Source organism: Typopeltis vanoorti, chromosome 8, assembly GCF_054136105.1.
Source record: "Typopeltis vanoorti isolate ZY-2024b chromosome 8, IOZ_Tvanoo_1.0, whole genome shotgun sequence".
NCBI classification, from domain to species: Eukaryota; Metazoa; Arthropoda; class Arachnida; order Uropygi; family Thelyphonidae; genus Typopeltis; species Typopeltis vanoorti.
In genome coordinates this window covers 11107013-11251191 of record NC_143556.1, presented here as the reverse complement: position 1 = coordinate 11251191, position 144179 = coordinate 11107013, and the positions used below count along the sequence as shown (strand labels likewise).

At 36.9% G+C, this 144179-nt stretch overlaps 1 protein-coding gene across 1 annotated transcript; it reads right to left on the bottom strand.

Annotated features, from left to right (window-relative positions):
• Positions 1 to 26999: 26999 nt before the first annotated feature.
• On the bottom strand, positions 27000 to 135346 carry LOC150103730 (uncharacterized). Its single transcript, XM_090397065.1, has 15 exons — positions 135300 to 135346; positions 109489 to 109589; positions 87202 to 87471; positions 84919 to 85185; positions 82874 to 82986; positions 77358 to 77586; positions 62637 to 62780; positions 60633 to 60808; positions 51607 to 51740; positions 50158 to 50297; positions 47824 to 47905; positions 46545 to 46689; positions 44698 to 44869; positions 44255 to 44410; positions 27000 to 27262 (listed from the first exon to the last, which is right to left on the bottom strand). The coding sequence occupies exons 2-15, from the start codon at positions 109553 to 109555 to the stop codon at positions 27000 to 27002; spliced, it is 2358 nt and encodes a 785-aa protein (XP_090253191.1). The 5' UTR covers positions 109556 to 109589; positions 135300 to 135346.
• Between the last annotated feature and the right edge of the window lie 8833 nt (positions 135347 to 144179).

The window sequence follows — 144179 nt, the reverse complement described above, 5'->3', positions numbered from 1 at the left end:
TACCTTTACCAGTTAACCAGAAAAAATCATACACACACACACACACACACACACACACATGTGTGTGTGTGTGTGTGTGTGTGTGTATGTATATATATATATATATATACAGTACATCCTTATAAACAGTTAAATCTACACTCGGCTCGCGAAAGGTATTGAAACGAAACCACCGCCATCTATCACCTTCCTCAGATAAGCTCTGCAGAAGCTTCGAGAAAGAAAGCAAAAATATCACCCAAACAAGTATATCAAGAAGGATGCATTCGATAACATACATACTGAATTTTTGTAAAGTAGTAAAGTATTTGTATTAAATACAGAATGGATAAAAAAATATTGAAAGAAAAACACAAAAGACAGAATGAGAAAAATTATGTATATTAATATAAAATCATTCTGTTATTATGAGTATTACCATTGAACAGTGAGTTATATTACTGCATTGTATAGTGAATCGTATGCATATTCGTGATATCCAAATGCAAATGCGATGGATAAATAGTTAAATGTATATTTATAAAGAGCGAATGACTCCGCATTTTGTACATAGGGAAAATAGGTTTCATTGTATATAAGAGGGTAGTCTGAAAATTTCTCGGCCTCGGCCATAGATGGCAATGAAATTCTTTAGAAATGACTAAGAGAACATGTAGGATATATTGCATTCTTAATGCAAAATATTGCGTTTCTGATCTGCTGTGAGCAAGCTTTTGCTCACAGTAGATCAAAAACGTACTCACATGAAAATCTCTGAACAGTGCTTGGAGCGTTTTAACAAGAATCAAACTGATTTTGTGCGTCGATTTATTACCGTGGATGAGACTTGGATTCGCCATTACACATCAGAATCCAAACAGCAGTCTAAACAGTGGACAGAGGCCGGTTGTTCAGCGCCAAAGAGGACAAAGTCGGTTCTTTGTCCTCTTTGTCCAATTGCAGGATAGAGAAAAGAGCACATTTGAGGCCATTTGGTGTGAGATTGTGGCTAGCAGAACTAAATATACAATTGGGTGCTGCTATAGACCAGGTGATGGAAAAGATGGTGGTGACAGTATGCACAAGCAAATAGAAGAAATGGGTGGAACGAGGGTGATTATTATGGGAGATTTCAACTATGGTCGCATTGATTGGAGTGAGGAGAGGACACACGGGAGGAAGGAACTGGATTTTATGCGGATATTAAGGGATAACTATCTGCGACAGCATGTAATGGAAAATACTAGGGGTCAGAGAGTGCTTGACCTAGTAATTACATCTGAGGATTTGGCTGTAACAAATATGACCACATTGCCACCAATCGGTGAGAGTGATCATAGGGTCTTAACTTGGGAGGTGGCTAAAGGTGTAGAATTTTCAATTAAGACAGGGTACATGTGGAATTATCGGGCGGAAAAGTATGACAAGCTTAGGAGTTTGATTGGTTCAGTGCCATGGCATGTACAACTGCAAGGACTAGAAGTTGATAGTGCATGGGAGGTAGTTAAGAAGTGCTTGCATGAAGCAATGGCTGACTGTATACCTAGAGTCCGAATAATAAATCAAGTAGGGGTTAAATGGATGAATAACACCATTAAGCTTGAGTTGCAAAAAAAGAAACAACTATGGATGGAATTTAAGGAGAAGGGTGACAGGCAGGCACATGAACGGTATAAAGCGCAGGCCAGAAGGGTGACGAGTGTGGTAAGAAAAGCAAAAAAGGATTACGAAAGAACATTGGCCATGCAGGCTAAAGAGAATCCTAAACAGTTTTTTAGATATGTAGCAAGTAAAAGGAAAAATGTACATGGCAGATTGATTTTAAAGAATGCCGATGGTAGGGAGGTAACTGAATCAGTTGAGATAGTTGAGTTACTGAGTGAGCACTTTGCAAAAGTATATCATCCAGGTGGTGACATTGCAGAAACAAATAAACCAGTAGATTATACGGGAATTGTGGTTAATGAAGTGGAGGTGAGTAGTCTATTGCATAACCTCAATGTCAATACATCTGTGGGATTGGATGGTATACCAGCTCGTGTTGTACGAGAAGCAGCTAAAGAATTGTCAGTACCCTTGACCATTTTGTTTAATTTGAGTCTCGGGTCTGGGTTAGTCCCGAGCGGGTGGAAAGAGGGGAAAATAGTTCCACTGCATAAAGGTGGTTCCAAGACTGCTGTTGTAAATTACCGACCGATTAGCATATCAGGAATCATTGTCAAGGTCTTAGAGAAAATAGTCAAAAGGAAAATACAAGATTGGATTGAAGAAAATGGGATACTGTATCGGGGACAGCATGGTTTTGTGAAGGGTAGGTCATGCCTCAGTAACTTTCTCACGTATTATAACACAGTGACGGCTGAACTGGATAAGGGTAATGGGTTTACGGTGATTCTACTGGACCTTGCCAAGGCCTTTGACAGGATTCCACATGGAATTCTAATCAGTAAATTGCAGCATATGGGAATGGACATAGGGTTGGTGAGATGGATAGGAGGGTGGATGACGGAGAGATATCAGAGAGTGGTTTACTCGGGAGTGGAGTCCACAAGACGGCCTGTGGCTAGTGGTGTGCCACAAGGATCTGTTCTTGGACCACTGCTGTTTAATTTGTTCATAAATGATATAGGAAATGATCTGAGAGGAACAGTTCATTTGTTTGCGGATGATGCGAAGTTGGGTAGGGCAATAGTGAATGCAGATGACGTCAAAATTTTGCAGGATGATTTGGATAGATTGGAGGTCTGGGCTAAGGAGAATGGATGTCAGTTTAATGTGGCAAAATGTAAGGTTATGCATTTTGGGGTGAAAAGATTGGCGGCAGTTTACTGCATTGGTGGAACCCTGCTCCAGGAAATTGATGAGGCACGAGATTTAGGAGTGTTGGTGGATAAGGAATTGAAATTTAGGGGACACATTTCAAAAGTGACCAAAACAGCTCATCAAATCACTTGGTTGCTGAAGAATACGTTGACAAGCAAGGACAAGCAGGTTATTGTTCCTCTCTATCGAGCCTTGATAAGACCCCATCTAGACTACTGTGCTCAGATTTGGTCACCTAGGTTTCTTCTTGATGGGGAGGATGTGGAGAGGATCCAGAGGCGAGTGACCAAGATGATAGCAGGTCTGTGGAATGAACCGTATGAGAACAGGTTGAGGATTTGTGGGTTGCAAAAATTGGTTGATAGGCGGAGGAGGGGAGATATGATTGAGACATTCAAATTACTGAAGGGTTTCTATAAAATTAATTCAGAAGATATTTTTGAGAACAGGGCTGGTTGTGGGAGGACTAGGGGACATCCATGGAAACTGGGCAAAAGTGTGGTTAGTAAAGGTGTTAGAGCTGGGTTCTTTACTTTTAGAGTAGTGAATGAGTGGAATGCGCTCCCTGAGTCTGTAGTGGATGCTGTGACAGTGAATGAGTTTAAGGCGAGGTATGATAGATACTGTATGAATGTCAGATAGTTGTGATGAATATGATTTGGGGCCTCCCTCGATGAGTCTAATGACTCCCTGGAGTTGCCCGTAATAATAGTAATAATAGTAATAGTAATAGTACGCCCTCTAGTAGAAAAACAGAGAGTTTTTCTTCTCTTTGCAAAATAGCAAGTTCAGGAGATCATATAAATTGATAAAAAGTGCCCCAAAATTGCAATCCACCCATAAATGCATTTGTGGATTCTCCTTGAAATTTCACAGCAGATATTTGTGCCAGATTAATACACACACTGTATTCAAGAGCTTCATAATATTTAAATAATAGACAGGATTCATACACACACTAACACGAGGTCAATAACGTGCTTAGATGAGGTCTGACAGAGGTGGCTTGATAATTTTCCATATTTGGTTTCTTAGATCAGGACTTCAAGAATTTTATTTTATTATTATTATTTTTTTAATTCTTAAGAAACTATTGTAACAGTGCACAATCGTTCACTGTGGGGTTCGCTTAAAAATGAAACAAATAGTTATCATATTACATTTTATCGTTGAGCAATAACTTGGAAAGTTGATAGAAGGATGCGCTTATCATTGGAAACATGTTGAAATATTACATTTATGAGAAGTGCTTATCATATATGATGCACGTAATAAATAATTTAAATTTTAAATGCAGTTATTGTACTTCTGAATTAATAAGTACCGCTATTTTCAATTGAGGGTATTAAGACACGAGAAATGAATGATTTTATAACAGTGCAAAAGTTTCTATACTAACACGGAGGTTAATATTAAAACAAAAGTTTTATATTAACCTTTGGTACACAGTATAAGAAATCACCTAAATTGGTTTGGTTATATTTCATCGCTTTGGACTTTCAATTGTAAAATTAAGAATGTAAATAAAGAACAGTTGCAGTTAGTCAATTTAATGAACCATACGAAGTATGTCCCGTATTCTACGATTTTTTTATGCAAATCCCGCCCATAAAACGCAGCAAAGCTATGGTACGTCAGTACCTGGATACAATAGTTTACATGATTCAGAATCCTGCTCAGAGAGAGAGAGAGAGAGAGAGTAAATATGGAAATTGTTTCCAATGCAAACCTCCAAATGGAGGCTTGACGTGTCTTGTATAGCGGGGCAGTGGTCTTCTACCAGGGAAGGATTATTCTAAATATTCTCCTAAAGACATTCACAAACACACGCGGTGATGTTGGAAGCCTGTTTGTTGACGAGCAATTGTAATCCAAAATCTGTCTCTCATTGATTAGTTCGTATTCCAAATCTACAGAGGTTAGGAAGATTTCGGATTTGTACTTAGCTAGGAAGTGGACAGGCGGAAAGTAACATCTTGTTCCCAATAGTCGGCGTTACTTGTTTTGGACACCGAGAAGACTAGGCATGTGATGTGATTGCATAAAGAAAGGACAGAAATGCATGTTTCAATGTCACATTTGAACAAGCGAAAAGAAGAAAATTTTTTCCTAATATGAATAATCGGACATTTCAATGCTAAATAAAGAGGTGTGTTTCGGTGCAACTGACATCTGAAGAAGGTATTAAATAAGAACAGGTTTCGTGAGCGAGATACGAGCCGCGTGCTATACTGGTTACAGTACGGTGGATGTTAACGCGACACATATATACAAGAAAAAAACGTTTATAACTAATAAGGATGAGACTAAGTTTTTAGTACAAAAGAACAGTTTTTAGTACAAAAGTTACTCAAAACTGTCTACCAACAGCTTTGAGCAACTTATTCTTATAAAATGTAATCTATATTTACAGTTGTTGTTATTCTGGCTTTTTGGATTTGTCCGTTGCACTAAAGTTAATTTTGTAAATTCAGATTGAAATATGTTAATTTTATTAATAATAAATTATCTTCTGTGTTCCTATATCTACGATATAATTCATAGCGTTATGGATTCAAATTATTTACAGTGGTTCGACTGCACATTAACCACCTGACATAGAGCACATCAAGGAGTGTGCTTTTTGCCAAGCTAACATATAGGGACTTCAACTATTAACACATCAAATTGGACTTAACGCTGTTGTACCCACTTAATGAATGACAGACAATCTGTTGTTTTGAGAGAATTCAATTCAGAATTGGAGAACTTGGAAGGTCGAGTGCAAGGGTTTCAACACTTGTTTAAAAACAAGAAACTAGTTTAAATTTAACAAGTGCGAAAACATTTTTCTTAAATTTAGAAATGAACTTGGTGAAAATTGAAGTGAGAAAAGTAGCGAACACAATTTAGTACCGTTCATAATTCAAGTCGTATAGTCAAATGACATGTTCAATAAATTGAATACACCCGAATACCCTGGCAAACTATTTCACTCATTCACCGCCCTCCTCTCCAAGCAAAAAACCTAGTTCTAACACCCTTGCTAACTACACTCTTGCTCAGTTTCCAACGTTGATTCCTAGTTCTCCCACCACCGGAACTGATCTGAAAAATTTCCTCTGTATTAATCTTGCAGAAACTCAATCATATCACTCCTTTTCTGCCTATCAACCAGTTTCTGTAACCCACAAATCTTCAACCTGTTCTCGTAAGGTTTATTCCATAGACCTGCTACCATCTCACTCACTCGCATCTGGATCCTCTCCACCTTTTCGTCATCACCAAGTTTCATTGGCATCCAGATCTGCACGGAACTCAAGATGGGGTCTTATCAAGGCTCGATAAAGTGGAACAATAACCTGCCTGTCTCTGCTCCTAAAAGTATTCTTCAGCAACCAAGTGATCTAATGAGCTAATTTAGCCACTTTTGCTGTGTGTCCCCTGAACTTTAACATCCTATCCACCAACACTCCCAAATCTCTGGCTTCATCAATTTCCTGGAGTACAGTTCCACCAATGTGGTATACAGCTAGTAATCTTTTCACCGCAAAATGCATAACCTTAAACTTTGCCACATTAAACTGATATCCATTCTTCTTTGCCCAGACTGCCAATCTATCCAAATCATCCAGCAAAACTTTAATATCCATATTAACCATTGCTATACTCAATTTTGCATCATCGGCGAACAACTGAACAGTTCCTCTCACATTCTTTCCTATGTCATTAGTGGTTCAGTTAAAAGTAGCGCCCAAGAACAGACTTGTAGCATGGCATTAGTCTCAGGCCTTCTTCTTGACTCTACTCCTGAATAAAGTACTCTCTGATATCTGAGATCTGATATCTTATTCACCTCACCAACCCAATGTATATCCCCACATGCTGCAGTTTATTGATTAGAATTCCATGTGGTATCCTGTTAGAAGCCTTTGCAAAGTCCAGCAGTATTTCTGTGAATCCATTTCCTTTATCCAACTCAGTTGTCACTGTATTATAAAAGGTGAGAAAATTACTGAGGCATGATCTATCCTTTACAAAACCATGTTCCCCATAGAGTATACCATTGCCGTCTATCCATGCCTGTATTTTGTTCTTGACCAAACCTTTCCAGTACTTAACAACCACTCCTGATATGGTGATTGAAATCGGTAATTTGCTACATCAGTCACAGAACCTCCTTTACGCAATGGAACTCTTTTCCCCTCTTTCCACGGCCTCTGGACTAACCCAGAGCAGCTGAGACTTAGATTAAACAATGTGATGAAAGGTACCCCCAATTCCCTAGCACTTTCATGTAAAACTCGAGCTAATATACCATCCAATCCCATAGCTGTACTCACATTACCGTTCTGTAATATGCTATTCCTACAGGGCGCGTTCTCAGTTGGAGAATCGGGGAACAGCCTTCATATATGGAGGCTTGCTGCGATATAAGTAAAACAATCTGGCGAATTAAATCAGAGACTTGCAGATGCAATTATGATTATGTTGTGTACGTCAGTAATACAGCGGAGCAGAAAGCAAATGGAGAAACTACTGCTCTATCTCCAGAACAACCACAATGGTGAGCAAACTTTTACTACTGGATCCGAGTTCCAGGCGTCCCTTAAATAAGACAAGGGTGCGAAGAATCTCCGTGCTCAAAATGGTGTCCACTTTTAAACTCGCAACTTGGAATATCAGAACTCATTATGAAGCTGGCAAATTAAGAAATGCTACAAGAAATGAAGAGACTGGGGGTCCGGATTTTGGGAATTTTCGAGACAAGATTGCCAGGATCTGGACAATATCAACAAGGTAACATGACAATGTATTACTCAGGGAATGATGAGAACAAACATCGACAGTGTAGCTGTAATAGTAGATGAAGAAATCGATAAATCAGTAATAAATTGGATTCCATTTTCTGAAAGGATAATGCTCTTACAACTTAAGGGAAACCCTGTTAATATAAATAATATCCAAGCTTATGCACCCACAGCTGACAAAAAAGTGAAGAAGTTGAAGAGTTTCATGAACACTTAAAAGAGAAACATGAAACAAACATAGTGATGGATGACGTCAATGAAAAAGTGGGTAGGAGGTTTCCTCCTACTATACAGCAATGACCGAGACACGTGATATTATACGCATGCTGTGCGACTCGTCCTTGTATTCATAGTTTAAATGCTGTTACCAATTCTTGTGTGTTCTCCATAAATGAAGATCATGACAAAGTGAGCAAAATATACAGGAATAACAAATTATATTTAACTTCATCTTCATGTGTAAAACCGTTATCTAAACCGTTAACAAGTGTCGCTGTTTCATGGTTCCTTACCTTAACACAATATTTTTAAGTGTGAAATAGCGTGTGGGTTCTACGGTCGATTTTCTTGAGTTTACAGGACGAAAAAGTATGACTGGTGAAATCTTATCACTACTAAAACCAATGGACCCAAGATAAACCACTAGTGAGGATGGGATAACTAGTGACATTATCTTAAAGTCGTTTATGAATATTTCAAATTCTTACAACTTTGCACCACGAATGCCTCGAGATAGAGAAGTTTTCTTTATATGGAAACACTCCATATTATATCGATAATGACATCCGTAAAAAAAGCATCTGAGGGAATTGGTACCTACAGGCCAATTAGACTTATATATGTCTCGGAAATTATAGAAAGGCTTCTAAATAGATCGAATAATCCATTTTATCTTTTGAGGAGACCTATTATGTTGCAATCAGTATTTAGCCAAGTACTGTATACGCTATTATGGAAGTTAAAAAATTCACATAAGGCAGAGACAGCCTTTTAGCTTCTAGGGGGAAAAAAAAAAATCCGACGTACTGCAAGTCCTTCTCTCGCTCTCTGGTAATGTTCAAAGCGCCTTGAATGCACGGTGCCGAGCCAAAAATAATCAGTTAAGGAATTTTAAATGCGTAAAAACTTATTCAATTTTATAAAAATTATTTTAAAGATAGAACAGCAACCATGACATTGAAAACTTAGATATAACAAAACAAGTCGAAGTAGGTTGTCAGGAAGGTTCTTATTGGGGACCAGAATTCCGAAACTCCCCCCCCCCCAAAAAAAGTTATTACTTTTGCAGATTATATAATGGTCATCATTCGAGGATGGGATGGCTTACAAATAGAAGCAAAGACCAATGAAAAACCACTTTAACTTGCAGAATTGTCGCACAGGAGAAAATCACATTCAACAACACGAAGTCGAAAGTGTTGACATTTCACTTAAACGATCAAAACCTCCAATGATGGTCCTCCTAACTAAAGAAATTCAAGAGGTAGCTAGAGAGATGAAACTATTTATGAGAAATAAATATTTTCTCTTTTTAACAAATTCTCTTTCTAACTGTTTTAGATGATATTTCTCTCTCTCTCTCTCTCTCTCTCTCTCTCTCTCTCTCTCTCTCTCTCTCTCTCTCTCTCTCTCTCTCTCTCTCTCTCTCTTCTACAAACTGTTTACCATGGATGTACTGCTGTAACCTGTGTCCTGGAGTACTATGACTTTTTTGATGTCTTTGCGTCATAAAAATCAAACTAAAATCTCTCTTTGACAAGCTTTTCGTTTTTCATCCGTTTCTTCTCCCTTTTTTTTTTCTTGCTTTCTTTTATTTTCTTTCATAATTCGAGACATATTACATGGCCTAATTTTTAATAGATTATCAATAGAATGACGGAATCTTTTGATGTGAATTTTGGAACACTACCTCCAGCACGAACAGCTAGAAGGCGTAGTAGTTGAAGAACATGGTACGAAGAAGACTTTTCCAAAGAAAAGAGATAGATGGAATGAAAGAGAACGACAATGAGAAGTTGCTTCGATAAGTTTGAGATTGAACTGTGTATGGATATCCACCAGCATCTGTTGCAATTATGACATGTTTACAGAAAAGCTAGAAATCGTAATTGCCATTTTAAAATTGCTTATGAAAATACTTACTGAAAAGTCATAAAAGAAACCGCGTCTGTGAGAAAGAGACTGGTGTGGAATCTGTGAGAAAGGAGATTAGTTCGTAAACGGATCGCCCTCTTCTGGATAACACTAATTCGTGTTATGGTTTACTCGTAAGTAGCTTAAGTATGGAATTTAAAAAAAAAATAGCTTTCGGTAGAAAACGCCAAATATCGACTAAATGAGAAGACGGCTGCACTTTGTCAAGAGTATGTATTTAGAACTCCATCAAGCACTGTAGACATTAAAAAGCTCACACAAGACAGGATGACTTTTGTTGTGCATGATGGCCTGTCATAATTACTCAATTAAGAGTTTTCAAATGTCCAAAAAAAAAAAAAAAAACACCTACAAAAAATATATTTCCCAGACCATGATCATGATATTGAAAACCACAACTGTAACGAAATCAAAAGCTGCTGCCTGCGAGATTCTTGCTGGAACATCCAGTACGATTCGTTATTAAAATTTCCTTTCACAACTGAGACCAAAGTCATATCGTCTGTCTATGATGTGATAATCATTCAGGGAAGCGACGGTTTACACTTAAAAGTAACTGCCAAAGAATTTTTTTTTTTTAAATTGCGGATTGGATTCGTGAGGAGAAAGTTACTTTTAACAGCACCAAGTCTAAAGTGCTCTACATCTCACGCAAAAAATCGAAACAATCAACAGTCTTCCTATACGGAAAAGTTCTCTAATTTTCCAGTGAGTTAAAATATCTGGGAACAGCAAGAGACAACAAATTTAACTTCAACAAGCACGTCTGATATATTGGTGGGAAAAACTTACATATTGTAAACTTTCTAGCTAAGTCGGCAAGGATAAACTGGACTAGGCTAACGAGCGCTAAAAACAATGTATACCGGAGACATACTCTTATTGACATCGTACGCTGTACCCACGTGGAAATGCACTAAAACCTAAAAACAACAACAAAAGTTAAACAGAGTTCAACGCCTTACAGCCATACGAATAATTAAAGGATACAGGACAATATCTTTCGAGGCAGCTTGCATTATTGCTGGTCTAACACCGATCTGCCTGATTTTTTAACGATACTTGTGACATAACGATTAGAAATATATACACGTTTGCACAAGAATAATGTTTAATTTGACAAATATTTCGGTCTGAATATTACGGACCATCTTCAGTGGCTACATAGCAAATATTTGGCAAATTAAACAATATTCTTTTGCAAACGTGTATATATTTCTAACCGATCTGCCTGAAAACACAAGAAATACGCATACTTTCTGCCATATTAACAAAAAACGTAGCACTTAGTATCAAGAACTAGCTAATGCTAATCCAACAACTCATTATGCTGCCACCAGACTTATAATCGACTATTATACTGGATTAAAAAAAAAATCGCAGAACTTCCCTAACTGGTTTGTGTTTAAAGAGTGATATATTAATAAAATCATTTGATAATATCATTAATGAATTTGCACGTGTAGAATCTAGAAAGAAAAATGTTTTCATATATCATTTTTGTTATAATTAACGGTAATTCAATAAACTACCTTTGCCTAGTACGAATTCTCAATGTCGGTAAAGATCGGAAAAAAAACAAACTTGGCAGTTATGCGCATGACAAGCTAGGTGCCTAGTTTAGAAATAATCCATATTAATTTCGGGACATTTCCGGACTAGTTTTTTTAAAAAAAATAACATGTAAATTATAAATGAAATTATTTATATAACATTCAGCAAAGCCGTGCCTGTTGGAAGACGGTCTTCATCGTTACTAGGTGGCGTGACTTACCAGTATTACGGTGCACTGAAAGAGTTAATATTACTGTAATTATTTAGTAAATTTATTTATCGATACGAGTGAACAGCTTAAGTGAGATTTCTTTTTAAAACAACAGAAGTTTTTTTGAATGTTTTCGTTACAATATTTTGTATGTAATATGTAACTGCTCATTGTCATAATTTCTTGTCCGATAATTTTTTTGCAAAAAGTTGCATAGGGGTTCCGCCGCAAAGAAATAGTTTTATAGTAAGATTTTTCACTTGGTTAAGAAGTTGAAGGTGACAAAAATTATATTATTGTTTAATCCTTTATTCAAATGTAAGCGAACAACGTGTGCGTGTGAAATATTTTTTCGACTAGACTACTTGCATATAGAGGCTATTGACTTCACATCAATTGCCTTGCTATCCCATAATGCAAAGCACCCTTCTCATCAGAATTTTTTTATATTGCTTCCACGCACGAAAGATTATTTTCAAATCTATTTTATAGTGTGGATTTTTTTTGTTTCTATTTTTATCAATTTTATTATTTTTTTGTATTTTTTAATTTATTATTATTATTTACATAGTCGGGAAACCCTGCTGTAGAGAACAAACACGGAACTTTTTCAAGCCACTTCAAGCCTCCAATAAGCTGGGAGATGGTCTCACACCGGGCGGTGAAACTCATCTCCCACTTAAAGACAATCACAGAGTCCATGCCAACCAAGGGATTCTAACCACTCGGCAAACTAGGCCGGCAAAGAATAAGGAAAAGGTGCACAACCTAGACCGATTTCGACATTTACTGAGGATTCATCAGTATGAGCAAGACCCAGGAAGAATACTTTTAAACTGATGTATAATAATACAAGTTCCCATATACGAGTACAAGTAGTGAATAGGTATATCAACTTATTGTTAAAATACTCTGGGTCAGAGACAGTCATAGACTGATTTTTCACTTGATTACGAAGATAAAGTTTACAAGAAATTATATTCTTCTATATTCCTTTATTCAAGTATAAACAAAGTTTGGGCGTTAATTATCTTCATGACTAAACAAAAACTATTACAGCCATCTCTGATCTGGAGTATTTTAATGATAAGGTGATACACCTTTTCACTACTTGTATATGGGAAATATATCAGTTCTATATTACTTCAACTATGGTATCCCCTCTGGGTCTGGCTACCACTGATGACGTTCGTCTTTGGGTTGGCTTGCTTCCTGGAGAATAGAGAGGTTCTTCTCGGTGGTGGAATTTTGCCTGCCACCGAGTGACACCACAGCTGAGTTTCCTGTCCAGGAGTGATTCAGATCAGAAGTGATGAGTTTAATAACGATCCTTTGGGATCGCTCAGTGAGATTTGGTGTGATCACGCAGAGTTTTGAGAAATATCCCAGCACTTTAACATACCTTAATAAAGCTCGAAACCGGTCTGGATAATAGTCTTTCCCATTATGTGCATAGCATTATACACTTCTGAAAGGAAACGTGCTTTGCATTATGGGATACCAAGACAACTGATGTGACGTCAACAACTTCTATATACAAGCAGTCTAGCTGTGAAGATACTTTACATGCAAACGCAAACTTTCACTTGGATAAAGGATGAAGCATGAATAGAATTTGTTGTCAACTTTAAAATAGTTTTATGTAGAGCTCCGTAGTTTCAAAAAGGTTAAGATATACTGTGATATATTGTCGGTGCTTCCCGTGTTTGTGTGTTGCATTTAATACAGAACAAAGTTATTATATTTCTATTTCTTTTCTGGTAAGTGAGGTAATACTGTATACAATGAAAGTGTCAAAATACTGATGGTAGGTCTAAGGATGGCGATGTGTTATTATTACTCCTATTCGGAATACAGTCTTTATATCACCTATTATTATATTATAACCTATTCTGTTGCATTCGATTCTGTGAGTGAGACATATTTGCGAGAAATGTTAAGACGTTTAGACTGGGTGCGATAATATCTGATATGAGACAGTTGACTTTTTTTTGACATTATTTATTTTTCAATTTGAATGCTTTCTGCATGTTCTGGTTTATGAATCATCTCGTTTAGTATTAATTTTTGTTTTCTAAATATAATTATTCGATCTCACGTTTTGCTTGTCGTAGTGTTTTTGTTGTTTTACATTGTCAGTGATGAACCAAATCGGATCCCATTGAACATCACGAACTTTCCCCATGTAGAGGAATGTTTTACGATCACCACATGAAATCATATGGGATATTTCCCGTCACTATCTGATGAGAAATATCCGGATGCCTGCTCATCAAAGCTCTCACTGTAATATGAAAAACGTTAATGTGGAGTTGGTTGGTCCACCCTTGGCACCCATAACAGCCTTCAATCTTCTGAGGATTTCCACAAGATTTTGGTAAGTTGCAGCAGTAATTCCGTTCAATTCTCTCTTCTTCCGGAAGAGCATTTGTGAGGTCGGTCACTGATGTCGAGGTATTTGTCTTGACTCGCAATCTGATCTCAATACCATCTCACAGGTTTCGATGGGATTGAGATCAGAGCTCTGTGCAGGCCAATCAAATTTTTTCAACATGAAAAAACTTGTGATGAAACTCATGAAACCATTTCATGAGAAATGGTTGACTGGGGGGGGGGGTATTGTCGCGTTGATGCAAGAAAGAGCGTTCACCGAACGGAGCGTTTCCTGTTAATGATGCCTCCTCCGTGAGACTTCACCGTTGGCACAACGCATTCGAGCAGATAGCATTCTCCTGGCATCTGCAAAACCCAGAATCATCTGTCAGACTGCCAGATAGTGAAGCGTGACTCATCACGGTAGATCCACTGCTCCAAAGTCAAAAGGTGGTGAGTCACCACTCCATCCGACGCTTGACGTTTCCCTTGCTGTTGTTAAGTTTGAGTGCGGCTAACGAAGATCATGGAAACCCATAGTCTTCATCTTACAACGTACAATTTTGGTGCTGGCGTTATCTGCAGGGTCATTTCGGAAATCGGCACAACTGTTTCGACCCAGAACTGGTGATTTTTTTGGGTCACGCGCTTAAGCACTCAGTGGTCCGCTCTGCGATGTGGCCTACCAGGTCGCAATTTTGTTGTTGCTCCATTTTCGCTTCACATTAACACCACTTACAGTAAATCGGGTCATCTACAGTGTGGCAGAAATTTTTTGAACTAATTTATTACAATGTTTCCAAAGTGGCATCCCATGATAGTGCAATATCAAAAGCCACTAAACTCTTTAGTAAGACCTATTTTACTATTAATATTTGTGTACGAAGATTGCCAGACAGCGTGCTTTCTCTTATGACTATATGAGCCATGGTTGTGATGTGTATATATCCATATCCACTGTTACAAAGATGTGTCCCGATATTTTTGATCAGATAGCAACTGGAAAATAGAACACACCACACGTCAAAATCAACTTGCAGCAAAAATTTACCGATAATTTGTGGCATCTGCGGAGATCTTTCTTTCTTAACACTTTGAGATAAATCTTCATTATTTATCTAATGACAGAAGATTGTAATTGCCTCTCATCTGAACAGATGAATAGGCCAAAATGGCCGTTCTCTGGACTACTAAAATTACAGACAACCTGCGTTGAAGAGAATCCATTATTGAAACAAAAATGAATCAATTCGGAAAGAACTACCCATTGGAGTTTCAGTGGCAAACTGTAAAGGAAATATGACCGAGTCTGCTAGGGTAGCATGTGGTGAAGTCGTCTGCAATGATAGCAAATTAAGAACAAACACCATAGTGGACACAAGATATTAAGGAAGTAGCCATGCTTATGTACTCTGGGGTAGTTCGCCAGCGCTCTCGATGGCCACGTTTCTGTTTTAATGGTTCTTATGTGGCGTCCAAAAAGGCTTCCCTTGTACTGTTGTTATTGGTCTGAATTTCTCGCACACAAACATTTCAATTCCTAGGGTCCTAAATCTTGAAGGAATTGAAACCATTATCAATTTGAAAAAAGAGTAAAATTAAGAACATTTTTATGAGATATGTATCAAAGGTCTACGTAGTGATGAATCTATTACTAGAGAACTGACATATACTATGTCAGTAATGCTGTTTTCAACATCTGGTTTATTCTCATTCGATGCATGGCAATTATTTATTTAGAAATCTCCCTCTCTGTTAATACGTTTTCTTTTCTTTTTTTTTTTTTTAATTTGAATTTATTATGAAGATGTACATGACATGAGCGGCCTGGTTGGCCGAGTGGTTGGTCATCCGCTTCCCAACCAAGAGGCCGCAGGTTCGAATCTGCGCCTAGAGCATGGATGTTCGTGATTGTCTTTCACCTTCATACATTCATCCAGACAAGTATGAATTCATCTCCCAAGATGGAATGGGTCACCATGGAAGAAGTACACCCCACCCTCCCGCAATGGGAGAGGCCTTTACCAAGCAGTGGGGAAGATACAGGCTGTTAAAAAACATGACACGAACGTAGATTAAAAAAAAATATATATATATATATTTCTTTCTACTAAGACATATATATGTGATGGCCAAACGAAATAACTATGTAGGAGTGTTGAAAAAAGCCATCATTTCTATTTAATTTGAATATTCCAATTAATGAAAAATAAAGCAAAGCGAAGATAAATAGAAGTATCTGAATGAAGTTTTCAAGAAACTACACCGTGAAGGTTTCCCAAATATTTTCTGATTAGCAACGAAAGCAAAATTTGTTTACCATAGCAATAAAGTGGAATTCATTCTCATCGCGATACAAATCAGCTGATTTATTCGATGTCAACAGAAGAAAGTTTTTTAATAGTTAATTCGTGGTTGGAAGAATTTTTTTAACAGCATCTTTTTTAGGTTCTGTTATACGTAATAAAATCATGACAAAAATGGTAACACTGTGTTGTAATGAATCAGCTAATAGTTTGTTTAATTCCGAATTCGATGTAGTTCCATCCCTTATCAGTTTGGGATACTAGAAGGCAGGACCAATAAAGTTCTTTGGTATCTTGGTTATTCAAATGATTCCTGGGGTAACGTTGCATGAGGTATCATGCGCTGTTTTGGTATAGGTGGAGATGACTTTGATCATTTATTCAATCATTGAAGGTGAAAACCAGATTTGTATTTTCATTGTCCCATTAGTCTTATGATTGAGTCATGCTAACCATGCAACAGTTCCAATTCATTCCATAAAACTTAACATCTCTGTGTTGAGGCATCGGATCTGTGAATCATTTGCGATTCACACGATGCCTCGTGAGTATATTTGATGATAGCTGAGGCCTCGCTTATTTGGTAATGAAACGTTTCTATCTTTTGAAGACTTATCTCTATATCGTAAGTCTTCAAAAGATAGAAACTTTTCATTTATTAGATTCTTTAGTCAGCTTTAGATCTAGAAACAGAAGTAAACCATCAGAATCATTTTAGGAAAATTTATTGTCAGGATGTTGGCTATTGAGGAAATCATAAACTTAAGATGTCCATGGCTTCATATTAAGAGATCATCAACATACTCTTCTAATGTTATTATTATTGGTTTGGAATGGTATACTTGTAGTCCTTTTTTTCTTTTTTTAATTTCGGGCTCATACTCAGAACACATGTTTCGTCACCAGTAACGATCGTTTCAAGGAAGTTTGAGTCCTTACGAGCGGTTTTAACGAGCTCCTTGCAGTGTTCATTTCGATACAATTTTGGTCGTCGGTCAACTTGTGGGGAACAAATCGCGAATTCAATTTACGAAGGCCCAAACCATATCGGTCAAAATGTCGTGCACAGCTGATTTTGGAATCCCCTGTTCATCTTCAATCAATCTCACGGAAGATTTCGAGTTTCCTTTGAAGAAATCACGCACTTTCTGGATGTTAACTTCGCTCAGTCCAGTTTTTGGACGGCCCAGCTTTTCGTCGTCCTCAAGCGTCTCACGACCACTTTGAAATCGCTTAAACCACTCGTAAACTTGAGTACGGGATAAGCATTCATCAGCGTATGCTTCTTGAAGCATGTGATGCGCTTCGGTAAAACTTTTACCAAGTTGAACAAAAGTCAATCGCAGCTCTCTGTTTGAAACTCATTTTCCGATCGTTCGTCAAAAGACACTGTCACTCTTGACACTATAACTCGGCTTCTAATGAAACAAATGTCATAAGCAGTTGAAACAATACTAATGAAAGTTGTCCCTTTCGACAACGAAGAGATGCAACAGGTGGCGCCACTAGTTTTTTTCTATTTTGGAAAAGTTCGGTTTCATTTTGGACAGAGGGTGTATAATATGTAGGTATACACCCTCTGTCCAAAAAGAAACCGAATTTGTATATCTTTGCAATCTACAATTGTTTCTTCAGCTATATATGTTGATATTTGTCTACGTTTTAGAAACTCTACTCGATACATTCATAATATAAAACAATTTACATGTATGCAACAAAAAAGACAATTCAGTACTGTTAGTTGTTGTTTTTTTTAATTAAAAATTCCTAACTTGACGACTTTTACTGCTGCAGTAAAAGTCGTGAATGGTAATGCTATAATAGTAACAATACTAGAAAGTAATACTTTCAACGGAAGGTAAAGCAAAAAGCTAACTCTCAATGCTATTCAGAATAAAAGACTACTTATTCAGAAGTCACACTAAATAGCCTCAAGCAGTAACCCATAATAAATCCGCATCGTGCTATTTTGTTTTCAGTTATATCCAAAATAGCAATACCGATATTTCTTTTACAGGCTGATACAATATTTGTGTGAAAACAATTTCTGTAATTACAAAAATCAAAATTTCACTTTTATAACGAAAACTTGTAAATTGTTTGATGGAATTATTTAACAGACATAGAAATATTTAATTAAAAAAATAGTTGTGTATGTGATAAATAGGTGTTCTGATTTTGTAGGATTGCAGAGGCCCCTGTTGATATTTCAAATAATTTATTTCCAACAGGGTTCGCAAAACAATTGTTGCTGCTTCAAAAATGCCATTGATCTAAACTAGCAGGAAATGTCTTTTCCAAATACGCCATGATTTATTCCTTGTAATAAAAGAAAATACAGGATAATGACGATAATAAGATTAATAATAAGAAATTATGTATTCTTTCTTTTTCATTGAGTGGTGATTTAAGAAAGAAGCGCGACTTTTTATTATGCACTTTCGTTAAGTGTTTTTTGGGAAAAAAAAGTCCAATATTTTTATCTACTTGACATCGGAAATGAGAATGAGATAATTGTGTAAAGTAAAGTTGACCCTCATATATAGCATGGACATTGCAATATATATATATATAGAGTGCACGCAATATATATATATATATATATATATATGTTAAAGATACCAAGCAATTTTAAACCTGGTTTTACTCCATTTCCCAAGTATATATATATATATATATATATATTCTGAAACTCAGGGCTACCCTGAGTGTCGAGTCTTCAAAATTCCAGTCATCAGAATTCAAGGAGAACCGGCCTACGAGTCCGGAACTTGGGGGGGGGGGCGCCGTAGGCGTCAGGGCGGCGGAGCCCACTAGTGTATATATTAATATATTCCCATGCTATTAATAAAGAGTTGTTTTAAAATATTATGAGAAAAATGCTAGAAAGCGAAATTTACTAAAATAGATAAGGTTTGACATTGCTTTTTTATTTCACACTTCAATGTATGGAAATATATATCACGTTTTTCAGCTTACAGAGTGAGATATGCTGCTACTGTTTTATAATAACTCTTTCTCCTTTTATGAAAAGGATTTGATAAATTGGATTTACATTCTTAATTCAGTGCTAATTTTTATACAGAAAAAAAAGTATATTCATTAGTATTTCGAACGAACAGAGAGTTGAAAAACGAAAGAAATAATAATAAAATTTATAATTATGATTATTGTTGTTATTATTATTATTATTATTATTATTAATGTTAGTATTATTATTATTCTTGTTGTTGTTGTTGTTTGGCGCTTTAAAACTGTAAAAACGGGAGAAGCGATCTCAGCTTGCGTGCACTCTGTAAGTATAGGATATTTACACAGCGCCCTCTGCATTGTACTCATTTCAATAATAATAATGTTATTATTATAATTAAGGCTATTATAGCCTGTTTTTGTTTAGGAGTGTCCCTTATTTTAAATACATTGGCTATTATTACTCAAAAAGGGTTATATATATTTTATGGGTGAGTATAGAAGGCAATTATAGCTAAATAAAAGAGGTGGAAAAATTTTGTACATACTTTGTTTTGATTCTAGGATGTCTTCCAATTTCATGATTCTGCTGAACGTTGTTTATAAAGAGGGGAAGGGGGGAAGAAGGAGGAAGGAAGCGTGGGGGTGTGTTTTGACGCGGGAAAATAAATTTGGAAACCCGGGTTATGTATTAATAATAATAATAATATATATATATATATATTATTGTGTTTAGGGGCGCATTTTGTGGGGTGGAGGAGAGAAGGGGAAGGGTTTACTTATGTGGAAACTGGGGCAGGGAAGAATACTGTTTTTTACCATAGTAAAATAATGTTTATTGGATTTCCGGAAACACCATACATAAATATATATATATATATATATATATATATATATATGATGAAATTATCTGAGAACGACCGCTCTTAGAAACTATATTATAAATATGTACTTTCTTCTAATATCGGATTTCATACTTTCCCAGTATTTACTTCACATCTGATATGATTAAAGCTTTACATATTATTATCTGTAAAGGAAAATCATCACCACACTCTTTCAGGCAATCTCTGAATTATTCTGGGAAATATAATTTTGTACATACAAAATTTACAATCTGGTACGTCGGCAGCCCAATTTCTTTCTAAGATATTTTAAATGATTTTCTTGAATTAAATTATTCGAGAACAAACCAAATGTGTTCTCCACTATACGATTAGATAAATTAGAAGAAAACATTAAAAATGACTTTGATTTTCTTGGGAAATGCAATATTAAAGTGAAGAATATATGCAAGAGTGTCATATTTTGTCCGGACTTTCAATGTTTACAACAAAAGGAGAAAACAAAAATAAAAATAATTTCTATATTTGGAGTCTATCTAATATAATTAATAGTCCAAGGAAATAACAAGGCACTGAGATTCCATATCAGAATCAATAAAGTACTTCATTCTGATATAATGTGAATAAGTAGGTAAGAATAATAAAGTGTGATTTTTTTTTTAAATATCAGCTTAATAGCTCTTCTCCAAGTACTCTATGATAAGAATAACGAAGAATAACAAAACATAGCGAGCATTTTTTTTTTTAATTATAATAATTTAGCAGTAGAAGAATACATGCAAACAGTATAAGATATCAAAATTACTGTAAATTCAAAATCTAACTGAGATTCAAGAAAAATATGATCTTTCACATCAGCAACAAAGTAAAGATGATATTGACATAAACAGTCTCCCTGAAACTGCACCTACAGAAAATATCAGAGGCGTAGTTTTAAAGTTAGGAGATGCTATTGACATCCATCTAGACACTAACGGCATTCAGACCGTAAATCCGTTTCCCAGGAATAGCTAAAAAATGTTTTTGCCACAATCCATTCCAGTGATAGTTCGTCTTACAAGCAGATTTACAAGAGATAATAACTCCTAAAAGTCAGCAGATTGAAGACAAAACGAAGTCGTGCATCGAAAAATAATACGCCAATTTTCCTATCTGAATGTGAGTAAATAACACACATTCTACCAGAATCTGAGGTAACACGCACAAAAAAATCAAAAATATAAAGAAAATTACCATTTCCTGTGGATAGAGATGCTAAGATAGTCTATACAAATCAAAATCTCGAGAGACATCGATAAGCTGACAGTGAAAAAAAAAAGACATTAATAGGTCAAAATAGAAGACCCGAACACAACACTAAGTGAATGTGAACCATCAGACAGATGAACTAATACCCGAATATCCCGGCAATTGTACTATAGACTAATTCGATGCATGGAATCAACACACATGTCGAAGGAGATGGCCATACTTCTAGAATATTTACATCAGAATCATTCAGAAACATTGGTTACAGTAAAAGAGTTGTCTGAATAATTATACTGGTGATATTGATATATTCGTCTTAACGGAAGTATCCGTTACTGAAGATGAAGCATATGTCTTCCAAATTCTAGCCTTTAAACAACATAGATCCTGTCGACACCAGAACGAGGAGATGGATTCTTAATATTTAAAACATAAATTGATAGCAAAACTGTTTATGAGCTTAAGCATTCTGAAATCTTTTGTATGGAAATCATTAATACCGCCAATCGACAGGATCCCTTAATAATAAATGTTATTTACAGGCCAGCAAAAGTAAAACGACATAAAATTCTTGCAAGAAATCAATTGATGGCTTTCACGCCAACAAAATGCTCAGCAGAATACCTAACGATAAATCAGGGTTATCAACATAAATAGTGTAAACAAAAACATTAACAACACTTTACAATATCTAGATATGCTGTGTATGTGCAATCTAACAATAACCATAACATCGTGTACTAAAGAAGAGATTGTCGGAAATACGATCACTGCGTCTTACTTAGATCCAATAAACATTCGGGCACCACCAAATAGATTCACTTCAGCAGTCATAAGTGCAAAGTAGCAGATCATTCCTTCACGGCTCTTAAGCTACACACTAAATCAATATCCATGCAATGATCTCATCTGAGAAAGTAACACAAAACAATAACAGACGAAGAAATAATCAACGACAAAATAAGAAAAATCGACTGTAAACATGGCGTCACCGTATCAAATAGATACCTTATACTACAACATTAAACTCACGCTGGAGGAAATCGAGAAAGTTACAAAGAAAGTCAAACTTCGTTCAAAAACAACCAAAATCCTGAAGGGATAACACGAATCATAATCTAAGATATACACAGAAAAGCTATTCTATGGAAACAATTAAAGCGATATCCAAATAACGCAGCTTTAGAAACTGAATGTATGATAACAAGTAACCACCTTACAACGCTGACACCAGAAGCAAAGAAATAAACAAATACAGAAACAAATTGATCGCTGCATGAATAATATGATATAATCTTTTCACCTGATCAAGGAGATAATAGATTGTGCTCCCAATACCACTGCCTCTGAATCCATAAATCACAGCTACGGAAAAAACACTACACTAAATCGATCCAAAAACATTAAAACGACTTTATTTTATAGACTTCATCAGGGAACTATAGAGAAAAATACTTCCACTAACGAAATACAATTCTCTACTCGAAACACACGCAAAAATAGACATTAGTGTTCTCAACCATAAAAGTAGCAGAACGTCTCGCTGTATTACAACAAATCAAATCAAAGAAAGGCCCAGGATTCGATGGCATCGTACCTCAATAGATAAAGCAAGAAGGAACTAGCCAAGGGTCGATCTTACTAATATTAGCAAATAAAATATTCCAAAGAGAAAAAATACCAAGTGTGGGAATGACTGCCATAATAACCCCTATATACAAACAAGAAAAAAGAAATGTAATCAATATAATAATTAAAAATAATAATTAATCAATTCATATAATCAAAGAACCAGCAGTACTCGAAGAATATAACTAAACTGAATGGAAATTTCTACCAAAATCTATTAGAAGAGATAAACTGGATCCAAAAAAGCTAAATAAACATAATTTCCACATGTAATGCACACCAGAAATAGTAATCCCCATCCATGTATGAATGGATAACTTCGTATTGTCTAACACATTCTAACACGTAAAAGGCAATCAAATTCATGGAGAAAAACTATGATGCTCGAGCAACTACTTTATGTAACCCAGTTAAAATACTACTCAACGATAAACCCCCACAGCACGTCACGATAAAAAAAAGTACTGAATAAGTACAACGATGCATGTTCAGGAGTAAATGGCTTTCGAAGTTCAGTATTGTTTTCTTTGCGCGACTATATACCAAGGATCTCCAAGAACACGCTCATACATATACACCGAACTCCAGTAACAACTCAAGACACTTCAGAAAGTTATAGTTGAACTAATGATATAGTCTTATTTTTGAAGGAAAGAAGATGAAGAACCAAATTTTAAAACTAACGCTACATAATGAAATAATAAAAATGAATAATTAATAATTATTCATCTAAACACAGATATGGTATTCAATTACTACAAGTTATGGGCAAAAGAGTGGCGTTAATTTTTTCCCTTCTGTTTATTCTTCATTGTTCAGCACGACGCATGGACAAAGTATATCGTGTAATATGTCGACTCAATTCTTTGTAGCGGGTACAAATTGCAGGGAAATGATGTTCCCAATTTAGTGGAAATTTGTCCGGATGAAATGGCTCACAATAAGGAATTGACGGTGTTTGAAACGGACGTCGTAATAGGATACCATGTCTCAGGACTATCCTTTCTGCAAATGGTTGCCAAACTTGTTCGTCCCACATCAACAATCAGTGGTACCATATTGAGACAGAAGAGAAGAGATTCATCTGCAAGTGGTACATGGAGTAGATGACTCCCCACACTCACCAAACGCAACCATAGAGTCACGTTTGAGGGATATTATGGAGAACCCGGCATTCGTCAGATGACACGATGAATGCGGAGATTCAGGCATCAACTGGGACAGGAATTTGCACAAAAACATTCAGCACCGCACCTCACAACACAGATTCCAATGTAAGGTAGCAATATGCAAGGCTGTCATTAGCCAATGTAAAGCACGCTAAGTCATCTGGAGTGGGGAAAAGAGAGTATACAATAAGAATTTGACGCTTGGAAAGCTGTTGTGGATACAGGAATCATGATGCACCCTCTAGGCAAATGGTCTGCAAAATCTCTTACTCTTCTTCCTCCTAACATGGAATTTAGGCTTCATGCCATCTTTTTCTTGGTCGTCCGATTCTTCTCTTTCCACTTATTTTGTATCTGTATAATATTTTTGGTAGTCTGCTGTTGTCCATTCGATTTAAATGTTCTAGCCATTTTTGTTTATACTGTCTTATGTAGTAATTAATTGTTTTTATTTTCAGGGATTGTAAGATTTCTTCATTTGTTTTGTGGTCCCACTTGGTATACCAGCTGTTTTTCTGAGGAACTTCATTTCTGCTGTTTGAATTCGTTTTTCATCTTTCCTTTTCATGGTCCATGTTTCGCTTCCGTACAGTAGAGATGGTTTTCACAAGACATATAATCGGATTCAAGTGTATTTTTGTACTAGGGAATGGCTTCAATATATTTTTTATTATGCCATTTGCTTTGACAAAGTTTGATATTTTAGTGTCCATATCTTTTTCTTCGTATGATAAATCACATCCCAAGTATCTGAAAGTACTTACTTGTTCTAATATTCTATCGCTATTTTGCTTCTTATTGGGTTTTCTCCTTTGAATGCCATTATTTTTGTTTTTTCTTTAGATATTGTCATATTATATTGCTTTGAGATATCATTTAATGATTTTAATGATCTTTGTAAGTCATCTTCTGATGTAGCTATTTGATCATCTGCAAACAGTAGTATATCTATCTTCATTTGCGGGGTCATTTGTATACCAAATGGGTGGTTTATACTGTTTCTAGATTGTTAAAATTTTATTTATATATACTGTATATTGAAAAGTAGAGGTGAGAGGACACGTCCTTGTCGTACTCCTCTTGATATATCTTTGCATTCTGAGATGTGTTCTAATTTAACTGCTATTTTATTTCCTGTATATATTTCTTGAATAGATTGTAAAAGTTTGTTTGGTATGTTTAAATCGGTTAATATTTTAAACAATTTTTGTCTACTAATTTGGTCAAAGGCTTTTTTATAATCAATAAAGGCCACATATGTTTATTTTTGAAATTCTCTTCTCTTTTCTATTAATAATTTTAAAGTAAAAATTGGATCTATGCAGGATCGGCCTTTTCGAAAACCATTTTGTTCTTCTAGTAATTTGTCTTCTACAATGCTGCTTAGTTTCTCTTTTAATTAGCAGGAAAACCAATTCCTGCTACAGAGACCAAATACGGATTTTTTTATGCCACTTCAAGACTCCAATAAGCGTGGTAGTAGCATTTCATAATGGACAATAAAAAATTAGGGGAGTGAACAGACTGCATCAATTGCAGAATCTTAAAGGAACTTATGCGATAGCATTCAAAAATAAGTGTGCAGGTTGAGGTAGAATGACATACTTAAAAATGTCTTGTGAGACAAGATATAAAATCTGATAATATTAAAGTCCTAACAAAACCAATGTGGAGCAAACCTGTGGAGATGATTGTAATAATGTAAGTTTAATAATGCACTATTATCGCAGTATCTACTCCACCCATGATCAGTATATATCAGTAATGTCAAGCAAAAAAGGTGAGTTTAATAACTAATATCAAATTTAATGGAACTTTGTTTCATAATGTAATTTATATAGCTGATGAATAAGAGGCCGTATAGATTGTTTAAGATTACACACTATCGTGTCTTACATGTAGAATCCAACCATCCTTCTGTAACTACTTCGATTTTAACTGCTGACTTGCAATTTAAGTATAGGCTAAATACGTGGCTGTGGCTAATGTTACCTCATAACAGCTTTCTCTTAAAACATTATTACATGTCTTTATCAGATCTATAAAATTTAAATGCAGCACAAATACCTTGTTGTATTCCCATACTCTCTCAGCTGTTTCTGTTCAGTAAAAATATGGTCTTGACAATTCTCCCGTTCAGTTTTATTTCCCTTTACTAGAGATGGATACTATAAAGCACCTGCCAACAATAATTCAGAATTAAGACCTTCCAATCGGCATTCTAGATTATTTCCGCTGCATTAGAATCAAAGATCAAAAAGCAAGAAATTAAATAAAATGTACTAATAAGTACATTCCTTTTTGTTTATTTTTTTGGGGGGGGGGGGGGCTGGAGAGGAGGTATTTCTCCTAGTGTTTTGTCATAAGCATTAATCCTAATCCCAAACTGTCTGTATTACGATGCAAGCTGTTTACAAGAAGCACATACTGTATGTTCCTACGCTGTTTGCTCACAATTCACATCATTTCTCGTATCAGAAAAGAGAAAAATATCTTGTGCTATGTACATATTACCTTAGCTATTAATTAATTTCCACTATACAGTCGTGTAGCTAGAGCTTTTTCCGCCCGGGGCGATCCCTGAGTTTGCCTCCCCTCTCAATACACACCAAAAATACTACAAAAAGTCAAAACGACGTATAGGGAAATAAATTAAAACACTGTTTATTTTTGAAGTAAAAATTTAATTTCAACATTCTAAAATGTTATTTTTCTTTCTTCTCTGTTAGCAAAATCGTCGATGACATTGGCGAAGTCTATTTCATAGTAATGTAGGTAATTCTTAATCAATTTTATTTAGAAAAACTCCTATCAATCCGAGCAATCGTGAAGAAAATCCGTGCCGTCCGGAGCGGACCGCCCCCTTCCGTCCCCCCTCTAGCTACGCCACTGCCACTATACATACTCCTTAATTGAAAATAAAGTGAATGTATAATGAAGAATGTTTCTTACGTTATTTGAATCTTCTGGTTTTCCTGTTCATCAAGAGTATTAAATTGCTGTTCATTTCCAGAGCTGTCATCATTTTTCTCTTGAGACTCCAAGACGATTTCTATACCATTGTTTGGACTTTCTGACATCTCATCAATAACTCCATCATTCCCAGTGTTCCTTTGACTAACTTCAATGATTGCCGCATCTGTTTCTGAAGGGCGTTTTGGCACATCATTATCCTTGTCATTTTTATTATCAAGTGAACTGACTGATATCTCTGAATTGGATCATTACTCTTCTGAGCTAGACATACATCACAAGTGCTTAACGGTGAAGTTTCTACTTTAGAGGATAACTCATCGGATTAGTTGGTCACTGAAAAATACCTTGATAAGCAGAGATAAGCAGATTATTATGCCTCTTTATCAAGCCTTGGTAAGATTTCCATCTTGACTACTGCACGCAGATCTGGTCATCAGGGTTTCTTGGTGATGAGGAGGACAGGGTCCAGAGGCGCGTGATCAAGATGGTAGCAGGTTTCTGGAATGAACCTTATCAAACACAGGTTGATGATTTGTGTGTTTCCGCAATTATTAACAGACGGAAAAGGGGTGGTATGATTTTGGGACACAAATTACTGAAGTGTTTAAAAGATTAATACAGAGGAAATTTTTCATAACAGGTCTAACAGTGGGAGAACTAGGCACCATCCTTGGAAACTGAGCAAGAGTGTAGTTAGCAGGGGTGTTAGAACTTTTTATTTGGCTTGGAGAGTGGTGAATGAGCTGAGTAGGTTGCCAGCATTTGTTGTGGGTGCCATTACTGTGAACGAGTTTTAAAGAAATTATGATAGATAATGCGCGAATGCTTGATGGCATGATATTTAGGGACACCTTGACAAGTCTAAGGTGTTCATAGAGTAGCCCATAATAATGATAACAACACAAAGGCAATTAATGTGAAGTCACCAGCCTCCAGATACAAGCAACTCAGCCATGAAGACACTTTGTATGCAAACGTATTTGCTCACACCTGAATAAAGGATTTAAACAAGAAGACAGATTCTTTGCACATGTAAATTTAGTTCATATAACTGGAAATGACAGACACCGAAACAATCGATTTTTAGAATTTTGTGGTGTAGGCTACCCCATCTTCCATCTTCTGATAAAATTTCCACACAGCTGATTGGAGCAGGTTGATGTTAGGTCAAATATTATGTAATTCACTGTATTTTCTGTGTGTGTGTGTGTGTGTGTGTGTGTGTGTGTGTGTGTGTGTGTGTGTGTGTGTGTGTGTGTGTGTGTGATTTAAGAACTTTTTCCAAAGATGAGTCAAGTGAGGTCTCATATAGAGTTAGCAGGATTTTACTTGCCAGAAACTTGAGATCTTCATCCTATAAAAACAATCAACTTGGCCGAAGTTGACCTTATATGGTTTTGATTCAAAACAACTTAATTTATCATTTCAAGATCAGAAAACTGATGTTGTGGAGTGATGAATATGGTTATTAGTTAAATATTGTCAAAATACAGGATAAACACGGTGTGCCAGATACGAGTGGATGGAATGAGAGTGTATTTTACTAGTTAGAGTGCATCTACACACCAAGTCATCTCTAACCACTATAATACATTTCAATCCATTCAGAAGAAACTCTGAAAGTCATTACAAGGACTACAAGGATAATTAGAACATCAAATATCAGATGAGATGATAGTGCATTGTATAAGAAATTAAGCAGGTTACATCCTGATCACTATGCATGGGAACGAGCTCTTAAATATTTGAGAACTAAGCAAACATTGAAGGTCCGCAGGAGAGTGCCTAAGAAAGGAACGCTTAATATGATTATACTAAAACCTCTTTTTTTTTTTACAATTACAGTTTGTCAAGTAATACAAATCTCTATACGACCGGTCCACACTTTCTGTATATATATAAAAAAAAATACTTCACAGCTTCCAGGGATTGCTGTTCATTCGTCCTTCTTATCCTCCACTGTGTGCATAGTTTTTGTGCGGTCTGAAAGTTATTTGAAAAATACATCAAAATGCAATTATTCAGGTACAATTATTTTAAATATAGCTTAGGTATCATACAGGCATGTTTTTGAATTAAAAACATCATTTAGAGCTGGGAAAGATCAAACAAATTCCCAGAGGCGTCTATTTAACTTAAATTGTGTAAGTATTTCAATGATGACATAAAGTTGCTTCTAATATCTTTTGTCAATGTCTTTGGCTTGTGGTGTCCTACATGAATTTTGGTGAAATTGTTACAGTATTTCATGAATAAAATCTATACTGTCGAAACTAGTATTTTTTTCATCGAACCAAATACTGTATATTTTAAATTTAATCTTTACATCGGATAGTAAACACATGAGGTAAATGAGTAGTCATTGTGCATTTTCTAACCTATTTTCAACACCCGTCATACCATCAGGCCATGGGATACAAACTGTATGATAGGTTAAGATTTCCAGTTCATTTTTATCGCCTATAAATGCCGACTGCTGTAGAAATCTTGAAAGGAATAATGCATAAAAGTAGACTTTAAAAAACAAACTAATTTGCAGGCTACATTAATTATAGAGTTGATCAAGGAACTTTAAAGGCTTATCTGCCGAAGGTGAGTCTCATCCAGATGTCGAAAATTGTTTTCTTCCTGCAGAATCTTAGAGAACACAAGCAATAAGCAGAAATAACCTGATTCCACAGTCTTTCTTAGTTACTTCGGCGTTAATTTTAAACAAACCAGCCTTGATCAGGAAAAATAAAACTAATTAGTATATCAATACGATATATATATATATATAATTAAAATAAAATAAAAAAATAATATTTAAAAAAAAAAACCTAAATACGTTGATGCCTCTACCATTTTGCGCTATGGCTTCTAGAGTAGGTATAATTTTTTTTTTTTTTTTTAAATCCCAGACCTGTTATTTAACCTCTCAACGCATATGCCGATAAAACCATGTTTAGTTTGTTTTGTAATTTTCTCCACAGACCCTAGTTCTTTGTGTTAAGTTCCCTGCCCCTTTGTCGATGGTTTGATAACGATACAGAACGGGCAGTGTATTTGCGTAGGCCGGAATCAGGATAGGGTACTCACTCCAAAGCAGTTTGTCACGTTGAATGGAAGCTAAAATGGACATAGTTATCTCGATGAGTACTTTTCCTTCTCTCAAAATAAACTCCTTTATCAGACACATACGAAGATGAGATAGAAGAGGTTAACAGCTGTTCTACGTCACTCCTCGGTCACAAGGTACTTGCAAGTAAAGAATAAAAATACTTTAATCATGACCAAAAAAAAAAATAAAATAAATAAATAAATAGTCGTTTCCTGTGTAGAATAACTCTGCATTAAGTGGTTTTGAAATCTTAAGAGTTTGTAACAAAATTTAAACGAAACATTGCATTCAAATATACGATGTATTTGCAAATATTTGAAGAATATTTATTTTCGAACAGAAGAATCAATATTCAGTAGACATTGGGTATGATACGGTGATCTAATTCACACTTTCTCCCCCACCCAGCAAGTTCGATAAACTCATTTGTTTGCGACATTAGTTTGTTTCTTCGTGGACACACTAGTCAAATTCTTACCAGTGCCTATTTTGCTGTAAATTAATTTTGGTTAAATACTCTAGTATGAAGTGATGTGTTGTACCAAAATGTCCGTAATTTTAATCTTGCAATTCCTGAAAGTCGGCTATTGCCAACGCGATTTTTACTAATAGTATTAAGATGTTGGAGCTGCACTTGTAAATGTTTATAATAGAAAAGGACATGAAGAAAAATAGTGTCGCGGAGAAATATGAGTTTATTTTAATCTTAGTTTTATCTAGGTAAGAATCTTTTGATAAATATCGTTTAACATTACAAAACTAATTAATAATTCGACAATTAAAAAAAATCCATTGCTTGGTGCATACAATTTTGATCATCCTCTGAAGCGGGGATGGCCAACCTATGGCGCATTGGACCCCAATAATAATAATAAAAAAAAAGTAAGCCTATTTATGCGAAAAGTATTAACCAAAAATCGATTGGTAGAAAAAAGCTAAAGCTTAGTAATTACTTTTAGCACTTTTATTTTTTCGTGCACCTTCACTTGTTTGATGTTGAGCAGTAGGGCACTCAAGATTTAATCTTGGGGGGGGGGGGGGACCGAGTTGAATAGACGATTTGCGAATACACACTACGCATCGCATACGACCTATGACTGATCATCTGCAATGAGCGCTAATTCATAAGTAGGATAGAAATAGAAGACACGACACAACAGAAATTAAAAAACATGAATTTTATTAATTAGGAAAAGATTTTTGAAAATTCTATTACTACAATTCTTTGGACCATGTTTCTATCATCGAATGTTGGCAACACTGAATGGAAGTTACTTGTCACGCAGCCATTTTAACCACCTTATCGGCCATTAAAGATGAAACACGCATCCTCAAAAGCTTCGTATCCATCATAAATTTCAATGGAATATCAATGCTGTTACAATTTTAATATGCACTTCGCATCCATGGAAATGTGGACGTATATATACGTCCTGGCCGGTAGCGTGGTTTTAAGCCACGTGATACAATGTCAATAAGTTACAGGTTATCGTTGTAATACGATAGCGTGTTAATAATAAAATTACCTGAATAACTTTTTTTTTTTTTTGCTCATAACAATGTCTGAATTTAAAGTTAAAAAACAGGAAAAATAGATCAAGAAGGCAGAACTTTTCAAGACAAATTGGAGAAGGCAAATTTCTTTGTGGAAGTAAAAAATATTCCAACATGTTTGATATGCAGACAAACAAAGTATCGCCGCGGTGAAAGAATAAAACCTAAAACGCCATTACGAAACAAATAACAAGAACTGTGATAAACATACAGAAAAGATGCGAGATGACAAATTAAAGCTTTAAAAAATGAACTGAAGTTTCAACAGAAGATATTTTCGAATATTATCACAACCAGTGATGTTGCTATTAAATATAGTTACGTCATAAGTGAAAAAATTGCTCGGGCTTCGAAACCTTTTACTGATGGAGAATTTATTAAAAATTGTATTTTAAGTGCAGTCGAAGTCATATGTCCGGGAAAAAAAAAAGCAAGCATTTCAAAGTATAAGCCAATCAGGAAATACAGTTGCGGAGCGTGCTGAAGATATAGCAGAGAAGTTCCAAGATAATTCCAAGCTGTTCATCGAGTGTGTATGCACTTTTTTTGATTTATTCGTGTTTCTCTTTGAATACTTTTTGCAGGTGTAATCGATCCGCAAATTCCACTAAAAACTGAAAACAATCGACTTTACTGACTAATCGCGCTTTTTTAGTCTCGCATATTTTTTTTATACTCTGCACCAGACTGTCGTTTAATTTATTACCTATAAGCGTACTTTAAAAAAAAATAACATCATAATAACATGTAATAATATTTTAAGTCATAAACTAAATTTCGTTTCTGCTTACGTTTACCGGTCAGAAAAAATCTGCTTCTACTTCAATCCTGTTACGATGCGACCCTCGAAACGCCTTTTTACAAAATGCGAAATGTAAGAAACACTTGGTTGTTACCAGGGGCGAATGCTGGCCTTGAAATTCACGCTTGCTCTTCTGTTATCATTCAGGGATTGAGAGGTGTGATTGAAGTCTGATTAGCGGAATAATGAATTACTGACCGTTTAAAACTAAATATTTAGAAATTTATGTACATTTAATCATACAAATACAACATTTATTTTACAAATGATATTCTATCTTTTACAGTTTAGCTACTTGAATACAAATTCTACCCTCCGGTTCTTCTTTATGAACTGGTCAATAACATCGTCATAAAAAGTCGGTTGTAACTTAATTTTCCCAAACATACACACTTGAAAAGGCTGACTGAAGCTCACTGGCTAGAGCTACGTTGACTGCGTGTGGCCTGTGTTTAAGACGAGGAAGCGAAATGGCTATGTGCTCGCATGGAATCACAGTGCTGCAGCGAGCACCTGGAAGCTCCTACAATCGAGCAAGCCAAGGCAGCTTTCAATAGACGAGCAAGCATCGGCCTTCGATACACAACGCAAAGCTCAATTATTGCCGCGCAAGCTTAAGACATCTACAAAAATAAAAGCCTAAATGGAATGCTTATAAATGCCTGCATTTATTAACAAATAAATATGATTTCTGTCTCAATCGATGAGCTTGCGCAGCAAGCATGGAGAATTCGCCCCTGGTAGTTACACGAAGCAGTTACACTGCCCCTTTTATTTTTGCGTTAAGGTTTAAACAACGGTGATTCGCTTTACCCCGTTGGCTAAGCTTGTTAATTGCTGTGTTAATTAACACTCGGGAGGTCGAATCTGATCTGACAGATACATGCTGATTGTTAACATGAATATTCTTTAACCTATCTATTGTATAGGTCGAAGGTCATGAGTAGCTGTGCATTCATATGTTACGGGTGATATTCCGCACTGTTTTTTTTTTTTTTTTTTTTGCTGTCAGTTTGGTTTAACACATGTTATGTAAAGGTTTATGATGTTTGACAGTAAATGTTATCTGAGAGATACCGCGATCTCCGATGTCAGTATAGTTTAGGTGTGTTTTTTTTTCTTCTTTGTTCACTAATTTCTAGATTGTAACTGAAAATAAATAAACCATCATGCATTACTGAAATAGAGAGCCAAAGGCTTATTTTTATCATACATATCTTCTAGGACATGTGCTACACATTTATGGAAAATACTGAGGGCAGTACTCTTGAGCTTACCCCACCTTTGCAACGAGTTGCCAAGTATGGCACTACTTATGCTTGCGTCCGCCGAACTTTTAGTTTCTATATTTTCGGCACGAAACTCTTGAAATAATGTTGGATTCAATATTTATCATGCATATTTCTATCATACATATCCTCTAGGAGATGTGCTTTACATTTATGGAAAATACTAAGGAAAGTGGTCTGTATCTTGCTCCACCTTTGCTACGAGTTGCCCAACGTTGACTACTCATGTTTGTTCCGCCGACACTTTTAGTTTCTCTCTCTCTCTCTCTCTCTCTCTCTCTATATATATATATATATATATATATATATATATGTAGAAAGTATTTTACCTTGGGTATAATAAACCAGGTTTAAAAATTACTTGGTAGTCTTAACATATATATATATATATATATATATATATATATATATATATATATATATATATATATATATATATTCGGCAGGAAACTCTTGTAGTTTCTATATTCGGCTATGAAATAATGTTGGATTCAATATTCACTTAATTTGTAGTGTCTGTTCTTTCTTTCTTTATTTTATTTTATTATTATTATTATTTTTTTTTTTTGCATTTTAGCACATACTAGTAATGAATGTATCTCTAAGATATACCTCGTCCTACGCTGCAAAATTACGACCTCCGACCTCCGACCTCCCGAGTGTTTTAATGACTTATGGTACTGTGTTTATACTGTGTTTATAGCTTCACGCAGTCACTTAGGACAGTGCTTCCCAAACTTCTGGATGTCAGGGCCCCATTTGGAAAAATTAAAATATTTCATGCCCCTCCTCGAAAAAATCGTAATATAGACATTTATTATTCTAATATTTATTGTATTTATGTTCAATACAAAACAAACACAGCGAATATTGCAAAAATCAAATGCATATATTACATTTTTAGCATCTTACACACACACATTTGACATGGCACATTACCTCATATTTTTATATAGATAGATATATTGTTATTGTCCATTTGCAGTACAAGCACATGAAACGTAAAACGATTAGTAATAAAGAAAGAATTAAAAACATAAAAGAAGTTTAATAACAACAATTTAATGCGATGGATGTGTTTCAATACTGCTACATCAATATCAGGTGAAATATTTGAAAAACTGCAATTCTTAGATTTCTGCTTTGAAATGAAACTTATATGAATAAGCATATACTGTTTTACTAATGTTCATTAAGCGCCGAAATACGCAGGAAGCAAAATTTGTGAACCAATGTGTGATTTTGTTCCGTTAAAATATAAAAAATAACAAAAAAGAAATCATAAATAATAAAAATTAAATACGTTTCTTTTAAGATGAAAAAAAACTTAGCCTTAAAAGATTTTAAATTTATTTTCATTATTTCACGGGCCCCCTCAACAAAACCTACGGCCCCCAAGGGGACCGCGGCCCACAGTTTGGGAAGTGCTGACCTAGGAGATAGACTATGACATTGCGGCAGTTTTCAAAAAGGCGCAGTCAGAGGATTTTTTTTACCAATTATCGAAATTGCCACACTAAAAGAAAAGACGTGTAACTAAGAATTTGCGAAAAAGTGCCACCCACCTATCTCCACTGGCGGAGAGCAGCGGAATGATAGCGGTTTGTAACATGTTTGGTATTCCATTCTTGCTTCATGTAATTGTCGGTTGCCTTTGTCTATTTTATTAAACCCAAAACAAATAAATACATCATATTAACATATGCTTTAATATCCTTAAGGGTGATACTATTTGTTACAACTAATTCATTTTGTGAATTTACTTCTTAGTTATCCGTGAATAGTTACGGATAACTAAGAAGTAAATTAATCACATTATCAGTTATGTTCAGGTTTTAACTCTTAATACCTTTGTTTTACTGTTATTAACTGTTTAATTGTTAGCTATTGTAAGACACATCCTTATTTGATTGCACATTTTGATTTCTTAAAGTTCACTTAGTATTCCAGATGTTCTCTCTCTCTCTCTCTCTCTCTCTCTCTCTCTCTCTCTCACACACACACACACACACACACACACACACACACACACACACACACACACACACACACACACACACACACACACACACACACACACACACACACACACAAAATTAACCAAGGCTATAAAGGTAGCCTTGGTTAATTTTAAGCGAAGTGAATTCCTAAACACTTCCGTTCCTCTGCGTTCAAAAGGATAGAGTTCCTCATGACATCTTGGAGGTACGAGGGTGGTCGGAAAAGTTCTCGGCCTAACAATGAAAAAAGGAATATATAATTTCAAAATTACTTTCATTTTTCAACATAATCTCTTTTAAGACTAATACATTTATTCCAGCGATGCTCCAGCGCCATTATCCTGTCCCTCTATTGGTTTTCAGTAAGATCTGCAAAATACCCCTCTACAGCTACAATCACCTCTTGATTCAAAGAAAAATGCTGACCAGCGAGGAAGAGACAGAAGTCAGAGGGAGCCAAATCTGGGGAATAAGGTGGATGTTCCAGCAATTCATACTGCGGATCCCTTAATTTTGCCACTGCCAAAACACTTGTGTGGGCAGGTGCATTGTTCTGATGAAAGATGATTTTCTTCTTCTGCAAACCGGGTCTTTTCTCAAGAATTTTTTCTTGTCGTCTGGTTGAAAGATCACAATAATATTCCCCGATTATTGTTCTACCCTTTTCAAGATAATTAATAAACAAAATGCCTTTAGCATTCCCAAAACATCGATGCCATGACCTTTCCTGCTGATGGAACCGACTTTGTTTTCTTTGGCGCTGAACAACCGACTCCTCTCTACTGTTTTGACTGCTGTTTTGATTCTGGTGTGTAATGGTGAATCTAAGCCTCATCCATAGTAATAAATCGACGCACAAAATCAGTTTGATTCTTGTTAAAACGCTCCAAGCACTGTTCAGAGATTTTCATGCGAGTTCGTTTTTGATCCGATGAAAGCAAGCTCGACACCTGTCTTCAAACAAAGCATTTTTATTTGCTATTCTTCATGCAAAATATATCTTGCAGGTTCTTTTGAAATTCCTATAGTTCTCATCAATTTCACACGCTCTGACTCGCCGGTCATCCAATACCATATCGTGCACTTGATCAATGATTTCTGGTGCTACACTTTTTGCACGTCCTTCACGTGTATCATCTTCAAGGCTGGTACGGCCAGTTTAAACTCGGCAGCCCATTTCGTAATTGTCAAAAATGAAGGAGAAGAGTGCCCATAAACTCTTATGAACTTGGAATGAATTTCTTTTGGCGTTAAACCTTCTTTTAGAAAGAATTTTATAACCTCACGATACTCAATTTCATCGATTTCAAGGGATACTGAAACACTTTTGCTTCAGACAGCTGTATGAAACAAACTACTTGATAGAATGACTTGCAATTTCAGATGGATGCTTATGACAGATGTCGTGCCGATAGTGTTGGCATCTATGGTCGAGGTCGAGAACTTTTCAGACCACAATCGTATCTATGGAACTTTGAATATTTTCACCGCCTGTTCTGTCATACATATAGTCACACCTGTCTGTCCAAATAGTAAACATAGTTATAATAATTATGATTGTTTGTATTCTGCCAAAATACTAGATTTTCATTTATTATATGAATCTGTGGCATCCGTTGTTACACAAGACTCCAAATTTCTGGAGTCCTCGGTATCCTTACCGTCTGGTGTGGAGGCTAGCAGGTGAAAAGACGTACTGTCAGAGAGCTCCTGAAAGATTTGTGATTTTGGTTGATTTATTAAGTGTTTTCTTAGATTTAATTGTGTATTTTTAGTATAGTATTGTAGTTTTTTAGTGTAGTTATTGTACTAAAGTGTTTTATAACATAATTTCAGAAATATTATTAGTTTTTACTACTCTTAAAATGATGCCAAAAACTCGTCGTAACAAGGCAGTGACTAAAGCTAAGGTTGTTGCTACTGAAGAGAGCATTTGTCCTGAACAAAAGCACTGCCACAGTATTGATAATAATTTATCTGATGATATATTGACATTGGAAATAGCTCGGTTAAAAGAAATTATTAGGAAATCGATCAGCGAATTAGAAAAGGTGGAAAAACGTTTGTCTAAACTTCGACATAAGAAAAAGGATGAGAAAGGCAGGAAAATACTGAACATGGAAATCAAAATATTAATAACAACAAGGTAAGTCAGTTAATATCTAAGAAAAAAGAGGTAATATGGTGTGGTGACTCAATTTTAAAATTTGCGCTTGCCGAGGGAGTCACCACTTCTATAGTTTCCCGGGAGTGAAAATTAAAAATATGACAAACGTAATTGAAAACCAAAAACGAAATGTAAAAGAAATGGTAGTGCTGTTAGGTACTAATAATTTAAGTGGTGACAAATATGAGAGAAGATATGAAAGGTCCGTTGGAAGAAATGAGAGAGTAAAAATTGTAGTATTACTACCTAGATATGATAGCAAATGATTTCAAGCGCAGGCTATGTAGAAGATGTGGATGTGAGTTTTTTATGCGTGGGGTGTGTTTGATGACAGAAAAGATTTGTATAAGAACGATGGCCTGCACTCGAATTCATTTGGCATCAAAAACCTGGAGAAATTACTTCTTGGTATGAGACTTAATGCAGAGTCAGGGAAACTAGAACATCACGGGAGAAATGGGGAAAATGTGTGTGAAAATTCAGCTATGGTATACAAACGTGATAAAGATGTAAATGCCTTTGAACGTGGTTATGTATGTGGCGTAGGAGTGGAAAAATATGCTTTGGGTTCGGACCTTTTAAGTATGTCTGGGGAGGGAAAAGAGAAAATTCTAGAACAAGACCAAATACATTGCATATCTAATTATAAGAATAGGCTAGGTCGTAATTTATTATGTCTATATACAAATGCTAGGAGCATTAGAAACAAAGGGGGTTGAGTTTGTCGAATCTTAGGCCACATCGCACTAATGCGATGTGGCCTAAGATTGTTGACATTAGTGAAACCTGGCTGTCAGAATCAAATATGGTAAGTGGGATCGAGTGTAACGGATATACTATTTTTAGGAATGACAGAAGAGATAGGAGAGGAGGAGGAGTGCTACTAATGATATCAGATGACTTGAGTCCCGTTAGGGTAGAAATACAAGAAAACAATGATGGTAACAATGTCCCATGTAGCGGTGAGTTTGAGTCTATCTGGTGTGAAGTGGAGGTTAACAGAATGAAATACATGATGAGGGTGCTGCTACAGACCTGGTGGCTCAGTTGCAGGGGACGAAGAAATGCATCGCTAATTTAGCCTTATGGGTACCAAGCGAATGATCATTATGGGTGACTTTAATTTTCCAAACATTGATTGGGTAGAAGAGAAATTTCATGATAAAAAAGAACAGGAATTTATTGAATTGTTGCGAGACAACTTTCTGAAGCAGCATGTGAAAGAACGAACTCGAGGTCAAAGAGTGTTGGATTTGCTCATAGCGTCAGAACGGGTCTCTGTTACGAGTATGGCTATTTTACCACCAATTGGTGAGAGTGACAATGCTGTGCTTTCTTGGGAAGTATCTAATTGTATTAATGCTCCGATTAAAGTAGGTTACATGCTGAACTACAAAGCTGGAAATTATGATCGACTTAGCAGAATACTATCTTTGGTCCCATGGCATCAGTTACTGAATGGAAAAAATGTCAACAATGTATGGGAATCTTTGAAAAAGTGTGCTTAAATGAGGCGGTATTTGAATGTATCGGTAGTGTTCGAAGAATAAATAGGTTGGGAGTGAAATAGATGTGAAGCCTTATTAAGCAAGAGATCCACAAGAAGAAGATGATGTAGAAAGAGTATCGTGAGAATAAGAGTGAGAGGAGTTATGAAATATATAAAGCTCAGGCCAGAATAGTAACGAGTATTGTGAGAAAAGCTAAAACGGAGTATGAAAAGAATTTGGCCATGGAAGCTAAAGGCAATCCAAAAGAATTTTATTGTTATGCTGCAAGCAAAAGAAAGAATGAATGTGGAAGAATAACTTTATTGAATGCAGATGGTACACGAGTGTCGGAAGCTAAGGAGATTGTTCATTTAATGAGTGATCACTTTGCTAAGATACATCGACCAGGTGTACGTAGTATCGTGCACAGTGCTACTGCTACGTTGGATGAAGAGTTAGAGGTTCATGAAAATGAGGTTGAAGAGCTTTTGCATAACCTGGATAAAAATTAGTCAATAGGGGTGGATGGAATATCAGCCCGTTTGCTAAAAGAATGTTCATCTGAATTGGCTAGGTCTTTCACATGTTTATATAACTTGAGTCTCAGCTCAGGAATGGAAGGAATGTAACATAGTTCCATTGCACAAGGGTGGTGCAAAAACTAATGTGTCTAACTACCGACCTATCAGTATCTCTGGTGTGGTAGTGAAGATTTGGTAAGAACTCGCATACAGAAAAGGGTAGACAAGCATTCTATACTCTGCAGGGAACAGCATGGGTTTACTAAAGGAAGGTCATGTTTTAGCAATTTGCTCATGTTTTGTAACAATCTTATGGCCAAGTTGGATAAAGTGAATGGATACATCATGATAATGTTGAATTTTTCTAAGGCATTTGATAGGATACTGCATAAACTGGAGAATATGTGATATTGGAATATAATCTATTGACTTGGATCAAGGGATTGTTGACAAACAGATATAAAAAAGTGGTATACACTGGGTGTGAATCTACCAGATTAAGGTAACCAGTGGTGTACCTCAGGGTTCGGTCCTTGGGCCATTATTGTTCAATCTACACATTAATGACTTCAAGCAGGATCTATCATCTGATTTGTAATTGTTGATGATGCGAAGATAGGCATGGCAATCAGGGATGCTGCTGATATTCAGCAATCACAAAATGATTTGAATAGACTGGAAATCTGGGCAAATGAAAATGGCTGTCAGTTTAATGTTAGTAAGTGTAAAGTTATGCACTTTGGATTAGAGATACAGCGGCATATTATATTAGCGGGGTTATGATACAGGAAACTGAAGAGGAAAGGGATCTTGGTATTGGTGGTTAAGAATTTAAAGTTCAAAGGTCACATAGCAAAAGTTGCAAATACAACTCAGAGGATAATTGCTATGGTGAAGCGAACCTTGACATGTAAGGATAAGGAAGCAATTTTTCCTCTTTATGAGGCTTTGATAAGACCATACTTGGATTACATAGGGACATCCATGGAAGTTAAGGTTGTTCTCAGTCAAGAAAGGGGTAAGAGCTAGGTTTTTCTCCCAGAGAGCAGTGAGTGAGTGGAATAATTTGTCCTTAGGGGTAGTGGATGCATCTAGTGTAAATGAATTTAAGGGAAGGTATGATAACTGGGTTGGGTAATTTACAGCCTCCCTCGATGAGTCCTTGACTCCCTGGAGGTCTCAGATAATAATACATAATAAAAAAATAAAGTGTTTCTGGCTGTTTACAGAATTGACAGGTTGCAAGACCATTCAACGGGTATTCCTTTTGCCTGATGGAACCTTAAAGAAAAATGTTTTATAGAACGGACTTATTGGAAGACGAAATACATTGTTTAAGCTGAGCTTAGTTTTATGTCTCCTCGTTTTGTTTCGATGTTTAGGTATTGGGAAAATGGTTCTAGATAGTTTTGCATGTCGGTTCAATTTTGTGACTTCGCTTAGATGGATGAGATACTCATTAAATATAAGTGATTTTTTATATTAAAATACTTTCTTTTTTCTTTAAGTAAATAAAATAAGTATTTTCCATATACCTAGAAGACATACATAAACGCCACATTATACTTGCTTTATTAATAATAAAGATTGTTGTATTTAACCAATCATTATGCTCAATCTTAATGCTTAAAATGAAGTGTATTATCCAATTATTAATTCATTTCATTTTAACATCTATACAAAATTGAGAACAAATTCCATAAAGTAAACATCGTCATTCTTGTTACAATTTCAAATCAGTCGGAATAATGTTCTATTCAAAGTATACTGAAAACGAATCGCCGTACTCGTTTTAACACTTTCATTGCCAAGCTGAAAATTGGAATTTCGTGGTGACCAAATTTTTTTTACTTTTTAATTTAGTTAGCGATGTCCACGCGATAACGCGTGATCGGCCGTTAGATGAGAACTCGCATCGCGCGATATCGCGTGATTGGCAATGAACATGTTAAACCGAATGCAAGCGACCGTGCATTCGATTTAAAACGTTAAGCCTAATCGTACAGCATAAACCAAAGCTATCGACGTAAAACAAATTTTAGTTCGCAGGTTTTCCAAGAAAACTCAGTATAGTGTACTGATCTTATAATGTCGAACCTTAGAACTTGTAGAAGTTTGCGCAGTGATATTAAAATTAAGTTAATGAGAAGCGTCGTTTCCATTATGTTACTGACAAATGTATTTTTTACCGATATAAGCGAACTACTCTCTGCTAGGAGTTTGTAGTACCCGGTTGTCGTGACGTCATACTTAATTTCAATGACAGAAAACGTGAAGGAGAACAACGGAGACAAAATAAAAAGTAATTGTAGAGAGAAAAAGTCCTTTTATAAAGCAAATGGGATATCAGCTTCTGTTTTTAATGCTCATTTTCTAGGATTGATTTAAATTAGTTTAAAAGTATGTGAATTTTCTTGGTTATTTGGTAGTTGTGGATATTCTACTCAAGCTTTATTTTAATTTAAATATATATATCTTTCGTCTGAGTAATGAAAATGTTTTTGTCGTACCAGTGTCGCTCTTGGGTGTTTATATAGACTAAATTGAATACACTAAACTTTTCCATTGTCACAATATTTATTTTTCCTTTTATGTACAATGCAAGTAAGACAGCTGTAAAAACACAAATCAAATGTTGGCATAAGTCGGTAATTCTGATGTGATTTACTTATATGAAGATTTTAAGGCGTTCTGAAATCAGACGTCGAACCTGAAGATGATTCACAGATGACACAAAATGAAAACAACCTGCGCGACCCGATTAAGCATCCCCCCCCCCTCTCAAATACCGAGGTAGAACCAAGAAACGCTACCCAAATGACGTACGATCATGAATTGCACACACACACAAAAAAAGCACACTTTGGTGAAATAAATACTACGATGTGCACTTTTAAGCTCGTAGATTTTTTTTTTTTTTTTTTTTTTTGCTTTAAATAAATACTGAACTTATATTGCACAATTTATGTGATTGAGTGACCCCGAATGGCAGCACGGGATATAACATATGCCTGGAAGAGAAGTATGTCGTTTAATTGTACTAACAAAACGCAACCGTCCCTCTACGGTTGCATAGTCCGTAAAAAACGAAATTTGACTTGCTTAAAATTGGTTGGCCGTAATTTTTCCCAAGCATCCTTTTCCCCTACACACATCCAACTGTTATATAATACCGTATTCCATAGAATATTTTAAAAAAATAAAAATAAAAACATGGAAATAAATACCTGGATTTGTGTAGAGAATTCAGGAGCCATTTATTCGAATTTTTCAGGAAATTTTTAATTGTTACAATTGTAACACGATAGGTGTCGTAATTCAATAAAAACAACTTGACAAATTGCCACAAGAACAAATAAAGATTTCTGGGATATTCTGTCAATACAGTACCAAAATTAGTAGGAATTTCATTATAGAAAAATAAATTAACTTCATTTTCAGATGTATGTATATCGGGATAAGAACATGACGATGAGTTACGTGAAAATATTCCATAAATAATATTACTTCTACATCGTGTGCATTTCTAGATGCAGACGATAAGTCACATGAAGTAAATGTCTCGTAGTTTAACTGGTGCGAGGTTATATCAAAATTTATTTTAACATTACAAATCCAAAATGATATAAAGTGGAATATAGGACAACATGCATTCATAAATATGTAGGTAATATTTAATTAAACATTTGTGTGATATTCTACGGATTCTTCATTAGCCAAAAGATTTTATCAGCCATGGTAAAATTCGATAAAAACAGTGTAACAGTGAGTCGTAAACATTAAAAAAAAGGTTTGTCAATGAATCGCCGAGATATACTGAATGCGCTTCCATTGTATTTTATGATGTAATGAAACAGTTTTCGGCTCAATTGAATCTTCGATCAGTTTTACATAACTCGGCAGGAACTGTAGTAACAATATATCTAAATGCTACGGTTCTTCTTTCCAAATAATAAAAAATACGAAACGCTCGATATTAACTAGTATAACATTTAACACTCGCTTTTCGTAAACGAAGTAACAATTTTGAATCTTTTTAAGGATCATTCTGAAAGTAATAATTGCGAATAAATTTTCGGCACCACTTGAGGTTTTTATCCCCAATTTCCTCCAACTAATACATGAATACTTACAAGGATGACTATGCAAAAACAGTTCCGCGCTGATATGGAATGAACTCAGATCTTTCAATAAACATCCTAGATAATCATATCACCTATTCACTTAAATCTTTCCTTCGTTAAGTATGGCGATAAAAAAAAAATAATAATATAAATATACTAATGCTGTTAGCTAAGCCTAACGTAATTGTTTCAGTAATCTCCTCTGAGCTATAAAGTAGGCAACTGTACAAACGTAGACCACTAGTAGCAGGCAACAGGACACTATGAGGGACATCACAGTGGTCTTTGAAGCACAGGTCTCGAAGAATGTCACCGTGTCATGCAGAGTGAAAGTTGCTGAAAAATATCAAAATGGTTATTAACACGTATGACATGCAGTTAGAAAAACAATCTTAGTAATGAATGTTACAATGTATATTTAAGTATTTTAATAATAATTTGGTATTTTAATAATAATGCATAAATATTTGGTTTGCCAATAGTACAGAATTTTTGAAACAACCTCGTAATAGATATGATATTAATAATCAGCATTTGATGTACAGTGTTAATGCACGTTTATGTAGTAATCTGCGCTGATCTAAATGACATGTTTTTGAATGAAACTCAGATTAAAGACTTACTATTGGCTGCGTGTGGTTTCTCCTGCATGGACAAAGCTGCAGCTTCATCTCCGATGTCTAGAACAAGTATTTCTCGACTCAGTGTCATTTCATCGGACTGTGCACTTGCAGGTTGCGATCTTTTCTTCCTACCCCAGGACTCTTCTCTGCCTAAATTATGGCCACAGATTGCCTTTAAATAAGAATGGCTAGTGTTAATATTCTGATGTATTTGGTCAATCAAACGATAACTGGAAGTATAAAAATATCAATAAATTTATGCATTATGTAAATTAATCTCATGTGAAGGAAGAATTGAGAAAAATTGAATAGTTTGTCAAACAGTACTAATCATGAGCAGTTTCTCTTCTTCTTCATCTTAAGTATTCCACAATTGAGGAGGTTCTTCTCTTAGTAGCAAAAACATTTCTTCCACTCTCTTCTGTTCTGAGCCTTCTCTTTCAAGGTTGTGTCTCCATTCAGCATGTCATCTAGCATTGTTTTCCTTACTCTTCCTCTGGGTCTTTTCCCGTCTATTTTTCCTTCGGTGGCATCTCTGATGATTCCATTCCCTCTCAGAATATTTCCGATCCAGTTTCCCTTTCTTCTTTTTATTCTCCTTAACAGACTTCTTTCTTCTTTTGCTCTTTTTAAGACCCCTTCATTAGTTATTTTATCTATCCATTTGATTTTTTCCATTCTTCTTCAAATCCACATCTCAAAGCACTCCACACATAACATTTTATTAGTCTTTTCTTTAGGTTTCTGTCCATTTTACTTCAGAATAAATTCCATTTTCTATTAATGGCATCTCTTCCCACGAGTAGTTTAAACAACGCTAAAACATGACCATCCAGTTCTGTTTTATACTAATTAGACTGCATGATTGACCGGAAACAAGTGGGTGTTGGAAGTATCCTGGTATGGGTATTGTTCCCATGGACATCTCCACTGAACACGCTAATTCTTGCCTGGGGATTGTCTGTGGATCGGGTATCGCCTTACGTGGCGATAGCAAGACAACGCACATGTCAAAAAATGTTCGCCTTGCGCAAGCATGGTTCGAAGGTCATATCCAAGCATTCCGTGTGTTCCACTGTGCATCTAATTTTTCCGATTTGAATCTCATCGAACATTTGGGGAATCATGTGAACGCTTCATACGCCAGTGTTTCGCTTGGTCCCTGACCTACAACACAACGTTCTGTCTAGTTTGTCTAGAATAACACAAGAGAACCTCCATGGTGGAGTTAATGCTGAGTGCAAGTGGCTATCTCTGCTAAAGGTGGTCCAACCCTACCAGGTAGGCGTCAGTGTTTTGGCTCACATATAATTATATTACATATTACTTTAACTTTTTATACTGCATACATGTCGAACGCAAGCAAGCTTTGAAACAAATAATAGAAATGATCCGAGACCCCATAAAGAAGTGCATTCATAAGAGTATCCTTGTATCGTGAGAATTCATGACAGTGGAACCCACAGATGTTTTTGGTTGATGTACTATTGACGACTTCTTGATTGTAGTCAATGCCTTTGTTTCTAGTTGTTTGCTAAACTTCTTTCTGGCATTAAAAGGGATCTCTTGAAATGGAAGTCGCGAAAAAGTTAATCCAAAATGCCAATTTCATTAAAATTCGTACAGCAACTAGAAAGAAGTTGTCAAACATGATAGGTATGAGTGAAGAGAAAATTGAGTTAAAAGATTTGAGCATGTTGTGAATCGAATCTAAAACGCATAAAGGCTTTGATGTCTTATTCGCATAAGATTTAGGAATCAAATTTTCTTCATTACTTATTCAAAGTTTTTCCATGTTTTCGATAAACCTGAGTCCACCAATTTAGTGATGAGAAAGCGAGACTTACTGGTTCACAACTTCCTATGCAGTACTTGACATTGCACTGAAAGATGACCCCGTAGGATTCGGTGAAACGAAATGCGTCGTAGGAGCTTTCCAATGCATTTCCAGCTTGTACAAAACGAGGGAAGATGATCGGATCAACCGGGCACCTAACGAGTAAAAAATGTTCTTCTGTTAGATTAAAAAGAGACAATACAACTATCTAGACAGTAATTAATAAAGCATATTGGCTAAGTTTATGTTGTATGAATAAAAACGTTTCATGTCTTAAATATAAAGAAAAAACGGTTGAATGAAATTCGGATAGAAAAAGGCAAATATTTAATCGAAAAAAAATGTAATCTCCTCAAAAAATAAGCTATTTCGTGTTTCAAACAGTCTAGGAAATCCGGATGACATTATGTAGTGCCTTTCATCTTCTCAAGACTTGGTTTGCCTGTTTGCGGGAGTATGATCCAAGTTTCCATTAGGGGAATCCTTTCCCACTGCGTATGACCAACCTTCAGTTGAAGAGACCTTATAAAAAGTTCATCGTGTCTTAGAATTTGAATCTGGTTTTTCTTTCCACCCAAATGACTTTGTTAGTACCGACTGGGTTACTGAGGTTCGCCATATCAGAAAATAAAATTCGTTGGACGATTTAAGCTTACTGCATAACAAAATACCTCGTAGGGGAAAGTAGGATAAGGGGGGACGACTTTAAAAAATTTATCGAATGACCATTCTTTAAACTTGATATTTGGAAAGTGACCCACAATTTCCAGGTTCGATTCCACTCACGAATAGAAGTACGGTTTTTTAGATTTTAAAGTTAATTTCAGAATTAACCGATCTTGAGGATATGCAAGTAAGATTTCCCTTTGGGGAAGCAACTTGAGTTTTTAATAATGCCGCAACTTAGAAAAATCGACAGTAGACCACACATATGCATGAGAATAATTCTAATTAGCATTAGGGACTTTGGCTCTTATCTAACACATCCCAGGAATGCACTCCACCACGGCAATGGTAAAAAGGTAGACACTGGCTGCCTATTGATGTACAAAAAAAAAGTAAGTTAAGACTAAAACTGAGCGCTGTTCCTTTGATGGAACAAAAAAGAATGTTATTGAAAATGCAAGGGAACAGACAAACATGAGACAATGTGAAGTGGTAGCGAATAATCAAATATGCATCAGAAAATGATTTAAATTATTAATCTTTGCATCAGGCTAAAATATTTCTAACCTATTAAATAAAAAACAAAGTTGGCAGAGACATCAAATGTTACAATTGCATCTTACCCTCTTTCGTCGATGACCTCGAATACACTCCGCGCATCCTTGGCCATGGCAACGCAGCTACGAGCGAATATGCCGTAAGGTGCTGAAATGGGATAAAGAAATTCCTTGAGATCTTCGCGAATATTAAGAAAAAGAAATGATTAAGTAAAGCAAAACTAATCCTTAATCATCAAACTAAGGAACCAATACATGAATTTTCGTATTGAGAAATGTGTACTCACACACAGGATCTCCTTCCTTCATCCCTTCCCAAAATTTGACCATCTTTGCAGTCGGCTTTTACGCCTAAGTTAGCAGTGAAAAATCTTACAATCCATCCACTTATTTATTTATTTATTCTCGTCCCTATTGGGGCGAGTTGAGCCCCCTCATGGGGGGGGGTTAAGTATTTAAGGCTCTAGATCCGTATGTGTTCATGGGACCGGTTTTCCTGCTTTTGCGGGATGAAAAACGCCAGATAAACTGAAGGAAAAAACCCTACTGCCCGCGCCCAAGACCAGCTAACTTGGCTATGGTTAAGGAAGATCCTCAAATTCCTCACGTCTTCGACGGGAATCAAACCAGGGATACTTCTTCCCCAGTCATATGGTTGCGAAGCGCACAGCCACTAGGCTAACCACGCGGATAACCCATCCACTGATACTGTATGATTACTTCAAATGTCTTGTGTAGCTGCTTAGATGTTGTTCCAGGATTTAGAAACGTCTTCAATATCTTCCTAAAAATATGTCAACACTAGACACTTAACCGTTTCCTAATTTCTCAAGAATCAGGCCTATTTCTTCTTCTTCTTCCCGTGGAGAGTGGTGGATGGAATACGTTGCCGTCGAATGAGATGGTAAAGGGTGCACCGGTTTAAGAGAAAAAGAAGGTATGGCAGACTGCATCCTTCACCCCTTAATTCATTCGATATGGATACCGTGATTTTGCTGTTCTCGCCGGACACAGCTCTTCTGTATCTTCGTATGTCAAGCGGTTAGAAATATTATCGCTTATCATTGAACTTCCCTGACTTGAGGAACGCATTTATTCTCAAATAAAAATCGTTCAATATTTGAATAATCCAATTATCACAGGGAAATTTCACATGAATTCTTTATTCGATATACGTCTTGTTTCCATAGTTTTCATAAAGGCATAAATACCTCAACAAATAGTACACCAACATTCATCTTTTTATAATGTGAAATATTTTATAATATGGAGTATTTTAAGCGCACAACTCGCGTGCTTATGGAGGGATCACCTCTTATGTCTGCAATTATATTAACAAACATGTTCCTAATTACAGAAAATAGTTGAAGTCGCCTGTAACAGTAGCTCCACCTACCTATAAGATGTCTGTTGATCCCATAATCATGGGAATTTATTGCGCTTTTTTTTAGAAGCACACATTGTGGTTTTCAGACTTTTTTTTAGAGTTCTTTAATTAAACCATTCCTGTTTTTTCGATGCTGTATGAGAGTTTTGCTCCTTTTGGTGATCCTCTCTCGCAGTAGCACACTCAGGATTAAATCTTGGGGAGCGAGTTGACATTTTGAGAATATTGAATAGATGATTTGAGAATACACACTGCGCATCGCATACGACCGATGACTGAACATCTACAATGATCGCTAATTCATAAGTAGTATAGAAATAGAAGACACGACACAACATAAATAAAAAAAAAAGAATTTTAATTAGGAAAAGATTTTTGAAAATTTTATACTGTTTTTTTTTCCTTTTTCTTGGGGTAGGGTCCCCAGAACCCCCCTCTGGGTGAGCCACTGCTCTCTGGTAATCAGTGCTTTTGTAATCATGAGATGAGAACATTTTTTTCGCGAATCAAACTGTCAGCATCCAAGAACACTTTATTATTGGAGCATCTTCTTCGAGTACGAAGATTGATCGCGGGAGACCTCACACTCACCGTTGTTCGATATAAATTAAACTGCCGGCCTGGTTAGCATACCCGCTCTGCAATCAATCAACAGCTCGTGCGGTTCGCATCCCACTATGAGCATGGACGTTTGCAAAAACTTACTCTGAATGAGCTCGTATAGCTCCTTGAGTTTATTAAGACTCGTCTTAAAAATAGGTGTTATTTTGCACATTTTAAATATTATAAAAGCACACGTGACAATGGTCAATAATTAACCATTTATGTGTCTTAAAATTATTTCAAAGACCAATCGAGTGCAACTGGATTAAGACACTCTCCAAGCTGAGCTTTGTTTTGTGTATGTGATGTGTTAAATTACAGTTCTTCAGGTATCCACACGATCATTCAAATTAGGAAAGCTTTTTAACTGGTTGGGAACCGGTGACAAATTATTGCAAAATGCTACTTACTTGTTTCTGGAATTTGAATGTGGAAAGTCAGCCTGTCACCAATACGAACTGTTGAAGCTTCTCTACCGTCCGATCCGTAAATGATTATCTTCGGAGCAGGTGCCTCGGGTGCAGAGGTCACTTGTACAGTGTCGGGATCTCTAAAAATAGAAACAGAATCAGTGTGTGGCGAATCCGTCTTTACTTTGCTAATTGTTCAATGCAACCCCGAAAAAACACCAACTGTGAATTGTGAGCATAATTAATGACGTATTTCAAACAGAAATACAAAAGAAACGATAAGTTTTTTTAGTTCAGCAGATTGTGGTGCTGTCAGCTATCCACACGACTCCAACATTCTGAGAATTAACTGCCGCTCAAAGCTTACTGACCTGAGTATTAAGACTGGTCGCTGCATGAGAAGGGAACAATTGCGCGCGCACATGCACAGGATCTTTCACTGCATGTAAAATCCTCTGATGCCTCTTTGGAAACTAACAAATTTATTCATTTGACGTACCTTCCTTTGAATTTAGTTCGTACTTTCACTGGTGCTGTAATTACTGACATAGTAATATGATGTACTTCTAATTACACTCGACGAGTAGACACAACTCATCTACCACATAGGATAGGATGAACTGCTCTATCTACATAGTCTACTGAGCCTGCTGTCCGCGCAGTTAGCCTAGTGGCTGTGCGCTTCGCAACCATACGTCCTGGGTTCGATTCCCGTCGCCGACATGAGGAGCTTAAAGATCTTTCTCAGCCATAGCAAAGTTAGCCGGTCTTGGGCGTGAACAGCAGGGTTTTTCTCCCCAGTTTATCTGGGGTTTTTCATCTCGCAAAGCAGGCAAACGGGCCCCGTGAACACACAGGCTACAGTCATAGGTTATAGTACTTAATCCTTCATTAGGAGGGCTCAACCAGTCCAAAAGGGCGGTCGAGGAACGGGGGAACCCCCACACGAATAAAATAAAAAACTGAGCCGGTTAATTGTTCGTGCTAATTTCAAATCTACCTCTGCAGAAGTAAAAAAAAAAGAAAAAAAAAACGATTTGAGAGAGGGGATGCCACTTTTTTTTTTTTTACACACATTCCTTGTCACAGAAAGGGAATTTAAACCTAGTTACTTTTTTTCCCTAAAGAAAACGCCTCATTGCTACCAACTAAGCTACGGCGGTTATCCTTGATGCCATCTTCATGTAGTCCTAATACTGATCATGAGCGATTTGTGGTTATTTCGCATAATGTCTGATGCTTCACAAATCCTGTACTTCCAGGTGTCTGATTCGAGAGTTGGATCTTAAAAGAGCCACCCCTTATAGAAGTAAAGTGTTCCCTGTGGAAACGAAGCTCGCGGATTTTTTTCCAACATTTTGCAAAAGGCATTCACAATACAATAAAGTAATAAATACACACATTAATATCACTTACTGAAACTTATTATGAAACCTTATTAAGACTCACCTGACTGGTATCATTCCAAATGAGACGTTCCTCGATGTAGTCTCGTAGGTACAACGAACGTTATACATTTTATCAGCCTTTGTTAGCACCACGTTGTGGTGCTGGAGAACTACCGTGTTCGTATATACTCCTCCCTGTGAAAAACATCGCATATTAGAAATCTGCACTAAAATAATATTCATATTAAAAATTTTTATATTTGAGCAATGACAAAAGTATTATTCACATAATAGAATCGCTGCTTTTATAATACTAGAGCTTAACGTTCATCTTTAAGTGTTGTGGGGATTTCAATACTCAAAAAAAATTCTTATTATTATTTTTATTCATAATATTTAGCTATAGTTTTTATATTTTTCATAGACCGACTAGCCTATTGTACACAGTAACGATAATTTTCAATTATGACCAATGGCGCTGCATTCGCACATAGTTTTAGCGACAATAATGCTGCTGCATATCAACGCATGCGCAGTACTGTATTTGGGAACTCAAGTTCAATTTAGCGTCGCAGTTGTTCACTAAATCTGCTTTAGTTTCTCGATTAGTTATAAACTGTTTATAACTTATTTTATTGTTTTCAATAACGGCAGATAAGATTCAAAGTAAGGGTTGCTTCCACCAAAAAGACGCGTAAACCTAAGATTAAATTTAGTGACGATGGAGTATCGAAAACAGAGGCCGCAGGCTAAAATTTATCTCGCACTTCTTCTCCCGTAGTCCTAAATGCACCTACCTCTCATGACTGTTAGGTGATAGTCTTGGTTAGCCTCCTCCAGTCATCTCGGTCTCTTGTTCGTGATGTCAGTTGAGAAAGGGAGGAATTTGTCCATTTTTTGATGTTATCAGCCCATTTTAATCGAGGTCGGCACCTAACCCTTGGTCCCAGAACGATTCCTTTTAGTGCTTGCTTTGGAATGCCATTAGCCCTCTCCACATGTCCAAACCATTTCATCTGTCTTCTTGTCAGAATATTTTCCCTTTTTCTCCCGTCTATTGAATCAATCAGTTTTCGGACATTTTCATTGGTTTCATGAGCGGTATAAGGAATTCTCAAAAGTCTTCTGTAAGTTTTCATTTCAAAACACAGGAGTCTCCTCTCATCTTCCTTCAATAAAGTCCAGGCCTCACAACCATACAAGAGGACAGAATTCACCAAGGTGTCAGTTAGTCTTAGTCTGGTTGTGATTGCTATTCTGTTATCTCCCCACAGTGGTTTTAACTTTTGTAGGGGCACGGTTGCCTTAGCAATTTGGTATTTCATGTCGGTTTTTGAACAACCATCTTGACTCAAGGTGCTTCCTAGATAAGTGACTTGTTTACATTCTCAATTTGTTTATTGCCAATTTGTATCTTTAAGAATTTAATGTCTGATTTGAGTTTACCATTGATTTTGTTTTTTGTAGGTTTATGTATAATCCATATTTTTTTAATGTTCCGAAAACGCGGCTGGTTATCTCTTGTAATTCTTCTTCACTTTCTGCCAGAATATCGATATCGTCTGCAAAACGTAAGTTATTTATTCTTCGTCCGCCAACTGCTATTCTAGTGTCATATTCATTAAGAGCTTCATCTATGACATATTCCAGAAAACAATTAAAAAGAAGAGGGGACAAGATGCATCCCTGTCTTATCCCCGTTCTGTCCGGAATGATTCACTGCTGTAATTTTTAATTTCAATTCTCATTTCAGATGAGGAGTAAAGAGATTTAATAATCCTAATGATTTTGTTGTCAACACCATAATGTTCTAGAATCTTCCGTAATGCCTTGTACCATACTGAGTCAAAAGCTCTTTGAAGGTCTAAAAAGTTGTGACAGATTATCTTGTTATGTTCTATGTATTTTTCGTCTAATATGTGTATTGTAAAGATATGGTCGATTGTACTTCTGGACTTCTGAAAACCTGCTTGTTGATCTGATAATCTGCTTTCTATTTTCTTTTCGATTCTTGACAATAGTATTTTTAACAGGATTTTGCTTGGATGACTAATAAGGCTTATTGTTCTATAGTTGCTACATTTATTGCTGTTTCCCTTTTTAGGGATAGGTACAAGGACAGAAGTTCGCCAATCAGAAAGCCAAGTCTCTGAGTTCCACACGTCCTGGAATAAATTTAGCAAGGTGTCTGTGATGATGTCACCTCCTTCGCGTATCAGTTCCATTGTGACACCATCAATTCCCGGTGATTTTCCTATTTTTGAGGAGTTAACTGCTGAAATGACTTCTTTTAATATCGGGTAATCTCCTTCCTAACCTCCTGGCAAAATTCCGTCCAAAATATCGTCAGTCCTTTGAGGATCCTTTTGAAAAAGCTTGGTTGCGTAACATTTCCATCTATAAACTATTTTCTGGTTATTATTATTATTATTATTATTATTATTATTATTATTATTATTATTATAAAAACTTCCATGGAGTCAAAGACTCATCGTGGGAGGTCCACTATTATACACACAGTTTATCATACTGTGCCTTAAATATATTCACTGTCTCTGCACACACCACACTCTCGGGCAAAGCATTCCAATCACTCACCACTCTCCATGCAAAAAACCTGCTCCTCACTCCCTTGTTCACACCCTCCTTATACAACTTCCAGGAATGACCTCTTGTTCTCCTGCTGTCCTCACCCATTCTGTGCAAAACCTCCCCGACGTTAATCTGGTAATAACCACTCAACAGCTTATATGTCTCAATCATATCCCCCCCTCCTTCTATCCACCAATTTCTGCAAATTGCATTTTGTCAATCTGTCTTCATACTCTACATTCCAGAGACCAGAAACCACCTTAGTCAATCGCCTCTGAACTTTTTCCAACGCAATTTCATCTTTTTGAAAACCAGGTGACCAGATCTGTGCACAGTAATCCATATGTGGCCTGATCAAAGCCTTATACAAAGGAACCATAACATCCTTACTTCTACAAGTCAATGTCCTCCGCATCATTCCCATTATCCGCTGTGTTGTCTTCACTATTTTAGTAACATGTCCCCGAAATTTTAGGTCCTTGTCTACAATCACTCCCAGGTCTCTCATTTCCTCTACCTCTTCCAAGATATTCGCACCGATTGTGTACTTTACATCCCATCTCTGCTTCCCAAATTTCAAAACCTTACACTTTGAGGAGACATTGAATTGACATCCCCACTTATTTACCCATTCAGACAGTGTATTCAAGTCCCCTTGCAAAGCTGCAGCATCCACACTACTCCTGATAGCTCTGCCCAACTTTGCATCATCTGCAAACAACTGCACATCACCATTCAGATCTCTCCAGATATCATTTACATACAAATTAAACAGCAATGGACCCAAAACAGACCCTTGAGGTCCACCACTAGTAACTTTCCTCTTCTGGGATATCGCTCCTCCATAGACAACTCACTGATACCTATCAGACAACCAATCTCCAATCCAGTGAACCAATCTACTGTTGAGCCCCATCCGTTCCAATTTAATTACCAGCTTGTCATATGGCAATTTATCAAACGCCTTTGCAAAATCTAAATATACCACTGTGTATGCAATACCCTTATCCAACGCATTTGTCACTTTATTATAAAAAGTAAGCAAGTTGCCAAAGCACGATTTTCCTTTAGTAAATCCATGTTGGCCACCAAAGAGTATTTTTCTTTGTCAACCCAATTCTGAACTTTATTCCTAACTTCTCTAATACCTTGACCACAACTCCAGACACACAGACTGGTCTATAATTCAAAGCCTTACTCTTATCACCTCCTTTATGAATTGGAACAATTTTACCCTCTTTCCACTCTTTCGGAACTTGACCCAGTGAGAGACTCATGTTGAAAAGATATACAAAAGCTGTTGTTAACTCTCTAGCACATTCCCTCAAGACACGTAGTGAAATAGCATCAAGTCCCACAGCCTTATTTACATGAAGTCTATTCAATTCCTCATATACCTCCTGTTCACTTACTAACAGTTCCTCCTCCTCCTCCTCTCCCACTGCTTTCAAGTTCTGCATGATGTCACATTCACAAGAATGAAATACCTTTAGAAATTGCTCACTAAATATCTCAACTATATCCTCCGCAGCGGTTATCATTCCTCCGTTTTTCCCCAATCAATCCCATTCTACCATAATCATTGTTTCTTCTACTGGCGACATATCGAAAAAACTCCTTAGGATTTTTTTTTGGCCGCTTTAGCTAACTGCTGCTCATACTGCATTTTTGCTACCCTTATCAAGCTAGTCACCTTCCTCGCCTGCTCTTTGTACTTCTCATGCAACTGGTTGTTATATATACTCATTTTGTGTTTCTTCCATAATACCTTCTTCTTCCATATTGCATACCTTATCTCTTGATTCATCCATTTTACACCCACTCTGTTTACCCTCTTGACCCTTGGAATACACTCTGATATTGCCTCCACCAAATAGTTCTTGAGTATGGCCCAAGCAGCATTGATATCCTTTCCATCCGGTTCCTCTTTCCAATTTATTATCGCAAGCTGTTTCCTGAGCTTTTCGTAATTACCAGTCTTATAATTCCACATATATCCCTTTCTAATAGATGTCCTCGAATGACTGGCCACCCTGCACGTGATCACCTCGTGGTCACTCTCACCAACTGGTGGAAGATTTGACACCTTATTTATAATAACATCATCTGATGAGATGATCAAATCCAATACTCTTGATCCTCGTGTACCCTCCGTTACATGCTGCCTAAGGTAATTATCTTTCAAAAACTCCAAAAATTCATTTTCTTTACCTCCAGGTGCAGTCTCTTGCTTCCAGTCTATATTACCATAATTAAAGTCGCCCATAATGATAACTCGTTTCTTGCTAGCTAAGCCTATTTGCCTATACATTTCCTTCTCATTACCCTCCATATTACCAGGTCTATAGCAACACCCCACTAAATATTTCCTCCTGTTAACTTCTACCTCACACCATACGGCCTCAAAACAGTGACCACTCTTTGCACCTTGCAATTCCACCTTAGATGGGCACAACTCATCTGCTACCATTAACAGTACTCCTCCTCCCTTTCTTCCCTGTCTATCTTCACGAAAAATATCATATCCGTTCATCTCTATTCCTGTCAGGATGTCATCGTCATCTAACCACGTCTCACTTATACCAACAATTTTGGGGCGAACAGACTCGAGCAAAGTAACAATTTCGTTCCCCTTATTTCGAATACTTCTGGCATTAGTGAATAAACATAATAAATCATTACTGCTTCTACAAGTCCTAAGAACATCACTCCTGCGATGTGACTCTTCAATACCTTCCCCTGTCACTTCCTCTATATTACCACCCATTCTACAACTTTCTTCACACCTAAACTCTTTCCACCCATCCCAGGCCATCTCAATTTGTATTTGTCCGCTTACACATTCACTTCTAAATTCAACACCCGCATGTTTCATAATGTTTCTCCCCGTCCACCCTGACTCCCCCCGTTTCCCTGTTCGTGTTGTACCTTCACTCTCTCATTTACTTCATTCATAATACTCACTTCCCCATTTGCAACTGAACAAATACCTCTCCCTACCTTACTTTTTTGCTCTTTCATATCACTTCCCACCCCCTCAGATATATTCATTACAGTCATTACTTCTACTGCCAGCAACAATCTCTCCAGCAGACTCACACCAAAACCATTTAAATGCAGCCCATCTTCTTTATACAATTCCATCCGTTCCTCAAATTCCTCCCACACATTCACAAAATGCACTCCATTCTCCTCACATAACTGCGCTAACATATCATTCATAATCTTTGCCCGCCTCCTCAATTCATCACTATCATACCTTGGCAACACACTGACTACCTTTCCTACCACACTGTTATCTTTTACTCTCCTTAATAATCTCCTTATATCCAATCTGGCATTTTCCTTGTTCCCATTCAAATCATTTGTTCCTACTACAACCACCAACTCTTGTGCTCTCTTACTCCTCATGTCCAACGCTTCAATCACTCTCTCCATTCTACCACCAGGAAAACAAACCTTGTGCATCTTCTCATTCACCACACCTCTAATAATGGAATCTCCATAGAGAACCACTCTCGAATCATTCGATATATCTTTCGCATGCCCATCTTTCCTTCTGTTCTTATTCACTCTTCCATGTATGTCTCTAATTCTTTTCATCTCATTTCTCATGCAGTTCATATCTTGCTTCATCATCATCAACTCTGCTTTCATGTCCACATTCAATATATATTCCTGTCTGTCATTTTCGTGTAGTTTCATATTATGTCTTTGGATATTTTTGGTCGCGCAGCATCTACAGCAATCCTCACAATGATGTTCTGGCGAGGATATCCAAGGATAATTAACTGACCCATTTTCCTTCTCTTGAGCAACATTCTGATCCTGTAATGGAAGCTGCTGATCATGTATTTTAGGAATGTTTGGCATAACAGCAGTAGGCCTGGATGTATCCCAAGACATCATCATCATCATGGATCTACTGTCTTGATGTGAAGAACTGGCACATGGTGAAACTGCAGCTCCAGGTAATAAGAGTGAGACACCAGGTTCGATATCTTTTATCATACTTTGTGCAACTTGAAGAGAAGTAGATAATTGAGGTGATAACAGAACAAGGAACTCATATTTGGCTATCTGTACTTAGCCCTGATTCTATGTTATTTGAGTGAGTTTCAATTAACTCAACAGTATTAAGAATAGGCATCGTACTCATTACTGGGATTGACAATGAATCTTGGAGCAAACTGTCAAAAGATGCCAACGCCTGTGATTCCTCAATTTCTATTATTGTATCTTCACTTTGTTGTGATCCTTTTACCAACACTAAACTCTGTATAGATGAAAATGAGTTCTGAGTTGGACTAGGATATATATTTGAATTAGAAACAGAAATCTCATTTAATGGATAATCAGTTCCTGACAGTTCTAACCTTCCTTCACTTGTGAACGACTTTATTGACCTGTTGGTATCTTCTGGTGTGTCTAATTCATCTATGATAGGAGTTCCGTCTTCATCTTCTATGCTCCAATTAATTGCAGTAAAAGATATGCTTAACTTATTGATAATTTGAAAAACACTTTTAGAATTATTTTTATTTAAGTCCTCTTCTATATTTTTGCATTCATCCAATATCCATAAGTTTCTAACATGTTTGATTTCTTTTTTAATAATCTTAGTAATATTTTTATACTGTTCTCTTATCACCGCTGTTAATATGAGATTTCAAATAGCTTCTTTCGTCGCATAGGTCCAAAATATTTTTGGTTATCCATGGTTTATTTATTTTCCTTTTGTATCCTAGGATTTCTTCAGCTGTCTCAGTTATCTTTTGAGAGAAGTATGTGGTTTTAGATTTGATACTATTATATTTCTTGAAGCTTGTGTCAAAAATTTGTTTAATTTGTATTTATATAGTATATTTATTTGGGGATCTTTTAATTTTTCTATATTATATCTTTTACGAGTTGATTTTGTAGGTAATCTTTCCCTCATTTTCATGTTCACAATTGTGATGACCATGTTGTGGTCGCTACCAATGTCGGCTCCAGGAAATGATTTGGTTGTTGTGAGGTTGATGGAGTTTTTAAATCTTGTGCTTATAAGAATAAAGTCAATTTAGTTGTGTGTTTTACCATCAGGGGAAGTCCATGTCCATCTTCTGGAAGGTTTATTGGGAAATAGAATGTTAGTAATGGTGAGTTCATTTTGTGAGGCAAAATTGATCAATTCAAAACCTCTTTCGTTTGTTTCCCCATAGCCATACGGTCCGACAAATGGGAGATAATCCTTGCCGATGTCTGTTCCAATTTTTGGCATTCCAATCACCCTGTACAATCAAAAGATCTTTTCTATTCGCTCCAGTGATTGTTGCATTAAGTTGACCATAAAACTCCTCCACTTCAGAGTCCTCGTGGCCTGTGGCTGATGCATAGACCTGTATGATGGTGATATTGAGTGGTTTTCCTCTTAAGCGGACTAGGGCAATTCTGCTATTGATAGGATTGAATTCCATGACAAAATTTCGTGATGATTTGTGTATCAAAAACCCGATACCTTCTTTTCCGCTGCAGTCAGATCCAGAGTAAAGAAGCAAATGTCCTTCATCTATTGTTAGTTCTTCTGTTTTGGGCATCGAATTTCACAAAGTCCCATAACAGTCCATTCATATATTTTAATTCGTGTTGTAGTGATTTGAGTAGACCTGATTGTAGTAGAGTTCTAATATTCCAAGTTCCGGTCTTTAAATGGTTGCGGAGTCTGAATCTGGATCCAATTTTTCCATTATTTTTGTCAGTGATAGTGGTGATGCTAGCGCCAGTCACTAACTTCTCATTGCCACCCCTGGGGCTGCTACCAAATGGCAATGCACTGCAGTTGTTAAAAACAAAGTTCTTAGTGAAGTGAGAAGTACTACACTAGTTAATACTAGTTTTGAGTAAACATGATAATTTTATTACTGAAATGGTAAATCTTAATGGTGTAGCTTGATGATCAAACGGGTTGTCGTGTTTCCTTAAGCCAAGCAATTGGGAATAGTTTTTTCGCTTGGTCATCTGACGTGAAACATTAAACCATTACATACATCTATAAATTAAAAAAGAAAGTAATTCGCTTTACGACAGTAGTCTCGAACCTAACAAGTCGTATGACTGGGGTATGTGCCTGCAATAGTTTCAGATAATCTGACTATTGGTGTTGTGCTTAAATAGAAATTTGGTTATGTCGTAGTATTGAGTTAAATTGTAAATCTACATGGTAGACAAACTCAGTTATTCTGTGCAAATATTCTCAAACAGACACAGAGGGTTACGTATTCTATTGTAATGAATTAAGTTAGGATTAAACTTGCATTGGTATAAGCAAGTGCGACCTCAACAGGCCAATATACATAGAGGTTTGCGTTACTTTAATATTTGATCTTCAAATTTGTTTTGGCCTCGCAATGCTGTTAAAGCGAACTTTATATTAGCAGAGAAGCCTCTTTAACCCACCTATAAAGACACAGAATGAAAACTGTACAAACATCGTAGCAGCCAAGTTTTATTTACCAATGCTTGGGTGTTGCACTCTTGTCCCACCAGAGATATATCCAACCGGAAGTGCTGGCTGTTATGCACGTGCGCATTACAAGTCTCACTCCTTCCTAGGGCATAAATTCGACCATGGAAAGGTTCGTTGGTCCTGACAAAGACGCTAATCTTTGAGTCTGTGCACTGGATAGACACTGTAAAAGAAAGAGCGAGTTCTTTAATGAAAAGATCTGTCCGTTATTTGGTGGAGTATTCTGATAAATCAATAAAATATTCTTTTATATATTGTATTAGTTTATTTGAAGTCTACAATCAATTACTCGATATGATTCTGTGAACCTGTTAGAGATTAAGTTTTTTTTTAATCTAATTAAATCAATTTTTAGATGAATGCCTTTCGCGATTCTAGTAAAGAGACTGTTTCGAAGTCCTTGATTCACCGTGGAAGTCAAGTATTCGAAGCGTAAGGCAGGAACCTTCAACCATGTGGAACAGATTGGGCAAAGCAAAGTAGCAAAAGTTCTCGTGTATGTAGTCTAATATCCAGCTGGACTTCCTGCAGTCGCGAGGATTGTCCGAGTAGAAGGACCCCCTGTTTGAATCCATCCACGGTGAACTTTAACAAGGGCTCTTCTTCCTAAAGCATAGGAAAAAAAAAAGAACGCACAAAGTTTATAGACATCATATTGAACCCATACTCTTAGTTGCTTCGATCCACCCAACTCAATGCATTAGCGAGCAAACTCATGGCAGAAGTGGAGTAAACGCCATCCACTATGATAATGATTTTCACTTCGCTTCGCACACTTTTTTATTTATTTTTTCTCCTCAGTGAGATTTTATTCAGCAAACCAGGCCGAGTGGTTAGCGTATCCGCTCTCCAGCCTTGGGGGCTGCAATGTTTGTGATTGGCCTACTGTGTGGAAAGGGCATCTGCAGCCCTACCACTTCTTTCAGCAGAGGACTTCATTCCCAAAACCCAGTGAGGTGCGAAAGCGACCATGAGGCGTCCAATGACATCAAATGTGAATAACAGATTTTTCCTTTGCTACAAATATGAAAAGTTGGGCTTATTAATGGCTCATGAATAGTTTCAAATTTCTTGTCATGTGCATGGTTACCTAGAAGAAATGTTCGTAGAAAGATTGCTTTCTATATAAGCCTGTATTTAACTGAAGATTGCGAAGTCATGAGGCTCCTAAATTGCGGGATTACCATATAACACCTTTTTTGTTCCTTTTCGTTATTCTGAGTTCTTTCAAAATCTACACAGTTCATCTTTTCAGTAATTTCTTCGTTATCGGTTTTTCGTTTATCTGAATGTTCTTATTTCTACACTCAGTTGTCACTATCCCGTGCTCACTTTTAATTATATACCACCTCGGCTCTGATCGTCTTGTTAAGTTCTTTCATCTTTACTTGAAAAAAAAAAAAGATTATATTTTAGAACACGATCTTTCCATCATCCAAAAACTCAAATGTTCTAACTGTGCTACTGAAGATCAGGCTCACGATGAAATTCCATAATCGGTTCAGTGGCATTTACTTGTAAAAGATCTTCTGACAAACAAACGTGAAGACCATGGACGTCAAGTTCAGGAGAGGCATTCAAGAAATAGATATAAAACAAATCATTTGATTCGCTTAAAAAAAAGTATTATCTCTCTCTCTCTCCTCATTAAACATAACAGATATATAGTAAGACTGTTCCGTTTAGTGTCAACCAGTGACGCACTAGCATACCATGAAACCTTTCAACGAGTGGGAAGAGTTTAAGCGGACAGAACGCACTTTAAATGTCCTTCAGATATTAGTTGATAAGGGAACCTAGTTACGTTACTGGCAACATGAGGCGCGCGCGCTTGAACAGCGACTTTCTAATACTGGTTGAATTGATCCGTATTCAACTGAACTTTCGACAGTTCATTGGAATACCAAAATAAACATTGATTTGAGTAATGCAAATGAAGACATTAGTTAATCCAATTCCTACAAACTCGAGTCCAATTTGTAGTGACTTACCATCGTAACAAACTCCATAGGAGTCACAGGAGGCATCAGAACCCTCCTCAACAAGTGGCGATGTCCTTATCGTCGTCGCATCAGAAGCAACCTCCTCTTCAGAAGGTGTCCTCGGTGATTGCGATTGCTGCCCAGTGCTGCCATCTGAAAAAGAACCATTTTTAAATTGGAATTTTAAATCATGATATAATGCAATGGATGAGATTGTTTATTTAGTAGGAGACCGCAAAAAATTCAGTTAGATAAAATCTGCAAGATTTAAGATAACCAGTGTTGTAACTGAAGGATCAGTGCTTGGTCCATTGTTATTCAATCTGTACATTAAGATATTGGGAAGGATTTGACAAGTGACATACAGTTATTTGCTGATGATGCGAAGATAGATAGGGTAATCAGGAATGCTGCTGATATGCAGTCTTTGCAGAATGATTTGAATAAGCTGGAATTGTGGGCATGGGAAAATGGGTGTCAGTTCAAAGTCAGTAAATGTAAACTCATTCACTTCGGTGTGATTAGATATCCTGTGTCGTATTATATTGGTGGGATTAGGCTAGAAGAAACTGATGAGGCTAGGGATCTTGGGGTGTTAGTAGATAGGAAGTTGAAATTTAGGGGCTATGTGGCAAAGATTACAAATACAATCTTTGCAAATAAAATCAAAAGATAATTGCAATACTGAAACGAACGTTTACATGTAAAGATGAGGATTTCATTTTGCCACTTTACAAGGCCTTCATAAGATCTCACTTTGACTATTGTGCGCAGGTCTGGTCTCTTGGTTTCCATTGTGATACTGATACAGTGGAGAAAGTGCAAAGGAGTGTTGAAAATGATATCAGGATTGCGGAATACTGATTATGAAGACAGATTGAGAATTTGTAGACTGCAGACACTAGCAAACAATAGAAAGAGGATGAGATGATTGAGTCTTACAAACTTCTGAAAGGATCATACAGGATTTCAGTTTATGGGAGTTTTTAATTTATGGTGGGTGGAGAAAGGACAAGAGGGCATCCTTGGAAGCTGGGAATGAATGCCGCTAAGAAGGGGGTGAGGGCTAGATTTTTCTTTCGTAGGGTGATGCGTGATTGGAATGGATTGCCATTGAATGTCTTGAGTGCAAGCAATGTGAATGAATTCACGAATAAGTATAATAACTGGTGCGTGTAATTTTGTGACCTCCATCGATGAGTCCTTGACTCCCGGGAGATCTCTTAATAATAATGATAAAATTAAGGCCCACCATGATTGGTTTACGATAGTTAAAAACAAATTATCGATTTTAGAAGCTGGAGTAGTTATAGTCAATTTTCTACAACCCGAAGATTAAAACACTTCAGTATTTCTTGAACTCATCTGTGAAAAACAATTCCAATTATGTTTGTCCTCTAGGATAGGAGGTCCATTTGTAGGATTGATGCGTAGTGTAGGTTTTCAACTTTAGTGGGACGGTCATAAAGGGGAAGATACAAGCGAATTAAAAGAACATCTTATTTTTTTATAAATTTAAATTTGGATAAAGATTGTATTAGCATTACAATGGAGAAGTAACAACTACCACAAAAAAAAAAAAACACGAAGGAAGCTAAAACAATGAACATCCGATAATTTAAAACGTAATAAATTTAATGCGGTTTCTACAGCGACGAAACCACACCAGATTTCTGGAGGTAGACTAGTCATCTAATGTAGGGATAAACTTATTTATTTCGGAGCTTCTCAAATGACATCATTTGCACGTGACTTTGGGACAGAAGGACAATCTAATAAGAGATTTAAAAAAAAACGGTACGTTGTAAATTTGCTACGTAAAATGATTTACATTAGATATTACTCATCTTAATGAAAAGAATTTCCATTGCTCGGTTTTGCGAATGGTTGAAACACTATCGTACATTTCAGTACTGCGAGTGCTAAGGTTAGATCATCCAGCAGGGTAGTGGTCCATACACACGCTGATTTTAGCAACTTTTCAAAAATACTTAGTCGAGAGATTTATTTCTTCAATACATATAAGAAATCCCCTTAGTTTGAATGGATTTTACTGAAACGAGGTATGCTCGAATCCTTAGTATTTTTTTTTTCATATTGTCTCAATTTTGATTTAAATCGAACCATATGTAGTGACAAAATTTGGTGAAACATCCTAAATACAAACTTCCCTACTGCCACGACAATAAACTATCTTGTGGGCAAAAACTACACACTCTTCTGATAAACTTCCATACTTGTTTTTCCCACTTTTTTGTTCTATAGCGATATATGTCTCTTTTTTGTCTGTCATTTCTTCTTCTCTCTTCCATCATCTATATGGATGATGATGAGGCCGAATGAACTCTTTCCACTTCTGTCTGTCCCTGGAGAGTCCGAACAATTCTGTCCAGTTTGGTGTGGCTTGTTGAGATTTGGTTTTCAGGTCCTTTTTTATTTTGTCTTTCCATCTAATTCTGGGCCGCCCTTCCGATTGGTTCTTAGCTTTTAGGTAATTTTTCGGTATCATTTATCCTAGCGTCTTTATGAATCTAAAAAAAAAAGGAAATGAAGTCTCAGCAAATAATTCTTGGTCTTCCACCAAGAGTGAGTTTAATCTTAAGTAACATCACATTTGAAGTGCTAAATGAATGTAATCACGTGCCAAATAAGCAAAAAATGTTATCTATCAAATAGATCGATAACATCATCACGACATGCAATGATTGGAACAAGGGAAGTGGAGCTGAGATTAAATCACGCAACTTGAGGTAAACATTGTTGAGTTAGCTATTGTGATTATATTTAAATCAAAATTATAAAATTATATTTTCAAAATATTTTATACCCTTCCCCCTCCCCCGGAAATTCTGAATATTTTAGAACCCTTTTCTTGTTCCATTTTTTTTTTCCCCTCCATTCCTTTAAGTTAACCAAGAGATCAAATTCATGCACTTTGGGAGGGGAGCCATGTATTTTACATCCTTCGGCACACATTCTTTAGGAGACGTCACGCTCAGGTCCTCCCTCCTGGTTTGTCAAGTGCGAGGACTCATTTACTTCAGTAATTGGCCCTGAAATTATCAGTTTCCTGAAGCAAGGAGTGAACTGACAACACGCTCAAGGAAGAGCCCGTCCACGGCTAGAAGCTACTCCAGCTGGGAAAATGCGTGCTTTATGTTCAGAGCGGAAATATTTTCCTATCAAAAGAGGAACCGGTAGCTGCGTGGATGTGACATTGAACGGCTTACCGGAAAAGGCTTAACTCATAACTAATACCTCGACGAACGTGAACTTATTAAGCGGATAAATTCCCGCACTTGTCCACGTTCGGATTACTTTTATGAGGTTCGGTTTTACTACGGAAGACATAATGGGGTGAAAGGGAGTTGCATACGGCACTCATCAGACCGCAAACAAAAGCTCTGCGGTCTGTTATGTGCTGCGGGCTTGCAGCCACATTAGTTTCGCTTGAGTTCCCTCGCATTTTTATCTCGTTCTCAATTTTCGATTTCTCATGGACAGTAAAAAAAAAAAAGTGAAGTTGCTGACCTTCGAGATGTCGCCGATCTACTAAGAAATAAATCTATACAGTACAAAGTTTGACGCTTCGTAACGCCAATTAAATAACACTTTTAGTAGCAGTTAAAGATAACTAATAATCCTCTCTAATATGAGTATAGTTCGTCAGTATGAACTGCCTCCCCCCTCCATCTCAAGTATTGATATACACCGATTGCATTCTTCTTGAATATTTTCTTCCAACGTTTCATTTTATCAGTCTTTCACACTGGTTACTGCAGTAATCCGTAATGTCACCATTAACATGTGCTTCCATCTCGAAGCTTTAATAGCCTATGGCCTGCAGAAGATTTTGCCACTATATGTCTTCCATATTTTTAAAGACACGGACTTGTTTAGCGTTTACATTTTCCTTTATTATCTTAGGACATCTACCAACTTCCGGAACTTTCGGTATGCTTTCTTTTCCAAGACTGCCCAACTTCTTGCATCCATCTTGGGATTCTGATTTTTGTATTTTTAGACCTTCACTACACGCCATTCTACCTGAATCACTGTTTTTTTCCAAAGTTTGCCACTGAAACTCCAAGGTTTAGCTTAGTTTTGTTTCTTAACTTTTTTCTTCTTTTTTTTGCTTGATTATTTGTATTTGAAATGCTTGAGTCAACACTTCACCTCTGAATGCTACTCCAATGATTCTAAATATATTGGGATTAAGTTCAAACACTAATAAACATTTGTTGTGATATGTAATGATTTTTTTCAGTCTTCGAGATAGAGCTAGTTCAGCCGCATATATTGCAATAGAGCTAGTTCAGCCACATATATTAAGACTTTCTATTGCAAAAGATTTGAAAGAAATGAAAGCAACGAGGAAATAAGATTTGACTAATAACGGATGCCCAAATATATATTTTTCCAAATTTACTTAAAAACAACTTTACCAGATAGGCACGCGGATATTTTTCGAGGGTCTCGTTTGAAAGTTGTACGAGTGCCGTGAGTTAAGTTTCTGAATGAGTTGAATGCGTTGCCGGATGAGGGGTGCAAACTTCCATACTGAAAACCCGTTTTATGTTAAAGTCAAAGGTCGCAAACTACGCACAAGATCTTCAATAATAATCATACATACAAAAGGTTGAAGACCTTTTGTACATTAGTGATGTGGGTGGGTTAATAGTTTAACTAACATAATTTGGCAATCTCCTCAATAGACCCAACATGTTTATCAAACTGTTTTAAGTAGTGGTTTACCATTTTACACCCGAGGACATTCAACAGCATGTGTATCAGAGAACCTTGTGTATTACTGTAACCTTTGCTGTAATATTATTTACACGTAGACACTACATTGCTTACTTTAAATTTTTGTGCATAAATAGTCAGACAAATTGGTAAATAATATGTATGTATTGCTGTAACCTTTGACCTTGTGTACTGCTGTGACCGTTGCTATAGTGCAGTATGACCTCTGCTGTTCTTGCACCAATAGACCAACCAACTGCAGAGATTCAAATCCACTCCCAGCAAGCTGGAGAATGGATTTTTACTCCACAAAGACTGGCTGTTCTATATTTGACTTTTGTATGTGTGTGTCTGTTAGGGGGGGGGGGGTTGCGACAGTGAAATATACCGGGGAAAAATTACGGGTGACATTCTATGTCAATGCTTTTTTTTTTCCCATATGCTCTCAAAATTCGTGGCCTTTTGGATCGAAAGGTCACGAATGTTCCATATGTTCTGATTTAAAGAAGGCTGCGATGAAAAATTAACACTTTGGCATTTTTATTTCAAGAAAGGTTATTTGCATAAAATTTGTTCAAGTTCATGAACTTTTTTTTATTATTATATTAAGGACCATTTCAAAAGTTCCGTATACTATTCTAGTCGTTAAACGAAATATTTGGTTAACCAAAACACCTCCAGGTCTTCAGAAATATAATTTCCATTCTCTCTCATTTATCGCGGCTGCCCAATGTTTGGATAAGGCTTCCTGTCAACAAACCTGTTTTGAGCTTTGATGCTTCTGACAAGTTTTGTCCCTTCAGCAGAAATCTCGTCAACGGCAGCGGAGCGTTTCCCAATGAATGGTTCTTTCAACTAAGGGAACGGATTGAAGTCTGAAGTGCTCAGGTCAGGACTGAGTGTGGAAGCAGGATGCAATTCTTGCTTTTTCTTCACGTGAAAGTATCGGCTGGCATTGTTATATAAACTTGCACGATATTAGACTTGGATGAGATTCCTCCATTTTGAAATCTTTTGAGTAACAGAAAATGAGCATGCGCGTATTTTTATTCAGCATTTGGCTTAATAATTAAGGTGAAGATGAAAACTATTATATCATCTCACTAAACACGTATGTGAGTCACTTCTGAAATGAAGTGACCCGTACATAATAAACATTTATCACAGTTTTGTATAATTAATTAAATATACACCCTCTGTCCAAAAAGAAACCGAACTTTTCGAAAATAGAAGAAACTAGTGGCGCAACCTGTTGTATCTTTTTGTTGTCGAAAGCGGTAACCTTCATTAGTGTTACGTCAACTGTTTATGACATTTGGTTCATTAGAAGCCGAGTTATAGTGCCAAGAGGGACAGTGTGTTTTGACGAACGGTCGGAAAATGAGTTTCAAACAGAGAGCTGCGATTGACTTTTGACTTGGTAAAAGTTTTACAGAAACGCATCAAATGCTTCAAAAAGCATACGGTGGTGAATGCTTATCCCGTTCTCAAGTTTACGAGTGGTTTAAGCGAATTCAAAGTGGTCGTGAGACGCTTGAGGACGACGAAAAACTGGACTGAGGGAAGTTAATATCCAAAACATGCGTGCTTTTATCAAAGAAAACCAGAAATCATGTGTGAGATTGATTGAAGAAGAATTGGGGATTCCAAAATCAACTGTGCACAATATTTTAACCGAGAGTTTGGTTAAAATATTGGCCTTCGTAAATTGAATTTGCGATTTGTTCCCCACAAGTTGACCGACGACCAAAAAATGTATCGAATTGAACACTGCAAGGACCTCATTAAAACCGCACGTAAGGACTCAAATTTTCTTAAAACGATCGTTACTGATGACGAAACGTGGTGTTTTGAGTATGAGCCCGAAACAGAGTGCTGAGTGGAGACCACCAGAAGAGGGGCATCCGAAAAAAAAGTCGCTTGGAGAAGTCAAAAGTAAGGACAATGATGATTTGTTTCTACGATTCCAAGGGCATTATCCACAAAGAATTCGTTCCGCCTGGCCAAACGGTCAATGGTGACTTTTATTTCGAAGTTTTGAAGCGATTGATAGCGAGAATTCGTCGCTTAGAGCATGAATATCGTGACGACCGACAGTTCGTCAAAACACTGTCACTCTTGGCAGTATAACTCGGCTTCTATTATCGAAAAGTTCGGTTTCTTTTTGGATAGAGTATGTCTATACGAGAGACGTCCAGAAAGTAAGTTCCAGTGTGCTGTCAGAGAAACAAAAATATACTTACAAAAAAAAAACAAACTTTATTTGAAATTAAAGTAGACACCTTTCACTACTTTTCTATATAATATCCACCCTTGTTCAGGCACGTATCATAACGGGGCACCATGAGTTATATATACCTTCGTTGTAGACGTTTGCCGCCTGCAACGCAAACCACGTATTGACTGCTTCTTTGATCTCCTCGTCGTCTTGAAACCGCCAGTCACCAAGGAAAGATTTCTGATGTTTGAAGGTGAAAGTCGCTTGTCGCGAGGTCAGGACTATATGGGGTGATGGAATTGTTCCAAGCTGAAGGTGGAGAGAAGCTGTTGTGTTATGCCGGCCGTGTGTGTGATCACGAATCAAAACAACGTCCCTGGTAAGCATGCCACGTCGTTTATTCTGGATCACACGACGCGGGTTCTTAAGGGTTTGGCAGTACATACTAGCGTTGATGGTAGGGTCTTGACCCAAGAAGTCTATTGCGGCGGGCGATTCGATTTTCTTTTAGACATTATAAACACACACCAAGAAGCGTACGCACTCCGAAAATGTCTGAAAATGTCATCAACAACAGCTTGCTAACGAATCAACAAACTCAGCACGCATACGCACGCATTGCGATCGCAGTGGAAATATTTACAAACGGAACGTATTTTCTGGACGTCCCTCGTATATATAACTTATTACATTTGATAAGGATAATGCATATACAGCAGTATATTTAGACTTTGCAAAGGCTTTATATTGATTAGCACATGATAAACTAGTAGTTAAATTGGAACAGATGGGGTTGGATAGTAGATTGGCTGTCTCATAGGTATCAACAGATTGTGTAAGGGGGGGGGGAGAAGTAATATTCCAGAAGAGACGCACTAGTGGCATGTCCCCAGGGGTCTGTTTTGGGACCATTGTATAATTTGTATGTAAATGATATTGAAAAGGGGCCTCAAAGATGATATACAGTTGTTTGCAGATGGTGGAAGTTGGGAAAGTTATGAGAAGTAGAGCAGATGTAGCTTTGCAACAGGACCTCAATAGACAAATCTACGAGTGTGGGGGATGTCATTGTAAGGTTGCAAAGTAAGGGCTTAAAATTTGTAAAGCAAAGATGGGATGCAGAGTATAGGATTGGTGTGGATATTTTGGAGAAGATGGAGGAGATGAAAAATTTGGGGGTTGTGGTGGATAGGGACTTGAAATTTCGTGGACATTTTATAAAAATTGTGAGGACAACATAGCGGAATGATAAGGAGAACCCTGACGTGTGGAAATAAGGAAGTTTTGATTCCATTCTACAAGACTTTGATCAGACTGCATGTGGATTACTGTGCGCACATTTGGTCACCAGTTTTCGAAAGAATGATAAGATGTTTGAGAGGGTCCAGAGACAATTGATTAAGTTGGTTTCTGGTTTCTGGAATGCGAGGACAGATTGAGAGAATGCAAATTATAGGTCATAGAAATAAAAAAAAAAATAACTAGTGGATAGGGGAGACATGATCGAGACATAAGTTGGAAGAGGCAATGACCAGATTACGTGGATGATATTTTTCACAGAATATCTGGAGACGGGGAGAACCAGAGGCCATCCCTGTATAAGGTGGAAGTGAGATTTTTTTCTATGGAGAGTGGTGGGTGACTGGAATGCGTTGTCTGAGAGTGTGGCGAGTGCAGGGACAGTAAATGCATTTAAGTCAAGGCATGATAAACTGCGTCTGAGAGTGGAATGTCCCTCGATTAGTTTCGATTCCATGGAGGCCTGCTGATAATAATTTCGAATATTTAACACTTAACGAATATTAATGATAAACACTTATTACTCCCCATTAAGTTTTAAGTGAATTTTGAAATCCCAAAACAAAAATATTAAATACCATCCTCATCCAACCTAATTTTGATGGGGGGGGGTCTTCTTCCACCAATCTCTCCGTCGCAGATGCAATAATCAGCATCCGATTACAGCTTTGCATAGAAATGACATCGCTTCTTAACCTGAATAATGTCTTATTCTAATCACATTTTTCTTATTATTGGCAGATGAAGCTAAGTGATCTCTACGTTCATCGATACACCTGCAAATATCGGTTTTTCTTAACGATGAGTCAAATGCAACCAATGCGCCTGTATTTCTGCCCGTCTAATGAAATTAAACAGGTTTACTTTAGAGGGATACGGATGAACTATTTTGGCTTAGCGTCGCCATCTACTTAAAATAAAAGCATGTACGTGAAATGTTCATGGACTCCAGTTAGGCCACATACGAATGTTGGTAAAGATCATTCCGAAACTAGTAATCATGGATTTCTAATTGATGTGAACACGTCTGTACTACAGAAATACAAAATAGATGCGGTCAGTGCAAAGAAGAATTTTTTAACTCCTGCATTATGTTCCGATCTGAAGAATTTCTTTGTCTTAACACGTTTCCCATGTTTTATTATTTTAAAGCTCGGACTGTTCTGGCGCTGTCAAGCGTGGTGATGGGTTATATTTCTTCCGCTTCAAGTCATAATGCCGAGCAGTCTTTCGAACAAAAGAGACCCCATCAGGTGCAATAATCACCTCTAACATTGAGTGCAGGACAAAAGTGTTGAGGATAAGCAGAAATAAAAGGCTTGCCACGAAACAGCGAATAAATTTTCTCCAGTTTATTCTTCGTCCGATGCTTGTCTGTCCAACAGCATGAGAAGCGCGATGTAATTTTCTTTGATAGACTCCCATTTTCCACTAAAGAAAAGTGGTCTGTTTGGGAAGAACTGGTCATTAAACGACTTTACTAAGTGACCGAATCATTCAAAGGAAATAGAAACAGGTGTACTTGATCTCCGTTGGGGTGCCGTTTGTTCACCTAATAAGAGTATAATTCCTGAAAAGCTTTTTCGAATTTTAAAACTGGTAGCGGCAAAATTTATGTTTGACGACACCCTAAATATTTATATCGTATGCGTGTGTGTTTATGCTCCTATTCACACAAACCATAAAGGGATCTCAAATGCAATATACAGGGCAATTTTAAATTATATATTCAAAAACTGGAATTTAAAAAAAGGAACAGGTTATTGAAGTAGAAAACGAAATATAAAAAAAACATGCAAGATTTTATAAGGTATTTAACCACATTATTACAAAAATCTGTTTTTTTTTTTTTTTTTTGACGATTTCCTTCTTACAGAGAACAGCATGCCATTTCATAAAAAGGCGAATATCCTATTCTACCCATTCGTTTTTAAGAATTGGTGGATCTGAAATTTCTTGTGAACAGAAAGGTTACTGATTTTCTTATTCAAAATACTTATTTCGATTTCACCTTTCTTCTGGTTTATTAATCTCGGCACGTGCATGGAGTTCCCAAGGCCTCTTGAGAGATGACTTCCATAACCCCCATTAAATGGTTTGTTCTAAGATAGTTTGTTCCATTTTCTGAAAATAAAAAAATCTACCAACCAAATTGTCTAGGAGGTGGTTGGCAAGTCCATAGTGGACTGCTTTGAAAGCAACGGACTGAAAGTTTTCGGATTCCGCCTAGTCTTGTATGCTTGAAAGATGAACTTCATTGCTGGTGCAATGACCTACTCCTTACATGTTGGAGGCTTGAAGTGGCTGGAAAAAAGTTCCACGTTTGGTCTCTAGACCAAGAATACCGGACTACATAAAATAAAACTGGTATAGTAAATCATAAAGTCTCCTGCAACCTTTCCGTGGATGGGAACCATATTATACACACAAAGAAGGCGCTAATCTAATTGACCTTCGTTTGAAAAAGCCTTACTGTTCCAAACATACCTTATATCTGGGACGTTACTGGGTAGGTGGCAAGATACAGTACCAGTATGCTTTTATAATATTGTTCGAATGTCTAAAATTATTAATTCGTTGGTATGATTATTATTTCATTTGACAATTATAACTGACACAAAAACTTCCCAATATTACTTAGTTAAAGTCCACCAGCTTGGAAATGAAGGAGAATCAGATCATGGTAGACCAAGGCCTCTTGACAGATGACTTTCATAACCGTGGATGAAGTTCCACGTTCCAGGCTGAGGAGGTCAAAAGAAAATCCCAAAGAGTTCTTTCGCTATGTAGCGAGTAAAAAGAATGAATGAAATAGCTTTAATGTGAAAGTTGGTAGGATGAAGGTGACAAACAGAAATCGTTGAATCACTAAGTGATCAATTTTGAGGTGTATCTTTAGAGTGGAGATCGTGCATTGATCCATGTGAAAGTAAATGAACTGGAGATATTACAAAATCTCAAATGCAGCCATGGGATATAAAAAGTCAGCTAGTCTTGATTACGTTGTTTAAGTGTCGGGTCGGGCAAGACAATTTCATTACACGAAATTGGATCTAAAACAACAGTAAGAAATTATCGATCTGTTAGTATTACAAACGTGATGGTTGCAGTTTTGGAAATTATGAAGGCCAGAAATTCAGGAGTGGGTGGATAGGAATAGGATACTTACCTTTCACTAAGCCATGCAGTTTTCCCTAAGTTTTCCTTAATGCACTTTGCTTCTATAAAGTGAGAAAAAAGTTGGATAAAGGAAATGGGAAGGCCATGAGGATAGATCAAAAATTTATCAATTGCAGGAATTGGCTGATGGAGGAGGCGGGACACGATAGAAGCGTAAAGGGGGGTCTGTAGAGTCTACATAGCTGAACATTTTCAGTGCATGACTGGGGATTAGGTTTCAAACTGAGTAAAAAGAGTAATTAGAAGGGACGTGAGGACTGGATTTTTCTTTTCTCTTTTGGCTTGAACGCTGGTGAATGAGTGGAATGATTGCCGGAACTGGGTGCAGTGTTTCGTTAGTGAATTAATTTAAGGAGAGATGAAAATATTGTGGATGTCCCGCAATGAGTCGGACTGTACAAATGATCATCTAAAATCAAATCTAAAATCTCTACATAAAAATATACAGTTCGCCTATGTAGATGTCCATATAGACATTATGTCCACATACAGTGCATATAAATGTGAACTTTTGCATTTTATATTTAAAATTTAGAAATGAACAAAATACTTCTGTGCGTTTCGATTAGAAAAAAGTGCAATAATAAATTAATATGCATAGATATAGGTATAGTTCGCCCACCGTTTCCAGGTCCCTGCTTCGCGTCTTTCCAAGAATAGTCGATTCATGCTGAAGGGGAGAAAAAAATGAAGGACGTCCGAATTGGTCGCCAACACGCGAAATCACGTGCTTTATAGGTAAAATTTTCCAACTGTTATACAAGCAACACAGTTAACTATAATAATCATAAAAGAGAAGTTAATTTTCCGACCGGTAATAATAAACAACTCATCCCACTATACGGACTGATTACCCTATTATCGGAATGGATTCTTCTTTTTCTGAGATGCCCAGAAGTGTCGAGGGACCTCAAATCGGTGGGCGAACTATATGGAAACTGCTATACCTGTTTGTACTAAGAAAGAGGTTTGCAGAATGGTTGGAAGTGTCCAAGCAATTAAAATGGTCACATAGCAACCGATTGTAGAATAAATGAAACAAATTTGAAGTAACGAAGTGAGCAAGCATTGAACAGACGCAGTAACTAGAACAGAGCAGCACTTTTGGCAGCAAAATAGAGCTTGCAGGGGGAAAAAAGCTGTTTACTTGGTTTGGGCTTAAGGAAAAAGATTTAATGTTAGAGTGGCTAATTCATCTCCAAGTAATGCCTTTATAAAAGGTTTCTCGCGTCAGAGAAGTAATTCGAACCCAGTTCTTTAAGATACGATCATTCTTGTTCAGGATATCGTCCCGGTTTTAAACAGCATTGCTGCACGACACCTTCGGGTATACAGTATTTCCCACCATCTCATTAAGGAGAAGTTGTAAGGCGTCCTAGTAAACAACCACCTAGAACATTAATGAAATAGGATATACGGTATTGGAGCCAAGGGCGAAATGCTGGCGCTGTCATAAGCTAAACGGAAACATTCGTGGAACTGACATCAACTGAGTCATTCCGTATCAAAAAAAAAAAAAAAATCACTGATAACTGTACTCGTGGATTGTTAAACACTTTCCACGAGTACAGTTATCGGCACCATTCGTATGCTCCGATAACGTTTTACCCATCTACAGCACAAGTGCTAATACTTGATATTAAAGAACCTTCACATGTTCTATTTAACACTAAAAAACCCAGGAATTTGTTATAGTAAAAACTAGAACTACAAACAAAACATTCTTCCAATTGCTACAATACACAATGTGGGAAGGTGATGAGAATGAGTTTTCAGATAAAAAGGCATTCTTACTCATCTCCCGAGAATGAGATGCACTTCTTCCAGCACATCTTGGTCAGCTTAATTTGTCGTCTTCTAGTTCAGTGAATTTCGGCACGAATAAGCTAATTTTATCTCGTCTAATTCAACTTAATGGTTGATGGGATGGCAATGGTGCCTTACAGGGATTAAGCTATTGTTGCTAGACCAACCAATCTTTCTTGGGTCATTGCTGTTCGCAAATAATTTTTAATCAGTTTAAGATTGGAAAAACTTATTTCCGCACTTGATACTCTAACGGGAATTGTTAGCGTAGCGACGACGCCTACAGCAATATGGCTGAACGAGGGCCCTTATTAAGCCGCGCCTTGAGGCAGGCTGTCTCTATGCTACACCCTGTCGACGGTACTGGTTGTATTACCACAATGTTCGAGCGACGACAATATAACTGATATTTCATTATGGGTTATTTTGTGGCCAAAGTTAGGGACTGTACATTCAATTAGGATTGCATTCATCTGACGTTGGGGTAGTCAGAGAGATAGAACATTGTCATCTGATCTACGAGAGAAAACTCGTAAAGTTCATGGCAAAAAAGGTTGTCGATCTTCCAGAGGTAGTCGATCTTAGCAGAAATGGGGTGTTTTTAAATAAAAATCCAAGTTTCAAAACTTTTTTTTAACTGGAAGTGTTTAAATCCTACACACGCACGCACATACACACGCTCTCGCGCGCAGGCAGAATTTGCTTTGAAATATTCCACAGTTTGCAGATTTGAGTTTTACTACTTGGCAACAAAAATATTTTTTTTTCTATTTTGCTCTCAACTTGTATAAAACATTAAACACATTTTGGTATCCTTTCACCCCGTTATAATTGGACAACCAGTTCTTATACGCTGATCTACGTAATATTCTTCAACCAACGAGGCAAGGATGCACAAATTCAGGCAATAAATATTCTTTTCCTAAAGGGTCAGATTTCTTCTTTTTGGTCTGATATTTACTTAAGCTTTCCTGGTACAAACAACAACAAAACCGTTGATGTCCTTTTCCACTGTATACTCCATCCCAACTTCGAGAATATTGTTCTCGCTTTTGGAGTGACCCAAGACTTCCCTAAAAATTCTTCACGCTCGGCGAAACAGAAATGCTTGGCTAATCGATGATACGCTCTCGTCTCACGGACACTGCCTCACGGCTTTAGGGCATTTCAACAGGAATGGTGGATGTCATTCCTGTACTATTAAGCCTATAAATAACGCGACCAGTTGTCCAGTATCCATTGGCAGCCCACTTGTTAATCACCTACTACAAATTGCGTCCCGAAGTATTTCCACAATTACAACTTTTAAATATTCAAAAGATTAATAGGCAGTGAGTGCTTGTGCTTAAAAAAGAAACTCATGTAACTCTGAGTTAGTTCTTATAGCACTCTGCTTTTGTGTATATTCAAGGACTTAAAGGCACAATTAAGTAAGATCAATAGAAAATTTCTGAAAATCTTGACTTTTCGGGGCTACTTACTTTCGCAAGTGGCTTCCAGATAAAACCCCGATTGATCGCTGCCTCGAACTAGCGGCTGGGAAGGAATCGAGGAAAACACTTTGACCCCATCAGGAAAGAGGATGTGATCGAGATGGAAGAGGTTACACAGCGCTTTTCCAGGCCTTATTTCGGGCCGATAAAGGACAGAGCGGCACACAAAAGTTGACTCCACGGAGCACTGACGTAAACAGTCTTGACGGCCATTCACCTGGAAGTAAAGTAAAATTAATGGGTTCACGGTAGAGGTTTACTATAGAGGTTGAAAGTATATAAATTTCCCTCCCCCTCCCCGTAATGCGGGGCCTGCAGAGAAAAAAGAACGTAGAGGTAAAAAATCCAAGATTGTAGTTAATGCATCTGTAGAAAGTAAAATAGCAATTATCCAATTACGAATTGGAAACCACGTGATGTTTCGTGACAAAACTGCTCCGGCAATATTCTCCAAATGATGCTCTCAACACCACTTCCCCTACATAAATGAACTAATTGCGACTAAATTACCACACCGGGACCGGAGTGATTATTTCTGTCTATTTAAAATAAAAACCTTCAGATAATTCTTTAAATGCAAAATAAATTCTTACTGTGGGTGCGCCCTTGTCTAAGTACAGTGAACAAGAACTCTTTGAAGGTTTAACTAGACTGTTATTGTACACATGCTTTATTCAAAAACGAGTTGGAATTCTATATTTTTCGTGCAGTAGAATGCTCTTGATTATCCAGCCTATGAATTCTTGTCTAACCGGCTCTAGTTCAGTTCGGATAAGCGTTGCTTAAATAGGCTTTTTTTTTTTTTTTTTTAATCTTTCCTTCCCCTACTTCTGTTCACATCCACCTGGAAATAGTACTATTACTTAAAAACCCGCTTTTTATTGCGAAATATCCTTCGTGTAAAGAACAAAAATGGCCGCTCAAGTGGCTTACACTTAAACCTGTTTTGTTCATCCCAAAATTCTTGAGAGAGCGAGTGTTGTTAAAAATAAATAATTCATCGCCCGGTATAAAACTACTGTCCCGCTTATTGTGGGCTGAATTGGCTTGAAAAAGTAATGTAAAAATAAATTTTAAAAATACGTGAAATAGAAGAAAAAAAAAAGGCTTAACCCATCCACGGTACGAGTGCACTATAAGTTTGCAAATAACCTTTCATGAGTGGAAGCAACATAAAAAAGAAAAAAAAACTGAAGGGTGTTCCGTTTATACTAATGGAGAAATACTTTTGCGGTCTATGATAGTGGAATGTTCACATTATGAGCTGCGTAACACTGAAGATAATTAACAGATAAATTTCTGCATTACGCTTACACTTATGAGTTTAATAATGCAATATTTAAGTTAAAGCATTAAAACTGATTTAATTTTAAACCTTTGCTCTGTGTTTGCAATGGTGGTGCGGGTATAATGTTGTGGGAGGAAAATTAAATGCAACATTTGAAACTTTAGCGTAATTTGGAACGTAGTGGATGCTTTGCAGTTTTTCTAATAAAATTTTCTATTTTAAGGATTTTAAGATATGTAAAGATGTTCGATATTTGAAAAGTTCCAAACTTTTTTTCAAAATACTTCGACATTTGGAACGCGAAGTTAGCCAGTCTCATATGGACGTAGCATGTTTTTTTCTCCCGTAAACTCGGGTTTTTCATCCCGCGTACAGACAAATTGGCCTTCAGAACATACGCAATTTACAGACAAAAAAAAATGCTGTTGGTGGTGATGGGAGGTAGATGGCGGTTTACAGGAAAATCTTCCATGGGTGGGTTTCGCATAAAAACTGAGGGAGCTAATGGAAGTAAATATTCCAAGAAACTGATTATTTGTACTTGATGTCTTAAAACAATCTCGTATTACATCCAATGATTAACTATTTTTATATCTGAAACCTTTGTTATATGTGTAACTTAGGCTTAACATATCCAACATCACTCTTTCATTTAAGATGCACTCCTAAAATGAAAGTGTTGATTTCCTTATAATATGCGTGTTTTTTTTTTAATTCTAAAAACTGACATCAAGGAGTAGCATAAACATAACTGATATACTGAAATTATATAATCAATTCCTCATACAAACGATAGGTTATAAAATGTAGGGTATAGGTTGCCAACCTTTTTCTGGCCACCGCCCACTTTGCAAGACATAAATTTTGTAACGCCCCCCATTATAATAGTTTGAATAAAACCATATTTCAAATACTCAATGTCGACATTATTCAAATTCAAAACCATATTTCAAATACTCAATGTTGACAGTATTCAAATACTGTCGACATTTCTTCTTATATTTAGACATAATGAAGTAATAAAATTTGCAAAAATATTCACAAAATAAAAGATTTAATTTACACTTTCTATGACTCCACTTATTTATCACACTTTCGACTGACGATTGTTGGCAAAGCACACAAAAAATAATGAAACTTATTCCTAAACCACTGGTATTTATAGATTTGAAATCTAGCCCGAATCGACTTGCATGCATTGACTTGTTTGCGATACCATCGTACTCGTGCTTTGAACAAGTCACTGCAAGCACCCATATTCCTGTCAAAACATGCTGAATTGAGTGAATTACCTACGTAATAGTTGACCGACATACTACTAGTTAAGACTCGTCTGCTGCTTGGATAGACTAAAGCCTGTATGGCACGATCAATTTTTACAATAGCAAAAAATGAATAAATTTTTTAAGTATATAAAAAATAGAAGTTAAAATATCCTGTATGACACGTTCAATTTTTTATTTTGCACGCAAGCGCATTTTGTTCGTCCGACCACGACATTGTCCGAATAATGATAAATAATAATTAATAAATAAAATAATTACACAAGATATAAACAACAAACCTACAAAACATAACCACAGAAAACAGTATAATAAGTTTCGAATAATATTTGCTTTGTTTTTTCCCTCTAGTTAGCAATATAAGTTAGTACTAACTAGGCTAACTAAAATTTACGATTTTATTTCTTTCTTGTCATTATTATTTTTACTCGTAATATTAAATTATATAAAATTGGGTTTATTTTTGTACAAATCAATTAGAAAAGTGGTTTTATATATTTTATATATATTTTGACATGAAATATAACGAATATATTTGCTACTGTAAACATAACCTATTATACACATATATATACATGCTCTATTTTCTCACTGACATAGAAAATTATTATCTATTTCTATCTGACATGGTAAATTTTCAAATGATTAAATAATTGAAATAGAAAATTGATAAAAAAATTGATCGTGTAAGACGGGCATAAGATGAATTAAAATGCAATATTTAAATTTTAAATGATTATCTAATCGCAAAATCACGAAAATAATTAATTTTTAAATATATATTATTAATTTCTTCTATAAAGAGCCACCGACCCCTAGACTGCCCCCAAATACTTCTGATCCCACTATAGCCCCCCTGGAAGGCTTCAGCGCCCACTTTGGAAATCTATGACGTAGAGCAAATGAGTACTGTTTATAGAGATCAGAGGGACTTAGAGTTCTTTTGAATGGCTGGATGGAAGTTGTAGTCCTTTAGCACCAGTTGGATTTACTATGGATTTACGGCCGAAGTAACTAAGGTTATGAAGCCATTATGTCTAGAAATTGTGTCGGTTCTTCTGACTGGGTTGCTCTTAAGAACAGAAACCCCTTCCGCATTTAACTTAATGAAAAAGATAAAAATAAATGGAAATCTTGTTTGGTTTTCTCGTGGACTGAAGGGGATGAGCAGTTGCTGTTCTTTTGAGTTTACAAGGAGAAATTTGAACGTCGATATATGGAAGTCCATTCAAATTTGGCTCATTGATGGAACAATTATATAGTTGAGTCTAGTGAGAACTTCTCTCTTCCATCATCTATGTGGATGATGATGATGAGACCGAATGAACTCTTTCTACTTCTGTCTGCCCATGGAGAGTCCAAACAATTCTGTCCAGTTTGGTGTCGCTTGTTGCGATTTGGTTTTCAGGTCCTCTTTTATTTTGTTTATCCATCTAATTCTGGGCCTCCCTTTGGACCGGTATGTTTTGAACTAAACTGGCAAAGTGTCAAAAGAAATAATGCAAAGTCTTTTATTCGGCGTTGTACTCGTGATCTCAAAGTCACGTTTTTAAACGAAACTCCCATCATACGAATGCACTTCGACCTTCAATGGAAGTGAATGAAGACTGTAATATGAAAGTCAGACTCTACATTTAAGATCAGAAGATGTGCAGTCATGGCTCACATGCTCATGGTAACATTGTGCAGACCATCTCCTTTGAAACCACCTTACTTAACATTCAGCAAAGTGAATATGAAGCACTAAAAAGGTGAATCAGGCATCTGACCAGAAAGAGCGTCAAGTAAGCCAGTGAGTGACGACATCCATTTAGACTGCTGAAAGTACGAAAGTCAAAATGAATAGATGAAGCAAACGTACCCCAATGTTTCTCCTGAGGGTGCCAAAAGTGTTAGTTTCAATGTCCTCCATATAAAACGTCACATCCATTAGTCTTCAAAAAGAAAATTCATCGTAAACATGCGTTCTCGTTTCTGAGATGAAAAAGTGACCTCAACAGCTAATCAGCTTTTGTTCTGACCCATTCCTATAACTCATGTCAATAAGCACGGACGACGTCACCCTCAATTTTCCATGCTTCTGCATTTTCTTTCGAAAATGTAAAAGTTGCCTTTCCTGCGAGATCTGAACTGGCGTCACTTCTATTTACTTCATCGACGTTCCACATAATGGAAAAAAGGGACAACTGAAATCTTCACTATTTTTTCGACGACGCTTTTTTCCTGTTGTGATCAAAGTCTACTTCTCACCAGCTGGTGCTCAGTCTGTATTGACACTGCATGATATGCTAGCGTCGGCTACACCTGCATTAAAGATGGAAAATAAAAATTTCATCAGAAACAATAAGGAAAAAAATTCAGTCGCTGGACAACTTTTCTTCAGAAAACTCTATGATGCGTGACAGTCAGAAAAAAAAATATATTCGACAGAAAAAAAAAAAATAATAATTGAATTTAAGACCCTAGTAATGCCGGATGACTTAGTTTATAAATAAAAATACGAATTCGGAAAACATTCCATGAGTGATTTTATAAATAGAGGGCGCTAATTTCTTTTCCAAGCAAAAAGAAAACTGCGCATTACATCATAACATCGGATGGTTCACCTCGATGGCTATTAGGGAACTGGAAACATTAAGGAAGCGGAACTACTTGCGCAGGTTAGAAGTTATTGAAGTTTTCACAGAAAACTCAGTTAATGAAAGGCAGAGAACAAGGAGTTGGAACGGGGAATACCAGTTTGATATCATCCATGTTACGCGCAATTTCTGAGGCAGTTTAAGCCAGCAGATGAACATCTGCTTCTGTACACCCAGATAATGGTGCCGTTAATTCTCCAGCAAGCGGAAGTTCGGATCCGGAAATACTGTGGACTTCCCACGGCGTTCTCATTTTCCAACTTTCTGTACTTAGGTAATAGGAAACTCACTTACCGCAATCTGCTTGTCAGGATAGTAATTGGCCTGAACAAAATGCGTGACAGCAGCTTGAGGTACTCCAGTAGACACGTAACTGTAATGTTTAGGTCCCGGACACACCTGGTCGGCTGCAATAAAAAAAAAACATTTTCGTATTAAGGCACGGAATTTTCAAAAATATTCAACTGTTCTCTTTCGAAGAGCAATCTTGGCAAGCAATTTAAGACGCGCCGGCCAGAATAAATATAATTTGAAGTTCGCGGTTGCTTAATTTTTTTTTATAGCATATCTATACATCCTCTGTCCAAAAAGAAACCGAACTTTTCGAAAATAGAAGAACTAGTGGCGCCACTTGTTGTATCTTTTTGTTGTCGAAAGCGGCAACCTTCATTAGTGTTGTGTCAACTGTTTATGACATTTGTTTCATTAGAAGCCGAGTTATAGTGCCAAGAGGGACAGTGAGTTTTGACGAACGGTGGGTCCTCACGATATTCATGCCGTACGCGAGGAATTCTCGCTATCAATCGCTTCAAAACTTCGAGATAAAACTCACCATTAACCGTTTGGCCAGGCGGAACGAATTCTTTGAGGATAATGTCCTTGGAATCGTACAAATCAGTATTGTCTTTACTTTTGACTTCTCCAAGCGACTTTTTTCGGATGCCCCTCTTCTGGTGGTCTCCACTCAGCACTCTGTTTCGGGCTCATACTCAAAACACCACGTTTCGTCACCAGTAACGATCGTTTCAAGGAAATTTGAGTCCTTACCAGCGGTTTTAACGAGGTCCTTGCAGTGTTCAATTCGATACATTTTTTGGTCGTCGGTCAACTTGTGAGGAACAAATCGCGAATTCAATTTACGAAGGCCCAAACTCTCGGTCAAAATGTTGTGCACAGTTGATTTTGAAATCCCGAATTCATCTTCAATCAATCTCACGGACGATTCCGGGTTTTCTTTGATGAAATCACGCACTTTTTGGATGTTAACTTCGCTCAGTCCAGTTTTAGGACGGCCCGGCTTTTCATCGTCCTCAAGCGTCTCATGACCACTTTGAAATCGCTTAAAACTCGTAAACTTGAGAACGGGATAAGCATTCATCACCGTATGCTTTTTGAAGCATTTGATGAGTTCGGTAAAACTTTTATCAAGTTTATCACAAAAGTCAATCGCAGCTCTCTGTTTTGAAACTCATTTTCCGACCGTTCGTCAAAACACACTGTCACTCTTGGCACTATAACTCGGCTTCTAATGAAACTAATGTCATAAACAGTTGACACAACACTAATGAAGGTTGTCGCTTTCGACCACAAAAAGATACAAAAGATGGAGTTATTTGTTTCTTCTATTTTCGATTTCAGTTTCTTTTTGGACAGAGGATATAATTACTATCTGAACATCAGATCTTGAGCAGATAAACTATTTCGTGAAAAATATAAAAAACGTAATTTGCATTCTCTATAATTAGATTCAATAACCAAACTAGAAATAAGACTATTAAAAGATTTACGTCAGTAAACTGAACTCCCATGTGGATTTAATGTTATCTTAAATTAATTTTTTTAGACGAACTTAAAATACCCGAATTACAATAAGTGATCCTGCAATGTGGATATTTTTGACCATATTTCTTCCCCTGAATAGAAAACTGTTCGAGATTTATGGACATTAAAATTTTATTGGACTCTCAAGCGCAAAGAATTCTTCGAATGTCACCATTTTTCTTGAACCTTAACAGCTAAGATTTCTTCAGTTTAAAAGCGGTGTCAAAGTTTACGTAATCCCAGTTTAAAACGCAAACTGTATGCCAATATAAGGAGCTGAACGCATACGGAGTTTAGTGGGTGGCCGTTTGGACACGGATCATGTCGTAGAAATAGCTGAAATGCTTATACGAAAAACAGGTTTTAACAAAGATTTCTGAGGAGAGGTGTCGGGAGAAAAGACTAAAGAAAATTCACTAATGAAAAAAAAAAATAATAATAATAAAATAATGGTTTTTGAGGAAGCTTCTTAAAATATTAATTTAAATATTAATGTTTAAATAAAAAAAATAACTTACGCCTCACACAGGAATTTTCGAAATAATCAACTCCTTGAGCGTCTACCAGATGAATGTTAGCACCTGGAGATCTCCGATCAAATTCGCTAAGATGGCACTCTAGAGTGAGGTAGTTGAACTCCGACGAACGACACACAAAGCGGATTTCATTGAGACACGAAGCCAGACAAGCCTCCCTGTTAGAAGTGAAGATGATGGCGTTGTCCAGGCCACGAAGTAACTTGTTGGGAACCCTCTCAAAGGAGAAATATCGGTCACAGACGTTGTCTGGAAAGAATCGATTAAAAATGTTTCAGTACATTCAGATTAGTTTTTTTTTAAATCTGTTTAGGGAAGAACAAAATACTTTGGATTCCTTTTGCTGCGTTTATCTCGTAACTCTTGGGAAATTTAAAGATATAGTAAACGCTGTAATCATAGCAGAACTAAATACAGGTAACCCTTGTATATTTGGATATAACGCGGTCTACAAATTGTAGTAATCCTTTATCTTTTCATATATTTATCACGTTGGAAATTAAAAATCAATTTTATCTTCGTTAAATTTGTGTCTGCTCGTATCCCACATGTAATTATAAGTAGCGAATTTATATTAGGGGAAATTCCCTTTAGCACGCATGTACCTCAATTGTTTACTGTATAAAGTGTTTATTGTTGAAAGTTGTCTTCGTTTCTGCCAAGAAAGTGCATTAAAAATCCTAAGTGTGTTCATCTCAAACTGAGCACTTTATGTTCTGATGAGTTACATACAATTTGTAAAGCGTTTTTATGTAAAAAAAATTATTTTTATAGCAATGGCCACTTAGAGGGCTTTTGCGATATGGTTGGAAACAAAATGAGTGAATTAATGGATGGGGAAAGAGATTTAAATGAGGAGGAACTGGTACACGACGTCGAACCCAATGGCGAGTAAAGTTCCGATTGTGTGATGAATCGTTAAAGAAATTAGCAGAAGGATTGGACTTAGCAAGAAAGTTAGGAAGTTATTTTACAGATAATGATCCCTCAATGGAGCTCTCCGGAAAATTCACGAGACAATTGGATATTTGTTTAGCTTCATATTATGAACTTAATAAAAAATTGCAGCATAGCGGGAAGCAAAGTCTTATTACTGACTTCTTGAAAACTAAACCAGCCGAAGTATGCAATGAGAATTATACAAATGATGTCCAACAGATTTCAAGTGATGACGACGTCCGGCCACTCGTAAATAAAGAACATCTACGAAATGTTAGTTTTGAAGAGAGTGATGACGATTAAAATATGCACTTTATTTTATTTTTCATAAAACATTTATGTATTATGGGCAATGAAGTTTATATACAAATTGTACTGTGTATTTGTACAAGTTTGTACTATGTATTTGTTTCATAGTTTATATGTTTTCTTAACTTACATAAATTATCTAAATTAAATAAAAATGTATTTTTTATTGGACATATGGCATTGTTGTTTATATAATTAAAAAAAAAAAACGATTTCGGGACCTAACCCTACTTTTTCTATGTGAACCGAGTCTCGCATAGCGTGATTTATATAACGCGGCATTTCTATGGAACCTCACATCCACGTTATACGAGGGTTACCTGTACTTGTTTACTGTTTTACAGGAAAAATAGCTAATCATGTGACCAATTAGAAGTTATTAAAGGGCATTTTTAGAAATGTTTTTGAGAGGCCAGCATATATCAAACATGGGATCTGTCATCCCCAAGCGTTAACTCCTTCCACTGCACGATATACGTTCGCGATGGTTTTGTACTGTGTTGTTTTGTAGTATATTACTGCTAATAAATGTACTGCTCCGTCTGTGCAAAGATAATAATACCGAATATGCAAGAAAGTTGCTTACTAGTACTTGCTATGGCATAATTGCTTACCTGTAAGACTTGTTACTTCAGCTGTACATAAAACGCCATGTCTGTGAAACCAGTTTACACTAATTAGAATGATCATGTAATGTGACAGGTAGTGTCACGACTCCTGCATAAAAGCTGGGATATTTCATTCATATTTGTTCATAACTGGTGTTGATAAGAATCTCTCGCCGAGACCTCAAAAAAAAGGAGTGAGATGTTGTGCATGTCAAACAACCCAAAGATAACAAAAGGTCAACAGTAACCTATAAGAGCTTGCAAGGTAAACAAATGTATTCATTTTTTGTAAATGCCACGTAACGAAAAGTAAATTGTGCCCATAATACAGGTTGCTAATTAAAGTAATTACCACAAGGTTTTTATATATTGGTTATATTTTGAATAATCACTTATGGCTGTCACCTACCGGAGCGGATATGCACTTTGGTAAAGTAGTAAGTGTCCAGTCCTTGTTTAGGCTTAGCATTAGGCCTAACCGATTGGGTTTCGTTCTGGAGGAGGCAAGTGGTCTCCGGTACGGATCCCTGAGGTTTAATGGAGTAAGTGAAAGAAGCAGCGACACAGTTCACTTCTTCTCTGCACCACCGATGGCATTCGTGAAGCGATACGTTTCGGATTGTGTAGTAAGTGGTTCCAGCATAGCTCAAGTCTGTTGTCTTCACAAAAGTAATTCTAGCTGCAAGAAGAAACAAGCTTGTTAGATTTGCATGGCATTTGAATACAACTAAGTTTTCATTCCCTAAATAAATTACGAAAGAACGTTAATTAAGTTGAAGAATGTTTATCTAAGTATTTAGTATATGATTCTACAACGATCTACGCATAAACTGCTTGTAGTTTATTTGTTCAACACTTGAACTATTCGTTCAGGGCGAAACTTGGTCTATTTGTTAATGTAGTAGCTAACTCATAGGCTATTTTGTAGAGCTCTAAACGCTCCCCTAGATTCTGCACTTTATACTGATGAAAATGTCTCATAAAAGTAATTACTGATGACAATTTGCATAGAAATTTCATTGAAAGAAGTGGGGTTTGTCGAGCTAGGACAAAATTCTGCTCACTTATATCGGAACAACGAGTCTACGCTTTGTACCTTAAACACTTGCATTACTGGAAAACTGATGATGCGTTTAAATATGGGCTCCTAATTGTGGCCCAAATTTTTTAGGCGTAAAAATCCAATAGAAAATGACTGCGTATATATTAGAATATGTATGAAACGCCATATTGGAGTTATCCTGTAGTGCTGTCCACTTAAGATCACAGCAAATGCCTTTGCAAAGAATTATAATCCGTCCGTTATTTGTAGGGGTGGGGGGAATAATTCATATTACCACATACTTCGGTGACATTCGTATATTGTTTTATTGCAGCGTAATGTTCCTTTTAAATCCCGCTACTGAAGTGCCTTATGTGATATTAATCAACCATAATGCCCTTTGTTGACGCGTTAATCTTTGAACTTTGTACGATTCCGTAAGAGAACTGAACTCTTAAGGTCCCGACGCTGTATAATGCCTCTTGAAAAAACACACACTTTCTTTAAAATTTACTCCATCAGTGTCAAGATAGTAATCTTCTCTTTCTTCCGTGTTTTACCTTTAATAGCTTCCTGCTGAATCAGGACCCATCTATTCAGGTGTGAAACAAAGGCCCTGTCCATTAGCCTTTCTTATAAAAGAGACACTTCAATAGCCTCTTCGTTTGTTTTCTGTGTCGCAATTGGTGCCTGGGTTTTTATTCTTGACTGGTTGTTCCTGTTTGTTTGCTCGAACGTGTGTTTGTACTCTGTAAACCAAAAGGTCTGAAATAAGATTCTCTCCACAACTTGTTTTTAGTAACGGTCGATCAGGGTTAGTTGGAAACCACGGGAAAATATGAAATATTCTTCCTGATATCGTAATGAAGTCGAGTTTTATTCGGGCCTTTATTTTGTAACCGATGTTTTAATAGTTTTTAAAATAATGCAGTAGAAAAAAAATATTAATGAATTTTTTTTAATTCTTTCGGGATTTAAATGCCAGCAGAGGTCGCCGTTATCTGATTTTGTGGAAATCTAGTAAGTTTTTCTAACAGTGGCACATTTCCAATCTGTAAAGAAATACGTTTATTGTGGTACTAATAAATAAAATGAAATTAAAATAATTGATATGAATAAAAATTATAATAAACAATCTTATTTGAGAGGGATTTTTTATTATTTGTGAAAAACCGATAGTATTTAATTGCAAAGTTATTATAAATGTTCTTTAGTCATTCAATGCAAAATTGGTCCTGCAATGCCAAGCTTCGGAAAACCAATTTTTTTTTCTAGCAGTCGCAGTTAGTTTGCCTTAAGATGGCGTCCCAGACTGCAAACGTAAAGGAAAATAAACGCAGATTCAACGAAATTTCAATATGCTATTATTATTACGCGACACCTCCATGGAGTCCAAGAACTGATCTCGGAATGGCACACCACTTCTTACAATCCATCACTCCACTACTTAATTTTCCATCTACACACGACGCTATCTACATTCCACCCACCAATTTTTTTCTGTAAACTACGTGCGTTCTTTAGCCGGTCTGTATGTATATGGGTTGAAAAACCAGAGTTCCAGCGAGAAAAGACCTTGCTATCTACGTAACAAAATAGGCTAAACAGTGCTAAGCTGAAAGAAAGACTTTTTATTTGAATTGTTTTATTATTACATATGCCCAAAGCATACGGAATAACTGTGAAGAATTTTTGGCATTACAACATAGCCAAACATTATAGGAATTAGACTTGGTTAACTAAGAACGATATTGTTATAGGGATAGAAAGTATGGGATATAAGGAATACAGCAGGCAGCATTTTGGACCACAAGATTGGACCAAAGCAATAGTTATTCCCATCTACAAAAAATGACACAAATCTGATTACAATTATCGTGGAATCAGCTTACTTTGTACCTGTTATAAAGTATATGCAAAATCTTAGCATATAAACTTAAACGTATAGTAGACCCAAAATTAATAGAAGAACAAAATGGATTCAGAAAAGGCAGGTCTTGCATAGACTCTGTATTTACGTTAAAATTATTAATTGAAAAACACGGAGTAATCTATAAAAGCTATGTGTGTTTCTATGTTCATTTCTCTGTGTTTTTCAATTAATAATTTAACGTAAATGCAGAGTCTATGCAAGACCTGCTTTTCTGAATCCATTTCTTCCAAAGCACTTGATAAAATTATCAGAGAAAAACTATAGGAAATCCTAGAAGAATATGAAATATCAAACCAACTCAGAACCTTATATGATATATATCAACATAATAAAATATCTGGGAAGTACAATAATTCAACATCAAGCTGGAAACCAATAAATCGAGGAGTACGTCAGGGTTGCCCTCTCTCACCAATTTTATTTAATATATACATAGATAAAATCATAAAATAATGGAAGATAACTAATGAAGGAGGATTCAAGACACCAGATTAGCTACTCTTCTTTTTGCTGATAACCAAATAATCCTTTGAAATAATGAAGATGAACTACAAAAATCACTACGCAGTCTAAATAATCTGATAAAAACATATGGTATGGAAATATCAACCGACAAAACAAAAGTCTTGGCCTTCAAAGGTGCTAATCCAATAAGAAGCAAAATAGTAATAAACAACAAAATAATAGAGCAAGTAAATACATTCAAATATTTAGGTTGCACAATGTCATATGAAAATGAAGTTGATATAAAACCAAAGATATCAAACTTTTTAAAAGTAACAGGCATTATAAATAACATTTTTAAACCCAATTATGTACAAAAACACACACGAATAAGAATCTACAATACAGTACCTAAACCAACCTTACTTTATGGCAGCGAGATATGGACAATAAAAAAAGTAGATGAAAGAAGAATTGAATCATCCGAAATGAAATTTCTGCGGAGAACTGAAGGAGTCACAATAATGGACAAAATGAAAAGCAGCGAAATCAGAAAAAAACTTGGAATTACAACCTCCCTAAATGAAACTGTTATTTGCTATAGAGAAAAATGGAAAGAACACGTACGAAGAATGAATTGAAGCAGAATACCTAAACAAATTCTAAATTACCACTCGACCAAAGGTACTCGATGCAGAGGAAGACCCTTAAAAAGATGGAATTGAGTCCGGAACAGGCCACTTGGCCTATAAGCCTGGAAAGGAAGAAGAAGTATGGGATATAAGGAATACAGTATTTTCAGGCAGGACAGAATGGGGGGAGTTGCTAATGATAAAGTGTTGAAGACAAAAAGGGTAGAATTGCCTCTAGGTGAGAGGTATGTAGAGGGCAGTTCATTTGAGGCTGTTTGGTGTGAGATAGAGATTAACATTGCTGTTATAATCTACGGTGTACAAGGGGGAATGTAGATGGTATGCATTGGCAAATTAGCATGATGAGTGAAGGTCAAGATTATTCTGGGGATTTTAATTATGGGGACAGATTTGGAGAAGGAATGGTCGCAAGGAAGGAAGGAAATGGAGTTTATACAGTTAAGAGAACTACCTGAGACAGCATGTAATGAAAGGGACGAGAGGTTCGAGAGTGTTGTTCTGGTCATAGCATTGGGAAACATATCAATAACCAATTTAGTTACAATGTCTCCACTTGGGAAAAGCGATTATGTGTTCTTGACCTGGGAGATTGTAAGATGTGCTGAATATTCTGCTAAAAAGGGGTATATGAGGAATTACAATGCTGGTGATTATGAAAAGCTGAGAAGTCAGCTTTCAGCAGTGCTATGGCATGGGAATTTGTAGGGGAGAGATGTTGATGGCTCATGGGAGATTGTCAAAGAGTGTTTAAGGAGAGCAGTGTCAGACTGTATTCCCAGAGCCAGGATGATAAATGAATTAGGACTAATATGGATAGAGTGATATTAAGCAGGGGTTGCGGATAAAGAAAGGGTTATGGGGGAAGTATAAAGAAAAAGATGATCAGCATACCTGTGAGCAGTACAAGGTACAGGTTTGGCCTTTCTTACCTGTGTGGTAAGAAAGGCAAAAGCTAATGAGATGGAGTGGCTGATGAGGCCAAAAGAAATCCTAAGGAGTTCTTTCGCTATGTTGCATGTAAAAAAGAGGAATAACTTTGGAAGGATGACTTTAAGTGCTGATGGTAGGGAAAGTAACTGAACCAAATCAAGTAGTTGAGTTACTGATCATTTTGCAAAAGAGTTCCGTCTTGGTTGTGATATATCACTTACTGATGAAAGTCTAGAGATCGAAGAAATGGAGGTGCTTATTATATTACCGAAGCTTAATACTACTGCTGTTGGCATATCGGGCCATGTGTTATGAGAATGTGCAAGAGAATTAGCACCTCCTCTGACCTGGCTGTTTAATTTCAGCCTCAGTTCTGGTCAAGTTCCAATAGGGTGGAAAGAGGGGGAAATAATTCCACTGCATAAGGGAAACAGCAAACTATAGGCCAATCAGTATATCAAGAGTGGTGGGTAAGGTTTTCAAGCAATTATAAAAATTTGAATTCAGGACTGGGTGCACAGAAACATGGTTTTCTGGGTATATCTTGCCTTAGTAACTTACGGTACTTTCTATAATAGAGTTGGATAAAGGAAATGCTTACTCGGTGATACTGCTGGATTTTGAAAAGGCATTTGACAGGATTCCACATGGAACTCTGTTGCATAAATTGGAGCAAATGGGTATGGACCCGAAGTTTAGTATTAGAGGAGGATGGATTAGAGGATGAGCTGAGTCCAGTAGAAGGCTGGTGACTAGTGGCGTACCTCAGGGCTCAGTACTCAGTTCTCTGTTGTTTAATCTGTATATTAATTAAAACTGGAAATCATTTGATAGGAAATATCCACTTGTTTGCTGATGATGCAAAATTAGGAAGAGCGATAGTCAATTCAGATGATGTAGATATCTTGCAGGATGGCTTAAATAGGCTGCCGGTATGGGCTAAAATAAATGGCTATCAGTTTAATGTGGCTAAGTGTAAGGTGATGCACTTCAGCAGGATGAGATCACACACACTCTATACTATATTAATGGAACTGAAGATGACGAAGTTCGGGACTTGGATTATTGTGGACAGAGACCTTAAATAGTTTACAAGGCATATTGCAACGGTTGTCAAAACATCACATTAAAATACTGTTGTTAACAACACGCTTACAAAAAGGAATATGGAAGTTTTTGTACTACTTTATAAGGCATTAATAAGACCACGTCTGGACTATTGTGCACAGATCTGGTCATTTGGATTCCTTAGTGAGGAAGAAATGGTGGGGAGGATCCAGAGGCGAGTTATAAACATTGTTGCAGATGTGTGGGATGTTTGATACGAGGATAGACTGAAGGTCTGTAGGTTCCAAACATAGCTGATAGACGTAAGAGACGAGATACAACAGAAGCATACAAGTTTTAAAAGGGGTTTTATAGGATTGATACTGATGCCTTTTTTCTGAACATTACAGGAAGGGAGAGAACGAGGGGTCATTAAGAGTGTGGATGACAAGGATGTTAGAACTAGATTTTTTGTTTGGAGGGTGGTGAATGTGTGGAATGCGTTGCCAGAGTTGGTTGTAAATGTTTCGGTCTTTTACTAAATTTAGTGTGTCAATGTAGGGTCACCCGCGATGAGTCTTCTGGAGAAACCGTTATAATAATAATATTCAGCAATTACTAAAATAAAGAGCCAAAAGATTTCAGTTCGGCGATGTTGGATCTAATATCCACTTGACTTATATAATAATACACAGCTCTTCGCAAATTGAAAAGCAGGCACCCATCACGATTATTCTTTGTGGCAATCGTCAAGAATTCATTGATATTTTGGACAGTACATCAGGTCTCCTCAAATATTAAAATCTACCGAATGTTGTAATATTGGAAGTGTTATATAATCTTCAAGATTCTCATGATCGATGTATTATTTTGATTACTTCTTGCAAGCCTAAACCCTCGCAATTAAAAAAAAAAAGTATTTCTGCCACACACGACAATCATCGAGCTGCAGTGATTTAAAAAAACATTAAGCTTTGGAAATGAAGTAACAGAAGGGATTGGAATGGCTTATTTTGTGTCTCCCACAAGAATTGTAGGAATGCCTGGGCACTGGGGCACTTTCCAACGACGTCAGTGGCAAGAGATTCTAGCGATTATCGAATTGGTACCAGTGAGGGCTCGGGGCTTGAAATCGTGGGGGTGCTGCAACTTTCGAAATATACATACACACTGTAAGTACAGTGTATACGTGTTTGGATAAAATATCAAAATTATTGTATAAGATAAATCAACTAACGCATTTTATTCCCTCATAGGGAGTAGGCGAGGCCTTTTAACTCTACCTAGCTTTTGGAGAATGAGTGGGCAGTTCAATCTCCACCGGTAGCCAATCAGAGATAGCTGGCCCATGTCTATCACTAATTATAGCAGCCACCAATGAAGAGGCTGGCAAACAGTGCTGCCATCTCTTGGTAACTAACCCTAATAAGATATGTCACTGTCTGAAATAATGTGGGTACTACGGTCGATTTTCTTGAGTTTACTGGATAAAAAACCCGAGTTTCCGGCCGTTTGCCCGTACCGGAGATCGACTAACTCGGGAGCCGGTCGAAGAAAGGCTTAGAAAAAGTTCCTCTAGTCAGCGACTAGACCTAAACCAAAATTATGGTAAAAATTTAAAAAAAAATTAAATATGAAAACATATTGTTTATTATCGATAAAATTATACAGTTTGGTGTAATTCAAAATTGCTTAAAAATAAAATCCATTCCTTTAATTGTAATTAAAGGAATGGATTTACAATTTTTGGACATAACAATTAAATCCTTTAATTGTAATGTCCAAATATTTAAATAGAGAGAGTAAACACGATAAGCACTACGAACATTCTACTGCTGGCGAAAACTGCATATAAACAACAGTGGAACTGCGCGAAGGACAGTGCCGCATTACGCTAATAGTTCGCATCTCACTATGACGTGCGTATGCTTGCGCGCCTAGCAATATGATACTGTGGTAAACAGTGCTGCTAGCGCCCTCCTAAGTGCTACAAGATGGATTTTTATTATTTTTTATACAAAATAAGAGAATTGTTAGGATTGTTGATGATAAAATTATTACAAGCAAATATAAATAAATTAATAAATATATTTATATATCGAGAAAAATTGGGGGCGCTGCAGTTCTGCAGTGCCAATGTACGAGCCGCCCCTAATTGGTAATCTACATAAGGCGCTTAACTACGAATTTGTTAATGGAGCCAATTCCTTGCTACGACGCTGTCAACCACGCACAAAAAAGATTGGGAATCTATATAGTATCACTAGGAAAGTGAAAAAAATTACGGGAACTTGACTAAGTATTGTGATTTTCTTTTCTTGACTAATTGTATAATAAACTATAACACTTTTTATGAATGTTAGTCAAGTGAGTTTTAATTTATTGTCCTACCAGTTTCATCGATTTTTGCTATCGGCATCTTCAGGGATACAATTGGTAAGCGATATGAAAGTAACAGACTAGGTTTTAACTGACTTCTAATTCATAAAAAATTAGTACTGTGCGTGAGACAATACGCGTGTCGCGGATACATGATTTATTGGTTGAGAGACATGATGTAATTGGCGTGAAAGTTCATTTCTTTGGTGTTTAGTGATCTAATTAAAGTTTTCCAAATCTCCAGAAGGATTACCTTGATTGTTATTTAGGTTGTAGTCGCCCGTTCAACAGGCTGCTATAGTCGCCTGTTGAACGGGCGACTATAGCAGCTTCCTTGAAGGTTCTGGAATGGTAGTTTTCTTCTATATAGGGCATATGACTCTTATCCCACTCAATAAGATGGTTAGTAGAAGCAAAGTGGGAAGAAAGGCCTAAAATATCTTGTCTGTTGTTTCAAACATAGCTTATGTGCTCCTTCTGTCTCGTTTCGAAGCTTCTAGAGGTCTGACCAATGTAACTAACACCGCAGGAACAAGGTATATTGTATACTCCAGAGTACTTGTGGAAAGGATGATGGTCTTTCGGTGATCTTAAAAATTTCCGAATAGTGTTGACTGGCTTGAATGTTACTCTAATATTGTGTGGTTTTAGAAGGATAGCCAATTGTTTGGAATTAACAAATGGAATGGTTACGGTGTTGATGTACTGGGTCTCATCACGTTATCTTTGTGGTATATCCGAAAAGAGAATATTTCAGGCCTTTCTTCCCACTTTGCTTCTACCAACCATCTTACTGAGTGGGATAAGAGTCATATGCCCTATACAGAAGAGAACTACCATTCCAGAACCTTCAAGGAGGCTGCTATGGTCGCCCGTTCAACAGGAAACCTAAATAAGAATCAAAGTCTAATCCTACCGGAAATTTGGAAAACTTTAATTCGATCACTAAACACCAAAGAAATGAACTTTCACGCCAATTACATTATGTCTCGTAACAAATAAATCATGTTCCCGCGACAGGCGTATTGTCTGACGCACAGTACTAATTTTGTATGAATTAGAAGTCAGTTAAAACCGAGTCTGTTACCTTCATATCGCTTACCAATTGTATCCCTGAAGATGCCGATAGCAAAAATCGGTGAAACATGTAGGACGATAAATTAAAACTCACTTGACTAACATTCATAAAAAGTGTTAGAGTTTATTTTGACTAAGTATTATTTTACGTAATAAAGTTACCGTAGATTTTTCTGTAACTTTTCGAATTCGCTTTAGAATGATCGCCATGGAAAAGTTTCAATAAAACTTAATTATCCTAGCAAAAGCGGGCGTTTGCTTGTGAATATGATTATAGTGGAGTCCATCTGATTTGTTCACATGGTCAGTTGATTACTTCGAGTGACAATCATCGCATACTCGAGTCGCAAATGTCTGCACGGATGTACCTAATTACGGGATTATCCATTAATCCGAAACACAGGAGAAAAATAGAAAAAAAAAAAAAAGGAAAAGAATGCCGACTAGAGCGACATCACCTCACGTACGCAAGGTGACTCGAGATGACCCTCTCCAACTCCTTGTTTTAAGCAAACATAACGGCTAAACGATAGCTGGAGCAGTCGGGGGCACTTCCGCGTCGAATATCCGGATTTGCAGCTCTCGAACACGTACCCGCACAAAAATGTGAGCACGCACGCGAACACGCAGACGACAGGCGAGCACAAATCCCATCACGTCCATTGCGTCATCGTCCAAATCTTCGTCCGTTGCATGTTCGAGTGCATAGCCGTGAATTATCGTCATGGAGATAATCCGATGGGGGGAAAAGGTCGTTAAGGAGGCTAAACATTTACGGTCACGTCTCTTCACGGGGTTCTGCGACGTGATAAAAATCTTAATTATGCGTACAATGGTCTTCCCATTCTCATGACCTAACGCTAACGAAGCGGCCGCTGTTACCACGCCTTGGTGGCTTTCTTCGGTAGGTTCTCGTCGGCTATCTCATCTACTCCCCCCCCCCTTCCCAACCACTCCACCTTGCAACACAGTGACGCAAAAATCTAATTTTCGTCTGTCGGACGTGCAACGGCCTTTCCATTTTTCGATGAAAACATTTAAAACGAATTCGAGCGCCCTCTAACGACGTTAAGTTATGTATATAATAAAGAATAAATTTTCTGCCGATTAGCATCTGTGCTATTTTAACGAAAAATTTCCATACTTTTCCATTTTTAAATTAAAAACATGGACAAATGGCGTGGCATAAATGATTACTCCTATCCAAGTGAGAATTTATCCTGTGTTGGCACACTTTCGTGTTCCATCAAGTTACTTATACATCACTGCCTACTTCATCTATCCTCCCCATCTCCCAGCTTCTTCGGACGTTTAACGATTTCACAGCGAGGAGGGAAGGTCTTTTTTTTGCTTGAAGTGAAGTAACCACGTCCACATACTCTTTGCGACTAATATGACACTTTACAGAATACGCTTAATATAGTAAGGAATACATTTGATACTGCATATCCTTGAGCAAAGTTGCCAAATGAAATAAGCCATTCATTTATAAACGGAAAATAAATGATACAAAAGAAAAAACCTCCAGGGAAATGGGGAAAGCCAACTGTCGTCTTGAGTTCACTCACATTATACTTACACTAATCACCTCCAAAAAGGTAATCCATTCCAATTGGCACCATCCAGAAAAATGTGACTCTAATCCCTTGCTGAGTACATTCATTGTCACTCTTTCTTCCATAGGGGATATAACACACACACACACACACACACACACACACACACACACACACACACACACACACACACACACACACACACACACACACACACACACACACACACATGCCTGTATGATCCTTTCAGAAGTTTATGGGTCCATCATCACGTTTTGTTTGCTGGCATCTGCAGTCCAAATTCCAGTCTATATTCCACAATACCGATACCTTCAAACACTCCTTTTTACTTTCTCCAATGAATCAGCCTCATGCCAGAAATCAGGAGAGACCAGACCTGCACACAATAGTACAAGTGAGGCTATATCAGGTCCTTGTAAAGAGGCAAGTTGACTTATATTTACATAAAGACTCGTTTTAACACATTGCAATTATCCACCGACTTCTATTTGCAACCTTTGCTATATAAATGGTCTTGAACTTGAGCTTCCTAACTCCAAGATTTCTGGCCTGACTTTGTTCTAGAAAAATTCCGCCATGACATTCGATTGACCTCGTTTATTGACATTGAAGTGACAGCCATTTTCCTTCGCCCACAATTCCTGCTTGTCCACATCATTCTGAAAGTACTGCTAATCACTGGAATTGCTGATTATCTTGTCTATCTTGGCATCATCAGAATAGCTCTATATCACCTGTCAAATCCTTCCCAATATCATTTATCATACGCCGTAGCCCATCACACACACCACTTTTTGATATCGGTCACTCAGCCATTCTCTTATCCACGCTAATACTTTATAATCGAATCCCATATTCTATAATTCATGCAACAGTCTACCATGCTGCATTCTCTCAAAAGTCTTAGCAAAGCTCAGAGTATTTTGGTTTATCCATTCCTCTCGTTTACCTCAGCAGCGTTAGAAAATGCGAGCAAGTTGCTTAAACATGATATTCCCTTAGTAGAGATTCTGCCTATTTTTGTACCAATTTTTCCAAAATCACCAGCCCAGAAAAACTGATAAGTCTATAATTAGATACATCAGTCTTTGCACCACTATTTTGCAATGGATTGCCATACATTCATTTCACTTTAGTGGAATCTCTCTGGGACTGAAATGATACTCTCATACTCCTGAGGCTCTTCATCCAGCGAAGTGATAGCAGTGAGCTCAATATTAGGTTGACAGCTTTTAGAGAAATGGGTACTCAGTTGAACAATCTCTTCTGCATCTGTCACCAACATACCATTTACATTCAGCCGAGTTATTCTTTCATACACATTCTTCCTTTTACTTGCAGAATAACGACAGAATTCTTTTGAGTTTTCTTTAGCTTGCACAGCCAGTTTCTTTCCTTTCACACACTTAGCTTTTCGTACAATGTAGTTTCGACTCTTCTGGTCTGCTACTTATAAATTTTCACAACTGATATCTTTGTGAACACAGTATTGCTTTTGAATACTCTTTTTATTTAAAATTATTAAGATTGCACATCCATTTCATTCCTATCCTATTCATTCTTCAAATAATAATGAAATTCCAATATTGCATCGATTAAATATTGTTTTAAATGCTTCCCATGCACTATCGATATCCTTCCCATCCAACAACTATTACCATGGCACAGAACCCAACGTACTCCTCGAGTGGTCATAAGTTCCTGCTTTGTAGTTCTGCATGTAACCTTTTCTGAATGGAACATTCATAAACTTAGAGACTTCTCGAGTTACTGCAGTCTGATCACAGTCACTAAGTGGAATCAGAGCAAGTGTGTGCTTGACTGAAACCCTCTGTCCCTATAACGATGACAGAATCAAGAGACATTTGACTGAAGACATCAAGTTGCTCTTGCCATATACGGTTTAAGGAAATCGTCTAGCAATAGCTCAATAAATTCATTTTCATTCTTCTCACGCGATTTCACAGCTATCCAATTAATGTTCGGATAATTAAAGTATCCCATTATGATTACTCCTTTCGCGGCCATCGTCTTTATTTTGTGATGTCTTTCTTCTTCACTAACAACCGATCCACCAGGTTTATAACAACACCCCACTATGTATTTGATCTCGTTAGATTCCACTTCACTCCAGATGGCTTCAAACTCACTACTCTACCACCTGAAAATTTATTGGTATTGCTGTCAGCTTTCTTCCCTAACTGGACTCGATCATCCACTATCTTTAGAAGCATACCCACTGCTCTGCTATTTATCCTCCCTAAAAATACTGTACCCTTTACACTCGATACAAGTTAGCATGTCTGCCTTTCGCCAGGTCTCATTAGTGTCTATAATCGGAGCTCAATGTATTCACCAAAACAAACTACCCCATTGTTCCTGATACTCCTAGCATTCGTGTACATGCATAAGTTACCTGCTTTCTTGTTTGTACTCATTTCTGTTGTCTGCATAATCCAGTTGGACAACTTTCTCATGTCTTTTATGCAGACATTTTTGCACATTCTTAATAATGTTCGAACTAGATGAACTGTTGTTCTTTCCAGAATCATTTCAACGATAATGCACATCACTATAAGAGTTGCATAAGACGGTCGCTCTTACATTGTCACCACCGTCCCCCTCAGTCTAAATTTCCCTGACTGCAAGGTTTCCTACCTATTAACAATTTCTTCAGACTCCTCATATCAAAATCATTCAAGTGTAAGCAGTCCTTCTTACACAAATCCATTTTTTTATTCAAACTTACATTCGTTTCTTGAACTCAGCCTATTCATAGAATCGTTTGCCATCATAACTCTACTTTTTAATCTGAAGCCGGCAATATTGCAGATGAATTGAGTTCTACTTCAGTATGGAAACCATTCTGATGCGTAATCCTCGGATAAAAATTATCTGAAAGTACATCAAATCCTATTACCCTTATGTAGACCAATAAGTTTTCCCTGTTACCATTAAAAAAAAAAAGCTGTATCTTTAGGTCTGCAACAGACCACCTATATATTATATTTGTTACTTTGATTTAGCCAATCTCATACGGAGGCGATTTCGACCCACAAAACAGGCCAAAAGAACCCACTCAATTTACTGACAATACTGGCCTCATTTAATCGCTTTGGCCCGTAATCCCAAATGACCACAACCGCTGTTTTAGTTTTCTTTGCTCCATTTTTTGCTTGTAGTATTCAATGGCATTTGCAGTATTTGCGTGTGAGTGATTCATCCTGTTATTATAATACAATATGATGAATCTATTACAAGTCATCTGTTACTCCAAATTTTCTGCACTTTTAATATTAATCCAACATACGAAAGCTTGTAATAACAGTGGTACAGTGTGGTTGTAGTGGAGCTCTCAAGTTACTCGAGTTTCTCCAAACTTTCCTTATTTTTGTTCGGAAAGGGTTAAATATGACGTAGGAGATATGCTTTGGAACGAGAGATAGCGGAATCAGTATTGCTGTCAATGAATGCTAAAAAGTGTTCCAGTGGACAGAGATAATTGGGATGATACAGGACAAAATTTAGTTCACTAAGTTTGAAGCCGAACCGCAAGCATCTCTGCTTTTCTTAAAGGAAATTACAGCAGAACAGGCCCATGAAAATTCCTACAAAGAATATCGTGGCTAATTTACTGTGGTTCTACATAATGCAGAATCACCGCGTCTATGGAAAAGTAGAGCAAATCTTTCGGAGGGACTATCAGTCATTGGATTTCTCTCTTCTGGGAAACCAAGAAGAGGGAAAGCAGGCGAAATGAGATCCTTCTTGGTGGAAAGATTGGACTGTGTTTTAGGTAACTGTAACTTGGTAAAATTACCTCTCAGGATAATGAAGAGGAGCGTTTAAGACACTGTTAATGGAAGATTTCGAAGCTTGGAATATTCAATTGATACAGAGTCTGTCAAAGAGGAATAGCGCGTACCGTCTCCGGCAAAAACTGGACAGATTGGAGTGAAAGATCACTCGTGCATAGCAGGAGGAACTGGGAAGTCTTCGGGTTCTCCAGTATCGGTGGGAAAGTCAAAATTGAAATCTTTCATCATGATTAAATCATGAGAGGGAACTTTCAATCGAATTAGACAGGATGAAAGGCAGACTATAGCATGATGGTTTGGAAAGTAAGCCTACATGCTAAACCTGATTAAGTATCAGGCGTTTCTCCAAAACATGGATGGAAGGTGACCGTATCCATGTACATAGATGGCGAGCTTCTAGATAAAGACATTTGACAGTGTATATTGCTTTAACCGGATTATCTCCCCCCCCCTTTTTTTTTTTTGAGTGAACTAAATATAGGCTTGCTTTCATCTTGTAAGACGACGTTCTAAATGCGCACAAAATATTATATAAACAAAGAAAAATAAAATCATTTTGAAGCAGAAGTTTACTCCACCAGGATAATACTAGACTGCTTTCAGGTGGGAAGTTTTCTGTACTTGGTTCTTTCAAGAGTTAGATGTGGATTTATTGATTTTATTTCAACTGTTTCGAGCTGCAGCGTAGGCCGAGTGATATTTTGGTCTCCAGAGAGAATTTTTATTTATTTATTTAGACTAGAGGAGCAAGTAATAGGAGTAAAAACTGAACCATAACATTGATAACTGTTCGAATAGTAGAGCGACGTTTCGTACCTTGGTCACGAAGACGAAAATACCTCGAAGGAAACCCTGATAATCTTTAAACTCTTTCTTACTGAAATCTAAGAAACAAACCAACTTAGAACGCGATTCGATGAAATAAAGTAATTTTGTAACGATTCTTGTTACAAACGGTAACAGGAATCGTACAGACCCATGTTTGTGCTCTGTGGGTTTTACGTGGTTATTACGTGGTACCTCCAAGGAGTGCAAAGACTCATCAAGGGAGGGCACCTCCTTTACAACTCTCCGTCTCCACCACTCAATTTCACCAACTACAGCAAACCACCTCATCTACACCAACGCCATCTATTTCCCACCGTCACCACTAGTATTTTCACAAACAAAAGGCTGCGGGATTCGAACCCGCAGCCATTTGGCTGGAGAACGGATACGCTAACCACTCGGCCACCAGGCCGGGTTCTTATGAGATCAGCGAATACTGAATGATAGATTAGCCTTAATTCGGACTCACTTCTGAAAAAGGTTGCCTGAAGCAATTTCGTGAAATATTTTACACATAAAGATTAGAAGCTTATAGCTATCCACATTTCTCTAATTTGTAGGTTGTACGCAGAGGGATCCTTAGATTTCTGCTCGAAATCGATTGATTGTACATTGATTTTTGACTTACGACTGTTTTCTGGCACTGGCAGTACCGGACCCAGATAATTTCGCGCCCCGGGTGTGTGTGTGTGTGTGTGTGTGTGTAGCTCAGTGGATGTGGCGTTTGCACACCGTGCCGCTTGACTGCACGAAGGAAGACTTGCTTTCGAATCTAGCCAGCGACTAGAGGACATTTTTGTCGGCCTGGTCGGCAAAGTGGTTAGCGTATCCGCTCTCCCGCCAAACGCTGCGGGCTTGAATCCCGCCGTGGGCATGGATGTTTGTGATTGTCTGTGAAAATAATAGTGGTGATGGTGGACAGTGGATCGCGTTGGTGTAGATGAGGCGGTTCGTGGATGAGGTTGAGTGGTGGAGACGGAGAGTTGTAGAGTAGGTGCCCTCCCTCGATGAGTCTCAGTACTCCCTGGAGGCGTCAAATAATAATAATAATAATAATAATAATAATAATAATATATACAATATATATTTAAGTACTTTCTAATTGTAAGTATTTTTTCAATTATTAATAATTTCTTTCTTTTGCGATTTTCAATAGAAAATGAATTTTTATGTTCTTTCAATATTTGCATATTCTCGGAGTGGAAGAAAGTAGATCAATGATTCCATTGCCAGGTAATCATTTTTGGAAGGAGCGCACGCTCTAAGGCCCTAGTGTCAGCTTTAGTTCTGGTCAGCCCACCCCTTAATCCGGCACTGATCGAGGTTACATTTGGTTTCCTAATGCTAGAGAAAAAATCCAAAGTGTCCATTCAGTGAAATTATTACAAAAATCAGGTGACTAAAATCGAAACAGATCCACCACTCTTCGGGTAATTAGGATCTGACAAGAACTGGTAAGTACTCAAATGGTAAGATATGGTAAGTACTCAAAGACCTACTGAACAGCGCGAGCATAATTTCAATGTAGCAGACCAGTCGCGCAACCTAAAGAGGTTTTGAGAGCACTTTGTGTAACACGAGCATGGCGACATTGCCGAGGGATACCAAGAATGACTTTTGGGTTGAGTCATTCTACCTAAACGTATTGTAACCCAATTCTGTGGCACAACTGGATGACTCGGATTAATCCATATTCAACTTCAGTGCTAGTGATCTCAGATTATTCACCGATTAACAGCCTTCGATAAATTCATAAAACACTCGTCCCGTTGTCACGCTATACCACTTCGATCGTGCACCACCGCATATGAAACTGCAGCGAAGGGAGATGGAGGAATAAAACTCTGGTTGCACTCCAAACATTGTGAGTGCTCAAGCATTACTTTCGGAACGTCCCTCGCCTGTCTCTTACTTTTAAATCGACACGTGAATGCTACAGTGTATCAGAATTTTATTTCCAACCCCGGGTGCATCGCTTCATGCTCGCACTTTATTCATCTCGTAACAACGTAAGGCATCAGCACAGCATGTCACGAGCAGGCGATTATTCGAAAGTGGTTCCAGGCGCATAAGTTCGCCATTCTGCATCGGTCTACTCAGCCACCGAAGCTCAAACTAGTCAAGCATCTATGGCGAAGTGGGATGGACTTTTCTCAATAAGGAGATCAGTCATCGTCCACCATGGCATCTGCTGGATCAGGAGTTCTCAAACTTTTTCTACGACGGAACACTTCACAAATCCTTAGATTTTCACGGAACACCTTGGTTATTTTGTAATGCATTAATTAATTGGTAATTTAGATTATTTTTATTATTTTATTAATGAATAATTGATAATTATTAATTAATAATTAATTAAACATCAATTAAACCATCATTAAATTAATTTCTGCTGATTTTCATCGACATATCCTATTCTGATCACCAAACATTTATATTCTAAGTACTTACGAGTGAATGCAGACTTTTTCTCTTGTGTGCTGGTAGTTTTCCCCTCCTTTTGTACATCCTGGAGATTTTTGTAGGCTGGTGATGGATGACTCACTATCTGTTCAGTCCCAAACACCTTCAATAAGAGATTTCTTAATACCAAAATTAAACAAAGTGCCTTGTCTCTTGTTCATATTAGAATTTCAATCTGTATTCCTATTACTTTTAAAAAATCACGGCACTACGGTTTCGAAACTTTCACCCTACAATACGAACTTGCGAAGAAAGTATTCAGCATTACTAGATTTGAGAACCGGATACAGACTACCTTGATCTTCAATTTCAGTGGAAACATTTTCTTTATACTTCCTTGCTGATTGGTCACTGACCTTTGCAACACAGATGTTATTTCTTTCAGTTTGGAGAACAGAGGATACGCCGCCCATTGTTGTAATCGGCTTGCAGACAATTTTTATGATCGGTCATAAACAGTGGTATTCTCTTTCCCAAATGTTGAAAGGTTTCGATGTGTGAAAATTAACGATACACAGACGTTATTAGGCGTTCTGGGTTTGAGCTTTTCGACATATTCACGAATATTATTCTCCTCAGAATATTTCCATTATAAAATATTTATTCATGAAAAATGCTTAGAAAACTATAATGACAAATTCCAGAACTTCTCGCGGGACACAGTTTGAGAAACCCTGTGCTGAATGATGCAATCGAGTCTGGATAAGCCGACATTCCCGTGGAATGCTATCGGCATCTTGTGCAATCGATGGACTCAGGGATTGAGTTGGAAATGTCACCAGCTATTAGGTACTCGTATTTAATAAACTAAAAGGTCAGTGTAGATATAAAATAGATATTAAAAAAAAAACCGAAAGACTTCTTTACCTATAAAAAGTGAACCAGAATTAAATCGAACTCTTAACTCTATTGTGTACTAACAACGCAGCATGTTGTGGCCCACATCGAGACACTGCAAAGAGTTTTAGTGGTATGTCTGAAGCGATACGAGTTAACCTACAAAGCCATTTAGCAAGCAATGAAGACGGATTCGCCTTGGGTGGAGACATTTCTCAACTTAATCGAGTAAATAAATTAACATAAAATTCCTATCCCGAATTACTCTAAAAGGTCGATGTACCAAGGCATGTAAGACGAAAGAATTTGCCCTCTCATCACTTTCGTTATCTCCACGACGAATTATTTTCCCGTCATTCTCCAGATTTCCTATCATCCGGTACTCCCTTGCAAGGAAAACTGTGAAGTGATTATAACTAGATTCCTTCGGACTTTAAAGCAAACATTCTTTTTACGGTACTCAAGTATTATTTTTAAGAATATCTTCAGAATAGACTATCAAAAAAATAATTTTGGATGCAAATTCTTCAGTTTACAGGAGGATTTCGCCGAAGAAATCCAAGAAATATTATTCACCCCTCGGGTTTTATTTGTTTAAATCAAAAAGACTAAATTATTTTCTCTTAATACAAGCTGCGTTTTAAGGATGTTCGTTGACCAAAATAAAACCAAATGGAAGCGATTTTCATTGTAATTGCCTCCCAGCGACCTTTGATACTGCAGCCATTGGACACGCACACAACCGTACGAGAGCTCGGTGGATATAACGGGAAATTGCAAACAGAACAATCGATCAACGCTTCGTGGACTAGCGCACACACACACACATCAGCAAGACCTGTTCCGCAAGAGAAGGAGAATTTCAAAAGTCAATCAACTGTGTGATGAGTAAACGTTGAGAACCGTTAGGTTCACTTGACCCGATTCTCATTATGTCAAGTGACCCAAACGAGTCTGTTGGTTAAGTGTTGTCCATCAGTCGCTTTATGGCTGACCTTGCGGCAATTGCTACCCTCATTATTATTTCAATAACGTCTTTGGGTCGAAAGGCTTTGTCGACCCTGGTGGGGCAACGATGCGGATCACTGGTCACCATGGAAGTGACCAGCGAGACGAAAAGAATGAGAGAGGGAAAGTTCAGGAAGTTCCTCGGCGTTTCTTTCGACAATGGGGGTGGTCACAACTCACGCGCTTTGATCATCTGTTTTGCGTGATGGGCGCTTCCGTGAGTTCTTCGCTGACAACTGAATTGCGAGCGCGAGACGCTTTCTTGCTTCTGTTTTCACTCTTTGTGCTTCTCTTTTTTTTTTATTTCTGTCACATGCCATCTGTTATTTCTGTGTTTATTGCAACCTTTAAATCATAAACACTTCCGCATACGAAACAAGGAAACTTTCGCTGTCTGTTCATCCAGACAAGAGAACTAAAGAGAATTTTTTTTTTTTTTTTTTTTTTTTTTTTTGCACAGCTTCGTGGTGGGAATCCGTCCGTTAATAATGAACATCTTAAGTTCACTATGGCGTACCGTTTTCAGCAATAGTCAAGTTTTCACCGCCCTCCACGCTTCCTTGGCACTCCCACCTAATTGAAATTGGGAATCTAAAGCACGTTAGTAGCACTGGGTTTGTGCTAACAGTTATATAATTCATGAACCTTGCCCTAGATACTGAAGCAACTCTTTTCATGCAACAGTGAAGCCTCCAATAAGAAAGGGATGGCCTTATACCGGACAATGAAATTCATCGCCCACCTCAAAGACATAACATTGATGTCGTAGTGGAATTCGGACAACGACATGCAACTCTGGAAGTGGACACATCCATTTGGACAAATAAAAAAAAAAGTGATTTTTCATTGGCAGATCAGTCAGGTTAATTCAAGGCATTTCAAAACTTATGGATGATTTTAGTCTGATGTATTCATATTTATCAAAATGCCTGCGTGGCTCGGTTGGAAAGACCTGGATTAGAATTCCATTTAGGACACAAAAAACGTTTATCAGAATTTCATTGAAACTGAATCCTGATAAACGTTTTTTGTCAACCTGTCTCATACGGAGATTGATGGTTTTTTCCCTTCCAGAATATTTTTAATCCCTCAAAAGGGCAAAATCGACTAGTCAAACATGCGCAATTTGCACACATTTAAACATAAACGAAAGACTAACAAATCTTGTCCTAAAATTATGGTTACGAAGGGGAATTTCAAAAGTCAATCAATTGTGTGATGAGTAAACGTTGAGAACCGTTAGATTCACTTGTGCCGATTCTCATTATGAAACCCAATTAAGATGAATAATAATATCGCAGTCATGATCAAAATCATCCCCATGAAGTGTCGGTCCCACTGTGTAGTTCGAAGACATTAAGCATTTTAAAATTAGGGTTGCAATTTTAAAATTAAATCTGATTTTGATCAGTACAATAAATCAGGTTTTATTGTACTGATTTATTATAAGCCTCATCCAAATAACCAAAAAATCTCTTTGGGAAGACAGGAATTTCGGACTTGAAATAAAAAATCAGAACTACAAAGATTAACCACTATTAAATTCGTAATTATAAAAATACGATTGATTGCTTATCGTTATGGAAATATCCAATACGATAACGTAAAGCATTCCTCGGGCGAATGACTTGAATTTTATTAGCATATTAATTATTTGTCACTTGTTAATATTAATGAACTTAAGATCGCCTTGTACGTACTGAGTCAGTACAAAGATTACATTTTAATTAGATGGAATTAAATTATAATTAAAATGGCAAATAAGAACATTTGGGATTGGACTGTTTAAAAATGAAATAGCGAGTGTTCACTTATCGTAAACATCAGCAAAAAATATTGCATTTAAACTTTTTTTTTTTTTTAGCTGTTGCTAATACGAGAGTAGCTCATTGCTATTCGTAGATGACATTCATTTCAGAACATTCTTTCAGTTTATTTTTCATTCATCATTTCTTCTAACTGAAACGTAGTACTTCAACATGAACGATATGACGTCACGCACTCACTCCATCAAATTCCATTCGCTCCCGAGTTTGGAGCGAAAGAGTCGAAGTGTGACTGCGATGTGACGCAAAGCACGCACCTCCAACTGGCGCTCCGTCTAACAGTCTCCGCAGAGAGAGAGAGAACGGGCATGAGGACAGTGACCTTCGTACACAAGAGGATCTTCGAGATGCGTACGACACGGGTGACTTCCGAGCATACCCGAAACACTTCCTGGTTCAAAGATGGCCGCCTGCCGATGACTCGAAAACGGAAAGAAAACGTGGGGGGGTGGGGGGGGGGAGTAGAAGGTGTCCGCAAGGGACCGTTACATGACGAGGGGGAATGGGGGTGAGAGGGAGACCCCCCTATAAAGATAAGTTATTAGAGACGTGTGGATGACACAAAGGTGTTCGAGGTCTGTCATCAGGTGAATCTAGCGTCTCGAAAACGAATCATTAGAGATACCTGAAAAGCTCTCAATGATCCGAAACGGTTCATAAACATTTTCTTTTGTGTTCAAAAGTCTTGTGATTCGTTACAGCTGCAACAAACTATTATTATAAATCGTTCTTAAAACTGCTTCTCCATTCTTTGGTTTCTTTCGACAGTGTAGTTATGATATCGTATGGATTCCTGGGGATCATATAATAATAAAATTAGGTTGAGGGACTTACCTTGCGTGAGCTGCAGTAGAAGTGACAAGACTAGGTTTAGTAACGGGGCCCCTTTCACTGCTTTCATGATGATTTCCGAGTACTTTCTTCCCTTGATAGCCCTACAGGAGGAAAAACACAAGCAAGATGAGTTTCCAGTGTTGCTCTCCAGGCCTCATGACATCGGAATCAGTTAAATCGTCATACATACCATTATGTAGTTCGACAAAATTGTCCACACATACTTAAACAGCAGATTCACCCACTAATCACATTCCTACAATACCTTTTAGTGCTGTCACCTCAATAAGCTATATTTACATGACAATTGCAGCGCTCAAGTAAATGACCTAAAACTTATTCGTTGTTATTAATATTAATAACTTAACACGTATGAAACCAACAGTAATAACTTTAATGAATTAAAGGTACAAATATTTCGTACTGAAATTAACAGTACATCATCAGTGTAGAACAAACAGTTAAAAGGAATGGAACAAAGTATACAGAACAGTCGGTGGATTACCAATTAAAACTGTTGCCGCATGCTAGAAAATTAATATTAATAAAATATTATTAAATAATTCTTAAAAACTATTTCATTGATGGTTGCATAAGATGAGAATCTCCCAAACTTTTGGGAGAGAGACAGTCATTTTGATTCAAATTCGGCCGATGTAAAAGGGCTTCGCAACTTTCTTTGAAAAGGCATTCATATTCAAACTTGCATCTGTGGAGAAGACAAGCTCTTTATCCCACTCGATATTATGTCTAGTGTCAATGCTATGTTGTGCTAGACCAGACTTATGAGATTTCATGTATTCGATATAATATAGATGTTCCTTCATTCTTTTTTCCAAAGAACGGCCTTTGTCAAAGTATGATAAATTACATTCACATGGTATCTAGTAAACACCAGCTAATGATAGAGTTGCCTGTTTGTCTTTTGTAGATGGCAACAAGTGAGAAATTTTGTTGATAGGAAATTCGTTGTTAGAATTAGGAAAAATGTCTAGACAAGACTTTCACGACTGCTTTTATCTTTTATTTATTTTTTATTTTTTATTTTTGGTGGGGAGGGGGTATGTTAGAGCAAAATGAAAGTACTACAGTATTTCTCGTCATGCCAAATGCATTTTGTTTCCATATACATCATTTAAAATCCATTTGACTTTTTGCACATAAACACTTCTTAACTAGTGGTATTCCACGGAGCTGTTGAATAAATAAGTGATCATCACAAGGCTTACGTACTTTTACATGCCGAGCGGGAATCAAGAGATTGCGACAGATCAGCGATCGGTGAAAATCAATGTGCAGTCTAGTTTATATGCGTCTGATTTTTTTTTATTTATTTCCATGTTCTATTAGTGTAAAATATTGTCTTGTAATCACTGGTGTTAATTTGGGTTGAAAATGTAGGGGATGGAGATAAGACTTGAAACTAACCCTTCCGCTTAATTTTGCATTTACAGTTTAACATCCAGGGATAGATGGCTTTGACATAAGCTCTGCTGTTTTTTTTAATCAAAAGAAATATTGAAGATCTAGGTTTATGTGATAAGAACATTCAAGTTATTGAACACATCTTCAATACCTTTTAAAGATGCATTTTATTCTTATTTAAAAAGACTAACGCCTACTATCATGCAAGGCAAAATGAAGCCGCATATTGCAATGTGAGAAACACTTAAAAGTGCAAATGGAATCAGTTGATTCCATTGAAAGACAACATTGTTTTAAGTGGGGAGGGGGTATGTTAGAGCAAAATGAAAGTACTACAGTATTTCTCGTCATGCCAAATGCATTTTGTTTCCATATACATCATTTAAAATCCATTTGACTTTTTGCACATAAACACTTCTTAACTAGTGGTATTCCACGGAGCTGTTGAATAAATAAGTGATCATCACAAGGCTTACGTACTTTTACATGCCGAGCGGGAATCAAGAGATTGCGACAGATCAGCGATCGGTGAAAATCAATGTGCAGTCTAGTTTATATGCGTCTGATTTTTTTTTATTTATTTCCATGTTCTATTAGTGTAAAATATTGTCTTGTAATCACTGGTGTTAATTTGGGTTGAAAATGTAGGGGATGGAGATAAGACTTGAAACTAACCCTTCCGCTTAATTTTGCATTTACAGTTTAACATCCAGGGATAGATGGCTTTGACATAAGCTCTGCTGTTTTTTTTAATCAAAAGAAATATTGAAGATCTAGGTTTATGTGATAAGAACATTCAAGTTATTGAACACATCTTCAATACCTTTTAAAGATGCATTTTATTCTTATTTAAAAAGACTAACGCCTACTATCATGCAAGGCAAAATGAAGCCGCATATTGCAATGTGAGAAACACTTAAAAGTGCAAATGGAATCAGTTGATTCCATTGAAAGACAACATTGTTTTAAGTAAGAGGGAGACATCATTTTCACAAGTGAAAAAAAAAAAAAAACTGCAGGATATCGAACATTGGCAGGGCTCACCTAGAAAACTTGTCGCTCTGCTCAGTTACTTAGCTCTGAATTTGATGCCGAAGCTATAAAGGAAAAGTTTGAAAACACTGCACACAGAATTAACAAGGAACTCAGCGTGTGTGATTTTAGGATGGCCATCTCAACTGAAGCAAGTCAGTAGCAGAGTAGCAAATTATCCCACTGACAACGTGCGCAGAATAAAACACTTTTATATTACAAAGCAAATTAAGGTCTTTGCGAAATGAAAAGTACCACTCACTGCAGATGTTTATTGGCATGCCATGAAAACCATATTAGGCGGATTGGTCCCTCTATTCCACTAAGAACCGATCAAAAAGAAATTAACCGGACAATGTATTTACATTCATAACAAAAAGCACCCCCCCCATAGTATTAAGTCGAAACCGCATGATCATGTTTTAATATTTCCAGATTAATGTAGTTTGAAAAGGATATAAAAAAAATACCATTTCTTGTCCAATAAACAAAATAAACCTTAATAGTAAAGTCGCTTTTTATCTTGATCCATTTCATAAATTCTCTTCCAGTAAATGAATTCATCGGGCATTTTTCTTCTTTTAAAAAAAACCGAATTCAGCTGGTCGTGGAGTTGAAAAAAAAATTAAGCAGCACTACATCTCTGGAACAGATCCTCCTCCCCACAATAAATCCTAACTGAAGAGAACGCAACACACGCGTGATACACAACTAATACTAGTTAGAATTAGGAACACAAGATGACAGCAATGTTTGCTATATTCTCACTTTCACAGAGCACTCCAGATGACAATTCATTTTTACCAGTGGCAAAAAGTGAGCAAATTATCGATTTGAAGTTCAGGCAACAGGAATAACACCGAACAAAGTTTCTTTAGCCTTATGTTTTGCTATTTCACTGCTATGAACCCGAACAGTTGTTTCTTTATTAAAAAGTTTATATAAATGCAACAAAATGGCTCAGAGTGCGTCGTTTAAGTACAAAAGATATTTTAGGAACTCCTTCTGTTAACCTTATGAACGCTACAAACGAATATTTTGGGGGTGAGGACTCAAATACTTGGGATTACTGCTTTTGAAGTATTGTGCAATGAGAGACACTGTCAGGATTTATGCAAAATTAGGTAATGACGCAATTTTCATTTTCATTTCATATTTTCCAACCCTCTATCGGTGCTCTTTAAGAGGACTGAGAGGGAAGATTAGTGACAAATCAAAAAACAAGATGGCCAAACATTAAAAATCAAATTTTTTGCATTTATGTTAACGAAAGACTGGATGCTTGTTCCAAATGAAACTTAATTCACTTTACTGAATTTACAGAGAGCGGGTCCAGTGGTTATGCCTCCAATTGAGTTCCTATCACTGATGTTATCCACAGGAGCCAGTGTTGGGCTCGCTGATTTAATTTCTTTTCTAATAAATGATACTGATCACAGAATTAGAAGTCTAATGTCTAAATTAGCAGAAGACACCTAAATGGAAAGGGTAGTTAATGATGATTAAGGGGCTTTTTTTTTCTCTTCTTCAAGCAGAGAATGTATTTCATTGGTCTGAGAAATGGCGAGATTTCTGTCTGATTATCCCACCTAAAGAAGGCTGGACCTTTTGGCAAATGGTGGTTTAACAGTTCAAATATTAAACTCCATCTTGGTAACAAACATTCAAGGCAAAGAATGGACTCAAGTTTCACTGGAAGATGAAAAGGAAGCATGAATAGTTCAATAGGAAAATGTTGGAACCAAAACGTAATAAGGCAGCCAGAACTGCAAGTAGTTTTCTTTAATTTTTAGGAATTTTGCTGGAAGATATTAACTTGAAAAATACTGATTATCTGGAACATTGTAGTCAAATATAAAGTTGTTATCTAAGAAAAGATATTAACATACTGTAGAAAGTGCCGAGGTCAGCGAGCGGATTGGCTTTTCGAATGACTGGATGAAGGTGAAGATTATAATTGTGTAAGCTAAAAACCTAGGGGGGTGGGAATCTTATTCACCTCGTCTGCAAGCTGTTAAGCAAATAAAAAAAAAAGTTGGGTTATGTTTTTTTTTTTTTTTTTTTTGTAAGCAATTGCACGCTAGAGAAGATAATCTGACCTAATAAAGGGGCAGTGGAACTTACACTTCATGAAATATTCCTTTGGTGAAAGAGTAGTCGGTCGTTTAAATAACCTTCTGAGAGGTACTGGACCAGCAAAACAAACAACTCGAATAAATTAAAAGAAAAGGGTGGGGTGGGGGGAGCTTCTATACAAGTATTTGGAATGCATTGATTTAGCTTAAATGGTATGCCTACAGTCAACACTGAATCCGAAATGTTCTTATTGGCAATTGTTTTATTTTGGTGCAAATCTTGTTGATTGTTCTACAAGTTCCAAGGAATTTAGTGCATGATGTTTAATACTTGTTGAAAATTTCTCCACTTGGTTATACTGTAAATTAAAGATACCAAGAAATTATATACTTGGTTTAATCCTTTATCCAAGTGTAAGCAAACAAGTTTGCGCCTGAACTATTTTCAGGACTGGGGCAACTCGTGGTATTGACTTCACATCACTTGCCTTAGTATAATATGTGCTTTGCGTTGTGGGATACTAAATGATCACACCATACAAGTGATCACAACTTATACCACCTTTACCACGAGTTGCCCCAGTCCTGAAAATAGTTCAGGCGCAAACTTGTTTGCTTACACTGGATAAAGGATTAAACCAAGAATATAATTTCTTGGTATCTTTAATTTAGAGTTTAATACCGATGAATACATTCTTAGAAGATCAATCTATAGAATGAGATAATTTTACCCGTTTTAAATGCGAGCTGTACTATTTCTAAAGTTAAATTTTACTTTATTTCTCATACTTCTTGCAGACTAAGGAATTGACCTCCAGATGGAAGAATTCTAAAATTTTGTTCAGTCTATTCGGTCTTCTGCACGTTTCTTGACGGTGCCTAAAAACTTCCCTGGGTAAGCCTGAAAGGTCCATCGGCAATTTAGGGAGAAGCAGTGGTCAGGTGACTTTGTAAGCCGTCATCTGACCATCTAATGCAAGACGATCTCGAATAAAACCACGTGACATCCTTCTTAGAGATGATTTAGTTACCTTGACAACCACTGTAGTAATTATAGTAATCGCACGGATGTTTATCTAACCTTTAGGAGGAAGGTTATTATCCCCTCGCACAAATAAGCAGCGGAGCGATGTCACACTCCGCAGCTCCGGTTCAAAAGCATCCGCCACAAACCACCCGACATTGCTCTACAGGCGAGCCCTAAGAAATGCAAATTCGGCTCCCAAATTTCTCTTAAAAGCACATAATAACCTCTCTTTCGTCTCCATGAATAATCAGCAGGAACTTAAAAAACCTTGTCCAGTAATGAGACGGATGCATGGGAACGAGATTAACGCACTAATTTCCCGACGACCCCCTTCACTCGCTCGCATTGTGTTGATGTATTCGATGCTGCCTGTCAGGCCTCCAATGGCTTCGAAGACAGGAAGTGACCCACGATTGCTCGCTAGGAGTTGTTTAGCTCATCGTGAATGTGACGAAAGTCCTCAGAGTTCAAACACTCGGGAATGCAAAAAGATCGTAGTGGAAGTTGCGAGATCAAGTCATGTATCGCTTCTGTTGCTTATTCTGTAAGCGAAATGCAAGCAATAAATAAATAAAAACTGGGAGGTTCTTCACTTAAATGAAATTAAGATTTTAAATGCTGCATCCCGTGTGAATAATTTGTTGCGTGACAGTACCCCCTGGCGGATGTGATTAAACACGTGCCCGCCCAGAATAGAAACTGGAACCCTTAATTGAATACAAGTTTACGATGTATACTCGCAATGGAGTGGGGCAGGGGGGAGGGGAGATCAAGATAAAACCTTCCTTATCCCATGCCTGATGGGCAATCATGCCTAAGACGAGTCGTAAAAAGGCAAAAAAAAAAAATACATCTGTGCTATTTGCAATGCGCCTATCTTGTTCACATCAAAGATTGTTTTTAATCAACCACTGATTTTTCTTACCTCAGATCTAAAATGCTTTTAATTGAACATAGTTTTCGGAATATTAAGATTTATCTTGTCTCTTACTTGTCTTATTTAGATGAGAGATTTTGTAAGAATTGGATGAGGACCTTGCTTTTAAAGCACTGAGATGTATATAAAAAGGTCCATCTTAAAGAGACGTTTCGTCAGAGTATTTGTGAGAATAAGAAGGAAAGAATTAGGGATACTAGTAGTATGTTTCGACCCGCCGGCTTGCTGAATACACAATGTAGACCCGAAATTTGGATGTTATAGCACAGTGTTTCTCAAAGTGTGATACGCGTACCCCCGGGGGTACGCTAAAGGTCGTTAGGGGGTACGTGACAATTTTCGGCTATACATAAATAAAGGAGTCATTATATTTTTCAACAAACAGTGCAATTTGAGACAACCGGGATAAAATAGGCACTAACTAATGAATCACATCCCCTCCCCAACAGAAACTGCTATATAGACCAAGCAAAACCATAGTTACCGGTGGAACATATGGTTTTGTTTGAGACCACCCCCCGTCGCTAACGTGTTAAAGTAAGAAATATATAGTGAATGTGTTTCAGATATTATGGAATTCGGTTGAAGGGAATTAGCAATTCAACTCAACTGTTGAAATGCTAATTTGTCTTTGGTTCGCGCGATCTTTTTTTAATATCGCACCAATCATATGCAGTTCTTCATAGCTGCTCTCCGTATCTCAAGTCTTGTAAATAACTGGTAATTTTTGCTTGAAATAATGGGAAAGAAGGTGACGCTATTTGGGTAGATGACTTTGACGATGCACACAAAGAAACTGTTCTCGATGCCAAAAGTAGTGATAGCGAGTAGGAGCTTTTGGTAAGTCGCACCATTTTCAGTTTTTTTCTAAAAACTTTAGTTTCCGAAAATCCCCGCCCATATCTCGCAACACGAAAGCAAAGAATACGTTGATATTGCATCTGGATCAAATGAAATTGATAAGGGTGTGTCATCTGACATCTCTAGAGAACCAACTAGGAAGAGGATGAAAAATCTTCGTAAGCATGATATCAATTACTTGAAATGTGGATTTTCATGGACGGGAAATGAAAAATCTATTCCAAATTTTGTTCTATTAAAAAGAAATCGTATTTTTTGTTTATATATTCATTTTGTTTATAGATTCAAATAAAATAGATATTTAATTTTTAATTAATATTTTAATTAATTTATTAATTTTAAATTAATTTATTCGTTTTTAATTAATTAATTTTTTTTAAATTAATTCATTCGTTTTTAATTAATTAATTAGGGGGTACTTGGTAATAATGAAAATTTAAGAAGGGCTACGCGGATATCTGAAGTTTGAGAAACACTGTTGTAGTAGAAGAAAATGAGGAAGAACAGCTTAGCCAAACATGGAGTAGAGGACGCTGAAGTTGATAACTGAAAAAACAAACTTTGCCATGACTAAGTGATTTGACACGCATCGTTTGTGATTTCAATCTATCGTGGCCAGAGGAATTTTATCTACTTTTCTAAAAAAAAGAGAAATTTATCCTCCTTGAAGGGGAAAAAACGGGCAATCAGGATGAGAATTTGCATCTCACAGAAGCTAGGGAGCGTAAAATAAAAAACAGTCAATAAAGAAATGTTAACAGGAAGTGAGGGGAAGCAATCGAACATGTGGAATGGTATATGGATATTGAAATTCAGCAAAAACATTTTGGACTTTTTAAAGAATATACAGAAGACATTAAGCATTTTTCAGTCCTGCTCGAATTAGTTCAGCCGGCTAAGTATCAAAGGTTATGTATGCACGGGTTTTTTGTTCTGATACAATACAAAATACAAAATAATAAAATACAAAAAATTTTTTTTTTGTCGAGTAAATAAGCTACTCTAATGGAGTAAAGGACAGAGTTGTTGGCAGAAACACCCCAAGCTGTTTCTGCAGAATACGCGATTAATTATCTTACATCCAATGAGGTTAGGGTGTCGCTTCGCAGGTAGTGAAATAATAAAAACGCTTAATATCAGAAGATAGAAATTTCTTGAAGTTATTTGCTTTCTGGGATGCGAGGTCTATCAAATGAGAAATAGAAGGGTTGAAATTGAGTAGGGTTGAAAAAAAATTTCTTCCCTCTTAATTAAATTTTGTTTTCATAATTTTCCTCATAAATAAGCAAAATCTTAATTTTCCTGGTCAATCCTATTTTTCAATTCCTTTTCGATTTATGTATATTATAAAAACTACGTTGGATTTAGAAAAGGACGATCATGTATAGACCCGGCCTTTTGCCTAAAATTAATAATAGAGAAAAGAAGAGAATATAATTTAGAAATACATATTGCATTTATTGACTTTGAAAAAGCATTTGACAAAGTTAAAAGAAACATATTATTTAAGATATCAAAAGAAAGACAAATACCAAATAATATCCTAAAAGCTATCACAAGTATATATGAAAATAATCAAATACAAATAAGATTAAACCACGAGATATCATATACGAGAGAGATAAACCAAGGGGTCCGACAGGGATGTCCCCTCTCAGCAACTCTTTTTAATATCTACTTAAATGAAATAATAATAAAATGGAATAAAAATTTACATCAAGGAATTAAACTTTCACCTACAGTTAACTTAAACACTCTCTTCTTTGCAGACGACCAAATAATAATTACAAATTCTGAAGATAACTTACAGAAAGCTATTTTAAATCTAAATGAGATATCCAAAGATTATGGTATGATAATATCAACGGAAAAATCAAAAACTATGGCCTTTAAAGGAGAAGATCCAGCAAGAACTAAAATAGTAATAGATAACAAGATCTTAGAACAGGTGAATTCATTTAACTACCTAGGATGGATGATCACATATGAAAATGAAAAAAGATATAAACGTAAAAATTGCAAAATATTTAAAAATAATAGTTGTAATTAACTCTGTATTTAAACCAAACCTATTTCTAAAACAAACCAGGCTAAAAGTATACAATACATTAGCCTTACCGGTCTTAATGTATGGAAGCGAAATCTGGACAATAAAACAAAAAGACAAACAAAGATTAACAACAGCAGAAATGAAGTTTATGAGAAAAACTGCAAAGTATACCCCTATTTGATCACAAAAGAAACGAAGAAATTATGAAAGAATTAAACCAAGAACCAGTAATAGAAAAAATTAAAAAATATAAACATAAATGGATGGAACACGTTCAAAGAATAAAAACAGAAAGATTACCGAAACAAGCCTTATACCTAGTGGTACAAGCCATTAAGAAAAAGAAAACCAGGACCTCCTCTTAAACAATTCAACGATGACTTCTAAGGCCGGAACAGGTCACGCTAGGCCTAAATCCTTGATCTGCATGCTGATGATAAAAACAACGTTCACTGGTTCCAGTGTCGGCAGTGCAGCGATGGATTTGTAATCAATTAAGTCAAGTCATACAAAATTGAAGGTGAAAGAACGAAGTTCTGTTTACAGAAAATGTCGGATCCATTCAGATATTGAATATGCACAATACGCTGCCAAGTGTTGACAGAATCCAGAAGACGCACACACGATGCAGAAAGGTCAAGATAACGACATAGACACTCTGAGAAAAAATAAATCTCATTTTAGTTCAAAACTAAAGGATGCGAAGCAGAGTTTAACTACTTGGAAGGTCGAAGGATTATTGTATGTCATATTGCATATGATTCCTGAATGTTTACATGGAGCATCCTCCGAAAAACTTGAATGTTCTCAAAAGATATCTAGACTGTAGCAAGTTTGTCCAGCGCGTTTGCTCGCGCACACTCTCCTGCTTGATCGTGTCATTGTTTGCAAACACGTGATGAAGTCTTCAGTCCTCTTTCTGAGAAGAGGACACTGCGGCAATGAATTTCTATGGGAAATCAGCTGCTATGTCCGTGAGTGATAAGTCAGTGATGGTTGGAACCGTCAGCCTACAATGTTCATTCCTAGCGATCGCAAGTGGACACTTCTGAGTGAAGACTGAACCTGCAGGTTTTATGTCCATCGGATAGGAATCTTGAGGATGTTTTGCAAATGGTATGAGCAGTACTGCACTATCGCATTTGTGAAGCGTGTCGGAAGTGGTTTGGTTTTTAATCAATGAACAACAGATTGATGAACATTCTGGGTAAAGCTGCAATTATGGCATTCAGAGCAAGGTCCGTACCTATCCGAGCAAGACAATTCCCGACTTCAGGTCTCATTAATCCTGGCGGTCGTCTTGCACCTGGAGGTGAAATTCATCTCCCACAGACATCCACACCCACGGCGGGATTCGAAACCGAGCTTATTGGTTGGACTGGAGATACTGCCCACAAGATCGCTCTCACCTCGACGAAGACAACCACCTTTAATGGACTAACTCAAGGTCGCGCTATAAAGCTCCCAGAATATCTTCAGGATGAGGTGGAAAGACCCACCAGAAGTTGTATAAAAGCATCGTGACCTACAATATTGAAACGATCTTCTGAACTATTTTTTGGATGATCAAATATTTATTACAAACATAGTATTATTATTTTTGATTTGCATGTTGAGTTTATATTTGCACGCTGCAAGTATTATGCTGTTTGATATTGCCAAAAGAGTTCATAGTTGTTTTGGAGGAAAGAACTGAACCCCTTTTCCAAAATATTAAGAAGGGAATTTGGCCTGTCAGAAAGCAGCTTGGGACAGCGATACTTACTTCAGTCCTAAACATGCTGATAAAAGATGTAGAAGATTAGTCTTCTACATCTTTTATCAGCATGTTTAGGAGTAAGTATCGCTGTCCCAAGCTGCTTTCTGACAGGCCAAATTCCCTTCTTAATATTTTGGAAAAGGGGTTCAGTTCTTTCCTCATGCTGATAAAAGATGTAGAAGATTAGTCTTCTACATCTTTTATCAGCATGTTTAGGTGTAAGTATCGCTGTCCCAAGCTGCTTTCTGACAGGCCAAATTCCCTTCTTAATATTTTGGAAAAGGGGTTCAGTTCTTTCCTCCAGGGAGTCTTAAAATTTCTTAATGTGGGTTAGAGGTTTTTTTTTTTTAAATTAAGTTCTACCGTTAAGAAATTTAGATTATTCCTCATCCCTTACCGAATTTAATTTTCGATGTCCATGCTCTCAATATTTACGTGCATAAATGCATTTCAATGATTTGAATCCAATACTATTACAATAACAGAAGAGAATGAATAGTTTAATCCTATTCGTACTCTGTCATATTTTCGCATTAAAACAAATCAGTAATGTACAGGGTGGCCATAAATTAACTTTCCCTCTTTGGAGGTATCTGTAGCTAAAACCAATAAACGGAATGTGACTAAATTTTATATTGACACTTTAAAGGCATGGGAAGATGATTTTCGCAAAAAAAAAAAAAAAAAAAAAAAAAAAAAAAAGTACCAAAAGTCGCCGACAGGGGAAATTTTAGCGCTGGTGGAGCAGAAGGCAGTCAAATATTTGCAGTAAATCAGGTAAAAAGGATTATGCAAATTTTACTGTGCGTAAGTGACAGCAGCGCCACTAATTCCACTTAAAAAGGGATTGGGAACGTTCAGGCAGTTATTCGAAGGATTGACGAATTGTGCTCAATGTGCGTCCTACCTTGAGCATGTCGCACACTGGATGCAATTTGTTGTATACAAGAAAGGTCAGCACATTGAAAATCGTGTATGTGGTCCAGGGGACCCTGATTCTGATGAATAAAACATTATTTCATGTGAGTTCAATCGCTACATTAATTTCAGTGTCTCTCGCAAGTTGTTGTTTTAGTTTAATTATTATTATTATTATTATCATTGTAACGCGCCACATATCCAGCTGAAATGAGTGAAGCGGCTGTCGCTTACACCGTCGAAATGTTATTATTCCATTTTATCTGTCTTTAATGTAATTATCCGCTTGTTTTCCTCCGCCATTGCCGAAATTTCCCCTATTGGCGACTTTTGGTACTAATTTTTTTTTTTTCGCGGAAATCATCTCCCAATGCCTTCAAAAGTCTCAATATAAAATTTGGTCTCCTTCCGTTTATTGGTTTTAGCTACAGATGCCTCCAAAGAGGGAAAGTTATTTTATGGCCACCCTGTATTATTAATGCCACTTAAATATTAAAAGCATTCATTTTTTCACACAGTAATTTAAGTTCAGTTTGTGTTCCGATGCACTACATGAAGCTTTTAAATGCATGAATTCGATTTTTATTTTTATTTATTATTTTTTTATTTTATTTTATTTTTTTTTCATTTACGGTCCCATTAAGTGTCATGAGTAGAACAGCTGAAGGAAATGAAGAAAAAGCGAATGAATTTGATTAAGATTAATTTTTAAGATGATACCACCCGCTATATTGACCTTAAATGAGTTTAATTTCAATGTTTGGCTTCTACAGCAGAGATCTGGATTATGTAAAAGTTAAAAATTAAAAATAGAAAAATCACTAGCCAACCCATTATGCTAATATACTTAAGGTTACTTAAGGTTAACAGAAACCTTTTGTGGGTGGGAGTTATTAAATAAAAAGAAACCCTGCATATAAAATTTGTGTACCGTCCAGTTTTTAAAAACAAAGACATGCCCAGGATATGACCAATTCTAGACAAGGAACTGGATTAAAGAAATAAATTTTATAAACAAAGGAATGATATCATACAATAGAATTTAGTTGTAATATTAATTTCAACCACTTCAAAAACATCACAATTTTGAACTGACGATAGCTTATCTTATGCTTTTTTTAAGTTCATTGCAGGTATTTCCCATAATTTACGCAGCAATATTGTGGTTGTGTATGCATCGAGTTTTATTTGCTTCATAATTTTGCATAATTACAGAATTTCTTTGTTCCTGTTTGTTCTTCTTTTCATTTTCTCCAATCCACATCAAGCGTACCAACACGAATGTCGTCTGGCGGAAATATAATTACATCAGTAGATGCTCGGCCACCAAACGATGTAGTTTTCAGCCCAAAGTAGCCATTTAAGGCTAATTTAAAGAACAACGTAGTTTTGAACGTGCTGTGTGAAGCAAAAGAACAAAAAATATGGCTGAAGTTAAAATAAAAATAATAATTTCATTTTAAGTGCAGAAATAACTAGCATTATCCAGGTTAGTAAAAATAACTTGACGAATATATATATATATATATATATATATATATTTATAAACTAAGGAGAATAAGAATCTAAAATTTAAAGAAATCTTGATATATTCAACGTAGCTTGAATGAAAGGTCATTTGAAGCATTAGCGATGCTTTTATTTCTCTTAATCCATGTTTGCTTGTTTATTTCTTAGTTTTGTTCACACTTATCCGAATATGATAGCGTCACTTTGGAGTTAAAAATACTGTATGACCACTGATACTAACTAACATGTGCAAATTTCACCCTCCACAGATTTTTATTTGGCAGTTAAGTGCCAGTATTTTTCACACTTAAAATGATATCTGATATCATTCATGTAGTGGTTGCTTGCTGCAATTCTTATCACATAATTAAGTCACAATAAACAGACCTAAACAGGAATGAAGCAAGCTTATTTGGATGACCGAAATGGTTAAATACGAAAAAATAAGAGATTAGCAGTGCAATCTGCATATAGTCAAATATCGCATCCCTACATTAAACAAACGTACATAGATCAAATGAAAAATCGTTATGAATGAATCCAAGTTAAATATACTAGTATGTTTGAAGAAACAGTTGCTTTAGATGATCCAATGAGACATTGAACAACATCTTAAGACTATAATAGTACACAGTATGATAACCTCTAGTGTATTAATCTCCTAATGCCGTTTCATTCTCCAAAAAAGGAACAGGCGAAGCTCTTTTAGTCCTAAGTTTTGGAAATTGGGAGAGTACCCTTAGCATTTAGACAAAGTTGAAAACTCTGCGACCATCTTGTGATCCTAAACCATCACTTGTATTGTTATATGTAAATAAGAGTTCGATTTTTCTGAGATGCGTAGTTAAAAACTACATCTTTTCTGAAGGAGGAACCGTACTTGCCCGCGTCAAATATCGAACTCAGGACCAAGCTTCAAGTTCCTCTAGTCGACAACTGCACAGAATCGAATCTATAACGGTCTTTTCTTTAGAATTACAGTACAAGCAACTTTACCACGATAATAACAAAGAATGATTTTCCCCCTTCGAGTTATGGACATGTCGAATTTTCGACTTCGGGTTTTTTTTTTTTTTTACGAAAAGTCCGCAAATTTATGGATATCTGGTAATGTTATTTTCTACCTAAAGTGTCGAAGTTGAAAATTAATCCATACACTATTTTCTATAACAAATTTGTTTATACAATGAACATAGCTGTGTCCTTGAAGTGTAATATGTTCAAGTAAAGAAAAAAAAGATGTATCTCCAATTGCATGAAATATTTTAACATCCAGTTCATCTAGCTGAAATTTTCTTCCGATTCTAATGGAAATGGACTTTCGTTTTATTTATTTATCAATGAGAGAGAGAGAGAGAGAGAGAGAGAGAGAGTTTATTCTTTATTCATAACCGAATTGGTTACCTGCGTGCAACTGCTGTTTTTCAAGGTCATCGTGAAGTTCATTAGTAACCATGTACTGTAAATAGGGAGGAATATCAAGTAGGTAGGAACATGCGCAGGTTACTACACTTGACATAGTTTATGGATTAAGATGTCAGCGTATGCAAGCGTGTGTCTCTGGTAGATTACATTCTAGGTCTGCCTAAGAGAATGGTCCTCTCATTTCTCCCAATTCTATACGTACGCTCAAGCCCAGGATCAGTCTGACAATAAGCAGATGTCTCTCTTTGACAACCTCATTTCTAAGCGATCGTGAAACGTCGTTACAACTTTACCCCTACCGGCACGATGGGTGCCATTTAAAGTGACCTGGCTACTTACCTAATTACAGCTTTCAGCCCCTGCTGTCAACAGGGGAATGATCGCTCCTCAAAAGTGCTACGCGAAGGGCATCAGAAGCCTTTCTTAGCTATTAAGGGACTGTCACAGGTATGCTTATGTTGTCAGATAGTGTTAATGGCAAATTAATCTTCGTGAGTAGAAGGGGCTCTCCCTGTTCAACTGTAAAAGCCCGCAGATAGTGTTCAGTCAAGGGAAACATGGATTTAATCAGATAGAATTCATCACCAAGTCGCCATAAGATTTAATTACGATGGTATAATGGCTATTATTCAAGATTCTATTTAGTTGGACAGTACATGGATGATTACAGTGTGACATTCTACTGTCTGTAGAATATATAACCACGAGAAGATTTTTGGTTGAAAATTCAGATACTCCTACGGCGATATATGCACCAGCAGACAAAAGGGTTTATATTTTTCAGAATTGTCTTGGTTTTCTTATAGCGACCGAGTTACTATTTCTCTCAAATTTCTCTACTGAAAGTTCAGAAATTCGTTCTAACGAAACTCGTGTGTATGCACTCTCTCTCTCTCTCTCTCTCACACACACACACACACACACACACACACACACACACACACACACACACACACACACACACACACACACACACACACACACACACACACACACACACACACACACACACACACACACACACACACACACACACACACAGAGAGAGAGAGAGAGAGAGGTCCATTTACTTCCTGATCGTCGAGAGCGATGTGAGTGACATAAAAGCCCTCGATAGATCCCATAATTAGAGTAAAAAGTCACCTAACCTGGTTACCATGATGGCAACCATTGTAAGCGTGAAGACATCTCAATGCATTAAAAGATCAGCTGCCATCATTTAATTGCTTCTAAGTACAGTTTCGCGATCTGACCGGAGCAGATTGCCAGGTACGGTCTCTGTCAATACCACCACTTCCTTGGATGGAAGTCTTGCTGGGAACGGTGCCCGGATGTGCATGTGCCTTAGCTGAACTGTAGTATAGGATGAACTAGGGATGGTGATTACCCTTCGGTGAATTATGAGTGATGCCGTTCGCAGCGGTGCAAAAAGAAGCAACATGTTACTTCTGGTTGCACGAGATCACGGGCTGCGTCAGGATGATGGATGACCAAAGTGAGGGGGTGCTTGCCTTAAATGCACGCTTGCAAGCGCTGTGAATAATAATAAAAATATAAATCTTCATGAAGCATTGTCAGGTGTGATTAGTAGCTACGAACGGATCCACGTTGCAGAAAAAAAAATGTAGGAAAAAAAAGGACAGGAAATACGAGAAAGCATGACCTCGAAGAACGATACACAAACGGAAAACTTTATCAGGAAGAATAAAAAATAACTTTCACAACACATCGGTCTGTTCCAAATAGTAATTTTGGAGCTTTGAATATACAGAATTGGCGGTGGGAGTTTTGGCGATATCCAGGAAGTTAATGACAATTCAAAACTCTATTATTGGCTCTGCAAACTACACTCTGCACGTAGCGGATATGAAGTTCAACCACTAATAAGTTGGGAAGAGTTTTCTAGAACGACACAAGAAGATTGAAGACTGATTTCGAAATTTCCTGGCATTCGTGTGACTTTATTGGAAACTAGAATAGACACCGAGAATAAAAAATGAACACTGTAGGAACTTAATTCTCAGATCATGCAATGGTTCTTTGTTTGAACAGGAGAGAAATATTAGCCAACACCAGTGCAAATAGAAGTTCAACATATGAAACATTTTTCATATCAGCGTTTTGAACTCCGACAGCGCAGAATTCTACGAGTGAAATCAAACCTGAAAGATTTGAAGTTCAAAATGTTTTACGGAATTGTGGTTCGACACCGGCTATGATTTCACTGAGGGTACAAAAAGACGTTCTTTCTGCTTTTATGTATTAATGAGGTTGGAGTAATATTAGTGCGAGTAGAGACGGAACAGTTCCTATCACCCCTCAAAATGGATTGGTGCTTTCCATATTTCTCAGCCAGTTCGTATCTCACCTCACCCCCAGATCCACGCGTACTTAAGGTTAGTTTCTAATAACGTTTCTCCTCCTGAAAAGGGGAGGTTTCCCCATTTAAGAAACATGTGTAATTTGACACACACACAAAAAAAAAAATACTCCATCTCTCCACCCGAGATAAGGGTTACAACCCATGGAACCCATTCTAGAGTGCTTATACAGTGGTCTCCGTAACACAAGATTGTTCTCACACACACACACACACTAAGATGAATGCCAGGATGTTCCAAATGAGTCTCTAATTGGAATTTATCTCCATCCTGTACACAAATGTAGGACTTAAATGTATGAGGCTACTCTTAAATAACTTTTAGATATAATTTAAATAAATTTAGACAAATTACATCCAAATTTTTCAGTAATAGTTGCAGAATACAAATATCTGCTTCTCAAATACGGATTGGTGATTGTACTGTGAGGACCTGCATAAAAAAACTACGAATCACAAGCTTAATGAAGACTAGATTTGCTTGAACGAGGAATAAATTTCCAAAATATGTAGGATTTACTTAAATAAGGATTCCCTTAGGATTAGATAAATTGCAAAACAATCTATTTGGCAGATATTTAACTTAAAAATACCATTACTAATGAATTAAGTCACTGAAATATCATTTCTGCAAGGCAATCTCCTTCACTCCCGGTATTCCACGTAGCACGTGTTTTCTGAGTTTTCATATCACAACTTACTGCTTGTCAGAAGCGAATACAAGTATTTCTAATAGTAAAATTTTACTTACCTTAGAGAAGTTTAATACAAAAATATGCCTCGAAATGTGCACCTTTGAGTCATTTTATTCGTCCATTAACACTCAACTGTTTGCCGACAATCTTCTACCTTAGCAGTGGTGGATCAAGGTTACCAAATGTTAACTCACAACTCTATGATGCAAGGAGGTTTTACTAAAATTGGATCCTTTTACTTTTCGGGTAACTTAAGCGTGCGTGATCTTATTAGACTGAATTAACAACACGGCAGTGCCGACAAAAGAAATGCGTGCAATTTCAAATGCATTCTTTACTTCGCTTTTTGTCTTAGTTTTAATAATTGTGTAGCAATCTGGCGTTAAATGAGGAAGGGAGAGATCTGGACTTGTTATGAACTTGGAAAAAACAAAGACAATGGTATTTGGTGAGAAGAACATGAAACAAAGATACAAGTGGATGGAATTGATATAGAAAATGTAGAACAATTCACGTATTTGGGAAGTAAAATGACATACGATTTGGGCTGTAAAAAAGAAATAAAGATCAGGATTACAAAGGGAAGAACAAATCTGAAGGCCATGGATAACATCTGGAAAAGTAAAGATCAGCCTGCAAACAAAACTGAGAGTGCTGGAGAAACATGCATCTTCAGCGGTGTACTATACGGATCTGAAACTTGGGTGATAAATGAAGAATCCAGAAAAATAACTTGTTACAGGAAGATTCTAAGAATAGAATGGGTACAGAAAGTCACAAACGAAGAGCTCTATCGGAAGATACAACCAAAGGAGAATTTAAGGCAGAAGATTATACAACGGAAGCTGCAATTATTTGAACACATCTGCAGAATGAGTCAGAATCTGAAGATAAAGACATTCATGTTTGGTATTATGGGTGGTGTAAACAGAAAAGGTAGACCATACAGAGAATGGATAGACGACATAAAGACTGGTGTGCAGGACCGGTCCGAAAGTATCTGATGCCCCTAGGAAAAGAAAATTTAGGCGCCTCTATACATTCTCTCTCTATATATATTTTGTCATACTCACACAAGCATACGTACACCTACACAGGAATTACTTATAGAAATACTGCTCTATGGAGAACACTGGCTATTTTGGCCACAAACATTCTTCAGCCGCTGTAAGAATATTAGATACACAAGTACCAAAACTATTAGCCATCGGACTGATCTGTCACCTACGAAAAAGCTTCACCGAACTAATCTGAAATCAGTAGAAGAATGCCGGAGTGGGGATGACGATGACAAGTAAAGGGAGCGAAGAGAAAGACCAATCAGAGGTCTTATTTTACGAATCTACCAATCAGAATCCCTGCCACCGCAATTCTATGAAAATCCCCACGGCATTCTTATACTGATTTAGAATAAACTGAACTCAATTAACAAGACGATTGTGTGAGAAAATGAATGACGTAATTCCCAACTTCTCAGACCTCAGAGAGCTTGCTAAAACAGGGCTTAATCTAAAAATCAACAGAAAGAAGTCTGTAGGGAATGAAGATAAGAAGTGAGAACAGTCGGTTAGTCGCGACCACTGATTGTTAGTTTGAGGGATACCTCGGAACTTCCCCGCTCATCTTGGGACACAGGCCAGAAGGATGAAAATTCTCTGCACTTGAGGTTAAGTATACAAAGAGCAGGGGAGTGGAAGAAATAGAGAAAGGCGAAAATAATGTAGGATCATCAGCGAGCACCAGGACGGCTTGACTTATTTCATTTTTTTTTTATTACTAATCAAGGTTTTACTCATTTTTTTTGAAGGTTGTAATTTTTCCCCGAACTATAGAGCAATATCTGGTGCCCCGAAGTCTTAGCTCCCCTAATCCATTGCTTAGGTTCGCCTAATGATAAAATCGGCCGTGCTGGTGTGGAATGGGTTTACAGAAACTGCGACACTGTGCACTGGACAAAGAAAGGTGGAAGAAGATAGTGAAGGAGGCATCGGACACCAACGGCAGTGAGTCCATGGTTCCTGATGGCGAATCTGGCGAGTTTCTAGTAATTAAGATTATTGCAGATTAAATCAGTCTTCGCCATAAAGCATTCAGATGTTAACCTCGGCGTAAGCCCACGGCATTAATATCATTCCTGCTTCCTAGCAGATAATCCAATTCTGTCCTTATTGATCGTAGCTGCATTCAGTCTTTATAAAAAGTCGTAGATCAAATTGTTAATTATGGAGTAGTCCCGAATAGCGAATTTAGTAAAGACTTCAGTTTTTTTTTTTTAATTTAGATGACACTTTGATCAAATAAGTTAGAATATAGAAAGCCATACAAAAAAAAAAAATAATAATAAATAAATAAATAAATAAATTTAAACGATAATTCAAAAATGATATCGCATGGCGTCATTCACGTTTTGCTATTTGCGGCCTCTTCGTAACAAAATATTTCAATTCTGAAAGCAAGAAGAAAACATCGCCTTAATCCGAAGTCTCATTCAGCCGTACGATTTCACGGGCTTCATCAAAACCAAAAAACATCGTTAATAACGTCTAATAATTACTTCCTGATTCTTGATCGAACGAACGAAGTAAGCACGTGCTCTCGAAACGCCTAGTTAAACATCGCTGTTGTTCGTACGTCGAACAAGGAAGAGAGACCAGGAAAAAAAAAATCCTATATATAAAAAAAAAAAAATAACGACTTCCATGTGATGCGTCGCTGTGTAAGCGCACACACAAGACCGTCTGTTTCCGTTCGCTTTCGTCTGCCAATAAAAATGCCAACAGATCGCGGGATAATCGTCATCCCGTATGGTTAACAGGCGCTGACTTATCAAGCTCGTTGCGTTACCGTAAAGTGCAACAGAAAGCGTTTGTTGGTGCGCCTGAACGCTAACTTTGTGAAGCCCGAACTTTCCGGAGGTCACAGACCGCAAAAGATTCATTCGCTGCCGTATAGTGATCACACCGTAATAAACTCATGATCACCTGATGCAAAATTCGCGAGATTTTATAACAAATCTTAGTGTCAAAACATTTGTCAAATATTAATTGGACTAAATGCAGATCTAATAGTTGGCTAAATACATATGTTGTCTATCGGGGACATCTGCCCCCTGGCGATAATTTTCAAAGATGAAAAACCCTGGGGTTATCACACGAAAGAGTCACGTAATTCGAAAACAAACATCCACATATCAGTAAGTGACATTTTTACTACTCTGACATGAAGAATCAACGCGACAGAAAAATAACGCAATTCGTATTAAAAGAAGAACAACTTCGAGTACAGCTAACAAGCCATTTAGCAATGATAGTGCTGTGTACGAAATACAAAGCCCAAGTTATAACAAGCAATGGATGTGAAATCGGAGATGTTTCCAAATTTTTCTTGTTGGCTTCGAGTTCGCAATGTGGAATTTAAGTGTTTTTTTTTTTTTTCCCTAAGCGTAAAAATTTTTTTTTAACTATTTTATAGGACTTCCCCGTTTAAAGTGGTATTTAGACCTAGCACTCAATAACATTAAATGAAGGGGGTAAAAAATAGCCGTTTGGCTTTTCTTCTTAACTCAATAACATTGTAAAATATTCACGACAGAATTAAAGTGGCTTTGAATCCTTAAGGGGAAAAAATATTTCAAATATTGTAGTTCAGTGCTTCCCAAACTTATAGATGTAAAGGCCCCTTTAGAAAAATTAAAATATTTCAGGACCCCCTATCAAAAAAAAAAAAAAAACCATAATACAGACATTATATTATTATAATATTTATTGTATTTATATTGAACACAAAACATACACAGCGAATATTGCAAAAATCAAATGCAAATATTACATTTTTAGCATCTCACAGACACATTTGACATCGTCTTAAAACATTTTAAATTTGTTTTCATTATTTCACGGTCCCCCTCAACAAAACTAACGGCCCCCGAGGGAGCCACAGCCCACAGTTTGGGAGGCACTGTTGTACTTGGTTCTTTTTCATAATTTTGCAGTGTAGTCCAGCGTTGACCGCTTACTACTAACAATTTGTAGTTAAAGATTTGATGTAATTTGCCTGTCTGGTTACACGTACTCGCGCTTCAGCCAACAAACTAAATTCGAATCATCCCTCCACGAACATTGAGGTTTTGTAAGTGTCTTAACATAAATTAAAATTTTATCTCCCGGCGTAAGATACCACCACACTGCTACTTATTGGAAGCCGGAAAAGTAGTTCAGAAACGTTCTATGACTGGTATCGGATCAGTTTCCAGATTATCTATTAACCTACCCATACCAGACCTGATCTACCGTAGGTTTCACAAGTGCAGAGAGGTATTTGTCCCAGCGGCAATTCATTACGATGCACTCCGTAGCATTTATATAGAGAGTCCCATGAACATGTCGAAAAATTACTCCATATAGTATCAACTAACTACACTCGATATGAATCGGCCGATGGAGTTCGGCAAGCAATGTTAGTCTTAAGTTCGCTGCTATGCTAGTACCATCAATACAGGAAAGTCAGTTCCAAATACCTATTAGATCGCCCAGCAAGCTGTCGCCATTTTTTTTAAAATATACATTTGAAGAAGATATTAGACCTCAGTGGCAAAGTTTCTATGCAAATTACGGGAATGTTGCAATGGAAATGTTTCCATTACACTATTTTTAGATTTAAAAGCTACTATAGAACACTGGTCATGATTATCTCAACCAAGTTCGACATTTATTCTGTACTTGCAGCGAAGTGTCTCTTCAGAGGTATCTCACACAGGATGTTTAATAGTATGTAGTTAAAATGTATATTTTTTATTTGACTGAAATGCATTTGATGTTGCCTAGCAAGCAGGGCCGACTTAACAAGTTTGAGCGCCTTGGGCTAAAAAACTTTGGCGCCTTAATCACATTGGATTAAGCAATAATTAAATAATACATATTATGAATTAAATAACTTTCATTGCAAAAAATAAAAAATTTAAATATATCGACATTGCACATTTTTATTTAATTCAACAATATTTATATTATAATAAAGGTAGTTTATTTGTATTTATAAAAATACACGCAATAGAAAAAAGCTACTCGGTTCTTAAGCGCCCTTGGATCAATGGAGCCCCTTTCCTATAGCCCATTTAACCCAATGGATAAGGAGGCCCTGATAGCAGGTTAAAAACGGGTTACGAATCCTGAAGATTTTGTTAGCTTCTCAATCCTTGAATTTCTGTTTACCCATTAGGATCGCTAGGTCTTTAGTTACGAATGCCTGTAAAGTATCTTCGTAATATTGAAGATAAATAATGCGAGTCTGATCTAAGCCAATTTGATTTCACGGGATGTAATAATATTGCAAGACATAGAGCTAAAAAAACGAAGTTCCTATACTGATATATAGGAATTGGTTTTTGATTCTTTTCCCATTGCCAAAAATATTTATCTACTTTTCAATAATGTTCCTTCTCCATTGGCTGCATCTATTCTTATTAGATGCCATTTATCGTGCTTGTGCCATCTACGTAGCGTCTTCTATTCATCCCTTTATTTGTTTCTCCTTTTTCTACTGACTCGCTGCTTTATAAGACGGAAGATTTCGCGCTATCTTAATTGCAAAGTAGCTTTTAAGTCTAAGTTTAAAGTGGTGCTAAGAAATGAGATTATCGCTTACATTTCAAAACATCGTAGATGTTTTACGCAATCAGTAAGGGCTTATAAAGTATGGAGAAATCACGATTTCAATGTCCATAGTATACATGGAGAGAACTTCATGATACCGAGCGTTTCACCTGCGTGAAAACAGGTGTTCTCTCATGGCTGTAATATATTAAAGATTTACCATAAGGACTTGCTGCAGACGAATCAGCCACAAGAAAGTTCAAAATTATTTCAACTCGAAATGCATTTTACATTGCTGTCAGTTCAAGATGACAAGTACCTGGAGGAAGGAGGGCGACTCAGGTTTCTCCCGAGAAACTTTCCAGTTTTAGTTTATTAAGTGGTCTTCATAACCTCACAAGATTAATTTATAACACTGGTCAGTGACAAAGCAAAGTTTGTAGACTCGCTTTATAATTACAAAATGCAACGTGAGAATGCTAGAATGCATTCTCACGTTGCTAGAATGCAGAATTATAAATGTATAATTCAGCATTAATTTAAATGTTAAAAATATCATTCTAAAAGTAAAGGTAAAAACAACAGCATTTTTTTTTCTTTTGAACGACTTCAAATACTCCCTCTGTTGGAGAAATAAAATGATCGAACTTCGTATCCATCTCAGATACGAATTGTTTTGTATCTAAAAGAAAGACCGCCAGGGGAGCTGGCAAAGTTTATATAGCACTGCTTCTATATTACGTTGAAATTGAATATTGTTCAATTTCAACTCAATATAAAATGACAACAAGATATTGTAAAAATTTTATTATTACAGGCATATCGAGAGAGGCATTTCACCACTTTACATGGACGTTTTATATTTTAAGTTGAAGGGGAGAAATCAGAATTTATCCTTGCCTGATTACGTTAATTCGTCAGTCATAATACAACAATGCCGATTTTGAAAAATCATGTAATTCAACAGTACTATTTATGTAAGTTTAGATACAATAAATCACACAAGGTTAATTCAGGTTCTAGAATTCGGATTAATACATCCATATATACTTAAACATTTAAAAATAGAATAAAAATCAACTATCATAGTAGTAATTGAATTGACATTCATATTTCCCTTATAATAGAAACCAGGAGTTCATACTATGGATGAACACAATTTATAACATTCTCGTTTAATTAGTAAAAATTTAAACTAAAAAAATTCTCGAACGAATACAAGAAACAAACTTTTTAAATTTTATAATTTGATTGGCAAGTTCAAGCTTGGTTTTTTTTTTTTTCTCAAGCGGAATCTCATGGGGAAAAAAATTGACAATCCGGCTTCAGAATGATAACGATAATTTTTAAAAGAAATGACTCGCGTTTGCTAAATGAATTCAGCATATTAAGGGGAAAAAACTGTTATAGTAAAGATGGTAGGAGGTAAAAGGAAGAAATTCGAAAAGGAAAATAAAGATTCGTGACAAGATTTATTCAACCAAGAAGTTGAAAAATGTTTCCTTGTAACGTTAATCTTCATATGCTTTTCTTCAGAATTTAGTTACCCTTTTGGGTTTTGTACATATGACTACATAATAAATGAATCCATCAATGCAATGAAACGATGATAGGTTTGATTACAAAACCGAAATAACGAATACAGATAAAGATGTCGGTACTTTCGATATTTTTATCCAATGTATTTGATGTTCGTATCACGAGAGAGTTTAAATCTTTAGCACACTCTTTTAAAGGAAGCATCAACTTGAAATAAGTAAAAAGACCCGACTGGTAGGCAGTTGGACAATTTCCTGGTTGTCAATCACGCTTTCATACTCCGGTGGAGAGAGTTGCAGTGAATTCCAAGTGTGCAACTCAGTTCGCATAACGGAGAGAGAGAGAGAGAGAGTTGACTCTTCAGGAGTGGCAACGAAATGCAAAATTCGTTATTATTAAAAAATTAGAATTCGTTACTTCTGCAGGCCACACTAAATCACAAACTAAGAAGCAAATCTTTCCACTTGTTGCATTCCTACATTAACGGACTCTCTTATAGCATTTTCTGGAATTAAATCGCAAAACATAAAATAAAACCAAAGACCTAAAAGAATCGCATTCAAAGCAGATCAAAATCAAATTTCCTACCTGCCTGGAAACCGTCTTCCTTCTCCGCTAAAGCAGCGGTTCACGAGACTCTGTTGCTACCTGTTCGAAACAAACTCCGTACACCTTCGATATGTTCGGTCTCCAACCCGCAGATTACGGAATTAGCCGTTCAGCTCGCCGATAACACAGAATTAAAGTCCTTACTCCAGTCCGATTACTCCCACCCACTATTCCGTAATACGGTATAAAGGAACGCCGCGCGCGCGTTTTTACTTTCACTGCCTTCTTCCTGGAACAACAGTCGACAATGACCTCCAGCGACCACGGCGGTCAAGGTAAGTGCGCTGCCGTCACCCCTCGAAGCTTTTTATACGGTCGGTGACGGAGGGCCGCCATGCAGAAAACAACCGGAGCGAACGGAGAAAGAAGCTAGGCGAGACGAGTAGTTTCCTTGCCTCCACCCCCGTTCCTCCCCCAAAAGAGAGCGGCTAGGGAAGGAAGACCAGAGCGCGCGCGCGCGCGCGCGCGCTCGCACAGCTGATAAGGGAAGTTGAGAAGCTGCGTGTTTATGGCTGCGAACGGTTCGTCTTTGCTTTTCGACTGTCTGCGAAGTTCTTTCTTTAGCGAGATCTTTTCTAGACCGGAAATGCCAATCAGAACTCGCGTCGATGACATCGTTCGCAAGAAGCACTCTGAAAAAGAAAATAAAAGGCAAATATGCGAATTCGAGCTGTAGCAAGGAAGGCAATTAAATTCTCATTACGCATTTATTCAAATTCACATTTAATAAATGTAGATTTTTATACGGTCCCCGAATGGGAAAGTGATGCCAATATTGATCAATCAGTTATTTAATAAAATATTCTTGCATCGATCAATCCCATCACCTTCGCTGTGGACGAGACTGGAAATTAGGTGTGGTTTAGCGTTAACAGACAGGTGTTGTCACAGGCTGCCATCTTGGTCATTAATCAACTGGGTGTGATCTCTGCACATCTGAAGCACCAAGATCAACTACTGTAACGTCATCAAAATATGAAAACGTCACGAATTCTTTTCCGCCCCCCCTCCCACAGATAGTCCAACAGACCGCAGAAATCGATTGAAATATATAAGGAAGGTGCTGGAAAGGGGTTATATATTTCATGCATCAATGAATTTACAAGTCGGAATTGAAGGCGTTCACTGTTGTGACTGTGCCAAAACCTTACGGACTGAACCCCGTAATCTCGGTTTGCAATGAAATCGTTGTTTGAGATTACGAAGAGAGGCAACTAAGGCTACAGAATCAGTGAATGGTCTGCTAATTGCATGCGGTCTTTTAGAAGGTTTGTGGGATGTAAAATTCGTATTTTCGGAGAAAAAATCCAGTTTTCCCGTATAAGACTGGCTAACTCACCATCAACTGAAAAGTCGAATAAAAGTGCTTGGTGTCCTAGACGGGAATTGAACAGGGTCTTTCCAACCAAAGAGCTCTATAATGATTGACTGTCCTGAAGAACTCGGTTTCAGGTTGAAATACAAAACGCTTTATTTTCAATGTTAAATTCATTGTATAAGGTTTACGAATGCATTTTGTTTTGCAGCATTTACCATTCCTATTTCTTGAATGAAGGACTGCTACATAGAAGGGAAGCTACACAAACAATGCACTGCATCTGAGCTCATGGATTGGAGGGTCACAATACACACTTTTCAAATCAGATGGAGGTGTATAGATATAACTGTTGCCAGGCGAATATTATTCAATAGAAAATGATCAACATATCCCGTCTTGCGATTTGACATTTCACTTCAAAATCGGCAAAACATGAAAAGATTTGGTTTCAAATGGGGGAAAAAACAAACTGCAATTCATCAAGTAATGTTCAGATATAGGCAATATTTTTTGATCGACAAGAGTTGCACGGAATATTTTGAAACTCTTCCTATGCATAACTTTGATGAACAATGAACCAAGTTTCTTTAAGGATACAAATTCTACAACAGAGGTGTCAAAATACTCAGAACTTTTTTTTCTCTTGAGTTGACTCATGATCATAATACTTTGCCTTAAGAAGTAGAACAGGTTGGACTAAATATAAATTGCACACAACTGCAGCCTAGCGGACTTCATCATACTAAGATTAAAGAAAATGCAATCTTCACGATATGAGTTCTTTCATTACGGATATTGAAGATCAAAGAGAGTAGACAGCAAAAGTCCTCTTCGTGAATATCTCAACGAGGTCAATCTGAAAAACGGAATCCCTCAAGTAGCAAATATGTTTGGACATTCCAAGTTTCTTGATGGATCTTAAAGTTAAAATAAGTGAAATCCCAAAACAATCAACATAAGTAGCTTACGACCATCCACTACTAAATCTGTTAGGGTAGTTGTGGGTGTTTGGGTTTACGACCGAAGCAGCTAAGGCTATGAGGTCAGGGTATTATGCCTACCAATTGCGTGTTTTTTGGGGTGGATGGCATATTTGGTGGGATGAAACACCTGAATTTTCGAGAGGGGGAGTCCCTTCTCCTTATAATGAAACAAAAAACTTTTCATAAAGGCTTCCTAAATGGGTATCGAACCCAGGTGTTTCCAACCAATGGCCATCATCGATACCAACTGGGCTACGAAGGCTCTCTGTTAAGATACAAACCTGGAAGGATAATAAATATTAGTAATTACAAAACCTTAGAGGAATCAGACGAAAAGTCGCATTGTTTATCAACACTCTTGGTATACTCAATTTCAATGCATATATCATCAGATAAGAGAGACCTAATTTATAATCAAGATGTCTGATCTTTTTTGGCTTCAAGTAAGAGAGAAAATAGAAGCTTGCTATAAATACTGTCCTAAAGATGGCAGCGGATGAGCTAATTGATTTGGCAATTAAATGACAAAAACTAGCTGGGAGTGACAGCAGATCAATCTTATTTAATTAACTACACCTTTTTTTTTATTAACTTTGCATGTTATTATTTTATCATTGTAAGTGTCGAGAGATATTTTGATATCTCTGGACAGAGATGTTTTTCCCCTGTTTGTGGCAAATAGAAGTTGTTGGCCGTAAATATTTTCAATATGATGTGTCCGATGATTTAAAAACAGGTTAGATGATTAATACATTTGGAACCTTTCACTTATAGAGTGCAGCAACGTTATTTAAGATAATTAACCAAAATTGGAAATTGTAATAAAGACTGAACACACTTAGCTAATAATTCGAAGTCATTTATTTCGATATTTAAATGATTTCATTTTTTTATTACAAAAAATAATCGTACTAAATCGATTGGACATAAATTATTACTTAACGAGCTGTTAATAAACCGGTCGACTGCAGTTCGGACAAAAGATGACAGAGATTACCCCTTTTGCAAAGAGTAATGCACCTCTGGGGGTTTCGCTATTTGAATCGCGCTCTTTAATGCGCACGCTAATGATGAGGGGTTAAATAAGCAGTTGCAGAATCCTAATGAAATATCGTTGCTATTCTGGATGTAAATCAGACGATGCGAAATTGGACGATTATGCCGATGCGGGCTATTTAGACCAATCTCAATCGAATGCGAGGGCAGTTAGCGATGGAAGGCTTGAAGATTAATGACCACATGAAATAATAAATCACTGCTGGTTATAGGGAACGGAATAAATTTAGAGACCCTTCTTGGAACAGGTTATTCAATACAGACCAGTTATGACGTGTCGTGTATTTCGGAGAGATAATTTCTCTTTTATTCTTGCGTTTTTATGCTCTCTCAGTTCCAGCTGAATAATTGCTACAGGAAAAGAAAAAAAAAGAAGAAATCCCTGGATGGGTTGAACCATGTCAAGTTTTTCATGAGTCTGTTTCTGAGTTAGAAATTCAGAAAATAGAAGCTGAAGGAAGTTTTCTATTGGAAACAAGAGATATGATTAAAAAAAAAATTTCCCGATTGTTCTTTCCCCTGTAAGATATCGACATTTTCTTGATATTTCATGATGTCCCCATCTTTGTCTCCATTGTCTAGAATATTATGATGAAATTTAGTATTTGAAACTTCGAAGGAACAATTGTAGAGAAATTTAAATTTTTGTTGAAATCGGACAATGATGAACGCCACGCTACATGAAATCAAAATCCAAGTTTGACTTCTCCTGAGATGCACGCAGTGAAGTCGTCATTGGGCTGCTAGGATTTCATTGTTCCTTCAGGACGTGAATCGTTCAGCGATTTCACTTAATTCTAAAGGGAATTCTTAATTCCCGTAACGCACCGGAAAAGTTACTGCAGGAATTTTTTTTTTTTTTAAATCGCCGATTATTTATTGAATTTCGTACGAAATGTATATCTCACTCGGAGATATACATTTCGTATATCTCCAAGTGAGATCTAGGAAAACTACGCGGTCGTTGAGAACACAACTAAGCAATGGCTTACTTTTTTGGATGCGGAGGCAAGGCACGGTTGTATAGTTCTCAGAGGGGTGTTGTAATTAAAAATGTTTCTGAAACTGCTCCTGTGTATACGCGCCTTATATTGTCACTTGTAACCATCAGTCGGTAAGGACTCATTTGTATTTTGACACTGCTTTTGCTTAGGATCCAGAAACCAGGCCATTTTCAATGTGGTTGAAATGGAGGATTTCCCTTAATCTCTCAAACTAAACAAAAATGTTTTTTTTTTTTTTCCTATCGCAGTATGATCGCGTGACACGAACACTTTGCTTTCCAAGGTTATAAACGTTCAACTAGTAGAATGACATTGCAAAGTTGAGACATTGAGGAGAATGGTGTTAAAATGAAATTTCCGGAGAAGTGACAAAATGGAAACTTCCTTCTCCACTCAGCTCATCGTGTTTTGTCCGTCCTGTAGTTTCCCTCCAATTATGGTCGCAAATCTGCTACACCCATCATATTTACCAACTATCCATACGAGAAATTCTGAACACAAAAAAGAAAATCGCAACTCAATCAGAGGATCCAGGGGTTACAGAAACTAACGTACACATTCCAAAAAGAATTGCTCTGAAGGCAACGTTTGACAACATTTCGATCGACATGTACACAAAGTGAGTGAGTGACAGAATTGTCGAATATTTCTCGCGAAGAGAGTGTGCAGTCGTATCTTCGCTCTGATCTCTGAATGTGGCTTGTACTTCGTTCGTTTCTCCAGATGCCCCAATTTTCTCCACTGATAAATTCAATTCAGGCAGTAGTTATATGGCCCAAAATAAACAGACAGCATTCGGGTAATTCGTGAAGTTAATCCCGTTGTCATTCCAAATCGACTTAATAATATTATCAAATAGTGTAATTACGTCGTGTGAAAACCTGTGCATTCTTCAGATCTTCACTATCTCCTAAAGAATGACTATAAAATAGAAAAAATTAAAGTAGTCCTCTCGTGTGAAGCGTGAACATCCCTTTCAGGAAAACCTCAATGGTGTATTATGTGTCGCTATGCACTTTATAAAAGGGGAGTCCTTAAGGTGTGAAATCGTCTTATTCATGGGCCGATATTTTTATTAGTTAATTTTCAAAGGGATGTTGACTGAATGATTTATAAACCTTTCCTCATGTAAGGACTTTTCTTCCTTAGCATATCCATTCTTCAACCAATACGCTGCAGGTTCGAATCCCGCGGTGGGTATGATGTTTGAGGTGTGTGACCATCGGATGCTCCTGAAATGACTTGAAAAAGCTCATGTTTATCTCTCTAGAGTAGGGTTTCCTTATTGTATACAAATAAACAAAAAATATTTAAAAATAAAAATCCTTAGCCTACTCACATTACTAATGCACCTATAACATTACCACCTTCCACGGGTGGAAGTCACATGAAAAATCTGATATTATACAATGCTGTTGTTGAAATAGGGTTAATTTCTTTGTCCATATGTTTACATTCGTCATATTGTAAAGATAAATGATAGGAGCATTTCAAATCTACAGCTGAAAGACGAAGTCTTAATACCTATATATTTTTTCTTTTTATTTCCCCAGCAAGTGAAAGGACGCTACAGTTGCTGTTTCTTTCCAAATGTCTCTGAAGTCCAAGGAATATCGAAATTGTGTTTTTTGCAGTTCCATCTTGATGTACTGGGCAACGTTTATTCACAGATGGCTGCCTCATCCTTGGAGAAATATTTGTGACTCTGAATGATGTGTTATTGATGCTGTGAGAAGTTCAAACACAAATCACGTTGCCAGAAAACTTTACCACCAAGGAAAATATTGCTGCCAGATGTTCCCCTGTGATATGTTCACTGATGACTGGTGGGGAAATATGCATTCGGCAGAAATGCAGTACTAGTGGTGTGTGTGTGTGTGTGTGTGTGTGTGCGTGTGTGCGTGTGTGTGTGTGTGTGTGTGTGTGTGTGTGTGTGTGTGTGTGTGTGTGTGTGTGTGTGTGTGTGTGTGTGTGTGTGTGTGTGTGTGTGTGTGTGTGTGTGTGTGTGTGTGTGTGTGTGTGTGTGTGTAATAATCGAATATTGATGGATTATATCATTCATCCCTGGAGAAGCCTTTACATTCCTGTGAAATGTAGTTAGAATGGCGTGACTAAAATCGCCCATTGTGTGAATTTTTAATGCACGCACGCACGCACACACAGTCTTGTATGCCACAGTTCATTCGTGAAATCTTTTCTAAGACAATCCCATACATAGGATAACGTCCAACCGCACATTCCATCAGCAAGGAATTCACATTAGACTCACACGACGTGTTTATGATCAGGGAATTCAATACTTCACACATGAAACTGAATCAGTAGTATTCAGATAAGCTCGTAGCGCGGACCCCTTCCATGGGCATTTTAAATAAATTAAAAAAGCAATTTCATTCCAGAAATTTAATTATGTTTCTATAAACGGTGATCTCAGCTGTATAAATACACATCAAATATTTCGCACAAACAAAATGAGATGATTACGTTTCTCTATAACCAAGAGTAACCATTTAGCACAAATTTCTACCAAATGCTGTCACTCACATCATCGGGGAAATACCAATAATTCACAAATATAGAAAAAGAGGGTTTGGCTGACACAGTAGCGCACTCAGGATTTGATCTTGGAGGGGTCCCGAGTTGAGTAGACGATTTGAGAATCCACACTACGCATCGCATACGACCTATATCTGCAATGATCGCTAATTCGTAAGTAGTATGGAAATAGGACACAACACAACACAACACAACATTAAAAAAATGAATTTTATTAATTAGGAAAATATTTTTGGAAAATTTTCTAGTGTTTTTCCCTTTTTCTTTGGAGGTGTCCCCCCCTTCCCCCTCTGGGTGCTCCACTGGACTGACAAGCCATAAAGTATGAAGTAAGCTTTTTGATGATGCACAAGGTGTGCGCGTTCGAATTAATTGATCGCACAGCCAGCGAAGGAGTTAGAATGAGAGTCGGAACCAGCATTGGATCAAGTGAAAAAAAAAAAAAAAAAAGCTGACATGCAAATTGCTATCTTTTGTGAAAGAAAAATGAAACACCGTACTGTATGGATTTTAAAAATAGTTATATTCAAATCCATATAAAATAAAACTAATTTTAAAAATTATAAAAAAGCACAGCCATCAATACAACATTGGGTTTTTCTGACAGCTGTTACTGTCTGCTTTCGTAATTCTTTCCAAGTCTGTGTGAAACCCACCCGTCCAGGCATGCTTGGAACTCGCTATCCTAATTTAGAGAGATAAAGGGGTCATCTTTGCAGTCATTCAAACGTACCATGTTTGTATTGCTCTTATGCATGTCTACCGCACATTTTCAGATTTTGAAATTTGGTCTCTGAAACTGTTCACAGTGATTTGGTGGAACGATTAAGGCCCACACAGTGACTTCTTTAACTTTCTCTTCCTTAATTCGTTCTGATATAATAATAATAATAATAATAATAATAATAATAATAATAATAATAATAATAATAATAATAATAATAATAATAATAATAATACGTTGAACAAAACGTTAATCAGTGGACCTAAGGAATTTCCAGTTCCAGTGACTGCATTACTATAAACAGGTGAAGTGAAAATTATTTGAAATCAATTTTTCTCCGCTCAAAACACAATTAGCCTTTCTACTCAGGCGTTTCTCCTTCCTCGTTGTCATTCCGATTAACCATTTTCCTCGCCCTCTTAGAGTCACGTGTCTTCCCCTAGAAATTCAACACGGATTTCTGCTCCAACAAAACCGAATCCTACCAGAAGGATTCGATTTCGTCCCCCCCCCCCCCCCAACACCCAGAAAGCGAGTTTTCATACGTTACAGAAAGTGTGTGTGAAGATGTCGACTATCGACCCTCTAGCGAGCCGTTTCTGAAACTCAGTGAGCCTTGCAAAACCGATCACTGGCAGACGAAAATGTCACATTCCGGGAATAAATAAATTGAATTCACGAGACAATGACAGGGGAATTTAGAAAGTATTTGACATTAAGAACGAGTTTTGGATGTCCTAGGGGGAGGAGAAAGTCCATTGGTGTTTGCTTTGGGAGTGGAATGTTAACACGGATGTCATGCATTGATTACGGTTTCAAAAACGAAATATTTCTGGGGTTATGCACTTTCAGCTACGAGTAATCAAGTTCGCATTAAATGGGGAGGGAACTCTGTAAGAAAAGACAAAAATTATATTTGTTTTTATAGCTTTGTTATTCATCTGTGAATTACGTGCTGTAGCGTTTCAACTCCATCAGGCTATTGACCGTTTGTGATTGAACCATACTAACCCCCTTTGTTGGTATAAGAAAACGTCATTTTTTTACCCCTGATTCGTACATACATTCGCCCTATAGACATCCCTTTTCATTTTTCTTCCCTCCAACACACGCGGCTATCTTTCAACGCATCCTATCCAATTACTCACATCAACTCGCCCTCCAATTACTGTTGTTGGGTCTTCTCAGGGTTTCTTCTTTATTCAGCAAGTTGGAGCG

Excerpts from the sequence above, each read along its gene's own strand:
- LOC150103730 (XM_090397065.1), bottom strand. The coding sequence starts at position 109,555 with ATGAAAGCAGTGAAAGGGGCCCCGTTACTAAACCTAGTCTTGTCACTT. Across the intron at positions 47,906-50,157 it reads CATTCAAATTCCAGAAACAA|CACCTTACGGCATATTCGCT; the intron begins GTAAGTAGCATT and ends ATCCCATTTCAG. Across the intron at positions 46,690-47,823 it reads GAGGTCATCGACGAAAGAGG|GTGCCCGGTTGATCCGATCA; the intron begins GTAAGATGCAAT and ends TTTACTCGTTAG.